Here is a 121,896-nt window from a genome sequence, read left to right on the forward strand (position 1 = left end):
GAATGGAAGACTGACACCCAAGAATAGTAGAGATAAGGACCAGGAAGATTGCTCCACAGCTTAGAAGCTGGCCTCACATGCTGGGGGAGAAGGCAGTCCAGATAGAGAAGGAACCACCAAGGATGGAAGACACATGCTGAAAGTGGCAAACATGATGGCCACTTAATACCTCTATTGCAAATTTAAATACCCAAAAGGAGAGAGAGAGAGCGCGCAAAAGAGAATGCCCTGCCACAGAGGTGGGGCGGAGGGGGGGGTCGGAGGGGATGGGGTGGAAGTGGTGGGAGGGATGCTGGGACCATTGGTGGTGCAAAATGGGCACTGATGGAGGGATGGATACTCGACCATTGTATTACTGGAGTGCAAGCATGGAAGTTTGCAAGTCTGTAACTGTACGTCTCGGTGATTCACTAATAAAAAATTTTTTTAATAAAAAATATTTTTAAAATATTTTCTTTATGCCTCCTTAAAGATTTCCTTTGTCTTCGTGAGGCAGAATAGGGTGATATCATCACCCTAGCCAATGAAGAAAGCTAGAAGAGAAGATTCTCCAGCTAGGCAAAGAAGCTAGCAGAAGGAAGCTGTTGAGTGCGCAATCTACCTGCCTTGCAGGATAGACTGGGAGAAAGTGTAAGAAAGGGTGCAGGCAAACACAGAGAAATGTCCACACACATAGATTGTATCTCACAAATAATAATGGCAAAAAGACCATGTAGAGTCTACAGAGAAGCAAGAGGCCAATGATTCCTGGGAGTCATATTCCTTCCCCACAGTTGTTGCACAGAAGTAATGGCTACTGGTGTTGTATGCCTCGTACTAACTCAGACCTGAGACTACTAGCTGCCAAGTCCCTCTCTTAATTTGATAGATGATATAGCAATGCTATCTTAAAGATAATGAGGACAGAAGTGAAAACTGTTCAAAGCTTTTGTCTAGGAAACTGGTAAGTGGAAAATTTGAAGTGGGGCGGGAAAAAAACAGCTCTGTTGCCATAGGCACTAACTCAAAGATGGGTTAACTTTGTCCGTAAAAGGTCAGATAGTAAACCTAGAATTTTCAGGCACAGTGGTCTCTGTGGGAACTACTAATCTCTCAGTGGTATGATGCATAGATAATAGAGCAGCAGATAAGTGTGGCTATGTGCCAATTAAACTTTATTTATATTAACAGGTGGAGGGCTAGATTTTGGCCAGAGGTTATCCTTCAACAACCCGCTGTTCAACAAGGCAAGCTGCATAAAATTGGCAGGAAGACCGTGACTTCTAAAACTCAAGTGCAGATGCGACTGTCCGGAAGAGAAGTTGGCTGGGTGGGGTCTGTGGTGACCCGAATGCATGACTCATGGAAAGGAGGCCGTTGTAAAAATTCATTCTTCTGGCTTTTGAAGAAAAATTTATAAGGCGGGTCTTTCTGTCGCCTCAATTTTAAATACGAGCAGCCAATGAAAATGGTGAACCTGGCATAGACTGAACAAACCCAACTGGGGGGCCCCACAGCTTGAGGGCAGACAGTTGGTGACCTCTGGCCTAGAAGATCATCCTTTCTTGAGTAACGTGCTATGACAACCAAGTACACATGACATATTTGAGTGACACGATCCAGGAAACTTAGCACAAAGCCAGTGTGACCTACTGCTAATGGAATGCAAAACCGCTACCGTCCTGCTGGTGGTGGTCAGGCTTGTGTGAGACCCGTGCGACCGCCACAGTCAGCCTCGGAGCCGGCCTGACAGCCAGCCTCAGGCTCTGCTTTCCCTGCCCTGCCCATGATGCGGCTTCATCATGTTCTTTGACATTCAGTGCTGCCTGACACCCTGAGTACAGGCCTTCCTGACCTGCCTCCGAGGAACAATGAGGTCATGCGCAGAAAGGCACTTTGAAAACTATAAAACACATAACCCAGGCCGTGTCCACTGTGTCAGCTTGACCGGTTCCTCCTTCCACAGTCCTAAATCCAACTCCACATCTCAGCCTTCAAGTCTGTTCTTTAGGAGTCTAAACATCTTCACCAAAGGAGAGAGCAAAAGGACTCACCCAAAGGTCCTGTCTCAGAAATCTGGACATCTCCTAAATGGCCCCAAGGGGCAGAAAACCCAGCATGGGACACACCTGTGATTGGCTTATTTTGTAGCTGCCCTCATCTAATCACTGACTTCTTTGCCTTTCTCACCAGATTCATAGCTCTGTGGCATTCCCGGCCTCTCCTGGGGAGCTCCTCTACTGCCCAGGTCAGCTCCCAATCTTCCCACATCTGCCCCTGCCATCACCCTAAGGCCAGCTACCAGGAGGAGCTACCTTGACACGCCCACTCCCATTTCAAGTCCGTCTTTAGCCTCCCACAGGCTGCTATGCCAGGATCAGTAGACAGCTCTGCCAACCCAGGCATGGCCTCCTCTTGCCCTACCAGTGCTGAGCTGAAACTACATCTGAGTCCCCTTGGTGAAGACCCCTACTCAGGTGCCACCTAATTTGATCATGAGGATTCCCACTTTCTGGTCCCTGACATCATCGTAAACCACACTTTCAACTTTCTCAGTCATTCCATGGAGCAAAAGAAAAGGATGAGATAGAGAGAGGGGGGAGAGTAAAAGAAAGAGTAAGAGGGAGGGAGACAGAGGTAACAGAGAGAGAAAAAAAAACAGAAATAGAATCAGAGACAGAGACAAAGACAGAGACCAAGACAGAGAGATAAAGGCAAAGACAGTGACAGAGACAAAAAGAGAGGCAGAGAGAAAAACAGAAAGAGGTGGAGCAAGGGGGAAACAGAAAGACACAGGGAGTAAGAGATAGAGACAAAGAGACACATAGAGAGAGGGAGTCAGAGACAAAGAGATAGAGATGAGTACACAGGGTTGCAGCGAGAGAACAAGGCTAACTTCCTAGCCCACGAGCTGTGCTAGCTCAGGGACTGTTGACCCTCTAGTCCACTGAAACTGTCATTCTAAGTTAGTGGTTAAACCAGCTGTTAGTCAAAGCTTCTTCAACCTCTTTGATTATGAGGATTCCACAGGGCAGGGCTGTCTTCAACAGAAGAACAGTTTGATCTGTCTTGTATATTCTAGTCCCCATGGAACTCATTAAAATAAATGTTTCAGGCAGCTGGAGCGATAGTACAGTGGGCAGGGTGTTTGCCTTGCACACAGCCAGACTGGGTTCGATTCCTGGCATGGCACATGGTTCCCAGAGCTCCGCCAAGAGTAATTCCTGAGTGCAGAGCCAGGAGTCACCCCTGAGCTGGGGTACAGCTGGTTACAGCTGGGTGTGATCCCTTATAAAATATATAAAAATAAAGTAAAATAAATATTTCCTTGCTAAAAATCAAATAAATGGACTTGGAACATCCCATGCTACTCCCTCTGCCTCTGTCCAGTATAGGAAGGCAAGTCCCATAGGACAGCTTTAAATCAGCCACATTTGTCTTTGACAAAAGGTCAGTCACATAAGAGCAGGCTGAATTTTTGTTCAGAATCTAAATAGATTCATTGTGTTTCCTATAGGGAAAAAAAAAAAAAAGTTCATACAGCTCAAATGCAGTACTTTGCGGATTAACGGTTGCAACAAGGAGAATGACTATTACTTTTACGCCACTTGAGGAAGAATCCTTATTTGTGTCTCTCTGCCTTATGGGGACAAGAGGGAGCATTTCCATTCTTCAATCTGCAAATAGAGTGATCAGTTGAGCTGTCTGTTCCTCAATGCTTAGTAACACGCCTCGCCCAGGGCCCTGGCTCATTGTCAATAGGGCAAAAACTCTTGAAGAGATTTACTCCTTCTCACCCAAGTTTTTATTTCTCCTGTGTGGCCTATAAATTTCTCCTAGAAATTCATCAACCCCATCGTTCATAGAGGAGTTCACAGACGAGACTTGGGACATGTCCTGTGTCGAGGGGCTGGTGTGAGCTGGGGGGCTGGAATCTCATTCCTTGAATTCCCTGATGCTGACACAGACCACACTTAGATTGTGAGGAAACTTGCAGGAGTGAAGGTTGAACAGCATGGAAAAAGCAGAAAAGATATTTATCCTATTGCAATATAAATATACATTCTCAGACATGCAGAATCAAAGCTTGTTGAAATGTGGGAGGTAACAGAGATTCCACTCTTTCAGGATAATGAAGTTCAATAGACTCTGGAGGTGAACAGATTTGAACTCTGGATTCCGCACAACTGGCTATACATTTACTAGATCGTTTGTTGCTCAAATGGTCAAGCATATTCCTTGCATGTGCAAAGCCCTTGACTTAACCCCAGGTGATCCCACTTGAGAGCTGCCTGTCCCTGGAACTATCAGGAGAGATCCCCCAAAATAGGAATAAAAACCTGGAGTCAAGCAAAGAGAGGAAAGAGAAAAGAAAGACAAACTCTACAGAAATTAGAGCTATGATCAACATATTCTAAGGCGTCTTCTAAGCTCCAAGAGGAATCAGTAGTTTCAATCCTGGAACGAAGAAATTGCAACTAAATTAAACCACAGGAAGAGAATCTCTCTATGGAAATCAGAGACTCCTGGGATGTGTGGATGCATCCCAGGACGTATACAGCAAACGTCTCCTATGCACATCTGCCAGCAGCTGCTCAGGAGTGACAGAGACAACCCACATTAAGCTCTGAGAAAGTTGCCTGGTGTAGAGTCAGCCCCCTGTGACTTCCTTTATAACTCATGCACCTGGTGGAGTTAGTCCTCCCAACAGCATGCCTGGTAAAACCTCTAACTGAGACCACTTCCTCTTGGGAACTATGACTTCACTGTACCTTGAGTATAGATACCACTAGACTGGAAAACCTTAGGAGAGTTTGCTGGCCACTGATGTCACTGAGAGTCCAGGAATAGGTAGGATGGGATCAACTATGACACCTACAGAAAGAGACTCTCACGTAGACTTGAATCTCTTTCTGACACCATTAGTTCCTTGGTGTTCACCTGCTCCAACCCAGTCAGACAGAGTAAGGCTTGGGGTTCTGGTAACTCCACTTAAATCAAGATTAGAGTAACAGATGCTGTACAGAAGATAGAGACCTTGTCTCCTCCATGTTATTCCACCAAGTCAGGAACAGTTACCTGGCCTCAAAAACTCAACCTTCCAGAGAGGAGCCACCCTCTGTCTCACTCTCCCTTATTCCCATTGTTACAGGGGCACTGAGAAACTCTGGTGTGTGAAGACTTATGACTTGCTTTGGAGCACTACTTCTACCTTAACATCAAATATGCAGAAAGGGGAGAGTGAAAATGAAAATCCTTTCTGCTTCTGTCCAGCCAGTGAAAGCAGTCTTGCGCTGCAGGGCTTAACACGTTGTCCCTGAGTTCACTTCTGTTTCCTTTTATTTACGGGACTATCAATACCATAAAACCCTAAAATATTTCTTCAATTTGGACACAGCTCATTTCCTCCCTTGCAAGTAGCCAGTTCCATCATCTGCTCATCCAATAAATATATTGATTTCTAGTATGAGTCAGGTACTATGAGAGGAGCAAAATAATAGCCATAGCTTTCATCTATATTTCCGTTGAATGGTCAACGGAATGGGTAGACATCACATTGTCTTAATTCATCACCACAATGGCCCTGTGAGATATATATCACTTTGCTCTTTTTGTGCTAACTTTATACTGTTAGTGTTATTAGAAAGTTGCTCGTGACATTGCAGAGTTCTGTTTCTCTTTATCAAGCCCTAAAATTTCCTCTGTCCTCAGAAAAGTGATGAACTGATAGGAACCAAATGGCCAGAGTTGGGAAGAAGCAGGAATCACCTATCTTGGAAAGGGTCTCAAAGCCCCAAGACACTGATGCAATGTGAGGTGAGACTGAGGAGAGAAAGGCAATCCCTGAAGCTGAAGTGATAGCACAGCAGGTAGGGCGTTTGCCTTGCACGTGGCCATTCAATCCCCGGCATCCCATATGGTCCCCCAAGCACCGCCAGGAGTAATTCCTGAGTGCAGAGCCAGGAGTAACCCCTAAGCAACACTGGGTGTGATCAAAAAAGCAAAAAAAAAAAAGGCAATCCCTGTCTGTCTCTCTGTTTCATCAGTTCCAGTCTCCAGGTAGCTGTTTTCATGGGTGTCAGACCTTAACACAGCTCCGGGAGAGAAGGAAAGAGAACATGGAGCTGAGATAAAGGGTCTTCCCCAGCACTCCTAAATTCCTTGGCTCCCTGGAACAAGGATGCCAAGACCAGAACATTGTTTTCTGTGGAATCCTTCCACAGATGACTCGCCCAGCAGGACCAGCTGTTTGGCTGTGCTTGAACTGTCATCCAGCCAAGGCAGCTTGATGGCACGCCCAAACTCCAACCCAGAAAGCATGCCAGGCCAACAGCGCGCGCCAAAACAGTTTAAAAACATAATTTGAACCACACAGCCAGTCAATTTAAAATATTCCAAGCAGGGAGCCAATGAGGTTTGAAAACATGGAAAATGCACAATAACAAGCAGATTGTATTTATTTATCTACCAGATTCATTGTTTTAAGTTTTCCTTTTTTCCAGGGGGACTCTAAAGCACTCCGATTCAAATTTTTATACCATAATTACTCTTTTGATTTGGGGGTGATACCCTCCAGTGTTCAGGGGCTACTCCCAGCACATTTGCTTTGGGGTGGGGGGGTCACTCCAGGTGGTGCTTGGGTGACAATGGGGTGGAATCCAAGCCTCCCCCAACATGCAAAGCCTATACTCTGAACTTTGAGCTAGCTCCCAGTCCCAAATTATATTGACACTAACATTGAATATGTTCTTAAATTCCAATGATGCCACAAAAACTCAACTTGAATTAGGACCTAGAACATACATTCTCCTTGTGTGTGTTTGAGTATATGTGAGCTCAGAGGTTCACTACTCTAACAGGTCTGTAACACAAGGATTTTTCTTCTCTTTTGCTCAGAAAAACCAAAATATGTCCCAGCCCAGTGCATCTTAGCCTTCATAAGTCATTTATTTCTTAAAGTTCAACTTTATGCCTCTTGGTACCAGAGTTTCCAGCACCGCCTCATGTGCACAACTTACGCTGGGGATAAACTGGGGGTGCAGGGACGTCTGTGCTGGAGCAGGGGCTACACGGCCCTGGGCCCTCTGTGCTGGAGACACCAGTAGAGCTTTTAGAACAGGGTTTTCCAAAGAGTAGCCAAGCACCCCATAGTTCATGCCGTATTCCAATACCAACTTCCTAGACATCTATAAATGTTCTTGTCAACAGAAACTAGTTTCTTTTCAAAGGAAACACTACATAACTACAAAACTGGGATCACTTGTTCTAAATAAAAAGGTAGGCGTAAAATTAGAAATGAAATAGTGCAGTTACATACTCCTCTAAACAGACACTGTGATCCAAGGAAGAAGCTGAACCAGAAGTCCATTCACACTTCAGTAAGTCACCCATTACTTTTGAAAAAGTAAGACCAGGGGGAGTTTCAGAAGTTAAAGATATATTGACATTATTGTGAAGTGTCCTTCTTCCCTTGATCAGGAGGATTAAATTAGGCAGAATTTTTTACTATGTACGTAAATTTATTTTTAGTGTTGTGACTTAGCAAATCCTTGCCTAATCTAACCCACTCATTTTCCAGAGAAATCTGGGGCCAAGAGAGGGGCTGGAGCAGTAGTACAGTGGGTAGGGCACTTGTCAACACAGGTTTTATCGCTGGCACCCCATGTGGTTCCCCCAAATCTGCCAGGAGCAATCCCTGAACACAGAACCAGAAGTAATCCTAGGTATCACCAGGCCCAAAAACCAAAAAGAGAGGAGGGTAGGAGTTGACATCTTCATTAAAAGCTGAAAGAATGACAGAATGGATACCAAAACACAGGGAGATCTGTTCTGATCCAAACCAGCACATTCTGCTACACTCAACTGCTGACAACCACCGCAAAAAAAATTAATTCTCACATTTTCTCCTCCTCATGAGGGACCAGTCTTGATCCAATTTACTTTGGGATGGAAAGAAACCAAAGTCTATTTCAGAACTAAATATAACTGGAAATTATGAAAATTTATCTTTTTATTCCCCCTCAGTTTCTACTATTCACTCAGTTCCCATGTACTACAAAAAGTATTTGCAATAGAAAAAAAAAAACCCACAAAAGTTCCAAACAAAACCTATAAAGTCTAGAGAAATCTCAACATTTCAGTGTTTAGAGAGGATCCTTAGATAAACCGCTATAGTATGGAATTCAAAGAAGAAATACCCTGCTTCCTCTCAAAACACACTTTGTCCTACCAAACTACCCTGGGTGGAGCCTCCTCGGTGAACTCAACGTATATAGAAACACAGTAAGCAAATAGCAACTGGTCAAAGGCTACAGAACATGAGAAATGATCTGCAGAACTGAGCTTGCCACAAGAAGCTAGGGGCTCAGTTTTCCCACTGAAACCGGAATAATGGTGGGTGAAACTGGACACTCTGGTGGATGGTGATTTCCCCAGCAGTGATCCTAGCAGAGCCAGGACTGATCCCTGAGTATCGCCTGGCCCAAAAACCAAAAAGAGAGGGGGCAGAAGGGGACCTCTTCATCAAGAGGTGAATGAATGACAAAATGGATACAAAACCCCAGGGCTCTCTGTTCAGACCCAAACTAGAGGGGAAACCCTAAATAATAATGGTGTATAAAACTCTATTGGATGATGTGGTGTTGAAACATTGATGCATTAAACCCTATCATGAACAGTGTTATAAATCATGGAACTACCAAGAAAACTAACTATAAAAAATAATGTATATCATATATTAGTATATTGTAATATATTAAGAAATGTATTCATACATCGATGTGTTCCCTGACATTTATTAAAGAGTTATTTTTTAAAACTTCATTTTGTTTTGGGGGACCACACCCAGTGGTGCTCAGGGCTTACTCCTGGCTCTGTGCTCAGGGATCATTCCTAATAAGGTTCAGGAGACCACATGGCGTATTGGGGATCGAACCCATGTCAATCACATGCAAGGCAAAGGCCCACTGCACTGTCTCTCCACCCCCAACAGTTATATTTTTTTCAACAAATAAAAACAAACAAAAAGAAAGAAACACCTCAATGCAGAGTAGAAGGGGTAACATGAATGAAGTTTGTGAAATCTTTCCGCATTGTGCTTGCACGGGTTCCTGGGAGGGGTGGACCTCCACATTTTCTAGAGATGACTCGCACATTGGGTCTTCCCTGTCCCAGGAAGGAAGCTGCCGGGCCTCCCAGCACTGACTGTGCCTGTCTCCCCAGGGCGGCAGCACCCCTCTCTGGGCTCCAGGGCAGGGCCTCGGTAGCGCCCAAAGCTCAGACGTTACTCTCCCTCCGAACTTGGGAACTGGGACAGAGCAGGACTTCCTATTATGCAGCTGGTGTTTCCTGAAATAGAACAGGCTTTGAGCAAACGGTTTTCGCTCGGCGGGCAGGAGAAGCTGAGTGGCTCTCCATCTCATTAGCCGTGACTCAGCCCTGAAATCGGGTGCTGGCTCATCCGGGCTGGAGCTGCCTCTCCGCCAGTTACCACGCTCACCCATCCCTTTCTCCCCTCCTAGGCTCCTGGCCCTGCCATCCTGCTTGCTTTCCCGGGGAGGCCACACCTCTGCTCTTATGTAACTGACCCTCGAGTTTGAATTTGATTTAGGCTTGATCCACCACTCAGGTTCCTCTGGACGCCTCCCGCCCAGCTCCCCCTCCATCTGGAAGACAGGGCAATTAGTGTTTCTCTCCAACAGAAGCAGGGCTCCTCCTCGAACTGCGTTCAAATGTTGGGCACACGCCCAGTTGCTCCCGCAGCTTGAGTTGGAGGAAGCGTGCGGAGGCCGTTGATGCAGCAGCGTCTGGCTGGGCAAGATGCGATGGGTGTGTCCCCGGGATGAGCCTCCCTCACTCAGCGATGGCGGGTGAGCCCTAACCAGGAAACACACGCTGTGTGGGACGCACCCACTGTGCGCACTCGCCACGCAAAGCTGCGTCCCTGAAACCCGCGTGATCGCACTCCATCAGGGAAAGGGCTTGACAGCTTTATCATCAACGCTCTGTAGGGGGCGCAAGCAGCCGCCGAACTAGCCGTCCTCTACCACTCCATCTCAGCGCCCTGCTCTAGCCCTCCTCACTCTGCTCCCCCCACCCAAACCTGCCCCTGCCCGCCTTCTGTGCCCCACTGACCTTCTCACGCTCTGCCTGGAATGATCTTTCTCCATCTCTCCGTTGGCTGACTCCTTGTTACCCATCACTCAGCTTCAGTTTCACACCAATTCAAAGAGGCCTTCCCAGATGACAAGGGGCTCCAACCAGTCTCTGTCACATTGCCTAATCACCCAACCACACACGTGCAGAAAACCCAAATGCTATTTGCTTTCTGGAATTACCTTGGTTTTGTTGCTATGGTTTTTATTTGGGGGTGGGGGGGAGCGATATTTTTGGCCACCTCAACCCTGTTTATTTATTTGCACAGTGAAGAGTGTTTCCCCTCTGAAATGCCACCTCTGTGGGGACTGGGAGTCTGGCACTTCTTCTCTGTACCCCCAGTGATCTATTCTCAGGAAGGGTCCAGAGAAGAGCGGCAGTCAGCACGTGTGGGGAATGAATGAGCGCTCCAAGTGTAGAGATCAGGAAACAACAAGTGCAGAGACTGCAACTTTGGAAGGTGGCCAGAGAAAAAGTCTGCCGTGGAGCGTTTCAAAACAAAGACATGGAGTGCCAGCGGCATGATGGGCAGGAGGGGAAGTCAGCACAGAGGGCTCCAAGTGTGAAGAAGTGGGTGGGGGTCTTCAGATACCAGCCACGGGAGATTCACATGCTTCATCTGGGTGACCCTGATGAAGGGCAGTGGAGGCCTTCCCCGGCCAGGTAGGTCATCAGATTCCAGACTGTGACATCACTCATCTGCTTATCCATGCCAGCTTCCTGATGCCATCATCACCATGCTGAACAGCCAGGTGGGCTGCCACCTGCTCAGTGTGCCACAGCACCACCAGCTTTGGTCCCCACTGTTACTATGGAGTCACAGAAAGGGTACCCAGTAACTTAATTCGTCGTTTAATTATTTTTATTTTATTTGGGGGGAGGTTGGGGGGTACCACATTCAATAGTGTTCAGGGCTTACTCCTGCTACTGTGCTCCGGGGATCACTCCTGGCAATGTCCGTGCTCCCTAAGTGGTGCCGGGGATGGAATGGGATCAGAGTGACTGAAAGGCATGTGCTTGAAACCCCGTGCTGTCTCTTCACCCTTAATTGGTCATTTTCAATCTCACCAACCAAAAAGGTTTCCAGTCAAAATAGGTAATGGGATGACTGATGTGGATATGAAAGAAGAGAGATTAAGGGAGCCTTGATCCCTGCAAGCCTGGAAACTCCCTCCTGGACCCATGTGAGCACCCAGAAGGAGCATAGTCTCTCTCTCTCTGCCCCTCACCTGTGCCCAAGCAGAGGGCAGGCCTGCAGGGGACCATGGCTTTCTTTAGCTATCTGGTTAAAGTCAAAGCTTTCTTTAGCTATCTGGCTAAAGAGAACCACTGGTTCTAAAGAACCCAGATCTTTAGAGGTAGGACAGAATTGTCTGTTTAAGGCTGTGAAATAAACATAGCTTTACAAGCAACTGGGGTTCTGTATTCCATATTCAATGACCCACTTGGGAAGAAATTTGCTCTCACCATAACACTCACCATCTTATGGAGACCAATAACCCCACATAATCAATAACTAAAATGAGGCAAAAGATCTAGGAATGGCCTGCCACCAGCTAAGTGGCAGAGCACGAATCTGAAGGCAGTCTGGGAAGCCTAGCCAATCCATTCCCAAGATCCATTCCCTGGATCTTGATGTTTCAGTACTGGGAAGTCAGTGGGGAACACATATATGACTGTGGGTTTGACTGAGTCACTCAATTCCAGTGTATTCTTTTCGGGTCTCCACCACTAAAATATCACCTCTCACTTCAAGGTCCCCACAGGTAAGTCAGAGGCAAAGCAATGTGAGAAAGAGACCAGGGTTTGAGCTCAGGAGGAGCTGTGGAAACAGTCCATCCTCCCCCTCCAACCCTCAGTGGCTGCACCGAACTGCCTCACTCCCAGATCCCTGTCAGGTCTGTGTGGACCTCATCACACTCGGCTCAGGGCCACATGTACAGGGACACGTCAGAACAGAGCCCCTCTGCACGCCCCACTCCCTCAAAGCCCTCCCATCTCCTCATAAGTGGTGACTGCCTCACTGCCCTCCTCAGAAAACCTGAGCTCATGAAGGCAGGGACTGCGTACTTGTTCAGTGTCACATCCCTGGACCTCCTTGCTAGTGACTGTCCAGTAGCTACGAGGTGAGTAGATGCAGTTAGGAAGAAGTCACTGCACCAGTGGTAGAGCACAGTTACTGTTACTAGATAGAGCTAGTGATAGTTTAGCCTCAGGTCTTCCATTTTTTTCCCTCGCACTTTGGAAAATCACCATCCCAAGTTCTTCCCACAACTCTGCAGTGAAATTAAGTGCTTTATACATTAGTAGGTGTTGTTCCATTTAGATTGTATTTGTTAAGGGATCACACATGTCTCCAGGGACTCCTCTGTCCCCCACAGTCCCAGAATCAGGAGCACTTTCAGAAAAGCCAGTGCTAAAAGAGAAAGCCCAGGGGTTAATGAGTGGAGCCAGGTCCTGTCCTCAAAGCCAGGTAGCCTTTGTGAAAATAGAAATGACCACAGATCACGAACCCCCGGGAGCAGGCATCTCCACCAGAAACCAGGCCAGGGATGTTAAGATCCTTGCAACTACTCTGGTTCAGGCCTGAGGTTATGGCTATCATCTTAGTCTGCCTCAGAGGAGGGAAGGGACAGGGAGTGACGTGTGTGTGTGTGTGTGTGTGTGTGTGTGTGTGTGTGTGCAGTGCAGGCTGAGGAGGGCTGCTTTCCGCAGCCCTCAGCTGCAAGTACCCAAACATCTGCTCGCACTGACCTGGTAACTCCACCTGCTGAGTCTCCCACTCTCAGTTATTGTTAAATATGTTCATTTGAAGTGCCTGATCCAGCTGAGGTTTCTGCAAACTCTCTGGCAGAGAGTGCCCTCGCTTTGGAGTCTAAAGACAAGGAAAAGAAAACTCAGATGTTTGGGTATGGGGGAACCAAAACAGGAAAACCAAACGGTCAGCCGTAGAGTGGGTCCATGCCCTGCACGGGGCTAGCTGTGGGCAGCTTAGTTTCATGCTTTCCTCCAAGAATCTAACTCCTGCAGCAGGCAGCATCTCCACTCAGCGATGAGCAAAGCCAGCTGTGGTGCCAGGCCAGGATGCACAGCCGCAGGGAAGCTCTGTAAATCTGTCTGCTGATCCCTCCATTGTGAGAAACAGCTCAGACCACTGAGAAAATCGCGCAGACTGAGGGAGTAGGTGGCATCCTTGGACAATGTCAGCCGTAGGGAATAGGGAAACCCACTTAATCTGCATTTTAATGAGGTTCCAGGGAACTTGGCGTGTACAGTTCTGCCCGGCTGGTTGAGGTTCCCAGCACCCCCACCCCTCCACTAGCAACGGCCGAGCTGGCTTCTGAGTCATTCCTGTGCACTCGGGTGGGTTCAGGAGAGTCTACACTGCACACTTTGGTCACTTCCAGAGCAATCCTTCCCAAGTTTAAGGTGAACACAAACCAACCCAGGCTAGATTTCAACTGGGCCCCCTTTGGTGGACCCTGGAGTCTGTGTTCTCGCACACTCCCAGGTGGGTCAGGAGGTGCTCTGGGACCACACTCAGTACTGAGGGCTCAGAGGCAACTGTCCTATACCTCTGATGAGCAGAACAGGAATTCAACCTGCCCTTGGTAGCGCCTTGCTCAGGCACCCATCTGCAGGGTGGGCAGCACCTCTGGTGGCATCTCACAGCTGGAAGCCCCGTGAGACTCACCAAGGTCCCCAGGGTCTTACCTGAGTCCCAGACCCTCCTCCCTCCCCACTCGCCCCTGTTTCTCAAGCAAGGCCAGGCCTTTCCCTGCCTCAGGATCTTGGCACCTGCGATCCCCTCGACCTGGAATGCCCTTCCTGCAGCTCCCTGCATTGCTGGCAGGAATGCCTCCTCATCATTCATTCCTCCGCTCCAATTTCACCTCCTCAGCGAGGCAGGCCCTGCCTGGCCCGTCAAACATGCTCTGTGCAACGCCCCACCTCAGGTCTCTACAGCACGCATTTGCTTCTTGCCTGCACTTTATCAACCTGGAACTATGTCATTTCTTTGTTTTCCCTGCTTTCCTTTGTCTAGTTTTAATTCTCCTATCAGAAATCAAACTTCATGAAAGCAAAGATTTTGTCGCCATCCATTGGAGGTGCTAGCTACTATAGCTGGGCAATAAGTGGCTACAGAGCTAAACACGTGCCAAGACCGCCACAGTATGCTTTGGGAGTTGTAACAAAGGAGGAAGAGAAGAGCACTCTGTGAGGTCAGAAAAGGAAACAACCATTTCTTTCTGAATAAGTAGGAGCAGTAATCATGGTAGGCTCCCTGAAGGAGGTGATATCCTTGAAACTTTACTGGAGAGCATGGAAAGTATTGTGTAAACTAAAGTAAAAACACATGTAACAACCATCTCTGTGCAAAAAGAATTCCTTGGAGCTCAGGAAAAGACCACAAAGCTAAAGGGTGGAGACTCAGCAGGTTCCTGCCCTGCCTCACCAAGAGATCCAGGCAGAAACAGCAACCCTGGCCGTGTGACAGAGCGTGGCAGGACTCAGCAGGTGCCACCAAGCCCTTGCCAGGAAGAGGCAGGCTGGCTCTGTGAGTTAAGGTAAGACAGGGCAACAGAGACTCTTTCCACAGGATCCACGCAATGATGCCACGTCTAGACCCCAAATCCAACTAACATTTTCTAAACCTGCACTAGAGAAGCAGCCATCTGTGGAGTGCCTGGTGAAAAGGAGCTGATTTTCTCTCAACCTGTTCATGTTCTCGGGAATCAGACTGACATTTGTGTTTTCAGAACCAGTCTCTCTGGGGAGCTGGAATGCCCTTTTCTGTCTTTAGCTGAGTACCTCTGAGCAGTTTTCATGGTGACCTTAAAGTTCTGTCTGAATGACACCAGAGCAACAGTCAGCTCATAATTAATATGTAAAAATCTACTGTTAAGTTTATGAGAGCACTTGGCTCAATTTCACACTGTCCTAATTGCTTCTGATGAGCTATCTCTGTGTGCATGCACATGCATGCACTTGTGCATGTGCACACACATACACACACACACACACACACACCCCTGAACTATTCTTCAGAGAACTTAGCATTCCTTTCAATGATAGTTCACTTGTTCACCTGAGTTTTATGTCTTGCCAATCAGGGAATTCATCTTGTTTAGGTATCTATCTCCAAGACATCATCACTGCCCTGACAGAGACTCAATAAATATGTGTTATAGGGCCAGCAAGTTAGTACAGCAGATAAAGCACTTGCCTTGCATGTGGCTGACCTGGGTGCAAGCCCCACATCCCATATGATCTCCCAAGCACCACCAGGAATAAGCCCTTGTGTGGCCCAAAAATCAAAAACAAAATGCTACATACATAAATAATACTATAATAATAATTATATATATAGTTTACAACATTTTTACTAGTAAATGTTGGAATTAACAAACTTGCAACCAAAGAGACTAAATAAACTATAATTATTAAATAAATAATAGAAAATTTTGCTGCTATCAAGATGATTAAGGATGCTCACTCTTTAGTGGCTAGAGTGATAGCATAACAGGTAGGGCGTTTGCCTTGCACATGGCCAACCTGGATTCAATTCCCAGAATCCCATATTGTCCCCTGAGCACTGCCAGGAGTAATTCCTGAGTGCAGAACTAGGAGTAATCCCTGTGCATCGCTGGATGTGACCCTAAAAGAAAAAAAAAAAGGATGCTCACTCTTTATATGAAAATCTTTCCAAGATAAATACTTTAGTGGAAAAAGAAATATGCAAAACAGAGTGTAGCATTTACAGAGTCTCTTAGCATAGGCCATTTGTCATTCCCTTACTACATTTCCGTTATTTCCCTCTTGAGAGAGATCATTCTGAACTGTCCTTCTCCCATTGACTAAACTCAGTCTGATGCCCTCTAATTCCATCCACATTGTAGCAAATTACATCATTTTATCTTTTCCTATATTTGAGCTGAGTAGTTGAGTAGTATTCTATTGTGTATGCATATCAATTTCATTATCTACTTGTATGTTCCTGGGACATGGATTGTTTCCAGGTTTGAGCTATTGTAAATAGTGTTGCAATGAACATGGGAGTGCAAATGTTTTTGAAATAGTGTTTGGGGTCCATTGGGGTATATAGTAAAATATGAAGTTACTAAGTCATCTGGAAGTTCAATTATTTTCTTTTTTTCTTTTGAGGAAATCACCACACTATTTTCCATAGTGGTTGGAACAGATGACATTCCCATCAACAGTGGATGAGGGTTCCTCTTTCCTCGCATCCCCACCAGCATGTATTGTATCTAGGCAGAGTAGTATTTCATTTAATAGTCAGTATTTCATAGCACAGATTCTTCATTCAGTCATCTTTTGATGTACACTTCAGTTCATTTCATGTTTTGGCTAATGTGAACATGGGTAATAAAATATTAACAGAACATAGGTAATAAAATATTCTAAATTATTGTTTTCATATATTTCTGATAATATCCTATAATAATTTCACTATATATGTGTGTTGTATGCCATAGGGCTGGAGTGATAGCACAGCGGTAGGGCATTTGCCTTTCACGCGGCCGACCTGTGTTCGATTCCTTCACCCCTCTCGGAGAGCCCTACAAGCTACTGAGAGTATCTAGCCCACACGGCAGAGCCTGGCAAGCTACCTGTGGCGTATTGGATATGCCAAAGACAGTAACAACAAGTCTCATGATGCGAGACGTTACTGGTACCCACTCGAACAGTGACAGTGACAGTGGATGCCATAAATGTATTTAATTTGTATGACAATTGCTTTTCATAAACCTTGGACAATTTCGTTATCTGTAAACAACAGAAATGGGTGAGGGGAAAAAGGGAGGCCTTTTATGCCATTTCTTATTTGACTTTTTATTGATGAGAATAAATAAACTATGAGAATGCATTACCTTTGCTTTTTGTTTAAAGGGGACCACATCCAGTGATGCTCAGAAGCTACTCCCAAATCAGTGCCCAGAAAGGAGGGGGTGGAAGCAGGCAGTACTTTGATATACCACACAAAGTGCCAGGGAGCAAGCCCAGGGCATCTGCATGCCTGGAATCAAACCCCCAGGTCAGCTGTATGCAAGTTAAGCACTCTACTTGCTGTATTATTGCTCCAGCCCCATGGTAAGCTAATTTGAGAGTGAGAACATTCATATAACATTTATTACATAGGTCATTTTGATTGAGCCATTTCAGTATTAGCTATTGTTCCTCTATTATTGTGTTTAATTCACAAATTATCCTTTATCGTGGGTACATGTATGTGTGTATAGAAAAAGCATTATATAGAGAGAGTTTAACATTAGCTGTATTTTTAGACACCACTTGGGGTCCTGAAACATGCTGCAAAACGGTAGGGCTGAGATCTTCTGGAGAAGTATAGGCATGCCTCTTTGGTTTTATTGTGCTTTGTAAATGTTGCCCTTTCACAAACTAAAGGTTTATGGCAGCCCAGTGTGGAGCAAACCAGAGGCACCAGGTGCCCAGACACAGCAATTTTGACACTAGGCCACTTTATAAGCCAACAGTGGTCTCTGAGGATTAAAGTGAAAGTTAGAGCTAAATTCCAATCACTTTCAGTCAAACACCAAAAGCTAGAAACAATTAAGCAGAATGAAAAAGACGTGTGAAAGCCAAGACAGACCGGAGAGCTGGGCCTTTTGAGCCAACTTGTGAATGCCAAGAGAAAGTTCTGCAAGAAACTTAAAAGGGCTGTGGTGGTGAACACAGGAATAGTAAGAATTGGGCCTTTGCTGGCATGAGAACATCTACATGGTGAGCAGAGAAGAGTCAGTGAATCAGACCATTCCCTTAAGCCAAAACCTGGTCCAGAGCAAGGTCCTAACTCTCTCTTCAGGATGAGAGATAAGGAAGATGAAGAAGAAAAATTTGAAGTGAGCAGAAGTGGGTTTGTGGGATTTAAGGAAATAACACCCTTCCCTCCATCCCCTAAAACCGAAGCGCAAGGCAGCAAGTGCTGACAGAGAAGCTGCAATCAATGACCCAGAAGACCAGCTAGGGTCACCGGGGAAGACAGCTAGATCAAACAGAATTCCAGAGTAGATGTGGAGGGGGAGGGTGCCACCCAGGACTATATTAAATAGCTAATGAGGAGTTGGCACCTAGCTTCAGGCTTACAGGGCAGACTGACTCTAGCATAAGGGGAAAGTTGAGCTGATGACGGAAAGTTACAGTCAATGCTCATTTGCTATTCTGAGAATCCTCGTGTTCTTGGGAAGAATGTCTAACTAATGTAACAATGAAGTCTGGGTGAGAGCAGTCTGTTCTTAATATGGCTTGATGTATGCACAGCAATAAGGTATTTGCCTTGCATGTGGCCGACCCAGGTTCGATTCCTCCACCCCTCTCGGAGAGCCTGGCAAGCTATACTTGGCGTATTTGATATGCCAAAAACAGTAACAACAAGTCTCACAATGGAGATGTTACTGGTGCCTTCTAGAGCAAATCGATGAGCAACAGGATGACAGTAACAGTGACAGTGATGTATATTTAAGTCTGATGTTGAAACTTATTGTCAGAGAAAAATAAATTCTCAAAATATCATTGTTCATTGGCTGGAGCGATAGCACAGCAGTTGGGCGTTCGCCTTTCACGTGGCCGACCCATGTTCAATTCCTCCACCCCTCTCGGAGAGTCCGGCAAGCTACCGAGAGTATGGAGCCCACACGGCAGAGCCTGGCAAGCTACCCATGTGTATTGGATATGCCAAAAACAGTAACAATAAGTCTCTCAATGAGAGACGTTACTGGTGCCCGCTGGAACAAATCGATGAGTAATGGGATGACAGTGACAGTGACGGAGACATTGTTCATTGGCAATATACATCTAAGAGATCCAATAGGGAGGTACAGGGGCATGTAGGTTGATCTCACATCTGTTAAAATTCATTCTGCAGTCCATGGATCAAGAAGACATTTCTTATTTTTTAAATATGATATACTGTAAGACTTTAAGTACCGTAGTCAACACTCTACTGGATTTAGACAGTCCATTGAAAAACCTTCTAAAAATGATTCTAGATGCCTTTAAAAACATGGTGATTCATTAGAGTCGATCAAAGTAACAACATTGCCAGGAGCTTGGGATAAGTTGGTCCTAAGTTGGGACTTCAGTGAAAAACTCTGTATATATGTTGTAAATAGCAGGAGAACTCTAGTTACCACTGAAACCTGACAATGCCTCTGAATGACTACAGTCTTATAATAAAATTGGAACAACTGAGGAGTTAATTGCTTCTTACGGATGAACTAAGAAGGTGCCTTCTTGACATAAAATCTGTTTCTAGTGAAGATTCTGTGAGCATGTTGCCATGACTACACGGGATTTAAAATCTCTGTCAAACTTCGATGACAAAAGATTCGACAGTTTGAGAAGACTTCCTCCAATTTTGAAAGTAGTTGTACTATGGGTAAAATGCTACCAAACAAAATTACAGCCTACAAGTAAGTCTTATCTGAAAGTAACTAGTCAATAGGAGTTGACAACGGCCTTATTTTAAGAAATTCTCAAAACTACCCCAACATTCCACCAACATTCCATAGTAGTTAATCAGCAGCTATCCTCATCAAGCCAAGACTGTCCTTCAGCAAAATATCCCTACTCCCTGACAGCTCAGATGATGTTTAAGTTTTGAAAAACTCTGAATGAAGTCACTATAAATATTTTGGGGGAATTTTGTGTACAAAGCTTTTTATGCCTGAAAATACTTAGGTGTGCTATATTTCACTTATAAAAATTCATCAAAAATATTTCCAAAGTGGTTTTGCCCTTATTGTATTCCCAATGACAGTTCGGCAACCTTCTTTTTGGGGTGACACCTGCTGTATTCAGAGGTTTCTTATACTCATAGCTCATAGCTTTGAGACAGGAGTAACTCTCATTGCTCAAGGAACTGTGTGGTTCCAGAATCAAACCTTGACTTCCTGCATGCAAAGCATGTTCCACCCTTTTTGAATTTGCACACATATATGCATATGGATATGAACATAGTGGAATACTGTTTAGTCATTAAAAAGAATGTAACTGTATAATTATTTTGATCCATTATAAATCAACATAGGGTACACTGAAATCCTATCCAATGTACCCTATGTTGTAGTGCTTACATGAAATTGGGTATATTATTTAGTTCCTTAAGCCTAAGTTTTTTCATCTCTTTCGACTCTACAAGGGATAAGAAATAAGATTTTTTAAGTTTTTTTTTATGTCTTAGGAACTTTGACTAGTTATTTAACATAAATGTATGGCAGATATGTGCAAATACATCATTTGTCCTTATTTTGGCTATATCATCTTTATAAATTATTCTATTGTTTTTCACTTTTAGGCTTAGAATGACATTTCTTACCTAGGAGACTGTTGAAAAAAATTTAAGTAAACCTATATACTAAAATTAAAGCATAACCAAGTTATGCTGTTATGAGAAATAAAATAGTATTATACAAAACTGTCTATTCTTTTATCTTCTTTAGCATTTTTATTGAGGTACCAAGATTTACAATACTGTTAATCATACTCTTAATGCATACATTTTCCAACACCAGACCCATCATCAGAGTGTCTACTTCCCTCCACCAGCGTCAAAGCAGCCCCTCCCAACAGCCCCCACCCCAGCTAAGCTCAGTTCTGTAGACAAAATCTCCAGTTCCAAGGCCTCTGGACATCTTTTGTTTCTTTCTTATGTTCCTTTATATTCCACATATGAAAACGTTCTTTCTTTCTTTTTATTTTTACTGTGGAGGTAGTGAAACAAAGCTACACTGAAATTCTACAAGATTATAAATCAGTGATAAGTTGTTTTTTCCTATTTCAAAACTATATACCTTTCTATTTTTTATAAAGGTACAAAATGTTTTAATTCATATTATGGATAGTTCTATGATAACTCTAATTCTAGTACATCTTGAAATTTACATAAAATAGGTAAGGCCTACAAATATACAATTTAGTAAGACTGAGATGTTGAAAAAATTTTAAAGGAAAATCTAAATATGCCTATAAAAGTATAAAAGTATTTTACCTTAAAGGGGGCTGGAGTGATAGCACAGCGGGTAGGGCATTTGCCGTGCACGTGGCCGACCCAGGTTTGATTCCCAGCATCCCATATGGTCCCCTGAGCACCGCATTAATTTTATGTTAGAAAATATTACCTTAAAGAAAATGTTTAAATATCTGCACTGATAAGTAAAAAAAGTAATAAAAATATTTATAGGTATAAAAACATCTGGGGCTGGAGCGATAGCACAGCGGTTGGGCGTTCGCCTTTCACACGGCCGACCCGTGTTCGATTCCTCCACCCCTCTCAGAGAGCCTGGCAAGCTACCGAGAGTATGGAGCCCGCATGGCAAAGCCTGGCAAGCTACCCGTGCATATTGGATATGCCAAAAACAGTAACAATAAGTCTCTCAATGAGAGACGTTACTGGTGCCTGCTCGAGCAAATTGATGACAGTGACACTGACAGATAAAAACATCTGAAGACATACAAATAACATTCAATATAAATTAAACATTAATGGACTGTTGAAAAAGTATAAAACCCTTAGCAAGCTAGGAGTAAACAGGCATTTCTTAATCTAGAGAGAATAGCCATAAGCACCATGAGAAAATGCCATACACAGTGACAAAGTGCTGAGAAGTTTGTCTTGTCTTTTAAAAAGTTTATTATTTCTTGAAAAACCAATGTCAAGGTCATGAACTTTTTGTTGTTGTGTTTGTTTGTTTGTTTGGGGATCACACCCAGTGATGCTGGAGTTGGGGTTACACATGGTTCTGCATTCAGGAATTCTTCCTGGTGATGCTAAGGGGACCATATGGGATGCTGGCAATCAAACCCAGTGTCTGTGTGCAAGGCAAATGCCCTACCTGCCATACCATGGCACTCTCCCAAAGGCCATAAGCTCTTGGCTATCCATGAAGCTTTATATCATTCCTTCAAATATTAATAATAACGTATCTGGACAGAGTATTAATAGTAAGATGTTCATTTTATTGAGCTCTTATACTATATTCCTCCATTCTCTTCTGGCTCAGAGAGTAGATTTGCTATGAATCTTATGGGAGTTCCTTTTCATGTAAGTTCCTTCTTTGATCTTGCTGCTTTCAATATTCTGTCTCTGTGTGACAGTCTCTGGTTTGTTGATTTGTTTTGTAATTTTGTTTTATGTCTCTATTATTCTGAATTTTTAGAGTGCACACAGAGTATGTTAGTGAAATAATCCAATATTTGTCTTTTTTTAATATTTATTTTATTTTATTGAATCACCGTGACAAAAGTTACAAAGCTTTCAGGTTTAAATCTCAGTCACATAATGATCAAACCCCCATCCCTTCACCAGTGCACCTGTTCCCCCACCAAGAACCCCAATATAACCCCCTCCCACTCCTTCCCCACACTTGAGTGGCTAATGATCTTCACTTTATTCTCTCTATACTTTGGATACATTCAATATTTCAACAGAGAACTGACTGTTATATTTGGATTTTTCTCCCAACATTCAAACCTGCAAAAAAGGAACCATTTGATAGTTTGTTTTCCATTGCTGAAAATGAATATTATAGGAGCTCATGCGGCCCTAACTGCGGCCGCGTGGTTTTGGATTTTTGTTGTTTTAGCTCAGTTTACAGTCTAGATGCATTTATATAAGTCTCTGGGTGCCAAAATGGGTTAGTAGACCTCCAGGATTATAGGCTTTAAGGAGCAGAGGGGCTGTGTCCTGCACAGCTGCTCCAGATCTCATCTGGGCCGAGGGCGTGCCGGTAACACCACCTTCCCATGATCTCTTGCATGCCACATCACTACAAGCTTGCTCGTACCTCTGGGTGGTGAGTCCTAGAAAATGACGGACACCACATGGGCACTGCTGCTGCTGCTGCTGCCATCTTCCCCGTAGAAAGAAAGCATTGGGAGAGAAAATCCTTTCCCCTCCCCGGGCAACATGGGGTCGTAGCTCAGCTCACAGTCTAGATGCATTTCTATAAGTCTCTGGGTGCCAAAATGGGTTAGTAGCCCTCCCGGATCATAGTCTTTAAGGAGCAGAGAGGTCGTGTCATGCGCGGCTCAATATTTGTCTCTTTTTCCTCTGAGTTATTTCATTTTGCACAATCACCTCAAGCCACTTCTATTATGCTGAAAATAGAAAAATTTTGCCTTTTTTATACCTGAAGTGTGTAAATGCACCACATTTTCTTTATGCAAAAATCTATCAAAGATCACTTTAATTTCCATAATTTAACTATTATAGGGCTGGAGCCATAGCACAGCGGGTAGGGCATTTGCCTTGTATGCGGCCAACCTGGGTTTGATTCCTCCGTCCCTCTCGGAGACCCCAGCAACCTACCGAGAGTATCCTGCCCGCACGGCAAAGCTTGGCAAGGTACCCATGGCGTATTCAATATCCCAAAAACATAACATCTTACAATGGAGACGTTACTGGTGCCCGCTCGAGCAAACTGATGAACAATGGGATTACAGTGCTAACTATTATAAATATGCTGCAATAAATATTGGGGCAGGTGCTCTTTTTGTGACAATATTTTTGTATTTGGTACTCAAAAAAAGAGTCTGGTAGACCAGAAGGAAGTTCTATGTCTATCTAGCTTCTTAAGTACTATGACTAGTTTCAGTTTCATAATGTTTTCCAAAATGGTGTCACAGGCTAAATTGGTGATTCCCACCAATATTGCTCCAGGGTTCCTTTTGTTCCTTTGTTCCTTTTGTTCACCAACACTTCTCATTGCTACTTTTGATGTAAGCCATTTTCTCTGTGGTCTTAATTTACAGCTCCCTGATACTCAGTGATGAAGAGCTTTTTTTCCTGTCCCATTCTATATTACCTCTTTGTCATGGTGATTATTCAAATCTCAGAAAGAAAGTTAAAAATTAAATATAGTTTTTCTTAAAAACCAGATATTGATAGTGAGTTTAGTTTTCTCAGAGTGACCTTGCCAAGCTCAGGTTTTCTTGAAACATATAACTGTGTTAGTTATTACTATATGTAAGTAATGTAGCTATTAAAGTTTAAACTTTCACATTCTTCCACCATGTCCTAGCTTTTACTAATAATCTGAGTAAGAAAAGAGAGGCCAGGAAAGATTGTAAACCAATGTTACCAGCTTCAAAGCGGACTAGAGATTATAGAACTTCTCATCCTGTGCCCAGGCCTCTCTCCTCTACATAACTTGTTTTTAAGATTATTTCCCACACACACACTTTATCTAGAACTGTGGTTTACAAAATTGTTCATGATGATTTTTTACAGTCATTTAATATTCCAACACCAATCCCACCATCGTCGTCACCTTCCTTCCACCATTGTCTCCTTTTTCCCTACCACCCCTCAAGTTGCCCCTATAGCAAGCCCACAATAACTTATTTTATATTGCTTGTTGCCAATAAATGGCTAAAGTAATGATCCAAAAAATATTACCTTAGAATAAAATGAATGAAAATTGTTGTATCACATCATGGGAACATAAAGTCCTTATCTGAGAGATTACTAAGATGCTGTTACAAGAATACTTCTGCGTTCATATTTTTGTTAGGGACATCTAGAATCTTTAACTGAGAAGTGCAGCTGGAGTTAAATTTTTAACTGGTCTATACCTGAGAAATTTCTGTGGCTAGTTGATGCCTTAAGAGATATTTATTCACAAGTCTCTGGGGCAAGGCCGGTAGGTGAGTTTGCATGATGTGGAGGTGGTTGGTGGCATGGCTACCAGGGCTTCCGGAAGCACAGGAAGGTGTGGGAGGTAGCCCGCCCCAACTCCAAGAAGGCCTGGGGATTCTAAAGGCTGTTTTGAATACTGATCAGACGCCGCCAACCTGTTGGCCAACCCACCTTAATGGAATAAGCTCTCAACTTAAAATAATCCCATCTCTCCCTGGCAGGTGTTCATGCGCTCTCCTCATGGTGCTAATTCCCACCGTCATTCTCCTAACTGTCTCTGCTCTATTGAAAACTAAGCTCTGCCAGGAGTGGGCCTCTATCAGCTATGTCACCAGGCAGGTGGCAGGCTCTCAATAAAAGTTTGTTGAGGAACCAGAGAGATAGTAAAGTAGGTACAGCGTTTGCAAGCATGTGCAAATCCCCGGCACCACATATGGTCCCTGAGCATCTCCTAAGAGTGATCCCTGAGGATAGAACCAGGAATAAGCACCGAACATGGCTTGGTATGACCCCAAAACCAAGAAAAAAAGTTTATTGAATGATGGTTTGAAAAAATTGACTTTAATCAAATCACTCATCCTTACAGCAGGCTTGGCAAATACTTTCTTTGACACACTTTGAAGTCATTTGTTTGGGTGACTCGAGAACAGCTCAGGCAACTAGACACGAGGGGTCTAAATCTCATTCCCATGCGTAATTGCCCAGTCCTGCTCTGTCTTGCTTTTCTAAGGGACACATTGTCTAAAACAGCTCAAGTGTTAACTTGCTAAATCAGTTACACCCAAAAGGTTGAGATTATTTAACAATGCAATAAAGATGAGGTCATATCAAGAATTCTGAGGAGAGGCAGAATTTTCAAAGACTCCAGTTCCATGCCAAGGAGCTATTGTTCATGAAGCAGTTTTTGAAAAATCAAGAATTCACTCAATCACAAAGCTCTCTAGTGAGAATTCATGGTATTTAATTTTACAGTCTGAAAATTTTTATTTCAGATCCATCCCATAACCATTATATTATCCCGCTTTTTCGAAGAAAGATATAAACAAATGCTACTAATTTTAATTTAAGTTGAAAAGTAACCGTTGTTAGAGCCTCGCTAACTTAATGAATAAGTCTTTTGCTTCCTAAAATTTAGCCATTGGAACTTAATAGTCTAGAGGGGGAAAAAAGTGTGCAATTTCCAACCCCCTTCATTCTGAACAAAGACTAGTTCCACTGGCCCCTATGGACAATATTGAGTGATATTCCCATTGCAGGTCAGGGACTTTCTAAGTTTTGTCACTGGTCTATTTCTAGAGTCCAAGGTAGTCTAGATTCATAGAAAAAAAAAGAGCAGCTATTCACTAATGCAATAAACTTGGGGTTAGTTACCTGAGTTGAAATCCTTCCCTGACTTACTCAGGAAGCGACTGTCTAGCCTTCCTGTCCCCAGTCCTGACCCAGAGCAGACCAGAGTGGTCTTCACACCCACTATCTCCATGTGACCCCCAATTGTATCTCACTGGGATTCTTCCCAAGTGCCAGGAACCATCACAGAAGTGAAGAGAAACGTTATAGCAAAAGAGGCGGGTGATTCAGGAAGGATCTTTAGATTAAGCCTTGGAAGAATAAAACTCCGGTCACTCCCACAACACTTAACGAGTAGGTAAAGCTTTCCAAGTCACGTCTTCACGCTTGATCTTATCCAAAAACTAAGGGGGCTCTTGACATCATTGATTTTCCCAGCTCAAAGTGTCTGTGGCCAAGAGCAAATTTATGTTCTGAATGAGCATCCAAATGAGCCCCAAACCTTCAGTCACTCATAGATACCCACAGAAAAGTCCTGAGAGTGCAGGGCCCCCTGCTCTGGTCAGGGAAGGGTTCATGCCTGTACACTTAGGACAGAGACAGGCAAATGCCTAACCTCTTTTATGCATCTCACCAGCTAATTCTTTATACTGTACTGCACTGTAGCACTGTCCTCCAGTTGTTCATCAATTTGCTCAAGCGGGCACCAGTAAGGTCTCTATTGTGAGACTTGTTGTTACTGTTTTGGGCATATTGAATACACCACAGGGAGCTTGCCTAATTAATAAAAATAGTATGCATAGATGCTAGGATCTATGTAGTAGAATATTCAAGAAAACACACTGATTTTTTTTTAATGAAAAGGTCAGACAGGGCTGGAGCAATAGTATAGTATGTAGGACATTTGTCTTGGAACCAACCAACTTGGGTTTGATACGGTCCTCTGAGCCCACCTGGAGTGATCCTGAGTGCAGAGCCAGGAGTAGGCTCTGAGTATAGATGACTGTGGCCCCAAAGACAAAAAAAGAGACAACAAAGCATATTTTCCTCCCTTTAATGTAAATGAAAATGACTTTAAAGAAATGTTCCCTCGATGGGAGCCATCTAGTCTCAAAAAGTTCCTTTGCATCTTCTCTTCAGAGATGGCCCCAGTGGACTATGTACCGTCTCAAGTCACTAACACACTGCGCACGGCAGAGCTTCAAAAATTTGACATTTCATGCCAAATACCTCAAAATTTACCTTTGAATTTAAATTTTTTTCTTCTTGGTTTGGAATGGTTTGCATCAAATGGGAAACAACAAAGTTGAGTTCTTAAAACTTTATTATAAAACTAAAGTGACCCTGCTAACCCCACACAGTCAAAAACCTACTTCTAAGTCTTGACATCTCTAGCACATAATCCCTGAAGTCTGCTGTTGATGGAAGCCTTACTGACAACATAATAATATACACTTGTGTATCATGTACTGCTGCCTTACAATAAAGTCAACCAGAGAAATGAAGTGCTATGAAGAAGATAAATGCCTTTAGAGGACTATACTGTCAGAGGAAAACAAACACATTTACAGGACTTTTCTATCTTTATTGATACCAGACATCTTTCTACAAGGAAGTTCTCATGTAAGTAGACCTGGGCAGCTCAAACTCTTGTCCATGAGTCGGTTATAGCCATTGACTACACACGCCTGTGACTAAGGCTCTATAACTCTAGTTATTGTTTCTAAAATTATCCCCATTTTAAATTCTCACAGAAAGTTTGGTTTTTATTTGTTGTGTCTCCTAAACAGTGCTCAGAAAATCTGGGGCCTCACCAGTGAGTCTCAGCCAGCACCCAGTGCATTCAATATTAGAAACCTGAGGGTGCTTGAGCTTGAACTCTTCAGTACTTGGTGCACTCATCCCTCTTTCCAGTAGTTCTCTGGGACCTCCAGAACTACATCCAGTGAAGCTCCAGGAATTGAACCTGTATTGGGTGCATAACAGTCACATGCCCTAGGAATAGTACTATACCCTGGTCTCTTGGAGGAAATAGTTAGAGGTTGTAAATCCATTCCCAAACTATTTCTTTCTCTTTCCTTGAACATCAGAGAACACAGAAATTTTACATCAGAGCCGTCCAACTGCCACATTGAAGGGCTGCTGAAGGTCACTAACACTGAAGAAACAGGGTCTGTGCGGGGGGTGGGGGGGAGGCGGGGGGGGGGGTTCTGACATTCTCAACTTATTTATATGACTCAAGGAAAGAAGCTTCTGAAGTCCACTGGGCACTGGCAAAGACAGGCTGGCTGAGGTAGTAAAAGAGCTGAAGGTTGTAGTACTGCTACTATGGCTAGTGCATTTACTCTGAAAGCAAGGTGGTCCCTTCCCTGAACCTAGCAAGGATGAACATTACCCATCCATAAGTTCCTGGCTGCCCTTTTGATTTCACACAGGTTGACTATCTACGAGGAGTACGTGGTTCCTGCAAGCCCTTGGGGCTCCTGAGCCAGTCACCCAGCCACTTTTAGCATTGCCATCCTTATATCTATCACTATCGCTATCACTATCATCCCGTTGATCATCAGTTGGATGGCTCTGGGGGGTTGGAGGGACACCAGTCATAGAAGTAAGGGTCAGAGAAGTCCTGTAATTAGAATTGGGGTGACTAATTTCCAGGTAGAATCAGAGGCAGTTACAAATTGGTTTTGTAGAAATCATAGCCATAGGTGACCCGCCTGCCCTGAATCACTCTATAGTCACAGGCAGAGACAGCTGATGTCAGTGAACTCTACAAACAACAAATAACTATCTGGGACCTGGTCCGAGGAGACCAGCCTCCTCTTGCACTAGAGAGTGATATGCCAATGGCATCGCGGTAATTGCCCAATATTCCCTATGTCTAAGAAGAGCATCAGAGAGCAGCTGACACAGGGGAGTTGGCTGGCTTCAAGGAAGGCCTTTTGCTTTTCTGGCTCTCCCTTGGACCAGACGGTTTCAAAAGCCCACCACCAGTGGTCGAAGTTACCTCTTATATGATCACAATTTCTGAGTGTCTAAAAGATAGCATGAGGTAACTTAACTGAACGTCCTACTGTTTCACGGAATAGCCCTATGGAGGTGGCTATCCTGACATTCTAATATTCCAACATGCAAAACTGAAGCCCATCATGAGTATGATCCCGGGCAAGTGCCTTGCCCGGGATCATACTCAGAGCTGAAGTTAATCCAGGAAGCTTGGCCCCAAGATCTACGCTCCTCACTATTAGTATTTATAGCAATTTAGAGGTGAGGATGATTTTGTGATAGTGTTCTTGCCTAACATATGTGAATCCTGGTTTAATACCCAGCACCATAAATTTAAACTAATTAAAATCTGAAAGGGTTGGACCAAGGAGAGCAATCAAAGGGCTGGAACACATATTTTGCACGTGGCAGCTCTAGGTTTGATCCCTGGCACCTCTTGGGTCCCTAAGCACCTCTGGAAGTGATTCCCTAAGCATTGAGCAGGAGTAGCTCCTGAGCACTATCAGATGCAGTACACGCGCGCGCACACACACACACACACACACACACACACACACACACACACACACAAAACAGCTACCACCAAACAAATAAAACAAAAGAAAAAATTCAGAAAATTCTGGAGGTGAACCAATAAAAGATCCAGATATTCTTCCCTGGATTTCTCCATAAATAGAGTGCGCAGCTCTCAGGTACTCCCTGACATACATCTATGTCAACCTCAGACAGGTCCTGAGAGGCCACTTAGGCTGGGTGTTCTGGGTCTACCTCTTTTTTTTCTTTTTTTTTTTTTTTTGGTTTTGGTCCCATACCCAGCAGCATTCAGGTCCTACTCCTGACTCTGTGCTCAGATATATCCTGGCAACACTCAAAGGACCATATATGGTGTCGAGGATCAAACCCAAGTGAGTTGTGTGCAAGGCAAGTGCCTTACTCACCACCCCAGGCTCAGTGTTGTAAATTCATACTTGGGCACTCATTCAAGGGTCCATAAACTCTCAATTTCTGTGCAAAATGTAGATGTGCATATATAACTCTCAGGGAAAATTTCAGAGATTTCTTCATATTTTCAAAGGAGCCTATGGTCTTTCACAAATCAGACTTCTTGGAGAAAGTTGATTAAATTGAGGTCCTGGAAGGGAAATGGACTTGTCCAAGCATACACAGCTAAGAGAGACAGAACTGAAACCAGTCCCTAGAGCCCCTGATCCACAGGGCTCTTTGGCAGTGTGATACTGGTCTAATTTAGTTCCCTCCAGTACACCCAAGGCCTGGGTGGAGATGCGTTATGGGGATTACACATATTGTTCACAGGGTTTGGATGTAGTTAGAAAATTGTCATGCTTGTGTGTATCTATGAATTAAGCCTCTGCATCAAATGTCTCTGAATTGTTATCATTGATAATTACCTTCAATCTGCCTGTGCATCCCTCTGCTATGGATGAAAAAATGAGATGAGGGCATTTCACTCAGGTCTGATTCCATCTGACTTTGCCATACCAGTTATGGCCTCTTTAGATGGTTACATGTTGGACATTTGTTCCTTGTTGTTTCAGTTGAAATCATTAATCCAAAATAACACTGACAAAGCCAAATGATGTAGAATTTAAAAATGTGTGAATGTATATGGAGCCATAGCACAGTGGGTAGGACATTTGCCTTGCACGCAGCCGACCCGGGTTCAATTCCTCCATCCTTCTTGGAGAGCCTGACAAGCTACTGAGAGTATCCCGCCCGCACAGCAGAGCCTGGTAAGCTATCCATGGCGTATTCAATACGCCAAAAACAGTAACAAGTCTCACAATGGAGATGTTACCAGTGCCCGCTCAAGCAATTCGATGAACAAGGGGACGACAGTGCTACTACAGCACTACTTCACAAGTTGTTGACCTTGGTTCAATCTCCAGCACTTCACAAGATCCTTGAGCACTGCCAGGAGTGATCCCTGAGCACAGAGTCAGGAGTAAGCCCTGGGCACAGCCAAACATGGCCAAAAAAATAAACACAAAATAACAGTAACAACAACAACCAAAAAAAGGAATGAAATTGCCCTAAAAAAATACAGAACAACAAAATATAAATCAGGGAAAGGTAGATAATAAAATAGAAATGAAGTCATGATAATTAGCAGGAACAAAGCTGTGGTGGAAAATTTATTATGGCAGAAGCCAAGGGTTTATATCTATATCATGACTTTGATACACACAAATAAAAATTTATCTATATCAAAACATCTTTGTAAAAGGTCGCATGCAAGAGAATTAACTTAATAACAATCTGGACAAAACAAAAAAAATAGCACAAAGTAGAAATGATTTAATAATTACATGTTAGTTAACTTTGATATTAACATTTAATTGGCTGATTAAAATTTTCTGGACTTTTTTGTTGACATTATTGTAGCTTTGCAGTTCAGGGGAGTTAGATATGCATAAGACAAATGTTCTAACTTCTGAGCCACATGACCAATCTCAGAACTCATTCTTTATAAATATACTTTCTTGTGGTGGGAGGAAAAGATAACGCTGTGCTGACGTGTCATCGGCACTTGGGCTTGGTTGATCTGCTACATTTGAACAAGTATGAATCTTCAGTTTGAAATACCGCTATAAACCAAGCTTACCTCAATAAGAAAAAGAAAAAGTATTTTTCCTGACAAAAATCCACCCTGTTGGTGCTCTAAATATTTGTAGTTATAACTGTGCAATCAAGCATTATCTGCTGCCAGATCTGTGAGCTGGAACCACTGCCTGATTAAACGCTCTGGGGCAGGATGAAGAGCCAGCATGGGGAGTGCCAGATTCTTGGGCTGGACTTGGAGGATGAGGAAGCAGTCGGTCATTGCTGGGGGCTGCTCTGGTGAGAGAGCAGCCTGACATGGTCATTCTCTTTACAATGCTCCCTTGAATCACTGGGAAACTAATAGCACTATAGCACTATCATCCCGTTCATAGATTTGCTCGAGCAGGCACCAGTAACGTCTCCATTGTGAGACTTTTCATTGCTGTTTTTGGCATATCGAACAAGCCAGGCTCTGCCATGCAGGCAGGAAACTCTCGGTAGCTTGCCAGGCCCTCCGAGAAGGGTGGAGGAATCAAACCTGGGTCAGCAGCATGCAAGGCAAACACCCTACCCGCTGTGCTACTAGTATCAATCATATATTTTTAATATAGGAGTACTGCTATATATTGAGCCACTGATTAAGCAGACTGAAGCAGGCATGAGCTCAGGATTACTTATTTTTTGATTTATTATTGTTTTATGTTGTTCTCAATAATTGTTTGCACTCAATATTTTAACACCAATCTCACCACCATTGAACCTTCCCACCAACATTACTTTGAATCTTTCCATGACCACCCCAGCCTGTCCTTTAGGAAAATGCTAAATAATTTATTTTGTATTGCCTACCATAAATAGTATGGGGTATCACGCAGCTGCTAAAGTGGTCATATGCTTCTGGAATTCTAGAATTTTTAAATAATTGGTGTTGGGAGGCATATCTGTGGCATGCTGAAGGTGGTTTGTGGGCATGACTCCCACATACCTAACTTTTGCCATTTAATTTCTTGGGAAACTTGATTCCAAGTTGTTGGGGTCTGGCCAGAGGCACAGCAACAATTTGGGGGTATCAGAAAGCCTAAAGGCATAAATCATATTCTTTTAGGCAGGTCTTGGCCCTGGCAAATCAACAAAGAACTAAAACACCAAAAATTAAGTGTTAGAGATATGGCAACAAAATGAATTCTCAAACCTCCAGGAGGTTCACTGGAAAATTCCAATTACTTTCTGATAAAGAGGAGCTCTCTTTCCCTCTTTGTCATCCATATCTGAGGGCCCAAGGATTCTTTCCATGTCACTTGCTCTCCCATGGGTCTTTTTTCCCAGTCACCTGCTGAATATCATCTTCTTCAACAGAGCTAGGTCACTGGTGTGCTAGAGTTGATTTGCCTGTTCCCTGAAGCCAATCATTCATTTCAGGAATTTGTGAGAAAGTTAATCACTGTCATTATTAAAATTAAATGATACAAAAGTCATAACCTTATGATGAAATATATCACATTAGTGAAGATAATACATCCCTAACTGCATCGTTTTCTGATTAGTAGATTTTCAGTTACTTACACTCAAAAGATGGTTTGTGTTTTTCATTTATGTTTGGTGTAAATATTGTAAATAAATAGTGGTGAGCTTGTCTTTCTCAGTCCCGATGAGTGACACCACAGTGGTAGCTGAGAGCAACCAGAGTGGGAGCATTTGTGCCCAAGGTATTCACTAATGCTACAAATTCAGGGCTTAATTTATGGCATTTACTGAATAGGTTGACTAAAGTTATGCTAATTAAACTTAAAACAGTGTCATTTTTCACTGTGACATGATGAGCACAACAAACAGGCAATATTCTTTCAGATTCAGCAAAAAGTCACTCACACAACTGGCAATTAAGTGGCTTTTCAACCTCTTGGTGGTGTCACTTCATTTTTTTTGTTAAGGAATCCACATCAATTCACATTTGTGTCAAGACACTTGCTATCTACCTGTAATCAAAGTTCATCTACATATAAGAGTCCCACATAAGTCAGCATCTGAGAATTAATTGGCGACACAAAATTTATAATGAGTATTTATATTTTATAATCTGCAAATGATGTGCTGTCCATGCCCTATGTCCATTCATTTCCCTGCCCCCTTTTTTAGGAAGTTCATTATTGGACACATGGACACATATCTCTGACTTCCCTCAAAAGTGCCTCCATCTTTGCCCCCAGAACCTGCTACCACCACCAGACTTTCAGGTCAAGTGAGTTCATGCTGGCCCCAGGAAAGTACCCGGAAGCTTGAGGCCCACAGAAAGGAAGGCCAGTGTTTATAGTGAGAGCTGGCCTCAGAATAGCCTTTGTCTGTTTATGGGCTGTATTTATTTTTGCACCAGCCTAAGGCCTTTGACCCCAATTTGAAATCAAAGAACAGTATGAACAGTACTTTCCTTCCACGGGAATTGGCCACTAGGAAAGACCTTTGGGGCTATGTAGCAATGCCTGGCCTAGACCAACCCAGGGTCCTAGAATGGCAGCTCATGTGAGAACTGGAGAGAGAGCGACCACATTTTTATCTGGTGGCTGCCCATCCTGCAGAGAGAAACACCAAAGCCTCTCAATAGCAGATGCTTTTAGCATTCCCCAAGGAGAATATGGATTATTTTATCCATGAATAGCCCTGAATAATGCCTCCAGTCCCTCTATTGTTGCAGGAATACTGATGGTGCCCCCATCAGAGTCAGACCCTCTTCTCATGCTTTAGATGATTCAGACAGTTTGACCTCATAGCACATCCTGTCAAGTGGACAATATGGACTTGAAACTGGTTTCACATTCAGTTGACTGTAGGCTGGAAATGCTTACTCGACCTGTTTCAAACTAAATTCTTTACTAAGCAAGCACTCTTCTGAAATGTGTCAATACACGCCAAGCAGCTAAACGTGATGGAATCACTGGTCCCTGCAGCTGACAACTCTGAGGTGCCCACAGAGGTGAGAAGGCCAAACACCCGCCCCGCCAGAGTTCCGGCAGTAGCACCCACCACCCACCACCCACCACTACCGTCATGCCAACGGCTCAAACCCACCACTTCATGAATATTCTCTGCAGGAAAGCCAATCTGCAAATAACTCCAGGTACCCGGTGCCCAGTCTGAGAACTCTGGTGTGTTTCTTTCTTTTCTTTTTTTCAGAGTCAGGGTGGGTAGCCTGGCCTCAATCCCCCATCCTTCTGAAAATCCTGGAGGCCCAGCTGCCGGAGCTGCTGCCCATGTCAACTAATGGTCCAGACAATAGATCCTGACGTCTCTGGACCATATGGCCACATAGACAGCTGTGTGACACCTCCGAGAGCAACAAAACAGCTGAATACATTCTTAGGTAAGGATTTAACAACCCTGCAATCAGATTATAACAACTTTCACATAAACGGATTTTCTATGCCTATTGATTTTAATATTGTAGCTTTGTTATCGAATCAATTTTAATTCAAGAATTGTAAAAAATTAAATAAAATGTATTAATACAGTAAAAGTCATAACTAATCTTAGAGATCATGAGCCAGTCACTAGTATGAGCATTTATGAATATTAGTTCATCAATCCTCAAAACAATATCCAATGTTAGAGGATATTGCTGTCATTTTAATAAGGATGAAAACAAGGGACTAAGAATCCAGAAGCTTTTCTGAAGCCACTGTCACTGTCATCCCATTGCTCATAGATTTGTTCGAGTAACGATGCACCAGTAACGTCTCTCATTGAGAGACCTATTGTTACTGTTTTTGGCATATCCAATACACACGGGTAGCTTGCCAGGCTCTTCTGTGCGGGCATGATACTCTCAGTAGCTTGCCGGGCTCTCAGAGAGGGGCGGAGGAATCGAATACTGGTCGGCCGTGTGAAAGGCGAACACCCAACCGCTGTGCTATCGCTCCAGCCCTCTGAAGCCACATACTTGATAATTACTAGTATTGTTCAGTGATACCATCATTCATTCTCAGCACGGTGTCCTGGTGAAAAATATCAGTCTTGTTAAAGTTCTAAAAAATTTAGCAGAATTCCAGGTTCTACTTAATGCAATAGTTGCTATATGAGTGATATTTGCATGGCTTTCTTGATTCTGACCATTTTAACCACAGAATTTTGGATCATAGTTATTCTCTTACTTAACCTCATTGAACTTGTAACTTCATGTATGCTTTATCAGTAACTGTACTGTACCATTTATTTCTGGGCAAGAAGGTATTGAAAAGAGATTTGTGATACAATGTAAGAACAATGTCTGAAGTATAACTTTCTAAATCAGTTCTGAAATGATGCTAAAAATTATGGAGATGTCTAGCAGTGGACCTTTACCCACCTTTGATTCTATGAGGCCATTTGTAATGATCATGTTGCTCACTGAAGTGGAGTTTATAAGTGGTGTTGATATTACTTGCTTGGATGTCTGGATGTCTGGATGGATGGATGGATGGATGGATGTCTGGATGGATGGATGGATGGATGGATGGATGGATGGATGGATGGATGGATGGATGGATGGATGGATGGATGGACAAATATAGTGCTGATTTTCGGGTCAAATAGAACTGCTTTTGAATGTTTTTGTCTTGACTAAAAGTTCTGATTGCATTATCTGGAAACAGAATAATAACACTTTGCAGTGCAATTTGGATGGTCATGTAATTTACTGAAAACTATTTACCACAAAGTCTAGTATAGGTCAGGGACTCAGGAAACAACAATTATTATCCCCAGTCACATCTTCTACCTCCTTGAAATTAGAAATAAACCCACATATCTATAGTAACTCATCCTAAATATAAAATAACTGCATTTTATTCTGAGTCAATTACTGAGCACTTATCTAAGTGTGAAAACCCCTAATGCCCAATCATTTATAAAGTAATAAATAGCTTGATTATGAATTTAATAATTCTCACAGCTGACAAGAAGTTGTCATACTCTAAATCCACTTTCATTCATTTGTTCTTTGTTCACCTTCACCAAATTTTTATTAAGAGGCTGCCATGTGACAAATACTGAAGTCAAATTTGGAAACAAAAAGATGAGCTACCCACTCAACCTCTCTTCAGAGAACTCTCATCTGGGTGGTAAACAGAGAATTTTTGTTTGTTGTTTTTACCCACAACCAGCGATGCTCAGTGGGTACTCTGGGTCTGTGTTCAGGAATTATTCCTGGAGATTCTCAGGAAAACATATAGGATGCCAGAGATGAAGCCTAGGTCTGCCGCACGCAAGACCCTACCTACTGTACTATCTCTCCAGTCCCAGATAATTTTTTAATACACATAAATAGTATAATTTTTTTTGGGTTTTTGGGTCACACCCGGCAATGCACAGGGGTTACTCCTGGCTCTTCACTCAGGAATTACCCCTGGCGGTGCTCAGGGGACCATATGGGATGCTGGGATTAGAACCCGGGTCGGCCACGTGCAAAGCAAACGCCCTACCTGCTGTGCTATCGCTCCAGCCCCATAAATAGTATAATTATTAACTTTAAGAGTACCCTGAAAGAAAGGTACAGGGATCTATGAGAATATACCGAAAGGATGATATATGAAAACAGGAAAAGGTATATATATATGTAAATATATGTGTATGTACTCATAATTAGAAAGGATAAAAAGTGTCAAAAGACTTAGAAAAGGGCAGAGGATCCATCTACATAATCCCCTAAGCTTTTAATATAGGCTCAACTTTACAGACTCATAATTAAATCTTGGAAGAGATCAATATGCCATGAAAATTCACAGGTACCTCGATCTCTAGCTGAAAACTCTGGGACACCGTGTGGAGGGAGGTAGTCCAAGTCTTTTCCTGCTGAAGCCCTGGAAGCCGCACTCACACCCCTCAGTTGTAGCCATGTCAAAGGCTCGATTCCACTGCCTCACTCCTGAGCACCAAACTGCTAAAAATTTCAGGTACACAAGTCTCCAAGTTGAGGAGTCTAGGGTCTTCCTGGAGTGGGGACAAGAAACCTCCCCTCATCCCATCATCCCCCGTACTTCTGGAAGCCACAGGACACCTCCCAATTCGGTAATACTGAAGCCCAGTAGGATTCACCAAATTAAATGGAAAAGTAACATGGAAGCCAGCTAAACTCAATAAACAAAAACATTAACAAGAAGACTCAACTATGAACAATGGTTTAGTAAACCCTCAGACAATGACTTAATGACCCCATGGTGAGATTTAACAATTTTTCAAATTTTATTTTAAAAATTATTTTATATTATAAAAAATATTTATGGCATCAGCCACTTAGTTGTAACAAGCAATATAAAATAAACTATTTTTTGCCCGCTACTGGAGCAGGCTTGGGAGGTGCTTGGAAAAATGAGGGCAACAGTGGAAGGAAGATCACCCTTGTGGCGGGATTGGTGTTAGAATATTGAATACCTGTAATAAATGCATCATGAGCAACTTTATAAAGCACAGTGTTTAAATAAAGGGAATTTCTTTTCAAAAAAAATCAAATAACTAGAAATGCAAATCCTAGAAGTCATCTTTCTGTCTAACCTTCCCTCCACCCATTGGGATCTCAAGATTATAGGTTAGACAAACATCCTTTCTGTTCATTCCATGACTGTTTGGTCACTGAGATTACCATGAAGCTGTTAGTTCATCCTGACCTGGGGCAATAACCTAGGAGTATAACAAATGTCACTGGTCTCACAGTATCTGGGCCCACATTCAGAGACATCAGGGTACTATGAACATCTAGAGGCAGATGTTCAATAACTCCAGATGAATAGACATCTAACATTTTTCATTCATCTACAAGAAAGCATGAGAACAAAAATATCACCTTCTCACATAATTTCTGGCCCTTGCAAGATAGATCAGTGTCATAGACTTAATTTCAAATATCATGCCATAGGGTCAGAAAGAGAGAGTACAGTGGCTAAGGCTTTTCATTCAGCCAACCAGGTTCCGTTCTCAGGACTCTACAGGTCCTCCTGAGCACTGTCAGGAATAAGCCCTGAGAGCAGAGCCAGAGTAAGTTCTAAACAGTGCTAGCATGGCCCCAAAACTAACTAAATAAATAAATATAATACCATAGATCTGAAAGGTTAGAATCAAGGAGAAGCCAAAACTCATTTAAAAAAATCTTTCAATGGATAGTGGTAAAAAAAAATTGTAATTTTTTTACCATGGTAAATGGAGATTTAAGAGAATAAATTTGTATTCCAAAATATGAGGAGAGGGTAAAAGTCAGGTTCTGACACTATTGATGTCTATGAATGGAGAATTTCCAACATGGGCATGGGCTTCATCAAGGCTCCTTGCACAAGAAGCCTTTGGAAGAGGATTTTCCATAACAGTAAAAGTACACAATTCTTCTGTATCTGTGGTCTTTCTGCCATGGCTAGTAGGTGAGTGAGACACACCAGGCTCCACCCAGCTGCTGCATGACCAGTGTTCATAATCTAATATGAACTCAAGGTCCCTTGCAAATGTCCTTCACTCACCACACTTCTTGCCTAGAACCTCAGAAATCTGATTTTGTGTTTTGACCTATTGTCATTATATCATTATAAATCTCTTCTTTTTTTTCATTTTCCGTCTGACAAAGATTTCTTGTATACTGTCACCTCACTGTGGCCAATGACAACTTCTCAAGACCTCCTAAAAAAAATCTCCGGTTTTGGCATGAGTAGGGGATCTTGAGCATTTTGGTGGTGGTGAGATAAAGTAACTTTGTACACCAAGACTATAAAAGTCAGGGTTGGAATGATAGTACACCTTGTAGGGCACTTGCTTTGCATGCAGCCAACCCAGGTTCGACATTCAACACTCTCAGGAGTTAATTCCCGAGTGAAGAGCCAGGAGTAACCCCTGAGCACTGCCGGATGTAGCCCCCAAACAAAAAACAAACAATAAGACTATAAAATTTAACATCATCGTACACAACTATCTTTATAATAATAAACTAAAAAGTGTTTAAGAAGTATTTAATTGTCCCATGTCCCCATTAACACATGTATTTCATATATACAAAATATATATGTTTATGTATATTAAAATAATAGAATGTGTTTATAGTCTGAAAAAAATCTCTCCAGTTCTGTTTGGGAGTAATTGATATTTGACCCAATTCACCAACTATTCCAGCCTCCTGAAACAAATTTTACTTTGCTTCTTTTCATGATCATGTTCATGAATATATCTGTCTGGGAGGTGCGTCACCTCACAGAAACCCAAAATGTAATGAGTTAGAATTCTTATCCTAATATCAGGATTAGATATTATGAGTTCAAATCTCAACTCAACCTAACTATAGATTTGAACAAGCTACTTGCATTCTTTAAACTTCAGCAAATATAAAAATAATAGTATCTTCCTGAAATGTAAGATTTCATGAGATAATCAGAAAAGTTGTACATAGGTCTAGGGAAAAATATTCAATAATTCCCACTGTCAGGCCAGAGAAATAAAGCAGTGAGTAGGGAGCTTGCCTTGCTTGCAGCCAACCCAGCTTCAATCCCCAGCACACCTATATGGTCCCCTGAGCCTGCCAGGAGTGATTCCTGAGCACCTCTGGGTGTGACGCCCCCAAACTAAGTAACAACAAAAAATAGTAATAATACCCACTGTCATTTTATGTTTCTGATTTTAACAAAGCTGTCCATCAAATTGTATATAATAAAAATCAAATGCTAGAACCCTCCTATTCTTTCTGAGACAACTCCTTCCAGGTCAATGCTTCTCAATATTGAACTTAACAGGGAATAAGCTGAACATTTTAAAAATTAAACTAGAATGTAAAAGCGTAGAATAGAACAGAATTATTACCAAAGTGCACTTCATGTTACAAAGACTAAATGTTGTTTTATCACATTGCACCTTTGTTTATGTATGTATGTACTGGGATACCATGTAAAGTGTATTTCTTACTGTGTAGCACGTCAAAGAGAATAAAAGGAGTTTTTAATACTATAGCTCCAGGCTGACCCAAGGCTAGTAAATCCATCCTAGGGTAGTGGATGCATTCTTAGGAGAGACATGACTGCCCCCTACCGGATCTCTGGATATTCCACAGAGAGGGACAGTTCGGGTTAGCAAAGACTTGATTTCTTGTCCCCAGTCTTCAGGCCTGGAAAGAGCTCAGCCCTCCAGCTACACAGCTGCCCCGGCAGGGCACTGAGAGAGAGCGCGACACTGACCTTTAAATATCTTTACAAGCAGTGTCCATCCCTCCCAGTCCTCCCGCCACCAACACGTTGCCGGACCGTCAGACCACCTCCTGTTTCAGTGCTGGTCACTCATGTAGTCTCTGTTCCCACTTCTACACCATCACAGGCCACCACTGTGAGAGCCGCTGAGCCCTTCAGCCATTCAGTATTTTTCTGTTGGGAGTATCAGGGGGAGGAGGGAAAATGGTATCAACAGCTGTTCTCCAAGCAGGGCCTGCGGGGGGCCTCCAGCCACTGTCCCTGCTGCGTGCTGAAATCACTGACCAGGACTGAGTAGCAGAGAGGCGTGGGTGGAGAAAGTGTCCTATTCAGGAGTCGGGACTGTCCCTAAGAGGTAAACGACCCTGGAGAAATCAGTACCCCAATGTTGCACAACCCATTTTAACAGGTGGCCCCAGAGCCAGACACACCGTAAACTCCAAGCAGTGAAAACACTGGGGTTGAGGTCAGTGGGCAGAGGGGTGGGGGGGCACCCAGGTCACTGCACTGGGAGGATGTGGCAGGGCTTTAGTCCCTGAGCAGGGCTCCTGGCCCTAGCCACAGCTCTCCTGGGGTTGCCGTGCTTCAGATCAAAGCTTCCATCAGGATTCGGGTGCGAGGTAGCAGATAAAGGCTCGTAGGAAGAAAAGTTCAAATCTTAACTTTCAAATAACGAACGGGTGTGGTCAGAGTCGGCCTTTCTTAGAACAGAAACCTTTTCATAAACTCCCTTTAAAAATAAACTCATTTGTTTCGAGGCTGAATTAGGCTTCTTTCTTCTCTCTGAGCAAAGGCCTGTTCTCAAAAATAAAATGTGCTTCAGCCACTTCCTGGTCCATGAAATAAAGAAGGTAAACAACGATTTTCCAGAATCTCTAAGCACTTACACGGGGTGCCACGCACCTGTGCCGGCTGAAATCAACGGAACCCTGGTCCGCGAGAAGTCAGTGTGTCTGCTGAAGGGTACACACCTGCACACGGCAGATTCCAACCAGGGCCTCCGACTCTTCCCACCCACCCCTTCATCCCCCCCGGAACTGCTGCAGTGCATCATGGGCTCGTTCCCTGAGTCCCCTTTGCCCGCACCCCTCAGTGGGAGACCAAGGTCAGGGGAAACAAAGACTGAGAAACTATTACAGACCCCACGGGGCTAGGGAAATTTGTTAACTCCACAGTGCTGTGCCCTGGGGTCCCAGATCACAGAGATGACTCCTGTGGGGAGACTGATGATGTCCTGATAAGGTCTGCAGTGTGTAGTTGCCCGTAGCAGTGCACAGGGCTGCCCACGGTTCCTCCTCTGACTTCAACTCCATCTTCGGCTGCTTCCAAATCATTTTCCCAGGGACCGGGCATGTGGCTCAGTGGAATAGCGCCTGCTTCCCCGATCTTCCTAGCACCACCCAGATACCAGTCAGTGAGATCCCCAACAATGCCTTGTGATCCTGGCAACACTATGAATGTTACCCTCAGCAAGCACCATGATTCAAGTACATGGCCCCCAGATATTGCAACAAGAAAAGGGAGGATCTGGAGGGGGACCATTTTTTTATCGGGGGGAGAGTTGGCACCCCATGATGCTCAGTAGCTACTCCTGGCTTGACACTCAGGAATTATTCCTATTGGTATTTGGGGGACCATCTGGGATGTGTGCTGGGGATTAAATCTGGGTTGGCAGCTTGCTAGGCAAATAAATGCCCTGCCACTGCACTATTGCTTCAGCCCCCAGGGATGGATCGTCCTTCCAAAGCACGGACCTGGAGACTGGAGCCATAGTACTGTGTGTAGGGCGTTTATTTATCTTGCATGTGGCAGACCTGGGTCTAATCCCCAGCACTCCATATGGTCCCTTGAGCACCACCAGGAGTAATTCCTGAGTGCAAAGCCAGGAGTAGGCCCTGAGCTTCTCCAGGTGTGGCCTTTCTGGATTTCCACACCCAAAAAAGCCAAAGCACAGGTCTGCTCACCTCTCTCTTCTATTCATAACCATTAATTTAGAGCCTCCTGAGTCAGAGTGAAGCGCAAATTCCTCAGTGCATGCCTTTAGGGTCCCCTCTCCAAGCTCTTCTCAACGTCTGCCCTACTCCCTAACCCTACTCTGGTTTTACCAAGAACACCAGGCTCTTGTACCCTCTGAAACTTCTCTTGCCAGATCCTCTGTCTGTCAACTCCACACCCACCCCCTACCCTCCAACTGGAGTGAGTAGAACTCTATAAGGACTCTGACATCTCTTCCTCCAGGAAGCCCTTCGTGATGCCCTCACTTGTGTACCTTTATACCTGGGTTGGATTCCCAGTCCTGCGTTTTTATAAGCTCCTATAATTAGGTCCCATCTTCGTGATTCTCATCCTGAATCGCTATCCTATTTCATCCGGAGCCCCTTTCCTCTCCCACAACCGTGTTCCCCCTTCCCTGAGTGGGAAGTGTGTGCCCTGGCTCTGAATGGCTCTGAGTGGCGCCACCTCTCGCTGAGGGAAGGTCATTCATTCCTCTGCGTGGCTTTCCTCATAGCTCAAGGAGAATGGTTGTTCGGCTGCCCTCAACGTTCCTTACCACTTCTTAATCTATTTTCAAATAATGTAAGATTAAGTCCAGGCTGGTACTGGCAGCAGGCGACAGGATTTAGCTTGAATTTTGTGCTTCGTTTTGTTTTCATTGTATCTGAGTTGTTATGATATTCTATTTTTGGAAAGCAGAACAGGTTTTTCCTCTACATAGAACAGTCATCTCTCATAAAATTAATTTATATGAGTACGGGAAGCAAGTCACTCAATAAAAAAATTGGCAAATGGCTGTTCAGGTTGCATGTATGGTAGTAAATGTATATTATACTCATGGACGTACAGATGCACATATATGCATGCTCATACATACATGCTTGCATGTGCCCATATACCCTTGCACATATGTGTGTACATGAACATACTCATGATGACCAGTTTGAATTAGAGAAATTCTGTCTTCACTGCTGCTAAGTCATGAGGCTCAGAGTCTTAATTATGTGATTGACTACCTGAGTGACTAGAAAAAAATTAGTCAGTTACCCATAAAAAGAAGAGAGGACAGCAGAGACGGGGCAAAGGAGCTTGCCTTACATGCAGTCATCCTTGGCAGCACACAAGTTCCTCTGAGCAAGGAACACTAGAGGTGAGCACAGAGGCAAGAGTACGCCCTAAGCACTTCTGGGTGTGGTCCAAAAACCAAAACCCCAAAAAATTAAAATGAGAGGGCCAGATAAATAGTACAGGGGTTAGGGCCCTCAGGTTGCATGCACCAAATCCCAGTTCAAATCCCTTGCACTGCAGATGGTTCCCTGAGCCCCACCAGGAATGACCCCTAAGCACAGAGTCAGGAGTACACCCTAACAACTTGCAGGTGTAACCCAAATCCCTTCCTTCAAAAATAGCAAAGAGTATAATTTGATCATGAGAATTCCTGATTTCATTTCCCAGATACTATATGTCTTCCTGCTCAGATGGTATGAAAAGAACATTCTAGAAAAGAGACCCCAAGGTGATCATACTTGTTATCCTGTAGGTGAGAGCTCAGAAGTGCATAGAACTCAGGTGACTTCCCCAAGGTCACACTGAAACTTCACGTGCACTTCAATTCTCGAGTCCTGATTTCCCCTCTCAGCACATTTCTTATCCCCATTCTCACACCGTCCACCTCTCTATACTCTGCATTCCCATAAACATGTCAAATGAGATATTACCTTAACCCTAGTAAGTAAAAATTATTTGACTCACAAAGCATAAGCAAATTCACACGTGTGCATACATTCATGTGCACATTGAAGGACAATATAAAAACACCTTAAAATAATGGAGAGGAGCCACAGCTATAGTACAGCGGGTAGGGTGTTTGCCTTGCAGACAGCCAACCCGGGTTCAATCCCGGGCATTTCGTATGGTCCCCTGAGCACTGCCAGGAGTAATTCCTGAGTGCACAACCAGGAGTAAGTAACCATACAAAAAGGAGATGACATAACTAAGTCCTCTATGTAGCATGTAAAAATAGATATGTTTTTAAAAAATGGAGAAACCAATAATCACTGGATACTGGGTTTCAGAGTATAAAATGGTTGGACAGGAAAGGAATATACCTGAGTTGAGAGGCATGTTACTAGGTTAATCCAAAATTGTGATTCCCTCCCTGTTCTTTAGATTACCTGAAAAGAGCCAGGAATCAGGTTGGGCAGGTCTGAATGAAGATTAGAGTATAGAAAGTGGCGCTGGAATGATAGGACAGCACAGTGGGTAGGCATTTGCCTTGCACATGGCCAACCTGGGTTTGATCCCCAGCATATCATATGGTTCCCCAAACACCACCAGGAGTGATTCCTGAGTGCAGAGCCAGGAATAACTCCTAAGCACCCCTGGCTGTAACCCCCAAAACAAATAAAAACCAAAAAAAAATATAGAGTAACTCCCTCATCTTTGACTTTTATTTATGCATAATAAAACTTGTTTAAACAAAGACCCATCCAACCCCTTCTTTACTCTGAATTGAAGGGGTTAAGGGATGGGCACAGGGGAGGCATCAAACCAGATTTTTGTTTTTGCTTTTTTGGGTCACACCCAGCATTGCACAGGGGTTATTCCTGGCTCTGCACTCAGGAATTACTCCTGGCGGTGCTCAGGGAACCATATGGGATGCTGGGAATCGAACCCGGGTTGGCTGCGTGCAAGGCAAATGCCCTACCCGCTATTCTATTGCTCCAGCCCCCAAATCAGATTATTTTTTCAAACCACATTTCAAAAAAGAATTTTAAAAACATTTTCAAAGACAGTTTTAGAAGACTGTGTATCTGATATCACTGCAGTGGCACAACACGTTGTTCTTCTAATTTTTAAAAAAATTTCCCTACCCTTGTTTTTGGAGATGTGCTGAACATCTTTATAATTCATCTGGTTAGGAAAATTTACTGGAATTTCAGGTGGACTAATTATACAGAATCAGACCAATTTAACTCAATTTCCAATGAAATGCAAAATGCATCAGTAAACAGAAGACAAAAATACCTCTCACTGGAATATATGTGTAAATGTGTGCATATGAATAAAAGTGATATACAATATTACACATTGTATATATGTACATATAATGTGTATGTGTGTGTAGCAGTTGAGAAGGAACACGGCCAAACAGAATTGTCTGTAAAGACGTTTCAGTTGATCTCATATGCTGGAGATGTGGCTACTGGGAAGAAAAAACTCTTAATGCAGCATCAAATACAACATGAAGTTACATTAATCACTGAGCTCTCCACCCAGCAGTCAACACCAGAAGCCTGGTATAGCTATGGAAACCACTGTCAAAGAGAGAGAAATTGGCATCTGGCGTAACGAGAGTAACCTGAGTAGAATGGGGAGCAGGTCATGCTGGGGTTTCCAGTCCAATCAAGTCACCTTCAACTAAAAGATGCGTGCATTTTCTGGACCACCTATGTCTCTGACATCTCCCAGGAATGTTGCTGAAAGTATTCTGCATGAGAAGTTCAATTCATCCGCAATATTACTCCCTGCTGGGGGAATCTTATAGTTTGTGTAGGACTAAAACCATATCTATTTTTACATGCTACATAGGGGACTAAGTTATGTCATTTTCTTCCAGTACTGGAATACTTTGTAAAGCAGAAAACTCTGACGATCAACCAAAAGTCCAAGGGAAGGTACAATGTACTGCTGTGTAGACAAGCCTGCAGAGTTGACTCCACTCCCTACTCCCACCCCTACCATCCCAGCAAACAACTGGTCAACTCAGTAAGCTAGGAATTAAAGGCAGAGGCTCCAACAGTAAAATATGAACCAATGGACATCAGGCAGCAAGTCCTATCATTTTGTATGTAGAATTTTTATATTTCAAATCAGGAATGAGCCACCTGTGTCAGCATCCCTTGAGTTGCTTGTGAGGAAAAAAAAAATGGTTCTGGGGTGTATCATAGACCCACTGAGGAGCAGGAAATTTCTTGTTACAGAAATTGCTCTGGTGACTCCATATACAAAAGAGTGCTAGAATGGCACTCTTCTGGGGCTCCTGTGTCACCTAAGTCCCTAGAGAATGTGATTTTGAGGGCTTCAGTGGTGCCCCAAATTATGAGTGGGGCCTCAAAAGACAAAGCTGATGCTGCTGATCCAGGTTGTGGACCTCACTGGATGCTCACTGACCCAGAGAGTCCTGAGTTCACTACAAAGAACTCAGGCTTGGTGGCAGGTGGCTTCAGAAGTGTCCCAAGGGTCCCCCGCCTCCTTGTAGCCCCATCCCTAGCAGTTTACTCCTTTATGTGTGAGTGGCCCCTGGAAACACTCTAGCCATGACTAGAAGAAGCACAAGAAGTGGGAGCACACCGTAAGTCAGCCAGGTCATGAGATGAGTGTGGCTGCCAGTCTCACCCCCCCCACACACACACTCCCCCCCCCAACCCCGCCACTGAAGCAGGCTGCCCTGTTATGAGCTGTTCCACAGAGAATTTCCCATGGCAAGGACCCCTGGGCAGTTTCTGACCAAGAGTAAGCAAGAAGGCGGGTTTGGAAACACACCTTTTCCTAACTGAAGTTGAGTGAGGAGACTGGCACTACATTGCAAGCCTGTGCCAGTGGACACGGCTAAGTCCCACCTAGATTCCTTCCTTTCCACAGAATCTGTGAGATAATGAATATTTCAGGCCACTGGGCATGTGATGCCATAAGAAAAGAGCTGCCCTGAAAATCAACAGGACACCTCAGCCCTTGGGCCGTCAACCAATCCACCATGTCTTCATTCCCCGTTACAAAGGAGACAAACGTCTGTGATTGCGATGGGGCCACATTTACTAACAGGCAGTGTTTACATAGAATTTAGATCACAATTCTCCTAGTGCTCAAGTTTCAAGCCTTGGTTCATGGAAAGCTTTTTCAGAATCTCTGGGCAGTAATGCAGCAACAGGGCCTGAGGACAGACCTCAGTAATCTCGGTCCACACTGGCTGCCGCCGAGCGCGGAGCATGGTGCGTGTCCTTCCACGGTTGGTCCAGGCTGGGGAGAGAGAGAAGCAAGAAGCTCCCAGTCTCCCTAGGCATGGGAGGTTCTTTCCCTGAGAAAAGACAGTGACAGGAACTAAGTCCCCTGCTCACAACCCCTGATTTTTTCACAGCAGAAAGAGGAAAGTTGGGGTGGGGGTGGAGTGCCCCTCATCCTCTCTGAGATGATTGCGTGCCAAGAACGTCCACTCCAGGGGCCCTGTGCACAGGACGGTTATTACCGACTGGAAAGGATCCAGACACAAGTCAGGTTCCTGACCTGCTCTGTCACCTGCCACTTGTATGACCCAACAATCTCTGGCCACGGTTAGAGGCCAGGATGTGGCCACCTGAATCAGCACACAGGAACCTCTCGCGGGGAGACGTGTCAGGCTGTGGCCATGGGTCCCATGGCAGGCACCTCTCCTCAGAGGGCCAGGCCACCACTGCTCAGCCAGCGCGCCCTCTCAGAAGAGCGCCCCATGGCGCTGCTGTGCCACAGGGGGCTGTGGCAGATGTCATCCAGCATGCTCCTAATGGTGCTCTGTAGCTCTTCATTGCCCAGCAGGACTGCAGCTGCCAGGGCCAGGCAGAAGTACTCGGTGGCATCATGGGCATCCTAACCCCCACGGCAGGGGGTGAAGAGAAGAAATACAGCATCAGTAAGCATTCCTGGGATGGGCTGGGAGGTAGTGGGGGAACATCTGGAAACTACACCAAACTGCCAGTTTTCTAGAGAGAACTGCCATCCCATCCCCTTCTACTGGTTTCTTAGAGGAACGCCACACCGCTCTGCTCTGGCCTCTGGATGTTGCTCACCCCAGTGATTTTCCTCCAAAGTCATGGGAAACACCATGCCCATCTCAGCCCATCACAAAACAGCATGGCCCTAAGCAGAGTGATTCCGGGGTGACTGGGGCTATCATACAACCACTGCTGGGGACCTTTCAGTGTGATCTAACAGGGAAACGCTCCCTCACCCTGGAGATGTGGGTCAAACCTCTCCCAAGAGCTACAAGGGAAAGAAGGGGAAGAAACATAAGAAGGAAAAATACAGTCAGGAGGCTTACGTTATGTAAATAGAGCACATGTGGAGTAGGGACCTTGGGCCAAATGCCTGGCCACAATTGCCAAGAACTGCCAAGCCCAAGCCTCCCCAGAGGTGGCTCCAGACATCCTTAAAACCATTGGATATAACACCAGTAATAAAATTAAAATTAAAAATACAGAGCCAAGAGATATTTATAGGCAGCGAAATCTATGATGATATTTGAGTATCAATATCAAAACCATCAGAAGCCACGATTATACCTGAACTCATAGTCAGTGAGTTGGCATTTTTCTAGCACTGCCTAGAGTCCTTATTTAACGCCATCTGATCTCACACACGCTTAGTCCCTCAACCACTTCCTGGGAGCTGTGGAACAGAACCACTTCCTGGGAGCTGGGCAAAATGACTGGAGTCCTCCGTGCTCCCCCATTCCTTCCCCCCCAAGTGGTGGGAATGAGGAACAGATGCTTCTTTGGGTGAGATTCAAAAAGGGATGACGAGTTCCCATTGACCCTCATCAGTCAATAATTAATTTAGACCAGAAACAATGTCTGGCAAATAAGAAAATCAAAGCAGAGCTGCCGAGGGACCCGGGGGTGAGCACTGCATGACTCAGAAGCCACTGCACTGAGAGATCAGGGATGAGCTACAGCCCACTGGGACTTTGGTCAGGAGAAGCCAGTACTGTGGGGAAGAATCACAGACCACCTACACAGCTCTCAAAGTGACTGGAAAATAAAACCATGAGGATTCAACTCCAGCAGAGCGAACAGGAGAGTCAGGGACTCTTAGAGCCTACTTAGTACTAGCAATGCTTGTGTTCAGAGACCACTCTATCTCTGCATATGGCATCTCATCCCAGGTTTGTCTTAAACATGATGACATGTTCCCGGGTTTCTCATGAAAGACAGAGCTCCATAAGTTTGTAAGAAGTGAATGACAGGGTCCAGAGTGATGGCACCGCAGGGAGCGCACTTGCCTTGCATGCAGCCCACCCAGGCTCGATCTCTGGCATTTCACACGGTCCCCTGAGCACTGTCAGGAGTAATTCCTGATCATAGAGCTAGGAGTGGCCCCCAAACAAAAACGAATAAAAGAAGTGAGTTACAGCTGACTAGCTGACCAATAGCATTTTAAAGAGAGATGTAGGGCAGGCCTCCCCAAAAATTATTAGATAGGCGTTCTCCAAAAAATGTCACCTTGGCCTCAGGAGTGAAGAGAATAGGCAACCAGACAGACAGAGAAACCAAAGACCTAAACCAGCCAAACCACTCTGTAGTATCCTTGCGTTCTCTGTTACAGTCTTATCAATAAAGAAGAAATACAAAGCACCCAAGTTTTATATTAAATGGCTGCATAAAAACCCTTTAAATTCTATTTTATTAAAGTAATTTACAAAGTTATTCATAGTTGGGTTTTAGACAAGTAAAGTTCTATCACAGATCCTGCCACCAGTGTCAACTTCCCTCCAGCAGTGTATCCAGATTCCCCCTCCTGTCCCACTCCCACCCCCAACCTGCCATCTGAACCTTTTTATGTTTGGTTGTTAAATTTTGGGTGTCGTGATTTCAGTGTTTCTCTGTGGCATGTGATTTCTCTGTGGTTTATAGATGTGGCAAATACACAATGAAATACTACGCAGCTGTACAAACCCCTTGCTTTTAATTTAGTCCTATAATTTAGTTCCCCCCCCCACCGGGGAAGTTTTATTCTCTTCCACTTTTAAAAAAATTCTTCTATTTTCTAACCCTGAACTTGAGCATCTTTACTACTCAATACTCAATATTTTTAGTCTTGAAAGTATTGAAGAACCTGGGGATTGTGGACCAACACAAAGACTGTTCTACATGAGCAGGATAAAGAGTGAGAGGGGATGGATTTTTTTTTTTTTTGCTTTATTTTGGGTCACACTGGTTACTCCTGGCTCTCAAGAATTACTCCTGGCGGTGTTCGGGGAATCATTTGGGATGCTGGAAATCGAACCCGGGTTGGCTGCATGCAAGGTAAACATCCAACCCGCTGTGCTATTGCTCCAGCCCCAGGGATGGATTTTCTTCCTCAGCAAGATGCAGCCCTTTGAGGACTCCATTGGGGAAGAGTAAAGCACTGTTACCCCACTCCATGAGACAAAATTCTCATCTGTGTTCTCTCGCCTCTACCCTGAAACTTGGGGTGAGGGGATAATATTGCCGATGGCAAGTCTGGCAGAACCCAGGGAGCCTGGCTCTTACATTCAGCTGGTAGAAGGTGAGTCGGCCCAGGCGAGAGTACACCTTGGCATAGTACAGGGCCTCCTTGGGACTCTGCAGGCAAGGCGAGCAGAGGGACAGGGTCTTCAGGTAGCAGTCCTCGGCCATCTCGTACATGCGCAGTGAGTAGTAGACTGTAGCAAGACGGTGAAAGGCCACCAGCTCCTGCTTCTGATCACCTAGGGATTGCACAAGAGGATGCTGTACATCATTATTCACTTATTCTGTGTTTTCTGAAGCTACTAGACATTGGGGACTATTCTTGGGCTTCATGAATATGAATATGAAGCCATTATCACTAGATACAAACATTCCTTAAATAGTTCCACAAAGAGGCCAAAGAGATAGTACAGTGGGTAGGACAGTGGTCTTGCATGTGACCGATTTGGGTTCAATATCCAGCACCACATATGGTATAAACCCTACCAGGAGTGATCCCTGACTGCAGGGCAGGGCCAAGAGAAAGTCCCCCCAAATCACCTGGTATAACCCAGAAATATATATATACATAGATATAATAAACAGTCCACAAAAGAAAATAATACTGTTTCTATGACAAGAGTATAATGTAGTTCTGAAAAATCAGTCCCAAATACACCACTTTGACAAATGGATTATTTTACATTAAAAGTTTCTTAATGAGGGCAGAAAGATAATGCAGATAAAGCACTTTCCTGGCACATAGTCAATCCAGGTTCAATCCCTGGCATTACATATGGCCCCTCAAGCATCACCAGGAGTAATTCATGAGTGCAAAGCCAGGAATAACCCCTGAGTACTGCCAGGGGTGACCCCAAAACCAAAATAACAACAATAATAAGTAAAATAATTAATTAAAATTTTACTTTTATAAAGCAGTCAATGCAAGAAGGGTCAGAGACCCTCCCTTGTCCTCTAACAGCAGGATATTGTCTCCCCATGAAAAGTGCCCACCCATGGCAGGAGATGGAGAGGGATCCTATCACCTCACATGGTACCCAGTCTGTCAGAGACCCTGTATCTCTTCACAAGCTAATGTCCCTGCCTGAGTTTCTTTGGCTTCTCAGTTCTTCATATTGTTGTTCCGTGTCTAAAAGGTATAAGAACAGTCTGCTTCTGTCACCTCTCTGAGTCTCCTATCTTGCTGCCTCTAAATGCACATTAGACTTAAAAACCATCAATAAAAAAATGTAGGTTTCGGTCCTTTTTGTATGTTGTATGGGCATCAGGGCACCGAGGGGGGAAAGGGTACCAATTATGTTGCATCTAAGAATAAGACCCAAAGCAATGCAGTGAGTTGAACAGCCAGGGTTGAACAGCTTGCCCCACCGGGTCTCCAGACTCTGGGCCTGGGATTTGAATCACCTGGTCTAAATCCTGAGCCTAATTACAGCTCCACTGATGGTGCTGGGGAGTCTGAGCCTTTCTTTCAGACACCAATCATTAGGGCCACCTACCCACCACTGTGCTGAGCCTGGCCGCCATCGTGGCAAATTCCAGCGCCTTCTCATAGCCTTCCAGGCTGATCTGCAGCTCGGTCAACTTGTTGAAAATCCGCAGCTCTGTTCTCACGGCCTTCATTCTCCTTGCTAAGGGAACAGCACCAGCCTGAGAGCACAAGGGAGAGATTGAGAATAAACCCCCTCCCCAAAGAGGCCCTGAAACATGTGGGGGAACTTTGAGCTGAAGACATTTGGGACCTACCTGCTCCTTGCCTGCCATCTAGGAAGCCTTGTTCCACATTTTCCTTAACTGCATAAGGGAATTAGATAGAGGGCCTGTTCCAAGAAGGGAGCTGTCACCAGAATTAAGTACAAATCAAAAAAATACTTGTGAGTTAAGTTCAGTGGACTCAAAGAAGGTGTGAGTACAGAATGTTCTTAGTCCAGCATGGCCCATGGATCTTACATTGCCCATATTGCCTTTCACCCATTAGATCAGACAAAGGATTTTAAAGGGTAAAAGGAGAAAGTTTCCTTCCCAATGACAGGCATCAAGAACCTAGTCAAGACAAGATTCAGTGGAGACCCCACTCCAGGATTCTAAAGGTTCTATGGGCAGGCTGAGCACGTGGCCATGACTAAAGCCAGGAGATCAGAGACAAAGTCCACATTTTCCAGTGCTTGTTGAATGTTTGATGACTGAATAAACAACCAACCAAATGAATGAATATCTGAATAATAAATAAGTAAAAGTATAAGATCAAATAAGCGAATGAGATTTCTGAAACCAGGAGAAACTACAATTGTTGACATCTGCTTAATATCTAGACATTTATTTAATAGGCATCATCTCTTTTCTTCTTTTTTACTTTCTCTACTGGAGGTCCTCCCAAGATGTGTTCGGGGGTTCTAGAGTTCACTCCGAGTGACTCTCTGATAACAGGGCTAAAGTGCTCGGAGCCCTGAGGAAGCAGTTCTGCTGAGTCCTTGTGATGCCGGGGCCATCATTGGGGGTGTGCACGGGCCTTCACACTGCACCCAGTGCTAGTCAGGAGACTGTGTACAGCTGGGAATGGATCCAGGGTCAGCTATATGCCTAGTGTGAACCCCCTGTACTATCTCCTGGGTACCAGCACAATTTTTTTTTTGCTTTTTGGGTCACACCTGGCAGTGCTCAGGGATTACTCCTAGCTCTGCACTCAGGAATTACTCCTGGCAGAGCTCAGGGACCATATGGGATGTGGATATTGAAGCCAGGTCAGCCTAGTGCAAGGCAACTTCCCTACCTGCTGTACTATAGCTCCAGCCCCCTTAGCACAATTTCTTTTCTTGTTTTTGTTTTTTGTTTTTTGCTTTTTGAGTCACACCCGGCCATGCACAGAGATTACTCCTGGCTCTGCACTCAGAAATTACCCCTGGCGATGCTCAGGGGACCGTATACGATGCTGAGAATCGAACCCGGGTCGGCCGCGTGCAAGGCAAACGCCCTAGTCGCTGTGCTATCGCTCCAGCCCAGTACAATTTCTTAAATCAACTCTCTCTCATTTTCTTTTCTCATCCTTTGCAATAATAACTAAAATCATGAGTTTGAAGGGATGAGATTAAAAGCTTTCACATTTTAATCTCTTTTAATATGTACTGCAAAAAAAAAAAAGCATAGTCTAGCGGAAGGGTTTATTCAATGTCCCTTTCGGTCAAGGTCTCCTCCTACATGGAACCTGGAACCCTCTGGTGAGCACAGCTGAATGCTGCAGGATGGAGCCCTGGGACGGAGCACTAGCCAAGCCCGGCAGGGACAGCTGGGCAACAGCCACTTCAACAGCCTGCTTGACTGATGAGCGTGTGGGTAGCAAGGAGCAGGCCTGACTCCAGGGCCTGCCCGGAGTCCGGGCCTGGACTCACCCGGTAATATTCCACCGCGCGGTGCCGCAGGCGCGGCCCATTGAAGAACACGTCGCCTGCCTCCTCGTAGAGCTTGAGAGTCAGGGACAGCTCCTCGGACTGAAGCGCCTTCTGGATGGCGGCCTGCATGGGACAGAAATGGCTGTGAAAGGCGGCAAGGGGGACCCCCGAATGCCCACAGAATGGGTAGGAGTGAGCTTGGCCACTGAGCTGACCCTCTGCTGACACCCCCGCATCCTGATTTGTCCTCCACACTCAGAGGCCTGGTGGGAAGCCCTTCTCGGCTCTGATGTATCCCCTTTATGGTGCGAGATATTGCTTTGGTGGCCTTGGACATGGTTCTTCGCAGTATAGAATCAAAACAGGTTTTCTATTCAAGGATTTATTTTTAACGTGTTTTCAGATGTCAAATTAATAAAACAGCAACACCTATGACCTCAAGTATCATTGTTTAACATAAAACTCTATGTTGATATGAAGTTGGGTGAAAGGAAGTAGGTACATGACAGTACAGAAGGTACTTGGCTATGGCCAACCCGTAAACTTGATGTACACATGAGTAGTGCTTAGACAACCGTGGGTAGTCTCGCATCTCTACTTTTCAGATGGAGAACTGGAAGGCCAGAAAGAACAAAGATCATCTCTAAGGTCATCGGGAGTGTGTGACAATGTTGTAGCCACTCAGCCTCTCTCTTTTTTTTTTTTTTTTGCCAGCAAGCTAATCATATTACATATAAAAAATGCAAAGGGGAAGTTGGACTCAGCACAGCTCCGGGGTCACAGACCACCTCTGCGAGGAGACCTCAGAACATCCGTTAGCAGCCATCTGCTGAGAATCAACCTGGATTTTTTTCCTTTTTCTTTAATTAAATCACCGTGAGAAACACAGTTGCAAAGTTGTTCATGATTGAATTTCCATCAGGAATTAGTTCTGACCAGCAAAGCACTGGAGTTCTGGGCTTCAGCAGCAGCTCACCCAGACAGGCTGCAAGGTGAGCTCCTGGAACGGGGACCCTTACCACTAGCTGAGCAGAGTGAAGGGAGGATGGCACTGTCTGCTCTTTGAAATGAGGCCAGTTTTAAAGTCCTAAGGCAGAGTAGTCTAGAGCTGAGAGTGAAGGCTTCAGAACAAACTGTGATGATGCAATTCTCACCACCTACTGGCTTTTTGAGCCCCATCTGTGAAAGAGGAATTTCAAGAGAAACCCCTGATGCTTTTATAAGAAGGTTAAACTGCACCATGCACCTGATGTGCTTAAAAACACCTTCTGTATATGACAAGCATGCAGTCAATTCTATACAACCATTATTAAGGCTCAGTGGAAGAAAATGTGTTGGAGTTTAATAGGACACAGGGATAAAAATGGGACAGAGAATATGATACGCAAATTTCTAATTGTACAAATTTATTTATATGCCATAAAAATATAAATACTGGTCTTATCTTAGTAACAATAGCACCATGATGATAATGTTAATAATTTCATTCATTAGGACTTTAGTAAATCCAAAGAATTTAGTAAATGCTTAATATGCATATACATTTACAAGGCAAGGGGCTACCTGATCCATACACTAAGAGTCAGGTTCATGTATGAAGAGACTGAGACTCATAGAGTCCAGGGTCAATAATCCATGGCCCCATGGTTTGATTCCTCTCTCCGAAGTCCTGACTCACTGCACAAGACCATAGTTCAGATACTAAACGTTCGAAACCCAAAGATTCATAAGATGCTAATAATCATGCTAGTTAGAATCACAATTGTGAGGAATTATAAGATTTGCCATGATTGACTTTACGATTTACATGTAAGCACCGTCACCGCATAACAGTAATGTTAAGCACAACCATAAAACATTCATAATAATCTTAGCACATCTCACATAGAGACTCTAACCCAAATAGCACACACTGAAATACAACTTCCAGTTGAGCTTGGTAAGGATGAATACTCTGGATGTGATCGCGGTGGTGTACACAGAACTTGGGAGCTGTTGCTTCTCCGCCTGCCTTCAGCCCACCAGGCCAGCCTGGTCTCTTGTCCATGCCTAAGGTCCAGGGAGCTGCCTGAAGTTGACCCTCCTTCCAAGGGCTGAGCATGGCCGTCACCATTCTCCAGAGGCTGCAGCCCCTATAAAGCATATAGCTGCTCCCCACATGGTCCGAGCCCCCAGAGGAGCTTGTGGGAGTCCTACCTGCAAGTAGAGCTCCACCAGCTCATCTTCCTGCATGAGGTAGTGGAGCCGCCCGGCCCCAAGCCAGGCTTCGGCCACCTTGTCACGCTCCCCCAGGTCTATGAAGATGCGCAGGCTCTCCTTGATGCACGTCAGGGACCTCCTGAGGGACCTGAGGGTGGACGCAGAGGCAGAGGTGTGAGGGCTCAAAGGGACTGTGGGGTCACTGAGCACAGAGAGAAACCAAGGCTCAGGAAGGGGACAATGATAGCGCTGGAGATTTGAATCCCACTTCTGGCTCAACCAGCTGAGTGACCTTAAAATTACACAGAACCTGTCTGTACCTTAGTTCCCTCAACTGTAAACGGGGGTTCAATGGTACCTGCCTGAGGGGCTATTTGTGAAGAGGAGATGAGGATTGAATTTGAGTGCTTAAAACAGCGCCGACCATAGCACAAGGCTTGATGAGTACTTAAATGCTAACTATTAGTATTATTTATTATTACTCGCCTATGCCCCACCCATCTTTCATTGCACTGTGATCATTTTTTTAATAAATACATAGCACACAGCTGAGTTTATATTAAATAGATGCATATGAATGACAATTCTGGAAAGGGCAAATCAATCATCAAAAAAGATTTTGACATTTTAACCATTAATAAGTGGTTTTTTTTCCAATATGTTGGGGAATGATGCTGGAGAGAGAGGTTAAGGGGCTGAATTATGTGGGGTTACACCCTCAGTGCTGCACAGTCTGTGAAGGACTGAAAAAATAAGTTAAAGAATCTGATGTTTTGTTTAAGAGGAAAAATCAAGACGGGCCAAAGTTTTTAAAGGTTGGCAGTTAATTACACGTTATTTAATTACCTGGGAAGTTGAGGGGTTTTTTTTTTAGGGGGAGGGGTTGGGCCACAACCATCTGTGCTTAGGCCTTACTCCTGGCTCTGGTGGGTTCGTGGAACCATATGGGGTGTCCAGGATCAAACCTGGATCAGCCGTGTGCAAGACACGTGCCTTACCCACTGGATAGAAAATGTGTTGGAGTTTAATAGGATACAGGGATAAAAATGTCCCTGTCATTTTTATCAGTCTCTCTGGGAAATTTTCTTATATTGAAAACTCTCCTGTGGCAGAGATACAGAAAGAAACAAGGGCTGGCCGGCAAGATTCAAAATTCTAGAACAAGGTGGCCTGGACAGAGGGTAGCTCTTTACTCCAGCAGCAATAAACTCATTTAAAAGCTATTAAACGCACAAATATGGCCACTGGTTGACTCTCTTGCTGTCCATGCCCTGGAAAGTGTAGCTTAGAGGCCCGTTTTGCCAGAGTAACCGATGTGAACTGGGCTGTGCTCAACCAACACAGCTTCTGTGGTTTAATAGGAAGCAGCTCCAGAGGTGGGGGACGGGGGGTGGTTCGAGGCTTGCCCCAGACACACAGCACACTGCAGAAGGTCCGAGGCAGGGCTGAAGCCCTTTGGTGCCAGTGTAGCCACACAGCACAACTTCCTGACTTCCCCAAAGTCTGATTCACAGCCCCCTACCCGTGACCTGAGGTTTATTAGCACCCCAAATGGACCCTGGCCAGCAGCTCTCGAGTGTTGGGAAGCCAGACTCACTGCTGACACTGTGCCCAGACACCTTCAGGACAGGAAGCCCCTCTCTCTATGAGCCCCAAAACCTGAAGCAGAGAAGCTCAGCAAGCCTGCTGCACCTCTCCGCGACTCCCACAGGAACAGCGGGTAGAGCCGGGACCCAGCCAGCTCCTCCTCGCTCTGATCCTGGTCCTGATCCTGATCCTGGCTTGGTTTTCATCACCTTGCTGCCCTGGGAGTGGCCAACTTGTGTCTCTCTTCCCCAGACCCCAGGCAGCAAGAGCTGGTGATTACAGACCCAAGTCCCAGGGTAGGCCTTTGTTTCTGGACGTCTCTCTCTGAGCCATCTCTGTGGACAGAGGATAGACAACCAGAAAATGTGTACGGGGGTGGGGACAGTGCTGCGTGCTGAGGTGACTAGTTCTCGTGCCATCAAAGACCGAAACGCCCTCAAGATGACCACCCGCTGGGAGTGTCAGTGAAGCACCACCAGCACCATGGTGCCCAGTTGGGAAATGGCCTCCAGTTCCCTGGGTTCTTCCCTAGAACCACTCACCGCCCTTTGCTCCCACCTGCCAGTGGATGCCTGTATCGGCCACCAGATGCATTCCTCACTTAGCAGAAAATGCTCCAGAAACCTGATTCCTCCAGTTTGCACCGGAGGTGCTAGAGGCAGAATTCTCAGACATATTTGGTCTACCATTTTCTTTTCAGAAAAAAAATACATGTATATATACATACATATATTACTTAGCATCCTCTGTAAGTTAACCATCTTAATGCAAACAAACGGAAAGTATACTCCACTTCCCGCCCCCACAAATTGCATCCAAGGTGTTATCTCCCCTTCAGGATCATTCCAACACCTACCAAGGGTCATTTCAGCCACTCTGGGAAACACTAAGTTAGGCACATGTAGCTCTGCTCCCACCAAAGGACATAGTTGCTGGCACCACCCGCTCAGCCTGAAGTCTGCTCCTTGCACGCAGACCAACCACACCTCCCCTCGTCCATCCCCCCCTTCAGGACATCTGCCCTGGCACATCCCAACTCCATGAAAGAGTTCTCCTTTCCCGGAAAACCCAGCCTACGGTTCCCCATCACCTCGCTGGAGACTTCCTGCAAGGCCTTGCCATGGCTTTGAGCTTCGTGGGAAGGGAAATCCCTTGTAGGAGTTTAGTTTAAAAATGTTGGTATCCATGGTATCAAAACCCACTTTGGGAATTCCTCTTAGAAATCGATGCCAGGGGGGAAAGTGCTCTGTAGGCACATTTTATTGTGTATGTTCTGTCATCAGTCAGGAAGACACCCCAGTGATTCTGCCCTTTCTCTCCCAGCCAGCAGGAAACACAGAGCTAAATGAACGTTTCCACCCAGCTGCACACACCTGGTTGCCTGTGTCTGGAAGCTGCTCATGGTTCTTTTATTTTTGATATTTTTTATGTGCTTGCTTGTTTGTTTTGGGGGGTCTCAAGTGCTCTTAGAAGCAGGTGCTTAGTGTACATGCTATAATATATATCATTACTGAGATTGACTTTTGAGCATTGGTTAAGCTGAGGAACAGGTGACTGACGCCATGAGCCTAAGAGTAAAGCCAGAGGAGGCTGTTGACACAAGGTTTTTTCCACTCACCAGCTGTGGAGAGCCAGTGGATGAAGAGCACGATTTTATTACTTCAGTAGAAGTGTGGGATGATGACCCAAACCACCAACAGCCAAGTGGATTTGGTTCAGTAGGGTGGCCTAACAAACAATTAATCAGAAGCATTTGATCCAAATCTGCCTCAAAGTAAGTCTTCAACTGTAGTGGTACCTTCTTACCTAGCCTGGCATAAGTTTAAGTGATCCCTGCTGCTTCTTGCTCTCGTGCCAATACCGGGCAGAAGGCTGGATCCACAAGGGAATTCTCTTCATTCAGGCCAGGTCTGTTCTGTCTCACTCCGCTATTTATAGAACCAATGTGGGTTAATGACTATGTATTGAGTGCCTGTTCCATGTCAATCATGGGAGTATGATAAATATTTATTCCTCCCCCAGATCTTAAAGTGTGCGTCAATGATCCCCATTCTGCCCACAAGCAATCCAAGATTCAGAAAGATTGTGTATTTTTTGTTTGCAGTCACACCCGGCAATGCTCAAGGGTTACTCTTGGCTCTGCACTCAGGAATTACTTCTGGCAGTGCTCGGGGGACCATGTGGGGTGCTGGGGATCAAACCTGGTTCAGCTTCATGTAAGGAAAATGCCCTATCTGCTGTACTATCGCTCCGGTCTGAAAGTTTGTGTATTATATGTAAGATCACACATTGGGCAAGAGCCAGAGCTCAGTTCAGACCTACATTTTAAAGCATATCCTTTAACACGCTGCTTTGTCTGTCATTGCTTAGAGATAGCTTATAATACCATGACTGAATTCCTCTCATTGAGATAAGAAGGAAGGCATACTGTGCATGTGAAGCATCTGAGGGACCGGGCGGAGGTCAAGGAAGCTTACACAGAAGAATTGCAGAATTGTTTCCAAATAACACAATGTTCTTTTAGACCCGAGATTGATAAACTATGGTATATGGGTCAGATCTGATCCTAAACTATTTTTGATAATAAAGATGTATGGGCACACACACACATGCATACACACACATACACAGAGCTGAGCTGCCACTGGGGGAGAGGGTACACAATGAGCTTGGATTTCCCAAAGTTCCATTCCCAGGAACCATCACTGCATGACCTCTCTGAACGTTCCATGAAACCTCTACTCACAGGACTTGTTTTTATTAAATCAACCCAGAGTCCTCTCTGTGTAGACTACCCTTTCCCCTAGGGTATTTGTCCAAAAAGATCAACAGCAGTTGCCTAATACTGCTGCGTGAGGTGGCGAAAGCACTGGGAGCAAACAAGAAGCTGGGGTGAAGAGATAAATAAGTAGATGAATACATAAAATGTGCAGACACAAATACATAAATACACAAAGAAAAGAAAGGAAAGGCTGGGAAATGAGACGCTCAGAAGAGTCTTTGAAAGGCTCCATCACATTCCCGAGGGTCTGAAAGACCTCATAATTGAGCAAGGATGGGCCCAATTTCCTATGCCCACAAAATCACTCCTCTACATCCTCTTCAGGCATAGAGACCACAAGGGAAAAGACCTCATTAATCACCACTTTTGCTACATGAAGAATAATGCACATGTTCATGTCTTCAACAAGTTCTTCAGGGCATTGGGCTCTACAGAGTAAAGTGTGGGGGACTCAAACACTACGTCCTAATTTTTCAACTGTACAGGAGGCCAGTGCTCCCGACCTCCAGAGTTGCTCAGGGTTGATTATAATGAACTGAAGACTTGGGCACTCCACGCTGATATTTGTTGTATATCTCCTCTGAACCATGTTCTGCGCTAGCTATGTGCCGGCATGGTATTCACCTTACTGCACCAAGACCTTCTGAATCTACCACCCACAGGTCTTTAACCCCAAAAGCTGAGGTCTCTGTCATAAAAGACACCTTTGAAAGACTGCAACTTGAAAAACCCTCCCTTCTAACACACACACACACACACACACACACACACACACACACACTGCCATCCCCCACCCCACAAAATTCAAGACTCTGGAAGCTGTGGGAATTCTGATCTTAACAGTGCTATTCAGGGTCAGGAGAGGATAACTGGTTGATTCTAGGTTCAACTCTTTGGAATGGAAAGACACCTCACTCACCATTATAAATGGGGCTGACCAAATGGCTTGTTTCAGAACACACTATAGTTCGGGGAATAATCAAGTTTTCTGACTTGGAACCCGGTTTACCCCTCCCAAGCTCTGTGGCTTCAGTTTCTTCCAGTCACTTCTGGGACCAATTACAGCCCCACTCCTTACCTCCTCCTGATCACCCTAGCACCTGAGGACAGTATCACCTATCTGTCCAGGTGAGAGCTCCACAGTTCATGTTGGTGAAGTTCAGGCCTTTCCTTGGGAGCTCCCCCTGAGGATTTCTGGGTTTTTTCCCATCACTGCAGGTGGCAAAGAGAGGATAAGGCAAAGACTGACAACAGAGAAGATGGCCAGGACCACTCTCCATACAAGATTGAATTTATACCTAGCCAGAGGTTTGATACCAATTTGCCATTCTTGCTCCACTCCCCTAAAAACCAGCCTTCCCAATGCCTGGTCCTGTGATGCTTCCCCAGAATATGACTGTTTGGAGCTCCCAAGTTCATGCCAGCTTGCCTTCTGGATATGCTATCCTGAAAATGTCTAGGATAAATCCCTAGAGTCCGGCAGGGTAGGCTGTGGTCAAATTCTGGCCCCTCACCTTTTACCAGGACCCCAAACTCCCTTTCTGGCACTAAAGACAAAGGCAACAGGAGGTTGAGAAGACACCAGTTTCTTACCTCTCTTCTCTCTCTCTCTATCTCTCTCTCTGATACACACACACACACACACACAAAACTGAGAGAGCACCCAGAGTTACCCTGTTGCCTAGCACAGCGAGATAAGTCTCTTAATTTGTGTCTCTTCAATCACTTCTCTCTACTTAACACTAGCAATCATCCTTGCCATATTTTAGATGCTATGCATAATTATGAATATAATGCCACAATACCAATAAGTTCCCAAGTGAAATTGAATATTTGCACCCCATGCAGGGTTTAATGGAATCAAGAACAGGCTGGTTAGAGGACAGAGTGGAAAGCCAAACCATGACAAATGAGAGTCAAACAGAGCAGACCTGCAAAGAAAACCAACAGGAGATATCAGGATATTTCGTTCTTGAAAACAGATTTATATACCAAAGGGTTAAAAGATTCCTTGTGAATAACACAGTTCCATTTGATATGTTTTTGTAAACCATGAGCTCTTTTAAGAGCATGCGGAAAAGTTAATCACAAAACAAAGTCTGTCTCACTGTCAACAACAAAAAAAATATGTCACATTGACACTTTTGTCAACACAATTAAGGTAAAAAAAAATAGCCAAAACTTCTTTTGTGTATTGCTTCTACATCTTAGCACATTCTTGTAACCAAAGTTTCTTAAGTCAATGGCAAAAATATTTCATTCTTTTGTTTCTTTGTAAAGGCCTTACCCAATCTAAGTCTTTCTTACCATGAAATTCTGCTTTCAGTGTGTTGGCTCATTGGCTTGAGGCATCCTTTTTTTTCTCTTTTTGGGTCACACCCAGCAATGAACATGGGTTACTCCTGGCTCTACACTCAGGAATTACTCCTAGCGGTGCTGGGGGACCATATGGGACCCTGGGAATCGAACCCGGGTCGGCTGAGTGCAAGACAAATGCCCTACCCGCTGTGCTATCACTCCACCCCCTCGAGGCATTCTTTTGAGGCAAACAACCATCTGGGTGACCTGCTGGGGTCTTTCAGTTCTGAATGGAGCACCCTTAACTCCCTTAACTCTGGTCACACGATGGTGGTTATGGAAACACTCAAGCCGCAGTAGCCAACCCCAGTCCCTAAGCTCATTCTCTGGGCTCAGGCCACTCTCAACATTTCAAGTGCAATCTCTCCTTTTACTCCTCACAACAGTGCTCTCCGGTCAATGCCAGGAGCACCTCCTCAGAGAGACAGGAAGCTGAGGCATGGAGATACAATAGCTCTTGCTAATGCGTGGTGACTGCACCAGAGCCTGGGTTCTCATCCACAATGCCATAAATGAGCCACGTACACTTGAACTTAATTTCCTGAACTTAAGGAAGTCCCTTCTCCTGAAGGAAGACATAACATTCCCAGTATGGTCCTTAAGCCCAGACTCACCTGGCCGTGTTAAGGTTCCGGTAGAGCTGCCCGAGGGATTCCAGCAGCCTCCCCTCCATCTCCCGGTCCCTGAGCTGCTGAGCCAGAGACAGCCAGTGCTCATGGTAGGTGATACAGGCCTCGGGCTTGGGGAACACCGAGCTGTAGAAATGGCAGAGGGATTTGGTGACCTGAAGCTGACCTGAATATAAAGCAGGGACAGGAATGAGATGACTGGAGACAGAACCAGGGCAACACACACTCCAAGATTGTACCAAGAGTGTCCCAGCCGTCCACACATACTTACTCTGTAGATGCCGGTGCCTTAACCCAAACAGCAGTGCTAGTTCATAGCAAAGTTGGCTGCAGCCCAGTTGGTGTCCAAACACCAGCCCCTGGGCCAACCAGAGCAGCACCTGCACCAGTTCCAGGTCTGTCTCCCTGCTGGCCTGCAGCTCCGAGTAAAGGCGGATGGCCTGCAGGAGATAGGCCCGGGCTGGCTGCTGAGTCCGGGACTTGAGCGTCAGGTGTCCGAGGTTGGCCAGCGTCACGGCCTGGTTGCGCACGTCCCCCATCTCCTGGGCTCTGCTCAGGGCGCGCATGTAGTTCTTGGTGGCTCTGTTCAGCCGGCCTTCCCTGGAATGGGAGAGTCCCAGGAGGTTGTGGATCACCCCTTTTTGGGTAAGGCTCTCGGTCTCCTTCAGGGAGTACAAGAGGGAATCCAGGAGGTCCACAGCCTTCTTGGCCTGGTTGGCTATGAGATAGGCCCAGGCCAGGCAGAGGGAAGATTCAAAAGCTTCCTGCTCACTCAGCATCTGCCCCAGCACCAGGGCCTGGCTCAGGTAGTGGATGGCGCCTTCGGGGGACCTGTGCTGGAGGTGCACTTTGGACAGGATGAGACACAAGGCCCGCTGGGTAACCCGATCGGCCTGCTCCTCGCATGCAGCCAGGGCCTGCCTGAGTGCTGGGCAGGCCAGGGCAGAAAGTTCACCCCAGGTTACAGAGGGGCGACCAGGGAGCTTTGCAGTGTTCTGGAGGACCAGGTGGACCTGCCATATGGGAAGACCTGCCCCTTGGGCACTGGTGGTACCACGTTGCCGGACAGAGGCCACTGCTAGATGGGGAAGATACTTCTTGTCATATAGAAAGCTCAAGATGGTGGCCACTGCGTCTGAGGCCAGGGGGTGTCCAGACAGGAGCTGCAGACGCTCGGCAAAGGGCAGCACCTCCTCATGCCGCCCAAGGGTCAGGAGGAGTCGGATGGCCAGAAAGCAGGCCCTGGCTTCCAGAGCACTGCTGCCCACCACAATGCTCTGGCGTAGCACGTAGGCCACCACGTCCAGCTCGCTCTTGGCACTAAACTCTCGGTCAGGCAGACAGGCCAACAGCACACCTGCCTTCTCCAGCAGGGTCGAGCCTCTCTGCCGTAGCCTCTGCCTCAGGTAGATGGCGGCCACGCTGATATAGAGAGCCGCTGCCAAGGGGAGGTCCTCGAAAGCCCCGTCCAGGATGTGCATGGCCTCCTCAAAGTACACCCTGGCCTGAGAGAGTTTGGTCTTCCTGATGCTCAGGCGGCCCAGGAGAAAGCAGAGCCTCGCGTGGGCCCAGGTCATGTGGTTCCGCTTGGCCCACTTCCTGGAGGCCTCCAGGTAGGCCACCAGCTCGTCCTCCTCAGAGAAGCTGTAGAAGGAAGATGTGAGGAAAGAGAAGGAAAAATCGTAGAGGCCTTTGAAGTGGTCCGCGTAGCCCTCGTGATCCAGAAAAGACAAGAGCGGGGCGAAGTCCTCCACCTCTTCGTCCTCCTGACCAGTGTTGAGGTCCACAAGCAGTTCCGGGGCATCGAGGTCATCAGGCTCTGGCAGATGATAGTTGTCTGAGGCAGCTGAGAGGAGATCCCCCTCCAGGCAAGAGTCCTCGGAGCTGCTGGACCGTCTGGAGCCCACAGTCGGGTGCTCCTGCCAGGCCCCGCCAGGTCTGGCCGCCCCGATGCCCTCAGGCAGGGTTGCTGTAAGGATAGGCAGAGTTGAGCGACCCTGAGCTCCTGCAACCACGGTGGCCAGCTCTGGACTAAGGGACAGGACATGGTCCCGAAGGTCAGGCTCAGCAGGATCACTACTCACCGCTCAGATCGTTCGGAAGATTCTGGATGGATTCAAACCCACCTGGAGAGGAATGAAGAACATACCTGGGGTTAGGTTCAAAGAGGCCATCATCGTGTGCTGAAAGTAAACGAAGGACCAAACATGATGGCCTCTCAGTATCTGTATTACAAACCATAATGCCCAAAAGGAGAGAGAGAGTAAGAAGGAAGAAGCCTGGTGCAGAGGCAGGGGTATGGGATGGGGTGGGGGTGGCAGGAGGTATACTGGGGATATTGGTGGTAGAAAATGTGCACTGGTGGAGGGATGGGTATTCGAACATTGTATGACTGAAACTTAATCATGAAAGCTTTGTAACTGTATCTTATGGTGATTCAATAAAAAAAGAAAATTAAAAACAGACCATTGTGTCCATGTCTGCACTAAAACCCAGACTGTCAGACCCTTAAGAGACAGTTTCAGACTATCAGCTCTCTGGGTACCTGGCAGAATTCTCCCCTCCATGATCAGCATCAAGCTACAGAGACCTGACGGTCATCTTGTTGAACCCACTTTATACATGGGAACAAGGTAGAAATTATATATGCCAGAAAGAAAGAAAGCTAGAAGTATAACCTCCGTGCCCAGAGACATGGGTCTGGGACCAGAGACAGGGAGACCACTGAAAGTCCAAATATCCCAAGGAGTTCCTAGAAGGACCTAGAAGCACAATCCAAAGGCAGCATGCTCCCCCCCCACACACACACAGACACACACACAGACACACACACACAGACACACACACACACATCTCTACCTCCCTCTACTCCTTCCTCTCCTCCACCACCATCCACAGTCAACAGACTTTCATGTAATGGACACTGACAGAGCTAGGTATCCCCAGGTGGACCATGAAGAAAAGATGCATCTGAGGCTCACAGCTGACCTTGGAAGTCACCTTTTAGGACGAGGTGGAAAGAACGGCCATCTCAGGCCCAGCCTTCAACATCTCAAGTTTGAGGAACTTGTAGAAACTCTAGAGATCTAGGAATACAGGAGCAAAAGTTGAGATTTGCAAAGGTCGATTTGTGACCTATAACAGGAGTGGGTGACGGACCCAGAAGAAGCAGCTGGAAAGAGGAAGCACAGTAGGTGAAGGAGAGGGGAAGAATAGGGAGTCAGCATCCGCCTTTGAGAGCGGGTGGGAACCCCGTGAAGACTGAAAGATGCCAGCAGAGAGAAAGGAGGAGTCACAGAGTTTAGGGGGCCACCTAATGTCACGGGCTGAAATGAGACAAGTGAGGCTCAAGAAAGATGTGCTGGGGTTGGCAGCAAAGAAACGTGCACACTTGACTCAGTGGCCACAGCCACAGCATGAGTGTGGAGGGACAGGGTAGGAGCCTGCTCCAGGACAAACATTGCAGGAGAAAAAGGATCTTTCTCCCCCAGCAGGGACACAGCTGCTGCCTGAGCCTCTGAGCACTTCAGTGGACTTTGGGAACCGCTGACCCCTCATCCAGTCAAGTCTTTGTAGCTGTTCTCTACAAAAGAAACTTTCCTGGAGGGTCACTGCAGAGATCAAAGTGTCACAGTGCCCAAGGGCCCCACAGCCAAATGCAGGAGAGCCCAAGAATACTTTGGAAAGGCTCATAGACTGTCTGGCGGCTGCTATTTCTTTTCAGGCTAGGACCCCCAAGAACACAGATGGAAAATGAGCTACGGCAATGGACCACCTCCTCCAGGAGCAGACAGGTGCCACATCCCCAGAGCAGAGTCTGGGGAGCTGGAATTTGCCAGTAGGATGGTTCTCTGCTTCTTGCCTAAGTGTCAAGGGCAGTCAGTGCACCCTTAGGTGCATTCCCAATGTAGCAAGCTTGGGCTTATACTTCTGGTCTCCAGGTAAGAGGAAACAGGCTGCCAGGACATGCTCCTGTGTCCCTCCAGACCATCGGAGCACTGCTGGAGGAGACTTTAGATCAAGTGTGCCATCTTCCTTCTCCTGACACACTTTGATGGTCCTTGATTCCCACCAGCAAGGCAGCTGCCCCCAGGTTCCCTACCTGACTCAGCTGAGTGAGGCAGTGGGATTGCCTGGGCTGCTTTGTGATGGCAGGGTGCTGATTCCCAGTCTGGTGCTCCTCACAAAAGTCCCTGTGCCCAGAGACACGCTCCAGCTGCAGCCTCTACTCCTGAAAGCTTGTCCCTTCTTCAAATCTCTGTGGGGCCCGTGGAATCTGCCCCTTCTAATCCATCCACACAATATCACCCTCTGAAGAAATGGGAGCATTAAGAATCCCTCCCAGAAGCCAGAGCGACAGTTCAACAGATAGGCGTTTGCCCTGCATAAGGCTGACCTGAGCTCAATCCCCGGCATCCCATATGGTCTTCCAAAACCCCAAAGCCTGCCAGGAATGATTCCTGAGAGCAGAACCAGGAGTAACCCCTGAGCATCGCCAGGTGTGACCCAAAAGGAAAAGAAAAAAATAAGAATAACTCCCAAACTACCATCCCTGGGTAAACGGAGTTCATTCGATTCATTCATTCCTCGAGTCATTCTACCATGGCTGGAAATAGAGCACTTGAGATACCCCCATTCCCCATTTGGGGTGCCTGTCATTGGGAGGGGCAATGTGGGGAACACACCAGTCATCGAGAGGGGTGATGTGGGAAAATAGGAACTGGCCTAACTCGAAAGTGGGAAGCATTGTTCTTTCTCTTCCTTCCTTCCTTCCTTCCTTCCTTCCTTCCTTCCTTCCTTCCTTCCTTCCTTCCTTCCTTCCTTCCTCCCTTCCTTCCTTTCTTTCTTCCTTCCTTTCATCCTTTCTTTCTTCCTTCCTTCCCTCCTTCTTTCTTTCTTTCTTTCTTTCTTCCTTTCTTTCTTTCTATCTTTCTTTCTTTCTTCCTTTCTATCTTTCTTTCTTTCCTCCTTTCTTTATTTCCTTCTTTCTTTCTTTCTTTCTTCCTTTCTTTCTATCTTTCTTTCTTCTTTTCTTTCTATCTTTCTTCCTTTCTATCTTTCTTTCTTTCTTTCCTCCTTTCTTTATTTCGTTCTTTCTTTCTTTCCTTTTGCTTTTTGGGCCATACCCACTGTATTGGCATATTTCTGGCTCTACATTCAGGAATTATTCCAGGGGGTGGAGGATGGGGGCGGGGGAACTATATATGGTGCCAGGGACTGAACCCACGTTGGCCATGTGCAAAGCAAACACCCCGCCCACTGTATTATTGCTCCTACATCTAGAGGGTGGTATTTATCCTGACCCCACCACTATTTCTCTTGGACCTCCATTTCCTAACCTGCAAAATGGGAAGGAATCATCTCGCACATGTAACAAGTCTATGTCCTACATCAGCATCCTTCAGCCCTAGAAAGAGGAACCTCAGTCACAATTCAGGAAGTTTTTTCCCCAGAATGGCAGAGGAAGGCTTACTGGAGTGGGCCTCCTTGTGATGGTTCAACTGGTTCCATCACATCTCAAAGTGTCCAGACAGGCAGTACTACACAACCCCAGAATGGCCAGAAATGTATAGTGACGATGCTGCCAATCAAATATGATCCAATTCATCATTTGAATAATAGTCAGAGACCCAAATCCCTGGGTGGGATATGAATCCTGCTTGGAATTTCCCAGGCCTTCCATGGGGATTGCAGAGCACAACTCACTAAGCCGGTAGACAGATGTTATGTCCGTCTGAGCCAGCGTGTGGAGGAAGCTGGCGCACTCGGCTCTCCTCTCACTGCCCAGGACCCACAGAGAACATCTTTCTTCATCACTGAAAAAGGCGGAGTTCTTGCTCCTGCAAAAGATAGACAGAGGTCAGCACCAGATCCCGGACCAGCACCTTTTCCTCCACCCTTGGGAGCAGAGAGGCCATCAACCATTGGCCCCAGCTGAAATCAGCTCATCAGCTCACCATTGCACAATGTTTTTTATGGCCAAGGAATGCGATCCATGAGCACCAAACTGGTGGAAAATGAGCTATGCTGAGTAGGTTGAGTGGAGAGCAACACAGCCCCTGCTTAATTCCATGTCTCTATCAGAACAAAGCCCCTTATCTCAAGTCCAGCTCATTCGCAATGGCAAAAAGATTTGGCTTTCTGGAAGTGTTTGGAAGGGATCATTAAGAGAAGTGTCTAGGCCAGGTGATTTGCAGGGAACAATTGACACAGTCTAGAAGAAAAGTGGAGAAAGTGTGACTATGGTCCCAAGGCCCCCATCACAGTTCTCTCCTGCGAAGATTCCTCAAAACAAAACAGCTGTGCTCTGTGGCACTGACAGAAGAATCATATGCTTAGAATGAGCATAAATAAAAGAGATCTTCATAGTCGCTAAAATGTATAAACTAATTTAAAACAAACTGCTTACTGGGGATTTATCATAGACTCAAAGAGTTTGAAAACGCCAAGTACCTTAGAATATATTTGGCCAGTACCTAGTTGAACAACTTTAAGATCTTTTTCAATTCTAAATAGGGATTTTTGTTTAACTTCAGAATGTGTTTTTAAGAGCAAAACTAATCTGGAAACTCAAGGTAACACTTTTGGAGGGATTTTTTTTACCTCATGGAACCCACACTATAACCAATGAAGCACTACAAATCTGATTTCCTTTTTATGGAGAAAAATACTAAGGTATAAAATAAAACAAAGTTGGGGGGTGATAAGGCATTACAGCCCCTCCCCACCTCTTAATCCTAGGCTTTGTTTTCCCTGGTTTCCTGCAGTCGCATAAGATAATAGAGGGACTGAGCCATAGCACGTGGGTAGGGCACTTGCCTTGCACAGACCCAACTCTGGTTCAAACCCCAGCACCCAATATGGTGCCGCGAGCCCCACCAGGAGTGATTCCTGAGTGCAGATCACTCATGAGTAAGTCCTGAGCACATCTGATTATGGCCCAAAAGCCAAAACCAAAAATCAAACAAACAAAAATAACAGAAAAGAAGGATCATGCATTCATTAACTTTCTTGCGATAATTATTCTATTTCATTATGAGCCGTTGGTGCTCTTACTGTCTCTAATTTGTAAGTCACCCCTTAGCATAGAATGTATGCAAGGAGAAAGTGTAATACATGTTAGTTCAGGACTGGTCACAGATTCAGGCATCTACTAGGGGTTTGGAACATATCAGCCAAGGATAAGGGAAACCCCTATATACAGGAAGAGCTTCTGTCAGGGATAGCGAGGTAGGGTGTGACTCTTGCTTTTGTCTCCATCACTCAGATATAGTCATTTCAGAGGTCAGTAATAAGATCCTTACTAGTCAATAGAAGGCTGGAGCGGTGGCACAGTGGTTGGGCATTCGCCTTTCACGCGGTCGACCCGTGTTCGATTCCTCCGCCCCTCTCGGAGAGCCCGGCAAGCTACTGAGAGTATGGAGCCCACATGGCAGAGCCTGGCAAGCTACCCATGCATATTGAATATGCCAAAAACGGTAACAATAAGTCTCTCAATGAGAGATGTTACTGGTGCCCACTCGAACAAATCGATGAGCAACGGGATGACAGTGACAGTGACTAGCCAATAGGAAGGAACTTGCTAGAGCCACACCACTGCTTAGGGCCTTGTAGGCACTGACACTGTGTCCTCTCATCTGGCCTGGGCTCTCTTTCTGTGGCCTTTCTGCCCCCCACTGCCTCCTCCCAGGCCAGTAGACTCTCCTCACCAGCATGATCCTGTACAACCTCAAGGGGGCAAATAAACTCATTTATGCAATCAAAAAAAAATCACATCCTAGCCAGAGTCTTTGTATCAATCTTAAATTTTGCACAGCATTCCTGAACTTACTGATCTAACTGCCCAAGGCCCTCAGATGTAGGTGTGTAGCCATTTGAGTAGAGAAAGATGCAGAATGTTCAGGAGCATACTCAGAATGGCATCACTCGGCAAGGAAGAGAGAGAACAGAGACCAAAGCTGAGGTCTCCGGTCTCTACTTTCACTCACTCAGAGTTGATCAGCAGTTTGCCTTCTGGATATATAAACAGTGTCCACAAGACTGGACAAGTCCCCTAGGGCTTGTACTGCAAAGACTTCGGAAGTAGAGTGGTCTGCAGTGCCCCACACATTACTACTAACCCCGTGCACACAGTAAATCCTGGACTAATTGTGACAAGGGTAAGTATTTGCATATTCTGCTAAACCTGAAGCAAAGGAAGGAAAAACTCCTGGGGAGCTTGAAGCAAAGGAAAGGATTGAGTCAACTGACAGACACAACGGACATCCCAGACGATCTGATGGTTTTCCGCAGGGACCCAGAGCCTCAGGGCTGGAATGCCCACGAAGACGAGAGACACGACTCCGTGTGTGAGTGCACACAGCTTGCAATCTGGAAGGACTGCAGCGTCCATAAAGAGAGGACTGATTGGGAAAGGCACTACCTGCCGAGAACACACTTTCCATCTGCCCACATTCCTGCACAAATGTAACACCCGGGCTTATCTCATTAGAAGACATCAGCTCTGAATTTGCAGCACAGTGGAGGGACTACAGAGAACATTAAAAACCCAGGCCACAAAAGTCATGCCAAAACCATCCAGCTGGGCTGCCTTCTTCCATCCAATATTCAGGCAAAAACTGCAAAAACTCATCTTTCAAAATATTGCAAATCTATCCATGCAGCAAAAAGTCCAAGGTACACAAGGAAATAAACAACGAGCAGAAAGAATTTGCAGTTGCATAAATAAGTAAACACTACAAAAGCAAGAAATAGCCATGATCTTAATATTGACTGATACTAAGCCTAATTGGAAGGACAAAAACACATAAGAGGTACAATAAAAAATATAGAACATTATAAGCAGAAACATGCATACATTTGTAGCAAAATACAAATTCGAGACAAGAAAATTAAGGTGTGAACATTAAGGAGAGCAGCATAGGTAAGTTAGATAGCAGAGGAAACAGTTTGTAAAATTGCAAATTATTCTGGACTGGAGCAATAGCACAGCGGGTAGGGCGTTTGCCTTGCATGTGGCTGACCCGGGTTTGATTCCTCTGTCTCTCCCAGAGAGCCTGGCAAGCTATCAAGAGTATCCCGCACAAACGGCAGAGTCTGGCAAGCTACCTGTGGCATATTTGATATGCCAAAAACAGTAACAAGTCTCACAATGGAGACTTTACTGGTGCCCACTTGAGCAAATCGATGAACAATGGGATGACAGTGCTACAGACAGACAGTGCAAATTGTTTCAAGGAATCTCCCAGCATGTATTCTAGAATAATAAAAAGAAGAAAAACACAAATGCATTCAAAAGGCAATTTGGAATGACAAGTTTAACACCAACAAGTTAGAGCAGAGGGTGGTAAATCACACACACAGCTGTGCTCAGGGATCGTTCCTGACAAGGCTCGAGGGACCATTTGCAGTGCCAGGTGTCAGACTCACATTTATAAGGCAAGCACCAACCCGCGGACAATCACTCTGGCTCCTGATGTTTAACACTTTTAAATGCTCGCTTTTCTCATTTTGTTCCTGGTTTGTGTGCATTGATTTTTTTTAATTTGGCTTATTATAAATGTAGATACCCAAGTATATAAACATCCTTTATGTAAATATAGAAATACCTTTTAACTGATACTTTATCAAAAGAAACTATTACAATGCAGGTAAAAATGTGAATTTACACTGCCAACTAAAAAAATGCAGAAAAAATCATATAAACTTTAAAGCATATAAAAACATAATTTATTTCTTATGAACAAATACCTATATTTAAAATTTATTACATGTAATCAAAGTAAAAAGAAAGTAAAGTGAAATTTATCAGCTACACAGGCGGGGTGGGGGTGCTGGGGGATTGGGGGTTGGGACGGGAGGTTTACTGTGGTTCTTGGTGGTGGAATATGTGCACTGGTGAAGGGATGAGTATTCGAGCATTGTATAACTAAGACTTAAGCTTGAAAGCTTTGTAACTTTCCATGTGGTGATTCAATAAAATAAATAAATAAATAAATAAAAATAAAATGATTGGAGGGATACATACACATTCTAAATTGTTTGCCTCTAGGTATTCCTAATCAGGAATGGAGCATAAAAGGGGGGAAAGGCACCTTCAATTATACCTTAAGAGTACCCTTAGTCCACTCATATCAGTATATATTTCAAATATAAACATTAAAAAGAAAGAGTATGGTATTTTGTTACCCTGAGAAGTTCTGAGATCCCTAGTCACTCAGAGCAAATGTAACTATAAGGTCTGTTTGTTAACATGCCAGCTACAAGTGATAAGAAATAATTTTCTGGGCCAGAAATATAAACGGGGCTTAAGGTGCTTCCTTTGCATATAACCTGCCCTAATTTGATCCCCGCTGCTGCTTAGGGCTCCCCAGCCCTACCAGGAGTGATCCCTGAGCACAAAGCCAGGAATAAACCCTGAGCAATACCAGTATGGCCCTCCCTGCAAAAAAAGAACCGCTTTTCCTGTTGCTGGTGTGAAACTAGGCAGCCAGCATGGAATCTGTGCTGTAAATTGAGGAAGCACAAATATTATCCTTCTGTGGACAAGCAGGATGCCTCTCCCCGCCTCTCCCTGTGTCAGAGACTCCGGTTTATTCTGAGTCTGAAAACAGCTTAAGAGAAATGTCATGCTCATTGTAATTCAGATTTGGTTAAATAAACACACACACACACAAACCACATTCACACACACATACACACACATTCACATGTGCGTGTGCATGCATGCGTGCATGCAAACAGACTAGGGAGTAATACACCCCCCAGGCAGGGCATCAGCAGGAGAGCAGCAAGAGGACCAAGACTGGACCATCTTCAGAAATTTTATGGCAAACAAATAGGCTCAGGGTGACACCCAGTGGCCAGACATGGCACAGCACACAGGGATGAATCCAGGACCTCCCCCTCTCTGTCATCTGCCTGTGTCCCAGTGCTTAATGAGATTTTCTTCAGGACGTTATTTTAGGGGTGTTTGTTACCTGGAGAATGTTTGCGTGTCCGTAATGAGCCATTTCCCCTCCCCGCTCTAGCCTCCCTTGTCCTTCCTACAGGATATCCAATCTCTGGGTGTTGGGACCTTGGTGTCCAGGAGAGGTTGACAGATGACACTGGAGACCAGGAGCAAATAAGGAGCAAGCTTCAGTAGAGTGAGGGGCCTCCAGAGGAGCAGGGCGATGGAGTGTTACTCAGATTCAGTGGGGCTGGGTTGTTGTCTTTGGGGGCAAGATATAAGGTGCAGAAATCCAAATAGAATATATGAAATATAATACCATCACTCTCCCCAGGACCCTGTCATGAGATTTGCAGTAAATCTATAATGTGGACTTTCTCCTGGTTCCTGCCTTACAGCCCTCCCAGACCCCTGGTATTTCCTGAGATAGGAGTGATAGAAGTGAGCTGGAGAGAGCTCAACACACCATATTCACACTTTGCATGCAGGGGACATAGGTTCAATTCTAAGCACTGCCTGGTCCCCTGATCACTGAGCCAAAATTGACCCCAAAGCCAAAAAATCAAATCAGAAAAAAAGCGCAATTAGGAGGGCTGGGAAGATCATACAACAGGTAAGGTGCTTGCCTTTGCCTGTGACCACCTGGGTTCAATCCCTGGCACCACACTTGTGCCCCCCCTCCCCGGCCAGTCAGAACTGATCCCTAGGACAGGAAAGTAATCCCTGAGCATTGTTGACTAGGACACAAAAACGCAGCTACCAAAAGAGTTTTCAACCCAACTGAGTAGATTAATGAAGTGACTTTGGAAATGCCCTAAAGATGGGGGTGGGGGTGGCACCAGGCACTGGTTACTAGGGAAAACAACAATGACTCTAAGGTTGGAACTCATGCCTGTCCCTTGATATCCAGGAAGAGGAGAGGGACTGGAGGTTAAATTAGTCACCAATGAGATTACCAGTCATTCTAAGTAATTAAGCCTCAGTAAAGCCCCAGGGGGATCAGAGAGCTTCAGTGTTGGGGAGACAGAGCATGGCTCTATGCTCCTGAGTGAGTCCAAACTCCATGAGGACAGAAAGTCTGTGCCAGATCTCATGTGGTGTGTCTCTTCCTCTGAGTCCTGGTTCTCATTTAGCATCTTTTATAATAAATTGGTAATTATATTTATTTCCTGAATTCTGGGTGTCACTCTAGCAAATGACCCAAATCCCAGGAAAGGGTCATGATAACCTCCCGTTTAGAGCCTGAAATTCAGGAAAACAGGACAATTTGGGGGGTGGATGGTGGGCCATACCCAGTGACGCTCAGGGGTTACTCCCCCCTCAGGAATCACCCCCGGAGATGCTTGGGAGACCACATGGGATGCCAGGGATCGAACCCAGGTCAGTCACATGCAAGGCAAGCACCCTATCTGCTATGCTATCTCTCCAGCCCAAGGAATATAGGACAGTTGTCAACTGAAGTGGTGGCTGTCTTGTAGACCGGTGTCTCTAACCTGAGGGATCCAAAGCTGTCTCCAGCTGGGCTATGGCAGCTGGAGTTGAATTATAGGGCTTCCATCTGGTATCAGAGAATTACATGATAAGAAGTGCTAATGCATATTAAGGACACAGACAATGTTCAATGAAAACAAACCCTTAGACTGGGACGGCAGAACTGAGGTTCCCAAAGGGAGGGTTCCAATGGACTGTGGTAAAGAAGGAATATTGACACTTTGGTGGTGGGCATGGTATGACAGCATTGTACCACTAAAACATATGAACATTTACATTCTTGTTAACCAGTGTCACCTCAGTGAAATCAATTTGAAATAAAATAAGGTCAATGTGTATTGCTTCCCTAGTCACCTGCCCCTGGAATTCCTTTCTGCAGGACACTCTACTGCCAGGTGCAAGTCAAGAGATGAGCTCCTTTCCCTACACCTTCCCCTGAGAACCACAGCTCCTGAGAATCTTGGAGGCATGACCAGCTCCCAAGCTGTGTGGATCCAGTGGGAATCAGCAGTTTACTTGCTGGCTGCATTCGCAGGGCAGGACCTGAGGAGCCCCTACTGTGCAGGGCCCATACAAACTTGACCAGTGCTCAGCTCCTGCACTCACTTCACAGGTACATCAGCCCAGCCAGGCAGGGATGGAGTGACCCCTTACCGACGCAGTCACCTCCTTCCTCAGCAGCACCATCCTAATCCCGCTCAGAGACACTATAGGGGTAGAGGGATGCCCTACCCTCTGCAAGACAAGGATGGGCCCCTGGCACAGCTAACCTGCTCTTCCCATCATGGACCCCAAGAGGAGGGCTTCACTGCACTGCCCTCCCGTAACATCCTTCTCAAAGGACACCCACCAGTCACTCTTCCAGCACCTGTCTACCCAGCTGTCATCACCTTTACTGCTCCATCTGCTGAAATCATTGTATCAGGCCAAGGTGAACTCATATAGCATTGATTTTTATGAATGCCTTTGCATTCTAGAAACTTCTGGAGCACTCTTACCTCTCCATGACTCAGTGTGTCATCCTCCCATTCCTACATATTTGGACAACAGGACTCAGTGACAACTCCCGCCCTTGACCTATGTCATTATGACTTTTTTTCCACAAAAGAAGGAATTTGGACTGAAAACTCAGAGCCCTGGACACTACTGCACCACATTTTCCTCTTTTCCTCATGTGGAGGACAAATTCCTTCCTCACCATCCCGCACAGGACGCCCACCCCAGAGAGACTGGGCAGAACTCCCAGCTTGGCCTCTTCCCAGGAGGTGGGATGTGGTGGTCTGGTTGTGGAATGGGGCTTCCTCTCAGATCTGGCCTTTCTGGGAGGAAGGCAGGAAAGTTCTCTGTGCTGTGCCAGCCCACAGAACAGCCGGCCCACAGAACAGCCTGAGCTCCCAGTGTAATGCGCTGTGGGAAGGGCCTGTTGTCAGGTCGCCCTAGAGGACAAGAGCCACCAGGATGGAATAGACTCAAGGACCAACCTCATCCCCTCAAGACCTATGACTTGGGAGCTACCCAGAGGCAGCCCCATTCACCAGGCCAGCTGGTGAAAGGTGCGAAAAGGACACAGTTGTGATCCCTCTTCCTGTCATCTCTACACCAGCTGTGTCCACCACAACCTGCTCTACTGAAACTTGAAAGCTCAGCCACAGATTAGCTCAGAATGGGGACGGACCTCTGGGGAAGACATCCCAGAGGGCTGCTCCGCTGTACTCACACCGGGGAATAGGAATCAGGGTCTATGTTCCTGGTGGGAACGAAGCCCACTTGACCTGAGTGCATTGACCTTCCGAGGAACCACTGAAGCCCAGGGATGACACAGCCAAGGATCTCAATGCTTTCTCCAGTGCAGAGGTTGAGTTCATCATTTTCTTCTCTCTCATATTCCTTCCAGGCCTTGCATTTTCCTCTGCCTGTGGGGAAAATAGCACAGGGCAAAGAATAAGGCGGGACACGTGAACCTTCTCCCAGTTTCCTTGTTACCAAGGTAGCAGGAGGTGAAGGGGAGGGGTCTCAGACTTTAGACTTTTAAATACCAGTAAAATCCCATCTGCTTTCCCCCCACACCCCCAAGGAGCTAAGAAAATAATAAAGAGAGGAAGAAGAGAGGAAGGGAAAGAAACAAATAGAAGACAGACAGGCTGTGTGTTCACGAAATATGCGTGGGCTCTCTCAGTATGGACTGCAGAAGTGATGGAAGGATGTGGGCTCTCTGGCCACGTGTATTCGGTGGCCATGAGTCACTTCCCCACCCTGGCCTGCAGCCGCTGCTGCCAACAGACGTGTGAAGGAGGGAACAGGGCCACCAAGCTGGTTGGTGATCAGTTGCAGTTTATTCCAATCTCCTTCCCACCATTTATTCCATTCTCCCCATGTGCCTATTCCAGTCTCACTGAGCAGACTGGCTCATTCCAGTCTCACATAGGCCCTCATTCCCATCTCCTAGTTTACCCCTGCTAGTCTCCCTGACCCAGTCTCACTGCCCTCGTCAAGAGCCCAACTTCCATGGCTGAGGGTAGCAACTACACTATAGGTGAGATAGCACAGCCAACATATGAAAGACTTTCCTTCTGGAGAAACTAGGGGATCCTGTTAGGAGATCCTGTTAGGAGATCCACTCGAAGGCAGAATTTCATCTAAGGGCACACTTCTCTTTTCCTTAATCCATAAACAATCATCTTAGATTTATTACTTAAAAATCTTTCTAGCCATTTTGTATGGACACAGTGAGAGCTATATTATGCTTATAGGGGGGGGCTCTCCTGGGACATCTCGCTATAGATCCCAGACTATAGTCCTGCAGTAGTAGTCTTAACCCTAGCAGGGTCCTTGGCCAGTCACTTCTTTTTGGGTCATGACAGAATTTGTCCACAACCATGCTCTTAACTTATAAGTTTTATGGCACTTGGCCTGTCCAGTTTCAGTACCAGGGTATCTTACAGCTTGCCCTGGGTCCATTCAGTCCCTTCGTCGGAACCTGCCTCTGGGGTGCTAGGAACTAAGGCAATTGAGGCTTACATCGAGTAAATATGATAGATACCCAGGAGTAAATATTATTCGGAGTCAACTCGCAATTTATAAAAGCATAGCAGTAACTGTCTTCCTGTGTCTATACAAAAAGGACATTGCTCTAAAGTAAACTGCAAAGGACGTAAAGGAAAGAGAAAAGCAATATTTCACTTACAAATCTAGATATCTGTGAGGAATTCGACTTTACAAGTCACAGGTTCTGTTTAGGGGAAATGAGTGATTAACAGAGAGGGGAGACAGAACACAAAGGAGAAGTTAAAGATGAATACCGAGGAAATGGGAGTGTTTGGGGAGCATTGCGATGGGTATTACTCACTAAACTGAAGCTCCTTGCAATGGAGGAGAAAGGACAAACTAATTTTATCCTACAACAGACTTTTCACTTAATTAAACTGGAACCAAATAAAAAGCAACTACCACCCACCGTTATCATCATCTTATAAAGGAAACAGTGACCAAACAAATATAGGAAGGGCAGTCTCTGAGTGTTGAAAATACCTCAAGCCAAACGAATATCTTGCTGGACCTCTCTCCATTGTCCCCCTTTTCCTGGCATACCACATCCTTCCATCACTTCTGCAGTCCATACAGAGCAACCAGACTTGAAACAAGTTCCTAGACCAACTGAGAGCCAGGGCAGGGTTCTCTATTTCATTCCAATAACCTTGTTTCATGAGACTCTCAGTTTCCACAGGACAATAAGAACACCTGTCTTTCAGAATCCCTAGGAAAAGCCAGCAAGATGAAGACTGACCAGGTACGTGGTCAGTCTTTGGTAATGGTTGGCCTTGTTGCACAGAGCACAGAGGGTCTAGAAGATTCCCTCTGGCTTTGTTCATTGTTCAAACTGGTAAGCAAACTAGTTAGGACCTGGTAGTGAGAACATTGATGACATTTTTTTTTTCAGGGTGCAAAGTGCACCTATGTCCTCTTCCTCTTTGTCCAGCAACTCTCAGAGTCCCCTCAGCACTAATTCAAAGTTAGGGGCACAGAAATTGATCCAGAGATGTATTTTCCACAAAATTTAACTTAGAACTTAGGTGTTTTGTCTTCTACTAATCCTTCTTTCCCTTTATCCTGTCTAATATAAATAATGACTTTTTAAGTGCCTTGGTTTCTATATTTGCTTTACCTCTTTAACTATAGCTACCATCTTGAACGAGATCAAAGGGATGTAGCAGATACTTAGCATAGTGAGGCTCTGAATTCGGTACACTGTATTAATTCTGGTGCAAGCATGGCTCCCTGAGCATGGCATCACCAGACCGCAACAGCACTGCATGGCTTAAAGCTTGGCACCAAAACCTCAGACCTGACACAGCTAAGCCAGGAATCACCAGGAAGGACCCTCAGTTCCCACACATAGCTGTGGAAATCCAAAATTAAATAGGATAGATATATAAGCATAAAAAAGAGCTCCCATTTTATATACTTTTTGACATTGTGATCAAATTCCTACTGATTGTGTCTTCAAGATGAGAAACTCCCACTGTATTGTATGAATTCGTCTTCCCACTTTCTTATACTGACAAGTATAAGAAAACACTAAGAATACCCTTAGTGTTATCCTCATGAGGACATTTGGTGTCGGGCTATGGTAAGGATTTACTCAGGAAGAAGGTCACATACAGGACATGTGAATTGGTAAGGCTCACACTGGCTTTAAGTGTGAAGCCAGGAATTGTGACTGAAACTCACTTCTCAGCTCTGTGTTCCTAAAACTTTTATCTCCTGGTTATGTGAGATTTGGGGTTGGGAGGGAGGCTTAGGGGACAGTAAAGAAACTCGGATAAAGTTTAAAGGAATATATATATTCTAGATATCTCGAGAGTATTAAAGGTCATTCTCCAATGACATGCATGACAAGGTATAGATGCATGAATATGTACCTAAAATGTATGCATGTATTTATGCATGTGGATGCTTTATTCAAAAATTCAACAGATATTTATTGGGTTCCCCCTGTGTACTGAGCATTCGAACTCTTCCTAACTTTCAAGATTAATTTTACAATTCTCTAAGGGAGGTTTGGAAATAGTTTGACCAGAGATTTAAAGTAGTCAGACTGAAGACCACATGTAAAGCCTTACCTGACTTTTCACCCCTATATCTTTATACCCTTCTGAGCCCTCCCCCCCACCCTCACACACACCTTCCAACTTGGCACTCACATCCACCACCTTAAATTAAGACTCTCATTAGAAGCCAGGAAACTGGTGTGTACAAAGAATAGCTGTCTACGGAATCCAGTCAGCAGTAGAAGCAAGATAGGAATTCACACCAGCCGACTCCAAAGCTGGAGGTAAAGTTAGGGGACAGAACCTTGTCTCCCTAACAATCCCGCTTTCCACTCAATCATACCGATCTGGTAGGAGCCTGTCCAGTCACTCTTCCTGGAAAGACCACAGCTTCCGGGGTAATTCTTTAGGAACCACCTGCCAATGGAAACACATGATTGGCAAACATAGGTTTCGCGTGTATCAGAACAGCAAGTGCAGTCGGCTATTGGAGCTGCTGGAAGGATTATTACTACTCTTTCCTCTGTGTCTGCAGATAGTACTGAAGGTAGACTTCATACTGAGCGCTGGGAAGAGGAAAGAGGGGCAACAGTCTGGTTTTCTGGCAGCCCCATGAGTTCCCAGTTAAATAATTAGCAAAGACTCCTTTCCATTCTCTTTTTAGAGTCTTTCCTGGGGCACACACGGTCCCTGAGGGCAAACAAGCTGCCATTCTGCATAATTGAGCTTACATTCTCCGCCAAACATTTGATAAAATTGTATCTTACGTCTTATGTCTAAGAGACTTTTTGATAAAATTTCAATGCCTGGGAAACCCCAACACTTTCTAAGGGGATGAAAGACAGCAGGGCTCTCTGGACTTATCATAAAACCCCCAGATGATTCTAACACCGTTTCAACATAAATAGATCCCAGACCCTAAATAAGAACCAGTGCAGTAGATTTCCTCCGAGCAACAAGGTCCTTCTGAAATTTCGCATTGTCCCAAACTTCATCAAGTCATTCAAACCCCAACTATTAAGAAAACACACAGGATAAGAAGCCACCCACAGTTGGCTGCCTCCCTGGCATGGTGGGTACCAACATCCGCAAACCTGCTCACTCTCTTCTGCAAGTTCCTGGTGAGCTCCAAGCTCCTCTCCCAGGAAGCAGAACTACTCACTGGTGGAAAGGGAGCAGCAGCGGTTCCAGAGCTGACATGGGCACCACGCCCCGCTGGCCTGACACCAAGGACACTCCTTCCCACTCAGACCCGCCTTCAGGTATCTTCACGGAGATTAACTCATTCTTGCCAAGTGTCAAGTACTCTCCTTCCATCTCAGCTGGCTGAGTCACAGAGTACAAGGCTCTGCAGAAGAAGTGGCCTGTAAGCAGTGAGAAAAGCACTTTCCAAGGAGTCTGCAGGAGGCAAAAAGGGACCTTTACACAGTTCTCTAACCAGAGCCCAAGCACCCCTCTCGTTGGGAATGAAGACCGGACAAATGAGAAATGGGCTCAGGAGGACCTCAGGAGGCTCCTGGAATTCTGAGAAGATTGGTAACTAATTATTTTTTTCCTAAAAATGTTATATATTTATATAATAATTAGTTGTGTTGATATATCAGTAAAATAAGCATAAACAACTCTGAGTAATTCCTGAGAATATGGTTTAATTGGACCTTCATCTTGGAAACAAAAACTTAAGAAAATATGGAAGTTTTTGCAACTTCATGTATACAGTAGCAAAAAAAATATATCAGAAGCAGCAAGGATACAAAGTAGATTGAGTCAAGTAAGAATAATTTTTCCAACTGAATTTTATAGTATTTCACTATAAAAGTCTTTGCTTTGAAAAGAATTGTGGGAAACGATCTTAAAAATTTGGAGCAAAGTAGAGAGAGAGTATGGGGGAAATTGTCTGCCATAGAAACAGGGTGAGGGGTGGGGTGGGGGGGATATTGGGGATATCGTGGTGGAAAGTGTGCAATGGTGGAGGGATGGGGGTTTTTGATCATTGTATGACTGAAATTCAACCATGAAAACTTTATAACTGTATCTCATGACAATTCAACAATAAATAAATAATAAAAATTTGGAGCAATATTTTGTGAAAATTTGCCTCTTTGAACTGTGGTATCAGTTGTTGACAGTTATGGTCTCAATAGATTCTCCCAGTAAACACACTACTGGACTGTCAGTAATTCCTCAACGTGACTTTGCTTTCACGACTGAATTCCATCAGGTGTAGCAAGATTTGTGGTTTTATATTATGTTCAAATCAGGTCATATTTAGATAAAGAGACTCTTCATTGGTGAGTGTATTAGAATGACCCGGTTGACCTTTAAGTGATACCAAAGCCTGCAGAGATATCACTGCATGGGCGAGGCCCTAGCATGGGCATCTGGCAAAAGTCCTGAGGTAGTTTCCCTTCAGTAAGGTTAGTTAACACAGCTGTGAGTGTCAGGCCAGTGGCCAAGAGTGGCCCTTGGAGCACTGCCCTAAGTGATAGATTCATTTGTGAATGTTTTCATGTTTGAACAGTTTTGCCTCCCTTTGTGTACTGATGATGTTAGGAACTCTGATATTAAGTAAGTAGACAGAACCCGTCCCACCTCCATTCCACACGCACCTTCCTGTGTCAGGAGTCCCAGGTACATTCTCTCCAGGTGTTTATCATCTACCAACACTTGGACCTCTGTATCTTCCACCAATCTGAAGTTCAGCCAGTACTTAGGGTCAAAGAGGAGATGCTCCAAACAAGTGGACACGAAGCCTGTAAGTCAAGCCAAGATGATCGCCGACCAGCGTGATTACCGTCACTCTTTGAGCACAGAAGATGGTAAGCAAGCTCTGTCTTGCAGTCCCCTCTCAGACTTCCACGCATGAAAGAGACAGCCATGTCGACTTACTCACCAACCCCGTTCTACCGACTCCCAACTAAATCTCTGAGGAGCTGCAGATAAAATTTATGAGAGTACTAGTCCCCAGGACTGAAAAGTCCAGGACACCCTGGAGACAGGCAGGTAAGCCGAGCACCTGCCCTGCCCAAGCCCCAGCAGCAACATCCACACCCCATGGCTGTAGCCATGCCAAGGGCTCGACTCCACCACTTCACAAACATTCTCTGCAGAGATGCCAAATAGCACAGATCCTGAAGTCTCTGGACCAAACGACCACACCTAATTCAGCAGTACTGAAATTCCAGTAGGAGGACACCAAATTAGATGGCAAACTAACACAGAAGCCACATAAACTCAATAAACAAAAACAAAAACACAGAAGAGTCAACTAGGAGCAAAAAGCTTAATAAATTGTTAGACAAGAACTTCACAACGCTGTGATCAGATATAATGATGTTTACATTTAAAAAATTACTTTTAAAAATAGTTCATTGATTTTAGTATTGGTGTTTTGTTATCTAATCAACTTCAATTCTAGACTTGTATTAATAGTTTCAGCTTTGTCTACATTAAAATTAATTTAAAAATAAATGTGCAAGTAAATACCCAGGCCAAAAAATAAATAAATAAAATTAAAAGCATAAAAGAGGTTTTTAGAATAAACCAATTTCAGCAATGAAATACAGTCAGGAATTTGTATTCAAATACAAATTGGAATTTACAGGGGATACAAAGTTAATTCTAAATGATATTTTCCACTTTCATAATTTTATGGGCTTCCACAAGTGTATGATGAGTTCACCAAACCCAGCTGCCTTTTTCTAATACATCCATGGAGGAATCTCTGAGATGACTTGGATTATTGCACCCTTATACACACACACACACACACACACACACACACACACACACACACACACACACATACACACACACTCTAACATTATCTTCATCTGAGATTCAAGTTCCTGTACTCCTGGCTGCTCCTGTACTCCTGTACACTGGCTGCTAACAGAGAACTTAGGGTCTCTGTGGCCCCCAACAGGGTTGGGGTTGACCAAAACAACCCCACTCTCTGAAACTACCTCTCCCCTCTCATGCCCAGTGATTTCTCCTTTGTTAAAACCAGACTGAAAGCATGGGACCAGGTAGCATAATACAGTGGGTAGGGTCTTGCCTTGTACACAGGTTGACCTGGGTTCAATTCTCTGCATCCCATATGGTTCCCTGAGCACTGCCAGGAGTGATTCCTGAGTTCAGAGCTAGGAGTAACCCCTGAACACTGCCAAGTATGGCCCCCAAACAAAAATAAATTGGAAGCCATGTGAATTGTAAAATTCTAACCATAATATAAATATGAGTATACATGTAAATTATTTACATTAGAAGACTTCTTCATTCAAGACTTTTCCTTCTTGGAATGCAAAAGCCCATTTATTTTTATTTCTGACCTCTAGTATACTGTTTTAGACCTGTGTGGTGTGTGTGTGTGTGTGTGTGTGTGTGTGTGTGTGTGTGCGTGCGCGCACGTGCGCTCGCATGTGTGTGTTCTGGGTTTGGGCCACACTCTATAGTACCTAGGGCTTACTCCTGGCTCTGCGCTTAGGGATTATTCCTCACAGGACTCAGGAGATCATATGAGGTGCAGGAATTGAACCCAGGTTGGCCACATGCAAGGCAAATACCCTACCAGCTGTGCTACAGCTCCAGCCAGGCTTGCATGTTTTCTATGACTGTGTATTTTAAAAGGATAGTTTCAGTGTGTTTGGGGGATAGAGGCTGGGGTTTTTCTACTGCCCCCAACCAGTTTTCTCTCTTTTATTTTTGGCTCATACCCACCAGTTCTCAGAGGCTATTCCCTACAGTTGCTTGAGGGTCACTCCAGTTGGTACTCAGGAGACCATCAAGTGCTAGAGAATTACACCGGCTCCCCACATGCAAGTATGCCCTCAGTCCTTTGATTTATATCCCCAGACCCTGGGATTGCATTTTTCTAACAAGCCCTCCTAATGCTACCTTGCAGGCCCATAAAGCACAGCCATAATTAGTTTGATCTGAAAGGGATGTGTAGACTGGAAAAATACTGTGAATAAGAGACAGGAAGTTATGCCCTCTGAGCTTGAACCATATAGACCCACCCCTGCACAAGGCCACTTCCTGTGTATGTCTGTGTGGCGCCCAGCACTTGTGGGAGAGGTCAAACAGGAGCCAATTCAAGGCGCCTCTCCTTTGCCTGTTGGTTTCGTAACTATAAATTCTTGTTGTTTTTCTATCATATGATCTCTATGAATCATGAGTTATTCTCTGTGGAGAAGGTTCCCACCCAGAAGAACTGATACTAGACTCCAATACCTTGTTTATCTTCTAGAAAAACATATGACTTTAGATCACTTTAGCAGATAATTCTCTCATCTCTTTCTTTAACTCTTTTCCAAGAACTTGGGTGGGTAAAACATCCATCATTCGGTTATTCTGGGCAGCTACTTTGATCTCACTCAATACTCTTTTCTTTCTTATTTGTTTCAAACCATCAACACCACTTCTGTTTTAGTATTTTGATTTATTAGATGATCAATAACTATCAATTGATTGCTCATTTGATAAATAAGTCTCTCCCTGAAAACAAAGACATGTTGCCTATGACATCTGAGAGTCATCATTAGTACTTGTTTTAAAGTTGCTTCCAAAAAGTCTGATATTTCAAAAGATAACCATCCTTATTAAGAGTCCATCTTTTTTAGTTATAAGAGTCAGACTGATTCATTCCTTAATGTCCAACTTTACCATTATCTAAATTCTAAAGCAGGCACTCTACCTATCTGCTCCAAGTCATACCTAAGTTCAGGTAGGTGGAAAACTTCCAGATTTCCTCCACGGTCTTGAAGGTGATGAGGAACTGAGCCTTTTGGGACTGGATGCTCACCAGTCTTGCTGAGAGGTCCTGAACAAGGAGAATGAGTCAACATGGGATATCAGGAATGTACTGTTAACAAGCTCACATACGTACAGGATGCTTTGCATAGACTTCATATCTGCAGCATTCATTTCTGCATCGCCCTCTGCCCCCAAAAGGAAAAATAATAAAGTTCATTCATAGAAAGCTGACTACTGGCTAAAGATTGTGACTGATAACACAATCTCTGGTGCCTCTGCATAAACCAAGCAAGCAATGTCCAGCCATAGCATAATTGATTGCGTGAGATTGCCACCACTAAAGTCTATGACTCCTGGCATGCACCACCACTAAAACTAAGTGTGAACCTTCTTGTCAGGAGTACCACCCTTGGCAAGCAGGTGCATGAGCTCTGCCTGGCAAACACGACAGCTGGAGGACGTGACCTCAGCAAGCACAACAGCCCAAGGTTGCAGACACTGTAACCTCCACTCTAGCCCCAGAGCCAGGTATGTGTGTGACCTCTGGGTACACAACATCATAAACAGAGGGAAGGAGGAAAACCCTTTTAAAAATTAAAATGGGCTCTTTCCACTCTAAAGAAGCCCACGCTCTTTCTTAAAGACACATATTCCTCTCTCTCTCTCTCTCTCTCTCTCTCTCTCTCTCTCTCTCTCTCTCTCTCTCTCTCTCTCTCTCTCTCTCTCTCTCTCTCTCTCTCTCTCTCTCTCTCTCTCACATCTGCCTAAGTAAATTCCTTTCCGTAAAAACTATTCTGTTTCACTGAAAAACTTAAAATAGACTTATTTTTCTAAATATACAAGAGAACATTATTGTATTGTGCACCATAAAAAAATGAAGCTCTTGGTTACTGATAAAATCCAAATATATACCAAAAAAATGGATCAGGAGCCCCAATAAAAAGAAACCAGAGTGTAGGAATGAATGTAGAAAATCCTCCCTTTTGTGATTTAAAAACTAAATGAGGGGCCTGGAGCGATAGCACAGCGGGTAGAGTGTTTGCCTTGCACGCAGCCGACCCAGGTTTGATTCCCAATTTCCCATATAGTCCCCCGAGCACCACCAGGAGTAATTCCTGAGTGCATGAGCCAGGAGTAACCCCTGTCCATTGCCAGGTGTGACCCAAAAAGCAAAAATTTAAAAATAAAATAAAATTAATTAATTAATTAAAATAAATAAATAAAAATTAAATGGGGAACCAGAGCAATAGTAAAATGGGTAGAGCATTTGCTTTGCATCTGGCCAACCAAGGTTTGATCCTCAGCATCCCTGAGCACTGTCAGGAGTAATCCCTGAGTGCAGATCCAGGAGTAACTCTTGAGCATTGCCAGGTGTTACAAAAATCAAAAAACATTAAATAAATGAATAAATAAAATGGAGAATTGAACATACTGATTATGGTGTTAGAGTTACGTGCTTGAAAAACCTTCATTAAAAGTGCTGTATATCACAGAATTTTAATCAATTAAAATAAATGAAGTACAAGGCTAAAGAATGAATCATAGTAGCTTCTGTAGAGGTTAATTTGATTATGAATCTACATCTAATGATAATTTTTTTTTTGCTTTTTGGCTCACACCCAGCGTTGCACAGGGATGACTTTTGGCTCTGCACTCAGGAATTACCCCTGGAGGTGCTCAGGGGACCATATGGGATGCTGGGACTCGAACCCGGGTCGGCCACATGCAAGGCAAACGCCCTACCCACTGTGCTATTGCTCCAGACCATGTGATAATCTTTGTAACTTTGGCAACAGAGGAAACAAAGCGAACAAAAATAAAATTTATCCAGAATTCCTCCTCCAGACATCACCAATGTTGACGTGAAAGTTAACATTCCTGTGTTCACTTTGGATCTTCTTCCCTGGGCCTGGTTTTCTCTGTAGTTATTTTATACAAGTAAAATCACATTACACAAGGTGGTTCATAATCTTCTTTTGTCACTAAATAATATTTCATGAGCTATATCATGAAATTAACTGATCACACCAATGTCATTAAATAAGGTACACTATTTCTAGTCGCTACATTTCTTTGCAGAAGTAATGTAATTATTTCTTAACCTTTCCTTGTAGTTAGAAACTTTTTTTTTTTTTGCTTTTTGGGTCACACCTGGCGATGCACAGGGGTTACTCCTGGCTCATGCATTCAGGAATTTTTCCTGGCAGTGCTCAGGGGACCATATGGGATGCTGGGAATTGAACCCGGGCCGGCTGCATGCAAGGCAAGTACCCTAGCCTCTGTGCTATCGCTTCAGCCCCACTCAGAGTTATTTTAATTCTTTGCAGTTTTATTGGAAGATAATTAGAATGCTTCTCTGTTTAAGATTAAATCATGAAATATAATGATATTACTGACATGATGATGAGATTGTTGCTACAATAGATTGAGTTTATATTCATCCTCTCCTATAGATACAATATAACAAAAATTAAATCGAAATGTTCTACTTGTGGGTGAGAAGATTTAAGATTTATTCTATTTGTTTGTTTATTTGTTTCAGGACCATGCCCTGTGGTGTTCAGGGCTTACTCCTGGCTCTGCACTCAGAAATCACTCCTGGAAGGCTTGGGGGAACATATGGGATATCAAGGATTGAACTCAAGTTGGCCGCATGCAAGGCAGCAGCCTCACCTATTGTACTATCTCTCCAGCCCCAGGATTTACTCTCTTAATGACTCTTCTATACAGTAGTTCCTTCATTCCCTCTTTCTTACCCATGGTTTCTAAGGTTTCTAAGGTTTCCATTAACATTACTCAACTTTTACTCTGAAATTTTATATGAGGCATAGAGGGGAAAAAGATGATACATGACTTTTATTATACTGCTATAGTGTTCTATTTTTTGTTATTTCTTATTGTGCTTAGATTATAAACCAAAATTTATCAGTACATTTAGGAAAACTGTACATTTGGGATTTGGTACATAGAGGATCTAAGCACAGCCATAGGGGTGGTATAATGTCTTGTTAGGCGGCCCCTTGGGCTACTGCTCTACTCCTTATTCATCTGTCTTACTCCATTTTCTCCTACTGTATGATTAGCTCAAGTCATTACATAAACATGCTAAACAGTACAGTGAGAAACATCCTTTAACTAAATCTGAGTGCACACCCTTGATTGTTTTAACACAAGTCATTCCAAGAAGTGCAATTGTGAATGCAAGAATATACACATTTTCACAACTCGCATGCAGGAGCCACGCGGCCTTCCAGAAAGGCTGATCATTTGCAAGCTCGCCAGAGCTGAAGGGGGTTGGTAAGCACTCTCCCTGCTAAATCACGATCACGATCACGATCACGAATTCCCGTTAATCATCGATTTCTTGAGCTGGTTCAGTAACCTCTCCATTCGTCCTTTCCCTGAGATCTTAGAAGTCTCTCTCGACTCTGCCCTCCCAATGATGTCACACTGGAGGCTCTTTCAGGGTCAGGGAAATGAGATACAGCTTGTTACTGGATTTAGCATATGAATACACCTTGGGAAGCTTGCAAGGCTGTCCCATGTGGGCAGGAAACTCTCAGAAGCTTGCCGGTTTCTCCCAGAAGGTGAAGGCTACAAAATGGAATTACACACATCTGGGTTCCTCTGCCTTCATGCGTGAGGCCTGTCCGAACGTGTGGAGGGGGGCCTTGAGCATGGCTGTAGCTAGGTACTGGTGGTCTTCGGCAGCAGGGTGCTCTACTCTGGATGGGGAGGGAAGCTGGAGCCCATTCCCTCCGAGGGGCCCCGGGGAAGACAGCCAGGCGTGCAGGCAAGAGACTCTCTGCATCGCTCTCTTCTGGTCCCTTGTTCTCCCTGCTAAATACCTGACAAAATGGGCCTGAATCACTATCCAATCTTGGTTTTCCCCTAGACTCTTTTTGCTCATCCACTTTTGGAGTTGAGTGAAATGAGTAAGAATCAGAAAGCCCCTCACTTTCCAGGCCAAGTCCTGAACCTCAAGCGGAACGGCCCAGGTCAGCCAAATTAGAACTGAGTTTCTGCCACATGAAGCCCCAGAAGACCCTTCAGAGCTATAGATCCTGATAAACAAATAAGAAGTTCATATGAAAAATCTATTCACAGAGAAATATTCCAGGTCAGGCACTTCATCAAGCCCTTATGGTAATGCTTTCTGAACCCTCAAAATAGCCTAGAGAGTGGGGTCCCTCTGGATGGGGTGGATCCCTCTTTGAAAAGACACTTCCAATAGCTGTGACTGTTTCTGAAACACAGGTTGAAGAGTCAAGCCATTGACATACCAAAATGGCAGCATTTCTTCTCTTTCTTACTGGGATATAATAGTGGGTATCATAACCAGTAACATCTCAGATTTAAGAGATAACAGCACTGTGTATGCCATTTTTTTAACAGTCGAAGAGGCTGAGGCACACACAGATTAAGCAACTTGCCTAAAGTTGCAGCATCTGAGACCTAAACTCAGCCCCCAAGCCCCACCCGCAGTGACGCACAGGCCTGCGGGCTCCCAGCTTGCCCAGCTTCCGCACAGCCCCTGCTCATGCTAAAGTGACTCCAGTTAAAGACACTCCATGATGTTGATTGTGATGTGACTTACAACTTAAGCCTCCAAGACCCTGAATTCCAGACAGCAAAACAAAATGTCAAACATTCTTTATCTACTCTTTCTGGTATCTAGTCCATTTCCCGGTACGTGCTCTCTCCGGATACCATAACTTTATTTATTGGAGAAAAATCAGACACTTTTTGTTACATGACATGTTTGTAGATCATATTTCTCTTTTCATTCTTATCTTCCCCTCCCCTTTTTTCTTGTTTTCGTTGTGATAACCAGTATGTAACTTATAGCGCTTACAGAGACTTTATAATTTTATTATGGCACCAGGGTGGTACCCCTCAGAGAGGGGCAGTTTCATTTCAGTTTGGAATCATGAAAAGGTTCTAGGATAGATAAAGGTAATGATTGAAAACCAATGTGAATGTACTTAATGCCACTGAATTGCACACTTGAAAACTAAAATTTGTATACTATATATATATTTTTCTCACAATTAAAAAATGAATACACATAATGTATTGCATTATGTGTGTGCATGTTTGTATGTGTGTGTAGGCATAGGAAAGTTCAAATTATCACATTGTGTGTATACATGCATGTGTGCATGTGTGTTTGTGTGTGGGCACAGGGAATCAAAGGCCAGCAGAGCTACCAGAGCTGCAAGGTTTATAACAGGTGCATATGAGAGATGGGATTTAAACTCATACACTTGCAAGTGGTAAGGCAAGTGCTTAAACCACTGAGCTATTATTCCAGGTCTGAAAAAGTATCATTAATGAAATGGGCATTGCAAATGATTATAACCTGACCAAAATTAAGTCAAATTAATTTGGAGATTTTAAGGGCAAATGCCTCTGACTTTACATCTAACTCAGAGGCATTTTTGCCTCATGATTGCCCCATCCCAAGTTCCTGTCTGTCCTTGATGAACAGACAATGTGTTTAGGTTTTTTTACTCAGTCTAACAATTCGTGTGTTTTCTTGAGGATGTGCTATGTTCCCGATGCTGTCCTAGGTGCTGGCAAGCCTGAGCTCACCAGCACAAGGACAAGGCTGCCTCAGAGTTTGCTTAGCTCTGCCCACGCTCACCTTAAACAGTGCACGCACCTCCTGGTCCTCATTCTCCAGCGCCCAGAGTCGCTTCCTGGCCGCTTCCTGCAAAGGTCCATTCACGCACCTCCTGGAGCGGCTCTTCACACTGAAGGAGACTGTCAGGTCTTCAAAAAAACAGAGAAAGAGAGTCTGGGAAGATTAGATAAGGCCCCATTCCTACGCACTAAATTGAAATCCTCATGTATTAGAAGTTGTAGGTGGCCTTGGGACTCCTCTGAATGATGACTGTAAACTGTCCTCCCAGGAACAAATGAATGTTGAGGTCTGGGAATGTTCTAGAATCCTTGGAGCTATATCAGTTGCATCCAGGTTGGTTATTTCTGCTCTGAACAAGATTTATTCTCACACAGAGCTGACGCATAAACCATTATAAAATATACTTCCCCTGTATATACCTCCCCTGTGGGCAACTTGTGAGAGTTTGGAATGAAAACCAACTTACATTTAGTAAACGCATTTACATATAAAAATTTACCCTATGAGATGCATTTATAAACATGATACATTAACATACACACATTCATTCCCCTAACCGTGTTTCCCTGGCTATTCAAAATAGACATCTCTGTTCCCAAAAGCCACTTGGGGTTTGCTCTTCAAGCCCATGTTTTCCCTTGAAGTCGTATCTCACTTGCTTGTCTCTATGTTTCTTGCTTGCTTATTTCCACCCTGGAGAAGTTCTCTCTTAAAAACATATTTCCCCTCTTTCTCTCCTATAACATCTTTCTAAGAAAGTTTCATTTCAATAAAAACTATCTTGCTTCACTTTTTTTTAAAAAAAAAGATGTAAAGATGTTCCTGTTAGCTATGATTTATTTGGGGGAATCTGAAAATGCTCTTACTATTAATTGACAAGGAAAAGTTCTTGAATTTTTCTGGACTTCAAAAACAACCTACAAAATTATGCCACTTAGGAATGTTCTACTTTCCAGAGAGTGGGAGAAACTTGCCGTTAATTCTTGAATGTTTGCTAAGGGAAATTGGTTAATGAATAAAAATCTACTTCAGTTTATTCAAAATGCACCTTCATTCAACAAATCTATTGAGCAGGAGCTGTTTTAGGTGCTGGGGCACACACCAGGAAACAAGGCCTGGTTCCTGTTCTCATGGAGCTTTTATTCTACTTCGCAAAAGCCAATTCTTTGAACCCAGTGATATCAACTGAAGAAAAGTGCTATGAAAATCAAAGCATCGCAGGGTAAAGAGACCGCCGGGTGGAGCTCTTAAAGGGAGGACTTTGGTGTCAGAACATGCTGTCAGGAAAGGCCAAGCTCCAGAGTTTCATCTCAACATGGAATTCAACCTTGAGTCTTCTTTAGACAATAAGTAGCGAGCCCATTAATAATTATCGAAAATGTTAAGCCAGAAAGCCAGTAGACCGGATAATCACAGAAGTCTCTCTTCCAAGGCTAACTTGTCAGGGCCTTTGCAAATTCCTGGCCACCTGCGAGACTGCCTTGTTTTGCTGGCCTGAGTGCCCCCAGGCCTCCCTGGACCTCTACCTTTAGAAGACCTGTCTCCAATCCACAGAGCCTGGGAATAATGTGCCACAAGACAACCTGCTCTACACAGCAAGCCCAACTGACCTGACATGAGGGGGACTTGGAGCAGAAGCTGGTTTCACTCAGCCGCTCCTGGCCTGGGTCCTCGTCTTGTCCGTGCCCTCCATCTCTGCAGCCCTGCCCCGCACTGGGCAGCAGCCCCACCGCTCGTGATCCCAAGGTGGAAGCTAGCCCAGGGAGGAGGAGTCACCGACTGGGCCCAAACTTGGCTCTCTGCCCCATTAAGGGTGCTACCTCAACAAGGTGCCTCTCCACACTTGACTTTTCTCATTGGCCAAATGACTTTGAGCGACCTATCGCAGAAGCATTTTGAGACTTACTAAATAAAGTTGTGCTTATAAAGCTCTTTATGTAGTCAGTATCCGGAATATATTAAGGAAATAAAACAGATGTTCAGCGTTAGGCCTTGCATCTTGGAAACCCCCATCCTTCCCATTACTCCTCGGATTTCTGCCACCCTCGCGCCACACCTGTCATTAACCCTGATCCTGAGTCAGGATTTCTTTTCACAGATTCTAATCCAAACTGCCCTTTTGATTCCTCATCAGAATAGCCCTATCAGTCAGTGTGAACCTCCTTGGCAGGATGGCAAGTGAATTGATGGATCTGCAAGTCAGAAAATCTGGATTTCAGGCCTGCAAGATAGCTCAAAGACAGGCATGCAAGCTGCACCTACCTACCCTTCATCCTACCCCAGCACCCAGCATGAACAAGTGTGACCCAAAACCAAAACAAAAGAAAGGTCTTGGAGCCACACAGATATAGCACAGCTGGGAGCGTGTTCGCCTTGCATGAGGCCAATCCAGAATAAACCCCTGGCACCATATACGATCCTCCCAGTCCCCGAAAACAGTGATCCAGGAGTGCAAAACAGGAGTAAATCCTGAGCATGGGTGGGTATGGCCCACAACCCAAACAGGTTCGGATTTGAAGAAAATCCAGGCTTTGAGATCTGGCGGGTGGAAGCTGAGACTGTACAAAGACTGCACATTAACTGTGCCCTACAGTGCCCTCTGCTTGTCACTTAATCTTTAGCCCCACCACAGCGTGTCCACTGAGTCTATCTACACTGGCACCACAGCCTCTTCTCACTCCTAGCCCATCCTGAAGCAGCATGAGGGAAGAAGGTGCTGAGAGGATTAGGTGCATTCTGGTGTCCCCAAGGCCCCTGCACACACCTTTGGCCACTGGTTTACTGGCACTGACAAAGCAGAGTGTGGACTCCACTGCATTTGTCAAACACAAGTGGAAATTCAGCTTTGTGTGGGGTTGGCCTAAGCTGACAGATAAGCAGATTAATATACAAAGAAGCAAAGAGCAAATCGTTTCTCCTTGTCAGCCAAGCAATTGGACAGAATTTGAAACCAGGAAGGAAAGCAGCTGGAATGACATTTATAAAGTCACATGATTTCCATTCTGTGGAGCATTCTGAAGTAAATATTTCTCCCACATCTCTCATCATCTCCCCCATTCAGTGATCTGTTTTCCACAGAGGTCTCAATTATCCCCAGTTAACCACCATCTGGAAATATGATGGACAATAAGGTATTGGGAGAGAGTGTGAGCATATTTGTGTAACATTTATGATATTTATGGTTGCTCTATTTTATTAGTACTTAGTGTTACTAATTTCTTAGCTAATTAATACCTTACCAAAGATAACCTTAATCTTTTTCTTTTTACAGGAAAACACATGTGACTGCATTTTGCTTCATAATCAGCACAGATTTTATGACAAATGTTTCTTTGCAAAACAGTAGGATGTGATCATGATGTGATGCTTTTTAGATTGTCCTGGTATTACCTAAAATCAGGGTGCAACAATCATGCAGTGAAGTGTGGTACACAAAGAGTTGAGTGCTCTGAAGCTTTGGGCATTCGCTGGAGGTCTCAGAACATCTCCTGAAGGATAAGGGAGAGCTACCATATTTTGTATCTTAGAGAGAAGTATGTTTTGGAGCAGTCATGGAACACTGTAGTGATGAACAAGGACTGGGTGTAAATTCCTTCTCTTCCTTGTGCCATCTGGCCATGGGCAAGTTCTCTCCTTCTCTGAAGCTGGTCACCTTCACAGTCAGGACTTTGGTGCCACCTCCCACATGTGCTGATGCAGGGACAAGGAGACCACGCAAGAATTACTGACCACTTGGCACATGGTCTCACTGAAAATTGATGCCCTTTGCTGCTCAGAGGACACCAGTCTTCCACCAAGGCTCTTGCTCTGACTCTCTAGGACAAGACTCAGCCCCAGTGGTGCTCTCTCTCAGGACAATCCCTTCCGCCACTTCCCCAAGACCACTTAAAGGGGAACCTTGTGAAGGATGATTTTGGAAATGAGATTTTTTCCATATTAATTTCAAAATCCTTTGATAATTCTAAAAGATTAATATAGATGCCTTTCCACTCAAGACAATGTTATGTTACATCGCCAAATATTTGTTCGCTGATTCAATACCTTGACCAGCATATATTACAATATTTATATTGTTAGATTAATATACAAAGAAACTATGACTACCATACAGAATATAGATATAACTACCATTTATTTATTCAACAATTTATATATCCACCAAACATCAATTATAAACAAACAACTATTTTATGGATGAGGTATAAAATACAATTTTAAAAAAATTATTGGGGCCGGAGCAATAGTACAGCAGGTAGGGCATTTGCCTTGCATGCGGCTGACCTGGGTTTGATCCCCACTATCCCATATGGTCCCCCCACCACCACCAGTTGTAATTCCTGAGCCCAGAGCCAGGAGTTACCCCTGAGCATAGCTGGGTGTGACCCAAAAAGCCAAAAAAAAAAAATTTCCCTGCCCTATAATGCCTTAATATCTAATCAGTAATTTACTTCTGATAATTAATGGCAGAGAGTCTCTTGCCTGGCTGTCTTCCCCGGGGCCCCTCAGAGGCAATGGGCTCCAGCAGCTCTCCCCGCCCCGAGCAGAGCTCCCCGAAGCCAAACACCACCGGAACCTAGCCACAGCCATGCTCAAGGCCCCTCTCCACATGTTCAGACAAGCCTCACGCATGAAGGTACTGGCAGAGGAACCCAGGTGTGTGTAATCCCATCAACGGCCAACATACAGAGACTTAAAAGCAAGCTCCCAGAAGAGAGCGATGCAGAGAGCCTCTTGCCTGCATGCCTGGCCGCGCGATATCTTATAACCTACTTTTCCCTCTGGGAGAAACTAGCAAGCTACTGAGAGCTTCCTGCCCACATGGGACATCCTCGAAAGCTTCCAATGGTGTATCCATATGCCAAAGCCAGTAACCAATTGAATCTCATTCCCCTGACCCTGAAAGAGCCTCCAATGCGGCATTCTTGGGAAGGCTGAGAAGAGAGAGGCTTCTAAAATCTCAGGGATAGGACGAATGTAGAGGTTACTGAGACTGCTCAAGCAACTCAACAATCAATGGGATTTCGTGTTCATGAATTTACTTCTTTAATACAGAAAATATGGACAGAGTTCTGACATGTTCAACACAATGAAGAGCTGCGTCTGTCAGTCAAAGTTATTCTAGTAGACAGTGAAGAACACTGGAAAATTTGTGTGAACATTAGTATCATAATCAAGATCATGCCTTCAAAGTTGCACTTGGTGGTTCCTACAATGGAAAACTAGGAAGGAAGAGGCCTACAGAGGAAAGAATAAAGAGTGACTGTGGTATTATACATGGAGGAAATCTGAATCAATCCTGCCTCTGAGGTCTCAAAACCTTACCTTGTAAAGACATACCTGATAACCTTTCATTATTTGTATTGCAAAGCACATATCCCAAAAGGAGAGAGAGAAGAAAAATGTCTGCCACAGGGGCAGGAGGGAAACTGGGATTGGTGGTAGGAAATGTACACTGGTGAAAGGACGGGTGTAGGAATGTTAGAATGTTATGTACTGAAACGCAATCTTGAACAGCTTTGTAACTTTGTGAACAAAACTGATTCAATTAAAAAAAATTGAAAACAAAGAAAAACTCTTAATAAGAAAAAAAAAAGCTTACCTGGAGTCATGTTCTGTGGCAGGAAACATTTTTCCTTCTCTGATGAGGACAAAACCTCACTCCTTATGGTTGAATCCTTGGAAGGGGTTTCTTTACCTGGGAAACCAAAAAAGAAGTGAAATGAAAGATATTTTTATGATACTTTATGCTCATTACAACTTTAAGTCAAGTAACCAATTTTCTCAAGAATTAGTGGTGTTTGAAAATTTGAATTGTTATTATCATAGTTTATAGAGCTATTTAGTACTTGGCTATGATCAAATATGCCAAAAACAGTAACAAGTCTCACAATGGAGACGTTACTGGTGCCCGATCAAGCAAATCGATGAACAACGGGAAGACAGTGCTACAGTGCTACAGTGATCAAAGAACTGTCAAACATACAATCTCAATCCAAAGACAATATCCGAATGGCCTATAAATTTATAAAAATAATTTAAGCTCATCAGGAAAATAAAAGTTAAATCTTCCGGAGCTGGAAAGATTTAAATTTAAGTATTAAAGTGCTTAATTTGCCCGTGGTCATCCTTGGTTTGATCCCTGGCACCACACACGATACCATCAGGCACCATTGGATAGTGACCCCTGAGCCCAGAGCCAGGAGTAATCCTGGAGCATTCCAGGTATAGCCCAGAAACAAAATAATAAATAAAAATGAAAACCACAGTGGGAACACTACTATACAAACTGGTGAAAATGCGAGATTAAGCCAGGTGTTTGTAAGACTATATAATAACTAGAACATACACTGTGAGTTGAGAGTATGCTCTGAAGATTTTTCACTTTGGGAAGTTCTCACAGTAACACTTCAGTTTGAATACATGCATGCACTAAGACTTAGAAACTACACACACACACACACACACACAACATGTTTGGACACCTCTATCTATAGCTATAGCTATATACTCAAAAGAACATAGACAAACATGTACCCATATTCACCCACTAAAATACTCAGCACAGCAGCATTCAAATCCATGAAAGCCTGGTGTGAAAGAAAATCAAGTATAGAGGATTGGATTAGCAGAAGTTTTGAGTTAGCCACATGAAACCTTTTTCTTTCAGGCTCTAAAAACCCTGGAGCCCCTGGTCACAATAGCTTTAAGGATCAGGTCCTTCTGATGAAACAATAATTGAGTGGAGGAAGAAGGGGCTTCCTAAACACCACTCAGGGGGACTGGGGGTCCATTCCCAGGAATAATCAGTCGGCTGAGCCAGACAGTACAATGGTCTGTCCAAAAGTGGAGCACGGCACAGACCAGAAGTGTTCAGAGGCTAGCAACGTGCACCCAGCCATGTGGTGCTGGGACAGAAGAGGGTCCTTTCTGCAAGACTTATATCCCAAATCCCGAAGCTGTCTCTTAGCCCTCAAGCAAAATTCTTATGATGAATCTCTCCATATGCATTCCCTTGTACCTAGAACGGTATCTGCCTCAGAGACAAGCATGTCAAATCCAAAAGCCACTTTTGGGTTTAGCCAGAAACAGGAATTCTCATATGCCTGTCAGAGGCAAATACTTGCCTTCAATGTCAGTTTTTCTCTATTGAAAATAGCTCACCTGTAAGTTGGAATTGGGATTCCTGCTAGGAGAGGAGGGGAAGCAACTAATCAGAACTCTTGTCTCTGTGTCCCTCTCTTCCTCATTCTCCGCTGCTTCTTCTAGGGCATCCTTCAACTCTGAAAACCAAAGTTTTCCTCCTTTCCTTTATGCAGCAGTGCTCAAGAATAAGTAAGCAGTAGAAGATACAGTAAAATGCAATGCCGCAAGGAGAATAAATGAATTATGACCAGGGAAGCAGCATAGACGGCTACATCAGCCTTGCAAAAGTTTACCAAGCAATACACTTGCACAAATTTCTATGATAAATATGAATTAAAAAGTTAATTTTATAATATTCCTGGAGGGGCTGGAGCAATAGTACAGTGGGTAGGGCATTTGCCTTGCACGCAGTCAACCCAGTTCGATTCCCAGCATCCCATATGGTCCCCTGATCACTGCCAGGAGTAATTCCTGAATGCAGAGTAACCCAGGTGTGACCCAAAAAGCAAAAAAAAAAAAAAATCCTGGAATCCTTCTCTACCAGCTATATCAGAATACCCCAGGGTAGAGCTTGGAAAGGTACACACCCCCAGCTAGTTTCTGGTGTCTTCTGTGAGGCTCTAGAGTCGAGTGATTCCCACATGCCTTGGGACACAGGAGCCAGAAAGAAGCTTCTTTAGAATCAAGGGATGGGGACATCAGAGTGAGCTCTGTGATAAGAAGAGAAGCTAATAATTGCACGAGCACTTAGAAATCACAGAACTTTTATAGTTCCACAGGATAGACTCTGAAGGCTTGAGCTGAACCTTGAAAATGATGTAAGACTATTTAAGGCCTCCAAAAAGTTCTAATACAGAACGAAGAATGAAATTGTAATCTTACAATGAAACAAAAAAATACTTCCTCTCAAGGAAACAAATCAGAGGTCCACAGTGACTATTGCTGAGTTATTTTTAACCATTTACTTATACTTTAATCTATTATAGCTATATATGTCTCTATATTGCTATACTTTCTTATACTAATATTGCAAGTAAATGTGCAGTGTACACTTTTTATACACTTATATTTTACGCCAGTATCATAAAATGGGTACAACTTTGTTCCCTAACATTGGAAACAGAGAAGTGGCTAGGAGCAAAGTCTCTGTAATCAGACAGGACTGAACATAGCCCCCTGACTTCTTCATGAGTAAATCTATCCAGATATTTCAGATGAGAAGGTCTCTGATCTCAGCCTCTTAAGTGGCCTATGACTCAAGTACAAGCCAATCACTTTTTGATAAACCGTGGTCACGTGGCCAAAGTTAAGCCAATGAGAACTAGTCTTAAAGACCATACCAGCACATTTAGAGTAGATTCGTTTCCACTACTGTGACTAGACATCGGGAGCTGTCGGGGGGCACCACTGGAGGCCTGCAGTTGAGGTCATTCCAGTGCAGAGTTTCAGAAAGACATATTCTTGGTAGCATCGTTTGAATATTTTGATACAGCCGTACTTGAAACAAGCAGTTCTTGGACTGTATGAGTCAGTGCATTTCTTTTGGTGTAAGCTAGTTTCATTTTTATTATAATGATTGGCAGGAAAGATCACTATAGTTTTAATAATCCAAGATTTATTTTTAAATTGCCAAACTGTCTTCCAAAATAGTTGTGCCGTTTTTACACTCCACACTGGTATTTGAGAGCTCCGTTGTCCCACACCCTCACCAACACCGGCTACTCTCAGGCTTCTCGGTTGTAACCAGCGTATTGCTGTGCAGTGCTCCCTCATTGCTTTAACTTTCATTTCCCGAATAATTCATGATAGTGAGCACTTTTCCTATGTAAGTAAGGTCATCTTTTCTGGCCGATCTAGCAAATACAAACACTGCCCCATTTCGATTGTGTCGTTTCCCTTCTCAGCACGAGAGACTTTTCTCTTTATGTTCTGGATTCAAGTATCAGATATGTCGGCTGCAGTATCTGTGACTTCCTTTTTATTTTCTTGTTAGATTACAGGTGTGTGAGGAAAAGCTAGAGTGGTCCCAGCGTTAGGCAGGATGAGAGAAGGGTACAGGAGGAGAAGGCAGCCTGTGCATTTCAAAGAAGGGAAACTTATGGGGCTACATGTGAGAAAGAGGATGGGGTGGGACAGGAAGCAGAATACGAGCCAGGCAGAAGAGTGTAGAACGGATCCAGAAAGCAACAGGGAATCTTGGAACTGAATTGAGCAGGGAAGCAGCGCAATAGACATGGAAGTTGTGTAGGAGAAATACAAAAAAGACAGAAAGTGAGAGCAAGAACAAGAGCACCGGATCACTGCTCAGAACACCTGGAACTCAGAGCCCCGCCCCTAGCCCCCCGAGAAGCACCAGGAATAATGAAAAACATTAAGGTATTTAACTGCATCAGAAAAGTCCTCAGGCACATCAGAATTTTACCGTTGCCTGAGCATCACTTCAGAGCAACAATTCTTTCAATATTCACTGAACTGTATAAAATCATTGGAGTGAAATTCCTAAACTCAAAATAAGAATGATGGAAACAATAAAATAACTTATTTCAACAGAATTGAAGAAGCTAAAGAATAGTAACAGGACCCAGAAACAGAATAGAAGCCAAGAATCAAATTGGTGACCTGATTTGATTCTTGGTTTGTTTGGGTTTCTTTTTTTTTTTTGGTCACACCCAGATCAGGGCTTACTCCTGGCACACAGATTATCAATAAATAAAATGTAATTGGGAAGCGTTTTTAATGGAAAAAATGAAAATATTTGGTAAAATAGCTTACATTTTTCAATGTAAGTGGGACAACCAGAGAATTCCAAAAAGAAAGAAAGAAAGAAAGAAAGAAAGAAAGAAAGAAAGAAAGAAAGAAAGAAAGAAAGAAAGAAAGAAAGAAAGAAAGAAAGAAAGAAAGAAAGAAAGAAAGAAAGAAAGAAAGAAAGAAAGAAAGAAAGAAAGAAAGGGAAACAATGGCTAGTGAAAGACACTAGCTGAGAACGTCTCCAAACATCCCAGTGTGGTGTAGGGAGGAGCATTTGTGCACTGGTTCAGGATGTCTGCAAAGTGCCAAATAAAATAAAACAAAGCAACACCAAGACACTTTGTAATCAAAATCACAAAAACAAAATATACAGACTACCTAAAATAGCAAGAGAGAGTAAAGTATCAAGTCCAAGGGAAACAAGATAATGAGACTTTTCAAATGAAACTCTATCATCAAGAATGGAAGGGAATGATATATTCAAGAACTGAACAAAAAAGAACTTCCCAACCAAGAAACCTTTACCCTGAAAGATTATCACTTAGATTTGAGATGCATACATCTCACACTGAACTGAAGACATCTGCAACGTCTAAACCAGCTCCACCAAAAAGAACAAGAAAAAAAATCAAAGGGAAAAAATGACCAAAATCCTGATAGAAAAATGGCAAAAACTTCTTCTCTTCAATAATTTCTCTAAATCTTCATGTCAACAAACTAAATATTCCAATCAAAAGACAGAGTGACATAATGCATCACAAAATAAAATCCAAGCTTCAGCTGCTTTAAACTGGCACAATAGCCACAGTTAAGAATAAGGGTTACAAAAGTCCATGGCTTTCCTATATGCAAATAATGAGAGAGAAGAAAGTGACATGATAAAAGCAATCCCGTTCACAATTGTGCCTCAAAAAATCAAGTACCTCAGAATCAGTTTAACTAAGGAGATAAAGGACTTGTATAATGAAAACTACAAAGCACTACTTCAGGAAATAAAAGAGGACATGAGGAAATGGAATGATATCCCCTGCTCATGGATTGGAAGAATTAATATTGTCAAAATGGCAATACTCCCCAAAGCATTATACAAATTCAATGTGATCCCTATAAGGATACCCTACATTCTTCAAAGAAATGGATCAAACGCTCCTGAAATTCATATGGAACAATAAGCCCCCATGAATAGCTAAAGCAATTCTTAGGAAAAAGAAAGTGAGAGGAATAAACCTCCCCAACTTCAAACTCTACTACAAAGCGGTAGTAATTAAAACAGCATGGTACTGGAACAAAGGCAGAGCTGCAGACCAATGGAACAGGGTTGAATACACCCCCCCAAATATATGATCATATAATCTTTGATAAGGGAGCAAGAAATGTGAAGTGGAGCAAGGAAAGACGTTTAACAAATTGTGCTGGCAAAACTGGACAGCTACATGCAAAAAAAAGGGCTCCACCTATCACCATGTACAAAAGTCAGATCAAAATGGATTAAAGACCTCAACATCAGACCAGAATCCCTAAGGTACATTGAAGACAAGGCCAGCAAAACCCTCCACGACATTGAAGCCAACAATATCTTCAAAGATGACACGCCACTGGCCAAGCAAGTGAAAACAGAGATAATAAATGGGACTATTTCAAACTAAGAAGCTTCTGCACCTCAAAAGAAACAGTGACCAAAATACAAAGAATGGGAAAGGATATTTACGCAGTACCCATCCAATAAAGGGTTGATATCAAGGATATACAAGGCACTGGTTGAACTCCAGTGTTCAGAAGAAAACTGCCTACCCGATCAAAAAATGGGGTGATGAAATGAACAGAAACTTTCCCAAAAAAGAAATCCAAATGGCTGAGAGGCACATGAGAAAATGTTCAACATCACTAATCATCAGGGAGATGCAGATCAAAACTCTCAGGGAGAGTCAGAAAGAAAGAGACAGACATAGAAAGATTGCACTCATATGTGGAATATAAAGTAGCAGAGAGGTACAAGCTTGCAATGATGCAATTTCTGACAGAAATTTCTCTGAACTTAGTTACTAAAATACTAAAATACAGAAACCCAAAACCCTGTGGCTGCTATTGCGGCCACTTGACCTCATATCTCTTCATTCTCAGCAATGGAAAATAAATTATCAAGTGCTTCCTTTTCAGCAGGTCCGACTTTGGGGGGAGAAACTCCAAACAATAATAGTGAGTTTTTTGTTGAAATATTGAATTTAATCAAAGTAAAGTGAAAGTAAAGTGAAATTTATCAGTTACACAGGCGGGATGGAGGGCTGGGGAGGTTGGGGGATGGGGAGGAGGTATACTGTGATTCTTGGTGGTGGAATATGTGCACTGGTGAAGGGATGGGTGTTCGAGTATTGTATAACTGAGAGTTAAACCTGAAACTTTGTAACTTTCCACATGGTGATTCAATAAAAAAAAATTAAAAAAAGAATAAGGGTTAGGCAGAAGTCAGCAGCTCTCCAGAGATTCCTCCAGACCCCGTACCAAGCCAATTCCATCGGGGCACCTCAGATGGAGCAGCTGTGCCCTCTCCACCCACTCCAGATGAAACTCCAGTGGTCACAAGCTTCCAGAAGCAAAACCCAGGTATGCGGGTTCCAGGACTAAGACTCCAGGACTCATGGTGGCAGTGGAGACAGGACATCCTTCCCGTTTGGGTCATGTCCCAAACGGACATGACCGCTTGGGGTCCTGGCTGTCACGCCCACAATCTGCCACTGGGCACCATCTCGGCACATCAATGTTCTTGATCCAGAGACTCCCAACTGAATCTCAAAATGGATTAGCTCCCTACAGAGATGTCTCTGGACCCCAACCATTTACAATTTTAGAATTTCAGAAGCAAGAGGCTGCTTCCATGGCTGCACAACCTCTTATGATATTTATAATAAACAATAGAAAATAAATTATCTAAAAGAGAAGGACCTATACAGAGAAAATTACAAAACACTATTTCAAGAAATAAAAGAGGACACTAGGAAATGGAGACACATCCCCTGCTCATGAAAAGGGAGGATTGACATTATCAAAATGCCAATACTCACTATACAGATTTAATGCAGTCCCTATCAGGATACTCATGACATGTTTTCAAAGAAACAGACAAAACACTCCAGAAATTCATATGGAACAATAAACCCTCACGAATAGCTAAAGCAATCCTTGGGGAAAAGACATGGGTGGCATCATCCATATCTGTAATACAAAGCAGTAGTAATTAAAACAGCATGATATTGGGCTAGAAACAGACCTGCAGACCAATGGAACAGAGTTGAATATTCTGTCATGGACTCTCAAATATATGATCACTTAATCTTTGACAGAAGAGCAAGAAATGTAAAGTGGAACAAGAAATGCATCTCTAACAAGTAGTGCTAGAAAACCTGGACAGCTACCTGCCAAAAATGAGCTCTTACCTCTATCTTATGCCAGGCACAAAAGTCAGATCAAAGTGGATTAAAGACCTCAAATCATATGTGAATCCATAACGTACATGGAGGAAAATGTAGGCAGAACCCTCCATGACATTGGAGATAAAAGCATCTTTAAGGATGAAACACTAGTGGCCAAGCAAGTGGAAACAAACATAAACAAATGAGACTACATTAAACTAAGAAGCTTCTGCACCACAAAAGAAACAGTGACCAAAAAAAACAGACAGAACCCACAGGATGTGAAAGAATATTTATCCAATGCCCATCTGATTGGACTGGAGCGATAGCACAGCAGGTAGGGCATTTGCCTTGCATGCGGCCGACCCAGGACTGACTCCTCCATCCCTCTCGAAGAACCCGGCAAGCTATCGAGAGTATCCCACCTGAACCGCAGAGCCTGGCAAGCTACCCGTGGCATAATCTATATGCCAAAATAAGTAACAACAAGTCTCACAATGGAGACATTACTGGTGCCAGCTGGAGCAAATCGATGAACAACAGGACAACAGTGCTCCAGTGCTCCCATCTGATAAGGGATCATTATCCAGGACATACAAAACACTAGTAGAATTTTTGGACTCCGTGCCAGGCTCTTTTCACTCCGGGAGCCCCAGAGAGGGGAGGATGAAAACACTCCCCGCCCTAAGGGACCCAGCCCCGGCAGCCGACCTCCACTACCCAACCGCCACCACACTTTGCAGCCACACAACACATTATAAGACACTTCTGACCCATTTTCCATAATTACCACACCATATTTGATGGAGTTCAGACAGTAGGCAACAAATAACAAATCATAGAGTAATATATATATATATGTGTGTGTATGTATGTATATATATATATATTTTATATATATATATATATACACACACCTCTCAGAGAGCCCAGCAAGCTACTGAGAGTGTCCCGCCCACACGGCAGAGCCTGGCAAGCTACCCGTGGCATATTCGATATGCCAAAAACAGTAATGATAAGTCTCATTCCCCTGACCCTGAAAGAGCCTCCAATCATTGGGAAAGATGAGTAAGGAGAGGCTGCTAAAATCTCAGGGCTGGGAAGAATAGAGACGTTACTGGTGCCTGCTCAAATAAATCCACAAACAATGATACAGTGATACAGTAGAATTGTACAAGAAAAAACCTCCAACCCCATAAAAAATGGAGAGAAGAAATGAACAGAAGCTTCCTCAAAAAAAAGAAATACAAATGGCCAAAAGGCAGGTGAAAAAATGCTCCATATCATTAATCATCACTATATCATTATATCACTGTCATCCCATTGCTTATTGATTTGCTTGAGATGGCGCCAGTAATATTTCCCTTTGTCCCTGTCACATTCAGGGTCAGGGGAATCATCAGGGACATGCAAATCAAAACAAAAATGAGATATTATCTCACACAACAGAAACTGGCATACATTCAAAAGAACAAAAGCAACCAGTGCTGGCCTGGATGTGGGGAAAACGAACACTCTTTCACTGTTGGTGGGAATACTGACTGGCCCAGCCTTTTTGGAAAACAATATGGGAATTCCTTCAAAAACTAGAAATTGAGCTTTCATATGACCCCACAATACCACTTCTTGGAATATAACCCAAGGGTTCAAAAAAGCACAGTAGAAATGACTTCTGCACCTGTACGTCTATTGCAGCACTTTTCACAATAGCCAGAATCCGAAAATGACCCGAGTACCTGAGAACAGACAACTTGTTAAAGAAAATTGGTATATCTACACAATGGAATACTATGCAACTGTTAGGAGAGAGAAGTCAGAACATTAGCTTATAAGTGGATGGACATGGAGCGTATCATGCTAAGTGAAATGAGTCAGAAAGAGAGGGACAGACATAGAAGGACTGAACTTATTTGTGGAATATAAAATAGCATAATATGAGACTGACACCCAAGGACAGTAGACACAAGGGCCAGTAATATTGCCCCATAGTTGGAAGCCTGTCTCATGAGCTGAGGGATAAGGCAGCTAGAATAGAGAAGGGACCACTAAGACAGACAATGATGGCTGCAGGAATCGCTCAAGATGGGAAATGTGTGCTGAAAGTAAATGAAGGACCAAACATGATGGCCTTCCAAGTATCTGTATTGCAAACCATAATACCCAAAAGTAGAGAGAGAGTATGGGGGAAATTGTCTGCCATGGAGGTAGGGGGAGGGTTGGAAAGAGGAAAATATTGGGGACATTGGTGGTAGTGAATGTGCACTGGTGGAGGGATGGGTGTTTGATCATTGTATGACTGAAACTCAAATATGAAAATTTTGTAACTGTATCTTATGATGATTCAATTAAAAAAATTACCTAACATCTGCTCCTGGCAGGCAGGCTTAATTTGTGGTGGGAAAATTCAAGCAAACTATAATGCCCAAAAGTAGAGAGAGAGTATGAGGGAAATTGTCTGCCACAGAGGTAGGGGGAGGGCTTAGATGGGGTTGGGCAGGGGGATACTGGGGACATTGGTGGTGTAAAATGTGCACTGGTGGAGGGATGAGTGTTCAATCATTGTATGACTGAAACTCAAACATGAAAGCTTTGTAACTGTATCTCAAGGTGATTCCGTTAAAAAAAATTAAAAAGAATAAGGATTTAGTTTGAAAATATAGCACAGTGGGTAGGGAGTGGCTGAGGCATTCAACCCATGTTCAAGCCTTGGCATCCCATAGGTCCCAAGCGCCCCAACAGAAGTGATTCGTGAGTGCAGAGGATCTCTGGGTGTGACCAAAAACAAAAACAAAACAAAAAAAAAAAGTGGTGGCTGGAGTGATAGTACAACAGGTACTGACTTTGATGTCCCTGAACAAGGTTTGATCCCCAGCATGTATGGTCCTCCCAAAACGCTATCAGGAGTAATTCCTGAGTGTAGAGTCAAGAATAACCTCTGAGCACTGCAGGGTGTGAACCAAAAGGCAAAAAAAAAAAAAAAGATGGGTTTGAAAACAATAGTACAGGCTCCCAAAAATAGGGATAACCATATTTCTATCAAACCAAATAACATTTGAGCTAAAAAAATGTAGTAAGTGAAGTAATAAACATTGCATACTGATTAAGGGGCAAATAAATAGATCAGGAGGACCCAACTCTTGACTGGCATATATTCACCAAATGAAAAAGCAGGAAATTTTGTAAATATAACTGTTAATAGAACTGAGGAAATAAATCAGTGACAACACAATAGTAGTGAGAGAACTTAACAACTCAGTTTTGTCAATGGACAGGTCAACCAGACATTTGTTTCCATAAATAAGGAAACAAGAGCCCAAAATGAGAAATTTGAAAAACTGGAATTAATAGACAGGTACAGATCTCCACCCATAAAAGCCAAATATGCTTTATTCTTCAGTGTACATGGAATATTTTCCAACATAGATCACATGCTTGTAAACAATTTGAGTTTTCATAATGACACAAAATTAGAAATTTTATCAAGCATCTTTTCAGACTACAATGTCATGAAGGTAGTAATTAACCATGAAAAGAAAGTCGTGGGCCAGGTAATGCACTAGCCCTGCCTGCTGCTGACCATGGGTCCATCTCTGGCATACTCAGGTGGTCCCCTAAGCCCTTTCAGGAGTGACCCCTGAGCAGAGAGCCAGAAATAAGTCCTGAACACAGTCAGGTATGACCCAACCCTCCCACCCCTCTTACATGCCCCAACCCAAAAGAAAGAAAGTTGGCAAAGTTCCAACATTTGGAAACCCATCAACATACTGATTAATAACCATTGTGTCAAAGATGAAATAAAAGAAGAAATAAAAAGGTTGCTTGAAACAAACAAAGGAAGACTCAAACCATCAGAACTTATGGAATATAGGAAAATTAGTTCTAAAAAGGGGATGAGGATTCATAGCAATATAGTCTTAGATCAAGAATAAGTAAAAGAGTTCAAATAAATAATTTAACCTCACATATTTTATTCTTTTGGAGGGTTAGGCCACACCTGGAAATGCTCAGATATTAGTCCTGACTCTGCATTCAAGACTTAATCCTGACAGTGCTCAGGAGACCACATTGATGTCAGGGATTTACCTAAGTGGGCCACATGTAAGGCAAACATACTATCACGGCCATACTAGTACTGTGGCACAACTAATCTCACATTGTGAGAAACTAGGAAGAGAACAAGAGAATTCCAAATAGTAGAAGGAAGAAAATAATAAAAATTAAAGTAGATGTCAATGACATAAAAAAAATTTAAACAAGGGGCTGGAGCTGTGGTACAGAGGGTAGAGCATTTTCTTTGCATGTCACTGACCTGGGTTTGATGTGGGCCAAACAAGCAAGCAAGCCTGGGTATACCAAGACTTTTTTTTTGGCATAATTCAACATCAATTCATGATAAAAAATTAAATAACTCAACAAAATATGGATAGAAGAAACATTCCTCAAGGTGGTAATAGTTATTTACAATAGACAGTCAACATTATATTCATGGTAAAAAAAAAAGAATGATCACTCTACAAAAACTGAGTGCTGAAATGAGGTGAAGTGACATGTACTTGTACATATACGGTACTCTTTTAGTAATAGTATTGCAAAGCACAGTATCTAAAAAGAAAATGAGAGAGAGAAAGAGGAGGAGGAGGAGGACAAGGAGAAGGAGGAAGAGGAGGAGGAGGAGGAGGAAGAAGAAGAAGAAGAAGAAGAAGAAGAAGAACAAGAACAAGAACAAGAACAAGAACAAGAACAAGAACAAGAACAAGAACAAGAACAAGAACAAGAACAAGAACAAGAACAAGAACAAGAAGAGGAGGAGGAGGACGAGGAGGAAGAGGACGAGGAGGACGAGGAGCACGAGGAGCACGAGGAGGATCACGAGGAGGAGGAGGAGGAGGAGGAGGAGGAAGAAGAAGAAGAAGAAGAAGAAGAAGAAGAAGAAGAAGAAGAAGAAGAAGAAGAAGAAGAAGAAGAAGAAGAAGAAGAAGAAGAAGAAGAAGAAGAAGAAGAAGAAGAGGAGGAGGACGAGGAGGAAGAGGACGAGGAGGACGAGGAGCACGAGGAGCATGAGGAGGATCACGAGGAGGAGGAGGAGGAGGAGGAACAAGGGAGGGAAGGAGGGAAGGAAGGAAGGAAGGAAGGAAGGAAGGAAGGAAGGAAGGAAGGAAGGAAGGAAGGAAGGAAGGAAGGAAGGAAGGAAGGAAGGAAGGAAGGGAGGGAGGGAGGGAGGGAGGGAGGGAGGGAGGGAGGGATGGAAGGAAGAAGGGAAGGGAGGAGGGGGGAGGGAAGGAGGGGGACGGAAGGGGGGACAGAGGGAGGGAGGACTGGATCCATATATCATACTACATGCAAAAGTTTATTCAGGGGGCTGGAGTGATAGCACAGCAGGTAGGGAGTTTGCCTTGCACTCGGCCGACCGGGTTCAAATCCCAGCATCCCATATGGTCCCCTGAGCACCGCCAGGAGTAATTCCTGAGTGTAGAGCCAGGAGTAACCCCTGTGCATTGCCGGGTGTGACCCAAAAAAAAAAAAAAGCAAAAGTTTATTCAAAGTGGATTAAAGACCTTGGATTAGACCATAATCCATAAAATACATTGAGGAAAACATAGTAGAGCGAAAGAAAGGTATCTGATCCAAAATAAAAAGACACTGACTGAATGGAGGAAATATTTGCCTATAATACATCAGATAAAGAGTTAATATGCAAGATAACACATGATTATACATAAATCACTCACAAAACTCAATAACAACCCCATCAAAATTAGTAAAAGAAAATGAACAGAGAATATGTGGGTGACCAATAAGCATATGCAAAAGTATTCATTGTTCCTTTTTAATCAGGAAAATGCAAACCAAAATGGCAATGAGAATTCATCTCATACCAATGACAATGTCATGTATCAAAACAACTGGAAACAACAAGTGTTGGTAGGAATATGGTGAAGAAAAGGAACTGGGGGAGGGGGAAGCCTTCATTCACTGTTGGTGAGAAAGTTGTCTGGTTTAGCCACTATGGAACACAATATAGAGATTTCTCAAAAAAGAAAATAGAGAATTTTTATATGATCCAGCAATTCTACTTTTTGGCATCTACACCCCCCTCCCCAACACACGCCAAGAAGGAAAAAATGCTAATTCAAGAGCAAAACTGTGTCTGTGGCAGCACCTCAGTAAAACATTATGATACAAAAACAACCCAAATGCTGGACAGTCAATGAATGGATTATGGCACAGTGGCATGTGTACACAATGGCATATTAGACAGCTATAAGAATAGATAAGATAATACAGTTTGCTGCCATTTGGATGGAATAGGAGGGTCCCATTTTAAGAGAAATAGTCAGAGGGAGAAGAACAAATACTTGAGGACCATCTTTGGTATAAGAGCAACAAGGGAAAAGTATGGAGTAAGAAAATCCTTTGACCTTGGGTTACAAAACAGACTTCCAGGCAAGAAGCGGTGGGGGGTGGCAGTCAAAGGAAAGGAAAAGGGGGACTGGAAATAATCTAAGGACAATAGCAGTGGGTGACAGGCAATTCAGCGGTGGTGAGGTACAGCAACTTGTACATCAAAAATAAACATTGACACCATTATAAACATGTTGCCTAAAGGATAACGATTATGAAAGTGAGGAAGGCAACTATTTCAGAAAATAGATAGTAGATGTGATTTATTTAGGGGCGGGGGGCACACCTGGCAGTGCTCAGGGGTTACTCCTGGTTCAGCGCTCAGGAATTCCTCTTGCCAGTGCTCAGGGAATCAGATGGGATATAGGGGATCAAACCCAGGTTGGTCACATGCAAGGCACACACCCGTACCTGCTGTAATATCCCTCCAGCCTCCTAAAGTGATTTAAGAGATCAGGGTCCACTAGGAATTTTGCTGTCCAGAAGTACTAAGGCCCAGACCAGAGAGGTGGTTTCACCAGGGTCACACAGCACGCCGACAAGAGTCTTTCCCTGCCCTCTGAACTGTTGCAGAACATGTTGTCTCCACTGCATTAACCTGACCTCAGAGCTCTGAGGAGTCTAGTGTCCAGTCTAGGAAACATCCCACTCCCAGAAACTTGCTAGAAAGGAGAACCCACTCCCACCCCCATCCCTGTCTCTCCTTCATCAGCCCCACACCCCACCACCCACAGCTTTAAGGAGAAAATGATGCAGAAAACGATCCACTTCCCTGCATGTTATTTTTTTCTCCACCCAGGTACTTCCCCTCCTCTGACCTGATGGGCATATCACCAGAGTTGTTATGACGGAAGTCCATATTGTCCTTGCTGGGATAAATGCCAGATTAGAGCCACATTTCCATCTGTCTGAGGAGGTCGGTCTCAGATAATAGTGCTGAGGGGGAACAACTGTGTAAAGACACTTTGTTTAAGATAAGGAGCTCCAAAATAAAGTCTTTGCCATGATTATGAGTACATACATATGTAATAGAAGAACAAAAGCCCTAAATTCATGAACGTGATTAACTGTGGAGTTGGAAAAGGGAAACGAATTACTGGGAAACTAGATCTGAAATGTTTTATTTCTTGAAGAACTGTGAGAGAGGAACAAAGAAGTCCAGAAACTAGTATGGGATAAAGGAGAAACAGGCTGAAATTGGGAGGGTCATAAGTTTTCTAAGATCGGAGTGTTCTAAACACTTCCTCATTTTTTAAAGTTCAGTTGCAAAGCATCATTGGCTATTGTCAGCATGGGCCCTCAATCTTCTATTATTACACTGGTGATTCATGTTTACAAAAAGATTGGAAATTACAAACTCCAACAGCCAAAGTGGACGAGTGTGTCTTTCCCACAGCCTCTGGGTGAGAAGGTAAGTGCCAAATTTCAAGAAAAGAATCAAAATAAAGGGAAAGCTCTGGAAGCTTTTAGACTGCTGAACTTTGACATGACTGCCTGGTGGTCCTAAGTGAGCGGTGGTAGGTTTGCCGATCATGGCAAGAATCTCCAAAGGTTCAAGCAGCAGAGAGAATGGCAGCGGACTGGAAACCCGCCCCATGACCATGTGCGAGCAGGAGATTAATGTCAGCCAACGAGAAACATCCCAGGAAACACACGCTGTCAGCAGGGCCCATGTGTGAGAGATCCACGGGTCCGGGATCCTCGGAGCCAACATCTGGTGCTTGCCACATCCTCGTCAGCCAGCTGGGCTCTGGCAATCCAGAGCCTTCTCCTTTCCTGCCTGCCTTGTGCCTCAGGACTGTCAGTCATCGCCATGCACCACCAAGTAAGCAGACACTGAACAAGGCACAGCCCTAGCCACATGGTAGTAGCCAAACTCCTACCCCAGAGGAGCACTCCTCTCCCTGACGGCCTGGGAGCAGCGTCTATGAGCAATAGAGGCAACCACAGTTGCTGAAGGCTTGTCAAGTCAGACTCCATGTTGACTTAGTCAATTTAACCCCTACTGACACTTAAGAAAACATCTCCAGAAAGCTGGAGCAATAGCACAGCAGGTAGGGCGTTTGCCTTGCATGCGACCAATTTGGGTTCGATTCCCAGCATCCCACATGGTCCCTCGAGCACTGCCAGGAGTAATTCCCGAGTGCATGAGCCAGGAACATCGCCTGTGCATTGCCGGGTGTGACCCAAATACTAAAAGAAAGAAAACATCTCCAATTCCACCAATAAGTCCAGCTGACATCCAGGTCCAGCTGAGGTGGGAAAGCATAAAAAACTTAAGCGTCTTCCGTTATGTCTCTCCAGAATGTGTCTCACACTTGGTTCCATTTCTCTAGGACAAAGAGGGCAACCTAGAAGAGGATAACTGTATCAACTGGCCTCAGACCCACCACACCCAGACCGGCCTCCCCAAGGAAAGCTTCTGACAAGTGCAGAGGAGAAGGGTGGGGGCCTAGAGGGAGGACAGTGCGGGACAGGGCTCGGCAGAAATAAATAGCAGGCTGATGGGGGGAGCGTGTGCATCCAGCCTGCCAGCGCTTTATTAATGGTAAGAGAAGAAAAAGCTAAATGAATCAACCAAATGAATGAGAGAGGGGTTGAGTGGGGTGGGGGGAAAGGAGGGTCCTTAAATATATCTTGGTTGTTTATTTTGCAGGTTACAGAACTCTGGCTGGCTTAAAGTCTTAAGATAAAGGTCAGGGTGTGGAGCAGAAGCAGAAGCTGACTCTGGGATCCAGAGCCCCTGTGACAGCCTCGCTGACTGAGTCGATGCCTTCTCATTGCTCAGGGAGGGAGCGTGACATCTGGGGGTCATCGAATGTGATTAATATGCCTAACAGTGACTGTATTAATTTGCTGAGGGCCAGGAGGTTTTCAAGAATTATGAATGGAAAGTTCCCTCACTCCCTCCCACCCCCAGTGCCCAACTCCCCACTCACCCCCACAAAGGAAGCCATGGTTATGCCTCAAGATCAAGAGATCTTATTTGAAACACAGAAGGGTTCGGTGAAGGGTTCAAGGCAAGCCAAGAAATAGATCACACCCATTGGAGGTGACAGGTCCTGCCTCAGTGGAGGTAAACTGAGTCTGCTCGAGAAATCTGGTGAATCTGGCTGACAGACCCATGATCCTTCAGGGTCTCCCCACCTCCCAGCTCTGTCTGCTCCCAGGGAAGTCAATGACAGTGGGGCTTGGTGGGGACATCCAGGAGCTCATAAACCCCCAAAACTGGACAAGTGAAGTGTTCACTGCTGGAGGTCAGGTCAAAGGCACTGTTGGGTTTGCTCGTAATTTTAGGACCAGACAGGCCTTTCTGAGGGAGCGCCAGATGCTCAGACACCCAAGCTGGGTGGTCGAGCAGAGGAAGAACACAGCTGCTTCCGGTTTATTGTCAGGACTCCAAGTACCTTCACATTGTTTGCCACAGAAGGTCTGTGTCTGAAAGTAAGTAGGCCTTCCCTAGTGGTCAGTTCTCCTGTCACCCCCCCCCCACACACACACACACACACACACTCCCAGTCCCAGGAACTGTCCCAGAGCATCAAAAATCCGGAGGAAAAACCTCTCCTAGCGCCCAAGGGGCCCACCTTGGTTCTGCTCTGCAAATAAGGAAGGTGCTAGCACGGGGTGACGTGCTCGTTAGCTCATCATGGTCCCTAGCTCGTTTGCCAGGGACGTCCTGGCTTCGACACTGACTGGCATCCTGAGAACCCCCAGTTCCCGGCCAACTGACAGGCTTCATCTTTTGAAGTGGGCTCCCAGGCGACTTGACGGCAATGCCTCCAAGCAATAACTCTGTATAGCCTCCACTAGACACACCTCTCACCGTCTCTCACCCCCCTCAAATCACACTGCCCGGGGAAGGTAGGAAGCAGGAAACTGCCTGTTTTTCTCCAGTTAACAGTCACTGACGAAAATAGGGTTGATTGTCTGAGGCCAAGTTCATGACCACCCATGCGCTGCAGAGGAACTCGGTGTCTGAGCGCGCTTCCTGCCGGAGGGCATCTTGGGAAGAAAGGAAGGAAGCGCTTAGTCACACCCTGAGAGTGGCGGCCAAGAGCAGCCTTCATCCCACCAGCTCCAAGTCTTTTACTTTAGGAAAAGTAAATGCTTCCCAGACTTCAGTCCTTTCTTACAAAGCCAGAAAGACAAACAACAAGACTTGGGAGGGGGAAGAGGCGGTCAGAAAGTGCAACCATCTCCCCATCTCTGGCAGCTGCCCCAGCCCAACAGGTCCCTAAGCAATCACTGGCCACCAGGGCCAAGCCACAGCCCAGGGCTCGCCCCCAGAAGACTCACCTGAGCCCAGGGACAGACTCGGCTCCCCAGGGATGCAGAAGCAGCCACCCATGTATGCACCATCCTCCCAGGAGAGGCCCCTGGGAACACCAGGCTGAGAGAGCACGGGGAGGAGACAGCTTCCCCAGGGTGTCCCTCCTCCCGCCTCCTCCCTGTCACACGAAGGACCAAGGCCGACTCAATGCACAATGCAGCCTTTGATATCCTGCTGCAGCAGGAGCCCAGGGAGGGTGGGAGGGGCAGCCCAGCACGCAGGCCCCACGGTCCTGCACTGCCGGGCCCTGTGCGCGGGAGCAAGGCTCCTCCCTGCCCCTGCAGATTGCTTCATGCCTATCAGGCCGCGGCACATTCCTCACATTCTAGGAATAAGATACACAGTTCGGTTCTTGTGGGGGTGGCCGGGGCGAGGAAAAAGGCAGAGAATCAAGGCAGCTGTTCCCGCCCCTCCCTCAGTGACCTGCCTCGAACCCGCTCCCCTGCCCTGGAGAGAGCATGTCCACCCTTTCCCAAAAACAATTTCTTTGGCCTCTGGGTGGAGTCAGAGCTGTGGTGGGTCACCTCATGCCAAGTCCCTGGGAGACAATAAAGCAGGTCCTTGGGGCTGAAGTGCAGCCCCCCCACTGGTGGTTTCCCGGGTCAGGAAGTCAGTCATCACCTTTCGGTTTGCCAGATTCTTACAGGTGAGAGGATGCAGAGCCTAAAATATCAAGGTGACAAGTGTGCCTGGGACAAGTCGGGCCAGACCAACACTTTTCCATTTCCAAAGCGGTGGATTTCTGAGTTTCAGAAGCCCCCAACCCATTCTCCACCCCCCTTGGGTTCTCCCAAAGGAGATAGAGAGGGGCTGGAGCAATAGCACAGCGGGTAGGGAGTTTGCCTTGCATGCAGCCGACCCGGGTTCGATTCCCAGCATCCCATGTGGTCCCCTGAGCATCGCCAGGAGTAATTCCTGAGTGCATGAGCCAGGAGTAACCCCTGTGCATCTCCGGATGTGACCCAAAAAGCAAAAAAAAAAAAAAGAGAGAGAGAGATAGAGAAAATATGGCAGAGGGTCAACAAGGTTGGATAGCAGCTTGGCCAGTCTCATAAACAAGCTCCATACTCACTGATTGCTAGTTATTTTCCTCAGTGCCTGGAGCAAAGGGCGTTGAGGAGCTGTCCTATGAGGCAGGAGGTGTGGGCTGAGGGGCAGTTGCCTGGAAGCTGGACTTGGCATGGTTACAAGTGGCCATTGCAGGCAGGAGCTCAGCCCCAGGACATAGGCCTGGGCCGGGCCTCTGACACTGTGACCAGACAGAGGGTCACTCTAAGGATTGGAATGGCGGCTGAAGGTTGGGTAGTGGGGTGGGGTGGGGTGCCCCTAATTTCCACATCAAGGGTCAGTTTTCCAGCTCACACACTGAAGGTCATCCTGAGGAATGACCAGTGTCTCGGCAGTTTCCATCCAAAGTACACGCTAGAATGCCTGAGCTGCAGTGTTCTTGTTTTAATCACTCCAGAAGGCTCACACGCCCCAATCAGGGCAAAGCCTACCCAGCTATAGAAATAGAAGCTGAGGTGGGTGCAAAAAACGGCATATCCAGTTCAGTAAACACAGGCAGTGTGTTCAGACCACTGATATGAAGGTCTCAGCCGTGGGTCAGTTAAGTGGACATAGTAACTACCATTCGTCCCTCTATTCATTGTTCTGACTCATTGAACACCTGTCATAATCATTGTCATGGCCACTGGGACAAATGCCACAAAATTAGTGGCTAGAGACCACAGAAATGTTCTGGAGATCATCTGTCCAAGACCTTGTTCCTTCAGCTCCAGTAAAAGTATTCACAAGGTCTCTGAGCTCTGGGGACATGCTCCCTCATTAGACTTCAGAGAACACTCCTTTCCACCACTTTCTGCTGCTGGTGGTTACTGGCATTCCTTAGCTTGGGACCACTCCTCTCCCATCCCAGGGGACAGGGTCTGGACCAGGACTCTGCACATACCGGCTTGGTCCCAGAGGATGGATTCATAGTTCTGAGGCCTGACTTCGCTACCACTGCTCATTCACTTGTCTGGCATTGTGGGCCAGACGTTCCCAGGTCCACCTTCTCTTGGATTATCGCGCCAGCTTTGTGAGTGAACCAGCTACAGAAGAAGTTGCAGTCTGTCCGAGGTGGAATGTTAGTTGCAGGAATTGAGGCAGATCTCATCAATTCTACTGCCCCGAACTTCAGTGGTCTGATATTGAGACTCTTTCCCAGACTAAAGTGAAAAGGGATTAGGACCTCCCCCGCCCCCCACTAATTTCTAGGCCTGAAACCCTCTTAGCTGGCTGACCACCTCTGGAAGCTACAGGAGAGGAGGGCTGGGTGGAGCTGAGTGTGCTGGGTTGCTCTGATCCCAAGGCCGCTGTGTAAGGTGCTTTCACAGGCGTCCCAAGCATAGCATGTCAAGATAAAGTCAGATATGTTCTACCTCAAGATAAGGGTCAGAGTTTCTTTAGAAAGCCAATGCACCTGGCCTTAGGGAGCTCGTGAGAATCTGACAGTGAGGAGAAACCATGGTCCAGCTTGCACCTGGCACAGATGTTCCGGCTTCTCATTGCTCCCTGATTTCACTGCACATTTTCCTTACGCAGGTGCAGGACAAAGGTCAGAAACTGTGAATAATAGAGCAGGGAATGTTCATCAGCAGAGCTCATGCCTTACAGGTATAGGGCCTGAGTTTGATGTCCAACACTAAACAAACAAGAAAAGAGAAATTATAAGTGGTCAATAGCAGCTCCAGGCCATCTGTTATCAATGGCATCAGAGAGCTGGCAAGACACCCATTTTGGCAAGGCTAAAACTAAGAGTCCATTCTAGACAAAGGCATTTCTCCTCTTGAGATGGAGGAATCCAGTACTATTCCATGTATGGATATCCAGAGTGTTACCCAGAACAAAGAACTTCCTAGACAGATATAGTAGCAGGTGCAAAGGCCCTGAGGCTGCAACCTGTATGGTTGGAGTCTATTGTGGGAAAGACAAAATAAAGATATCTAAGGAAGCAGAAGAAGACCAGGCAGCACAGAGCCATGAAGGCCATCACAGGTCTTTGGGCTTTATATGGAGTAAGCTAGAAGCCTCTAATGATTGGTCTCGAAGCAGGCAGACGGGTACATAGAAGGTTGGGGAGTAGGGGTGGGAGCATGGCAATGAATTCCTCAGAAGTAATAAAACTCACATCCCTGAGTCTGTTAAAAAATCACCTTCACCTACCATAGAGGCAGGCTGGGGTTGTGGGTTCTGGAGGGTGATGGGAAGGAAACTGGGGACACCAGTGCTGGGAAATGTACACTGGTGGAGGGATGGGTGTTGGAACACAGTATGACTGAAACAATCAGAAACAGCTTTGTAAGGGTCTATCTCACAGTGATTCAATTACAAAAGAAAATGTAAAAAAAAAAAGTGGATTTCCAAAGTGGACAAAAAATACATACATATATATAGACATACATATATGTGTGTATATATATGTATATATACATATATTTATGTGTGTATATACATGTATGTGTGTATATATATATATGATATATATATACATATATATATATACTTCACCTTGTAAGCACAGGAACTAAGGCCTGATCGGACCTTTACCTGGCACCGGCAGAGCCAGAGAGGCTAGACCCAACTCTGAGAGAAGGCCCAGCAGGAACAAAGGCCAGGAAAGGACTGTCAAAGAAGATGATCAGCTACTCCCAACTCTACCCTTCGCAACCACTCTAGCAACACTCTTAGCCAGGCAGAAAGACACACATGGGCAACTTGGGAGAAACCCTACAAAATCCCACTTATACAAAGGAAGCACGAGCATATGGGGCCAGAGCCCACGTGCTACCTGTGTTGCTGCCAAACACACGTGATGCCCGAGCACATGTGTCACCTGCATCTCCCCTCTTGAGATGTGGAGTTTCATACTCTAATGCTGGGGTGTATACTGGGGCCCTCTCCCCTCTGGAGAGGCCCACATTCTCTCTCTTGAGTACATCTCTCTCTTTCTCTCTCTTTGTCTCTCTCTGTCTCTCTCTCTGTCTCTCTCTCTCTCTCTCACACACACACCCCTCTTCCTCAAAACTTCCAAATAAAATCTATTCTACTTCACTACTCATCTCCTTCTGAAATTCTTTTTATTTCCATTCCTCTTCAAATGTGTGATACTCCACCACACCCACCACTAAGACTCCCTGTGCCCTCTCTACCACTCCATTCACTTCCTTTTATGACAATCTCAATTCTACAGTTAGATTCTATCCAAGGATTTTCTGTGGTTGGACTTTGTTTTTTTGCTTTGACTGTTTTTTAAATTTTTTAATTTTTTTTTAACTTTCATAAAGTTGTTCTCAATAATTGATTACATTCAATATTTCAACACCAGTTCCACCACCATTACACCTTCCCACCACCAATAGTATTCTGTACTGCTTGTTATGAATAGTATGAGATGTCTGTAAGGGTCTATTTCACAGTGATTCAACAACAAAGAAATTTTTTAAATAGTATGTGATGTCACACGGCCATGAGCTCCTGGAAGTCCAAACTTTTACATAATTGGGGTCCGGAGACATCTCTGCAGTGAGCTACTGGGTTCCTAGACTCATTTGTGAGTCTCTGGATTATGGCCATGAATGCGCTTAAATGGCACCCAGAGGCAGTTTGTGGGTGTGACAGCCAGGACCCCCGAAGGGTGGGGAGGTGGGAAGGGGCAGCCCATTTCCTGCTCCTGGAGGCCTGGAGTTTTCAGTAACTGGTCCCACACACCTGGATTTTTCAGCGGATTCATTCTCTTGTGTGGGGGACTCGGGACGAGCCTGTGAGGATTGGCCATTACGGTGGTGGCAATTGGGTTCTGGAGGTTTGCTGCTGCTGGGGTTCATTTGGAGCAGGCGGGGAGACACGGCTGCTCCCGTCTGAGGCGCCTCAGTGAGATCAGCCTGGCGCAAGCTCAGAGACATCTCTGCAG

The 121,896-nt window shown here is 44.6% G+C and overlaps 1 protein-coding gene across 2 annotated transcripts; it reads right to left on the reverse strand.

The window, feature by feature from the left end:
• Positions 1-47,624: 47,624 nt before the first annotated feature.
• Positions 47,625-117,038, reverse strand: SH3TC2 (SH3 domain and tetratricopeptide repeats 2). Of its 2 annotated transcripts, none has more exons than XM_055143181.1 (17): positions 116,909-117,038; positions 98,509-98,604; positions 92,928-93,037; positions 87,224-87,329; positions 84,118-84,261; positions 82,671-82,872; positions 81,852-81,925; positions 78,178-78,373; positions 69,725-69,858; positions 66,103-66,144; positions 64,290-65,987; positions 64,004-64,184; positions 56,660-56,810; positions 54,464-54,586; positions 52,577-52,727; positions 51,123-51,319; positions 47,625-48,459 (listed from the first exon to the last, which is right to left on the reverse strand). In XM_055143181.1, exons 1-17 carry the CDS (start codon positions 116,958-116,960, stop codon positions 48,268-48,270), a joined length of 3,849 nt encoding a protein of 1,282 aa, XP_054999156.1. In that variant the 5' UTR covers positions 116,961-117,038; the 3' UTR covers positions 47,625-48,267. The 2 variants fall into 2 exon arrangements, with proteins under 2 accessions (XP_054999156.1, XP_004620637.2); XM_004620580.2 differs by having other exon boundaries at positions 92,910-93,037.
• Positions 117,039-121,896: the final 4,858 nt, after the last annotated feature.

Source organism: Sorex araneus, chromosome 6 (assembly GCF_027595985.1).
Source record: "Sorex araneus isolate mSorAra2 chromosome 6, mSorAra2.pri, whole genome shotgun sequence".
In the NCBI taxonomy this organism is placed as follows: Eukaryota; Metazoa; Chordata; class Mammalia; order Eulipotyphla; family Soricidae; genus Sorex; species Sorex araneus.

What these genes read in the sequence shown, in the direction of transcription:
- SH3TC2 (XM_004620580.2), bottom strand. Translation starts at nt 116,960, where the DNA reads ATGGGTGGCTGCTTCTGCATCCCTGGGGAGCCGAGTCTGTCCCTGGGC. An exon ending in GAGTCTGTCCCTGGGCTCAG is followed by an intron (nt 98,605 to 116,908) that starts GTGAGTCTTCTG and finishes TTGGTTTCCCAG; the next exon opens with GTAAAGAAACCCCTTCCAAG. An exon ending in TGGTGGAGCTCTACTTGCAG is followed by an intron (nt 54,587 to 56,659) that starts GTAGGACTCCCA and finishes TGTCCCATGCAG; the next exon opens with GCCGCCATCCAGAAGGCGCT.